Source organism: Ceratotherium simum, chromosome 12 (assembly GCF_057802395.1).
Source record: "Ceratotherium simum simum isolate JZ-2026a chromosome 12, ASM5780239v1, whole genome shotgun sequence".
Taxonomy (NCBI): Eukaryota; Metazoa; Chordata; class Mammalia; order Perissodactyla; family Rhinocerotidae; genus Ceratotherium; species Ceratotherium simum.
In genome coordinates, this window is record NC_141911.1 from 12547206 (window position 1) to 12691384 (window position 144179).

At 35.0% G+C, this 144179-nt stretch overlaps 1 protein-coding gene and 1 pseudogene across 1 annotated transcript; both read right to left on the bottom strand.

The window, feature by feature from the left end:
• Window positions 1-16166: 16166 nt before the first annotated feature.
• On the bottom strand, window positions 16167-88386 carry LOC147915778 (disintegrin and metalloproteinase domain-containing protein 21-like). The gene is given in 3 exon segments (XM_087437254.1): window positions 16167-16924; window positions 16927-17001; window positions 88320-88386. Coding segments are annotated over 3 exon segments (900 nt in total).
• A 361-nt stretch (window positions 88387-88747) lies between these two features.
• LOC106802305 (disintegrin and metalloproteinase domain-containing protein 20-like) lies at window positions 88748-113789 on the bottom strand (annotated as a pseudogene).
• Window positions 113790-144179: the final 30390 nt, after the last annotated feature.

Here is a 144179-nt window from a genome sequence, read left to right on the forward strand (position 1 = left end):
GTACTCAGATTTTCAGATTTGAGGTTTTTGATATATTTTAAGTTTCTGGTAATGAGCTCCTTTGGTGAAAAGATTCCAAAGAACTGCTACAATTGTAAACTTCCATACTAATTAAGAAAGAAAATCCACAGTGGAAGAGCTGTGATCTAAAAGCAGTGAACAGGTAGAGTCAAAAGCTCATAAATTCAGTTCCAGAAATCATCATGAAATTTTTTGCTTTTTAATTTATAAAGAACGAAACCTCTTGCATTTTAAATCATGCCAATTGAAACTCATGTTGACCTAGCTACACTTGCATTTTATGCAAGATCTCTAAATATGGGACAAAATGGTTGGGAAAATCCAAAAATAATGCTTAAGAATTGTGAATAAAGATGTCTTGGGGACACTCAAAATAGCCCTCTACCTGTTAATAAATAATGGGCTACTTGAATCTTCAGTGCAGCCATTTCCTTTTCCCCTTTGATAGAGCAGAAAGCAGACCCAGAGAGGGTCTGATTAGTGCTGCTTTATATTTTACTCCTAGATAGACAGAAATTGGTGCACCAGCTAAATATTTAAGAAGCGGATGTCCCTAAAGCATTAAACTTTACAATCTCTTAATGCCAAATATCTCAAACAAGAAGTAGGAATCACATTGGGCATGAAAATTTGTGGGGTATTTTATCTAACTGGGTGCAATTCACTGGTTGAATAGATAAAAAAATAGGCTAAGGTATCCAGATAAAGGTAACAGGAGGCTGTGAAATAATAGGCTATCCCGTGTATTAAAATATTGCGTAGCATTATGGTCATTGCAGAGTGGATACTCAGTAAATGTTGATTAGCAACCTATCTTTTAAGGATATTCACAACACAAATGAAACAAAATTGTGAAGAATACTTTCTGTTGAGTTTTTTTGCTGAGAAGATTTGGGAAAGGCAGTCCTCCGTATCATAGTAATACAGTTAATTTTCATATATGTGCTAAATCAATTATCATATGTAAAGCCCTTGTATTCATAATGTTTTTCACACTATTATTGGTCTAAAGAGGAAAGGGCTTAAACATTATTTGTGTTTGTTTGTGAAGAATGGAAAAAAATAGCTTGACCCAACATGGAAAGATACATCAGTCTTTCGTATTTGGCTGCACTGATTTGTAAAGCATTATGTTACAGATATGGAAAAATGAATTTTAGAAAGTATACAATTTGTTAATGAATTTTTATATAGAAGTTAACTAAGTAATTAATTCAGTCAAATCTACCTTTGATGGAGAGTCGATAGTGTGATAAGAATGTAATCTGGAGCCAGATTTCTTGGGCTGATTACCTAAGATCTGTATGTGGCAGTTCCAACCCTGTAGCAGGGATCTTGTGAGAAGAAGAGTCATGCTCAGTACAGTGGTTAGCACCAATAAGTGCTTTCTATTTCTATTCACTACTGCTGCTACTACTACCACAGCCACTATATGCAAAGGGCTAAAGCCATGTGTCTGTGTGTGGGTGTGTGTATGGAGACTAAAATTGATCTGAGATCTCTGGATGACTGCAGTTATAAAATAGGACAATATATATTTCATATCAAGTTTTGAGGTCTTATGCAGCTGAAACTTTTAGTATTGGTTCATTTCTCAATTTAGCTTTGTTTGGCTTATGTTTATATATTTCTTCTAACAATTTAAAAAGACTTAAAGACATTTGCATAAGGTAGAACAATTGCTTGTTGATCGATATGTGCAATAAATTGACGATGACTGCAATGCTGATTTCCCCCAGATGTAAACATAAATCTTTCTCCAAAGAGGCATAAAGAAAAATAAAATCATTTTTCCATTTATATAGTAACCATGAAACATAACATCTTATTGTACTAAAACAATAAACAGTGTCCAGTCTTTTTTTTATATTCATACTTTCTTCTTCCTTCATCTTCTAGCAACACAGAATATGAGTTATTCTAGCTCAGGAGTAGGGGTGGTTTTTCCTCTTATTCTGATCAGACAATTCATGGTTTGATGAGCCAGGTATTTGAAACATCTAGCTCAAAGGAACCATCATGTCCTACCACTTCGTACCTCGTTCTCGGATTCACGGTTCACAAAACATAGCAGTGATATGCCTGATAGAAAGATAACTTCTCTCCATTATATTAGACATTTCAGATATCATATTTTGAGAAAGATACTCTCAAATCTGCCATTAACATATATTTTATTAGCTTTATTTTCTTTCATTTTTTTCTTTTTAATCTTTTTTCAATAGCTAATCTATGTTAATAAATTTTAACAATATTTCATGAGAGAAATCTAATATATTTAAATGAAATAGAAAGTACAAAGTATCTACTGTCATATATTGAGTGATTATAAAATGACATAAATTTTCAAATAAAAAGGGAATGACTTAAATATACATCAGGAATATAGTGTTCTTTAATGAACACATGTAAAAAGGAACTGAATAAATACCATCGTAACCAAGCCCACTCTTTCATATATTTAAATCTGTAATCTGTTCAAGGTAGATGATCATCCCAATATTTGACAACAAACTACACACTTCTAAATAACCTCACGAATCAAAGGAGAAATCACAAAGGGTTTCGGAAAAGATTTTGAACTGAGTGCAAAAAAAAAAAAGTACAAGATTTATGGAATGCACCGAAAGCAGTGCTTAGTGGAAAACAGATTTTGTCAATTTTATTTATATACACATATATAAAGAAGATTTATAATTATAAATTATAAATATATATATAAAGAATAGCAAACTCAGCATAAGTAAGCTGAAGAAAGGAAATAATAATGATATAAGCATAAATCAATGACATAGAAGACAAAACAATAGAGAAAATCCACAAAATTAAAAGTTGGTTATTTGAAAAGATTAACAAAAGTGACAAACTTTAGCTAGATGATCAGAGTAACAGAGGGAAGATGATGTAGAAACCAAGACAGACTTGAGGGTAAAGTAATACATCCTTACACAAATGTTCAATTGATTTTCCAAAAATATGCCCAGCTATTTTTAAGGGGGGAAAGAACAGTTGTGTCTATTTGAAAGTTTTTGTTTGGACAACTGGGTATACATAAGCAAAAAGAAAAACAACTGAAATGCTTACCTCATACCATAACGCAAAATTAACTCAAATGGAATTACAGATATAGGAGGGAAAAAAATCTAACTTTTAAGAGAAAACAGGGTAAAAAGTCTTTGTGACCTTTGATTGGGCAAATAGTTTTAGGTATGAAACCGAGAGTATGACTCAAAGAAGAAAAAAAGTAGGATTCATGAAAATTAAAAACTTTGTGCTTTAAAAGAAACAATTAAAAAGAAAAGACCTACAGATGAGGAGAAAATATTTGCCAATCACGTCTCTGCAGAAGACTTGTATTCAGAATATATAGAGAATTCTTATGACTCGTTAATAAGACAAAAATCCAACTAATAGATATAAAAAACATTTTTATAGACAATGTACTAGAGAAGGTATCTGAATGGCTCACAGGCAATTGAAAAGTTCCCCAACATCATTATTCATTAGGGGAATGCAAGTGAAAAACCACAAAGAAATACCACTATATCCACTAGAAAAGCTATAATAAAAAAGACAATATTGAGTTTGGGTGAAGATGTGAAGAACCTGTAACTACCATACACTGTTTGTGGGAATTAATGTGTTACAGACACTTTGGGAAATAGTGCGATAGTTTCTTTAAGAGTTACACATAAACTTACCATGTGACCTAAGAGAAATAAAAACATATGTCCACCCAAAGAAATTATACACACTAGCCAAAACCTGGAAACAACATATTGTTTATGAACTGGTGAATGGATGACCAAAATAAGGAACATCCATACAATGGAATATGATTCATTAGCAAAGAAATGAATAAACTTCGAATACATTTTACAATACGGGCCTCAAAAACATTATTCTAAATGAAATAAATCGGAAACAAATGACTATATTTAACACGATCCATAATATGAACTGACAAGCAAAGGCAAATTTGTGGAGTCAGTGGTTGCCCAGGGTGGGAGGTGAGTGCAGAATAAACTTCACGCAGGTGTGAGAGAAACTTTGAGATGATGGGAATATTCTAAAACTGGATCATGGTCATGATTGCACAACTCCATAAATTACTAAAAATTTTTTAAAAAATTATACTTATAATGAGTGAATTTTACTCAATAAGAAGTTGTTTTGTTTTTTCTTTTTTTGCTGAGGAAGATTCACCTCGAGCTAACATCTGTTGCCAATCTTCCTCTATTAGTATGTGAGCTGCTGCCACAGCATGGCCACTGACAAGTGCTGTAGGTCTGTGCCTGGGCACTGAACACAGGCCGCTGAAGCAGAGCGTACTGAACTTAACCACTAGGCCACCAAGGCTGGCCCCTCAGTAAGAAATTAAATAAAAAACACTTCAATAAAAATGAGTATTCCAACAGTGTCTGGAGTACTGCAATGGGGTGTCTAATGTAGAATTTAGAGTGATAGTTCTCAGTTGTTTTTTATTTTACTTATTAATTTTTTTAAGTTCTGGCTCTCAGTCTTGTTTTGCAAGCACATCCCTCTTGTTCACAGTATTAATGTTAATGGAGGAGGCAAGGGGGAGTTTTCATTTGATGAAGGCAAATACCTTGTTGGTGTTTTTTTGTTAGTCCTTGGTGGACTTCTGTGGTAAGTGGCAGAAATGCATCAATAGTTCCTTGTTAGAAAGTTCTTTTGAGAATTGATGAGAAGGTACAAAATGTTCCAGCATTTATCTGATTGTTTTACTGGCAATTGTTTAAGTATAACTGACTGAGAAGCTCAGTTTTAAAATGTGCATTTATTGAGCCATGATTTATATTGAAGGGTGTCTGAAGTTTGAACACTGCTCTCTGTGTCATTTAAATAGGAAGAAGCAGATGACCCATCAACTTTTGAAACTACTTAAATGCTTTGAGCAAAGGAATTTAATGTGTACTTTTTATAGCATCAATTTTGTTTAATTTCCTGTTGCTAGTTTAAAAGTGAAAACGGAATACTTGAAAATGTTGCAAAATAAGACACACAAAACATGATTTTTCTATTATATTTAACTAATTTTTAGTTTTCCAGATTTTGGATAATCCAACTTAAATTGACCAGATTTTTAGGGATGAAGAAAAACTAATTTAATTACAGTGTTTAGAGTCCATTAACCTACTGGGTCTTGTTTATCTACTGCCTGGAAATGTTTAATTGATGTCCAAGACATAAAAAAGGAAAATGAAGTAAGTAATTAGTAAATATAGAAAAAGAACATGCCATCATTTAATACAGTGGAATTTTGTCTTAAAATATAAATCCTGAAACCTTAAACTATAATCCTGAATAATAAAATGAGCAAATAAAGAAAAAAATCCTTGTATTAACTCACAACTACTATTGACCCAGTTATAAATTTTTTTAAAAAGTGAAATTTAAGAACATAAAACATATTTGGTGGTGCCTTAATAAATGTATTGGAACGTAGATGAAAACTCAGTTATTTCTTAAAAACTGTCTATTCAAATCATGGTACAGTTTATTTATTTATTTTGTTTATTGTGGTAACATTGGTTTATAACATGGTACAGTTTATAATATAAGGCTATATTTAGCAATATCATCCAAGGATTTAGAATGCTTTACTAAAGTAAGTAATGGGATTCAGGTTAATTCTAAATAGGTCAATATCTTGTTAAATGTAAAAGCTCTATTCAGATTGGTAGGATTTATGACCTCATAGTATACAGCAACACTGCCAGCAGCAAATTAGCCTCTTACGAGAATCAAACATATTTAATTTTGTTGTCACTTATCTTTCTCCATGTACTTCCAAATAATAAACATCTTTATAACAACATATAGAAAAGGACTTCTGATTCAGATATGAAAAGGTTTGGTTAGTTACTATAATCATTTTACTTTGCTTTTTATAAATATTTAGAGTTTTATATTTGATTTAATAAGTTTTATTTATAAGTTTTTAAGAGATTGCTTAATTTTAGGTGGGGAAGAACGAGGGAATAAACTTAAGTTTTAGTAAATATTTTTTAGCCTTTGTATATGTACTAAGTTGCTTATCTGAATACTGTGGGCATGAGTTTGACAGGAAATTTAATTGTGCTATCTTTATCTGCGTGAGTTTGCAAGTACCTCTTTATTAAATATCAAAATTTAGGTTCAGCTCTAAGATGGTTTTAAATAGTCAAAGATCTTTCAAATGTTTGAATTTATTTTTAATTAGAAGCAATTCTCTGAAATTTTGAGAAGGACTTTACACTATCAACTTATTTTTCTTACTTATTCTCAAAACATCGTATCTACATTATTTTCAAACTTGTTCAACTGAATTGCTATGAATCACAAGAAGAGTAGAATTGCTGGATTATAGTTTTAAAAAGAAATAGCCAGATTTTTCCTATACTAGTTATACAATTTTCACTCTCCCACTAGTAATAGTTGAAAATTCTGATGCTTCCACATTTTTGCTAATATTTGTAAATTTTAGCTGTTTTGGTCATTTTTTTAGTAATGACTTTGGATAGTGAAAAATTTTTATTTTTGATGAAAGTTTTTATCACTTTTTAATAGTTTCTATTTTCTGTTCTCTATGAAATCTTTGTGTGCCCCCATCATAAAGATATTTTCCTATGTTTTCTGAAAAATTTTTATTGGTTTTGGATTTTATTGGGGTCTACACCTCATCTTAATTGTTTTGTTATATTGTAAGGTAGAATTTAAGGTCCATTTTATTCCATACGGATAAACATGTATTCCAATATCATCTCTTTAAAAGACTTTTGTTTCTCCCATTATTTTGTTATTGAAAAATGAATGACCAAATAAATATTGTCCTATTTCCAGAGTCTTCATGGTTTTTATTGATCTAATTGTTGAACATTATGCCAGAACTACATTGTCTTGATTACTGAAGCACTCTAGCAAGTCTGAAAACAGGTAGTGTAAGTATGCCAACGTTGTACTTCCTTATAAAGATTGCTAAAGATATTCTAGGTATGTTGAATTTCCATGCAAAATTTTAAAATCATTCTGTCATTTACCACATACACACACACACACACACACACTCACACGAACACACATACACAAAGCCTAGTAAAATTTTGATTAGGCTTGCATTGAATCTGTACATCAATTGAGGAAGAATGGTCATTTAAAAAATATTGTCTTTATATCCATGAACATGATAAATATCTTCATTTATTTGGATCATTTTAAAGATAATCAGCAATGCCTTATTGTTCCCAAGAGAGAGGTCTTGCACATGTTTGGTTAAATACATATGGTGTTTTTATATGGTGCATAATATTGTACATGTAATTTATTTTCTAACGACTAGATGCTGGTATAAAAATACAATTCATTTTTTAGATTTACATAGTGCCCTACTCACTAGCTAAATATACTTTTTACTTTAAGTAAGTATATTTTAAGGATTCCTCAAAATTTCCTGTGAAAACAACCATGTCATCTGTTATTTGAGAAAGTTTTATTTTTTGCTTTAAAAATATGACATGAACCTGCAGCTTCTTCTAATTCCAGAAAATAAGGAAGGGCTCCAAACCCAACATGGTGCTATGTCAGAGGGACGCGGGAACTGACTGAAAGTCCTCTCAATGGTCAAAGCTGGAACACCTTGTGCATTTACAACATATTGTAAAATAAGTATCAGCCCATACTGGTATGAGTAAACGACTGAAGAGAGAAGTAAGTGGGGGAGAAGAGACCACTCTCCCATGCAGAATTCCAGATACTTTATGTCCATGCTCTGCCTCAACTCCCCACCCCTTAACTGTGGGCTGTGCTTAGTGACTACTTTCCAAAGAATACAGCATGGAAGTGGGCAAGGAGGAGTAGCGTTACATAGAGAAACCTGACCAAGACTGCCTTCTCGGTGATCAAGGCTAGTATGGGATCCTGGGCCAAAAAAGGAACACAGGATACAAACTAAAGAAATCTGTAAAATGTATGGATGTAGGAGGCCTGCCTGGTGGCCTAGCAGTGAAGTTCGTGGGTTCCTCTCCAGCCTGGGGTTTGCTGGTTCGGATCCTGGGCGGGTACATACTCACCGCTCATGATGCCATGCTGGGGTGGTGCCCCACTTAGAAGAGTTACAACTCTACGACTATGATATACAATTATGTGCTGCGGCTTTGGGGAGAAAAAAGAAAAAGAGGAAGATTGGCAACAGATGTTAGAGCAGAGCCAATCTTCCTCAAAACAACAACAACAAAAAACAAAACAAAAAGTATGGATGTTAGTTAATAATAATGTGTAAATATTGTCTCATTAGTTGTGACAAACGTTTGATAGCAATGTAAAATTTAACAGTAGTGGAAACTGGGTGCAGGATTTGATTTACAGGAACTCTCTGAAGTTTTTGCAACATTTTATACATGTAAAACTATTTTAAGATAAAAAGGTTATCTCAATCCATAAATAAACAAACAAATGAATAAATATATAAAAACAAAACTTACCTGATTAAGCTAGCATAAACACAGGGAGTCGGAACACTATTTCATGTTTTCTAATTTTTGAGTTCATGACTTCCTTGAGGGAAATAACTTTTAGTTATCTCTTAATACTATGTGTGTTCAGAAATTAGTTTGGCCTTTAAGCTTACTTTTTCATGCTATCCTTATATGATTGTTTTATTTTGTTTTGCTAGTTTTGTAAAATAAATTATGTTATATCCCCTATTATATATTATCTTGGAGAATTTGCATACAGTTTTGGTTTTTTTCATCATTGAATATTTGGAGACTTGTCTATTAATTCTCCTGGGCCTGTTGTTTTTGTTGTGGGTACATTTTAAACTAAAAATCCAATTCTTTTTCTTATTATAGTTTGTTCAGGGTTTTACATTTATTTTTGTGTTTGTCACATTATTCAAAAAAGTCCACTTACGTTTTTAAATTTATTCATCTTACGTTTTCATATTATTCTCTCAACATTTTATTAGTCTCTCTTGGATCTGTTTTCTGGTCTTCATTTTTTGCCTTATAGTTCTTTATCTTTGTCTTCCTTTTCCCTTAATCAATACCTCCAAAGATTTATATACTATAAAAGCTATTAATTCTTAATTGTACCTTAATTTGTTTCCTTTGCTATATTTGTGCATCATCAGTAATTTTATTTTCTAATTTCTTGGTTATATACTTAACTTTTTTATATTCACTGCCTTTTCTTTTGTAATATAACCCAGTGTTCTAACTACACCTCTATCACTTCCTAGTTGTCATTTTATTATGTTTACCCATTGATGTAAAATTTTATATGTTTTAAGATTTATGTATTAAAGTAATTCTAAAATAATTTAGAAAAATGGCTTTTACTATAATATGCGTGTGACAATTTATCCTAAGAAATCAGTGTGCATATGCTTCTTGAAAACTAAGTAATAGATTAAGTAAAGAATTCTGGCCTAGAGAGATAATGAGAGTCACAAGATTAACACATGTGAAAATAAATAAAATTCATTAAAAAGATTACTGAATCACAAAACAAAGTTACATTATTAAAGGAAATATATGCACCTCTTTTACAGACATTGAGTCTACATGTCAAAAAGGAAAATGACGATTCACAACTCTTTTTTTATTTTAATTTGATTAGTATAATCAGCCAATAAAAAAAGTTCAGGTCAAAATATCGGTTAGCCAGCTGTGATTTGAGGTAACCATCTTCATAAATCAAATAGTGAGATGATTATCAAATCTCCATTTCAGATTTTTCTTAGAAGTACACACTTGACCATAATTATTCCACATACTATGCCCTCCTTTTTTCTCTCAGTGTTTTCTCACCAAGTTTCCATTATATGACTATGTTACTAAGTTATCTGAAAGTTCATCAGGCTAACTGGTGGTACAAAGAATAACTTCTATTAATATTGTTGAATTTAGAGTAAACTTGATTTTTTAATTGCTGGAATAATAGGCAATGATTGCGTATACTTCAACAAACTTTAGATGATAATTACTTGAGAAAGTACATTTTAAACTAAATTCTTTTCACGAGTCAATCTCATTTTTTATTTCAAAACATTGGTGCTATTAATTAATGAAGAGCTTCTGCTAAATGAGCATGTCTTTAATTTTAAATATTCAATTTCTTCCCTGTGCACTCACTAGTACAATTCCCATTACATATCTATAATTAGATTTACTTTCATTTTGTAAAATGACTTTCCTAATTGATCTTATTTTATTTAGTTTTTCCATTTGGATTCTTAAATCTCTCATTTTATATGTTTAAAAATATACTATGGGATAAAACAGATAAAATCTGCACCTACTCTAATTAAACATATATTTTGGCATGAACCATATATTTGAAGAGAAGTCAGATTGCATTATGATTTTCTAAACCAAAATAAGGCAAAGAGTTAGAGTGGTCAAACTTGGCTGGGCAACATCCAGGAAAAGCTTTCGGAAGGTCTTTTTTTCAAAACTTACATTTTTATGCTATGCAAATTTTTCTGTGCTTTATATTATTTATTTTAAAATTTTGTATTTCTGTATACTATGCATACTTTGTATGCCCTCCAAGAATAAGCCCTATCTTGAGTTTTAGTAGCATGGATTATTTTCACCTGTTTGGTGCTTCCTGTAAATGAAATTATACCATGTGTACTCATACTGTAGCTCTTTTATTTCACTCGATATTTTGTTTGTAAATTCATCCATTTTTGTGACATGTATTTGTAGAGCATTCTTTCCCATTCCTATGTATTACTCTGCCATGTCAATATACCACAAGTTATTTATCCAGGCTACCATTGATGGACGTTTGTTGGTTTCCAGTTTTGGGCCATTCTGATTAGTATATCTATGAACATTGTAGTACATGACATTCAGTGAAAATGTGGAGAAATTTCCATCGGGCCTATAACTCAGACTGTAATTGCTCACAGTATATGATATATTCAGGCATAGGAAATAATTCAAAGCAGTTTTCCAATGTGTTTCTACCAACTTTCACACCCAACACCAATATATTAGAGTTTTAATTATCCATAACCTTGCTTACATTTGATATGTTCAGTCAAACTTTTATTTTAGCCATTCTGGTGTGTACAATGTTATCAAATTAAAGTTTTAATTTGCATTTGCCTGATAACTAAAATGTTGACCACTTTTTCATATGTTTACTGGCTATCGGATATCCTCTTTTGAGAAGTGACTGAGTTCTTTGACCAATTTCTGTTTCTATTCTTTAATATCATAGTGTTGAAAGAGTCCAATATATTCTTTATAAGAATCCTTTTTCATATATGCATTTTACAAATATATTCTCCAAATATCCAAGTGGCTTGCATTTTCATTCTTTAATGATATTTTCTGAACAACACTCTTATTTTTAATGTCCTATTTAGCAAGTAATGTTTTCACTTGGGGATTTGTTTCTTTTCAAGTAAACTGCCTACTCCATGGGCATGTAGTTAACTTTCTCTGTTTTCATTTGATAGTTTATTGATTTACCTTTGACACAGAACTTAAATCCATCTGGAATTGGTCTTAGTGTCCATTGTAAGGTAGAGATAAAGATACTTCATTTCCATATGAACATCAATTAACCAACACAAACTACTAAAAACTGCATTTGGCCTCTTTATTCTATTTCACTGGTCAGTACCTATCTTAATTTCTATAGTTTTATAATAGTCCTGGACATCTGAGAGTTTTTTCTTCTTCTTCAAAATGTCAGTTGAGTGGGAGTTATAGAGTGATTGGTGAAGAGCTAAGTAAAGTCTCTCTTTAGTGCAACAACCATTAACTGTTGAAAATAAGAAAAAAAATTAATGTCTCTGGCAATTGATTTAAGGACATACAACAAATGGAGAAACATTTATCTAAACATATCTTCTAAATCTTAGTAAAAGTATTAGAAACATATCTTTTCTTAGTAAAAGAAACTCTGGCATGTGACCTATAACATAATCTCTTCCCCCAGCTCCGTGTTACTCTCTGTATTCTGGACAGATGTGGCCAAGACAAAGGGAGTTCATTCAACCCTAAGCCTTCAGTCTAGTGCTGTAGTTTTGTCCAAGTAGGGACAGACCTCATACTTAGCTATTCCTCCTCTACTTTCCTGTTTTGGAAATTATGTATTATATAGGCATGAACAAAGTCAATCACCTAGCTCTTACTAAAATGATGAGAGTTATGCCACAGGCAAAACAGGCCTAGAATACTGAGTCCCCAAGTTTACTTGACCCAGCTCGCTTGTAGACCAACTGTTCTATGCCAGGAGGGGCAAGCTAAGAAGACTAAGAAGAGGACCATCTTCCTTTCATATCAACTTGTGGAGTGGCGATGTCACTCTGATAGAGAGATATACTGTCTACACCTAGTGCTACTATGTAGTGGCATAGATGTGCTGCCAGGATAGAACCAGGTCATAGGGAGAGCTCTGATGAGGGGATAGACCTTATTTGGTACACAGAAGGGAAAAAATTTCATGAATAAGGTATTGTTGAGAACAAGGGAGATTTTGGTGCCAAGCATTTAAGAATGGGCTGTCAACTCCATGAATCTAATAGCAACAAGCAAAATGGCAGATTGGCCAAGAAATTAACAAAAAGACCAGGGAAAGAGACAGCCAACAAGATTCCTCCTGGGATCATACTCATCACTGTGTGTTTCCAAGGCTGTTCGCATGTGCTAAGGTGCATCCACTCAGTAGCAGTCAGAGTATGGTATGCGGCAGACTTGAAGCATTCCCAGGCCACAATCAAATTCATCAACAAAGGATAGAGGCCTCAATGGCTTAAGGAGAATATGTGCAACTTCCGACTAAATAGTAGCAGTACAAAAAGCCACTCTAAGAATCAATAGAGACATAAAACCTTAAATAAATAAATAAATAAATAAATAAACAAACAAACAAATAAATAAATAAATAGAACTGAATGGAAAATCTTGAGCTAAAATGAATAATAACCAAAATAAAAAATGTAGTAGAAAAGATCAGCAGAAAATTTTGGCAGGTAGAAGAAAGATCAGCAAACTTGGAGATAGATTCTTAAGTGTCTACAAACAGGAGAAAGAAAGAAACTAGAGAAAGAAAAATTGTCCATGCTTCTAAGAAATAAGTGACCTACTCTGAAGCAATGTGGTGATTACTTTCCTACCTTTTAAAAAAATTGCCAACAAACATCTGTTTAATATTCTATTCATTCTCTCTTTTCACTTTCTCTAGGTTGCCGATATTAGGGATGTTATAACTTTTGATATATTCCATATATGTCTTAAACACTTATTTTTATGCTTTTATTTTTCTGTGTACCCTGAATGTGGGGATTTTTCTGTTGACCTGTCTTCCAGATGAGTAATTCTGTAATCTGATATGTCCAAACTACTATTCAAACCATCCACTGAATTCTTATCATACATGGTAATTTTTAGTTCTAAAATGTCCATTTGATACTCTTCTATAGATTCTAGCTCATTGAGAATAGTCTACATTCTTTCTTATATTTTGTATATCTTTCTGCTATTTTAAAATGTATTAATCATCGTTATTTTTTTTTTCATCTACTCTTTCTCCACTATCTGAATCATCTTGACACTACTTGTAGTCTCTCCTTTTCTTTCCTTCTTCTTTTCTTCTGTTAGTAATAGATCAGAAACTTTGACTCTTAACATATACGGTAATGTTTCATTGTATGCAGGCAACTGTGTGTAAAACAACCACAGAAGCTCCAGGTGGCTCCTCTGGAGAGTTCTCTCTTTCCTCTGTTACATACACTGAGGAGTTGGTTCCCTAAATCCAACCATGGATTGTGCCAGGTCAGAGGTGAGTGAGCATTTGGTAAATCTTGGACTAATTCTCCTTCTCTGATGTTGCTCAGGCATGGGCCTGCTAGAGTTTCAGTTATGAGTTTCTGTGACTCTATTTTCTCAGCTCTGAAAGATTACGGGGGATTAATCCCTATTACCTAGAGGTTCACAACCCAGCTCTCCAACCTCTTGCCACATGCAATATCAGAATCAGGTAAGTGTATTATGGGGAGACAGTACATGTGCTTGAGATAAGCCTCTTTTTATTATGTCTTGTGTCCAAAATATAACATGATTATAGGAAATTATGCCTTTGAGAAATTTCAGATTAGCTGACCAGCGTCCCACACAGCTCTCAATTTAAGCAATTGTGACTTGGGGAAAAATGATTGTGAATTAGCGGCCCCTCAATGTCTAATTTGTCAATCTATCTGAACCTATGTAGTCACTAAGAGCATTGGGGATTTCTCTTTTTGTCAACAGAGGTTCTCTCACTGGGCCCAGCCTAAGGCTCAATTCCCATCCAGTATCAGCAAGTGCTCAGAGGAAACAATGGCGGGCAAGATTCAACATTTTTCAGAATTGCTTTCCTGGCCTGAAAGTTTAGTTCGTCTACTCTATATTGCTTCCTCAGCTCTGTGATGTCTTCAAAACGCGAGTTTCAAAATATAATTGGACTGAGGTGGCCTGGTGGCATAGTGGTTAAGTTCACATGCTCCACTTTGGCGGCCCGGGGTTCACAGGTTTGGATCCTGGGCATGGACCTACACATTGCTCATCAAGCCATGATGTGATGGCATCCTACATACAAAATAGAGGGAGATTGGCACAGATGTTAGCTCAGGGCCAATCTTCTTCACCAAAATATATACATATTATATATATATATATATAAAATTGGGGTTTTTTTCTAGGTTTTTTCCCAGAGGAAACATGATTGCAAAAATTTATATATCCTACATAGAATTGTAAGTATGTTCTTCATCCATGTTATAAGTAAAGTTACAAAGGAGTTGAGTGGCAAGTATTATTTTCCTATCTTTTCGGATTTTGAAGTAATTCTATCTAATTGTAAATCATGTCCCCAAGATGGTAAAGAGCAGTGGTGTGAAAAATTCAAACCTTCCGCTGTCAGACTCCTTCCTGTGTTCTCCATTATACCAAGATAAGTACTGTATCAGTCAGAGTTCAGTCACAAAAAGGAAAACCACACCACTGAGATAAACCATGCGTTACTAACAAGAGATGCAGCTATTGCTCCTGGGACTGGAGATCAAAGGGAAGAGGTGAAGTTATTGGAAATTACTCCTTTAGAGTAGGCCCCATGGATCCTACCTCTGAAAAGAGGGTTAGCCAACCTGGTCTTGGAACCTCAGAAATTTGGTGGAGGACTCAAAGACCTGAGACTCAGAACTCTCGGGGTAAGATGCTTGGTAGTTGTGCCAGTATGTCTGAGGCTGACAGTAATATCACTTCTGGGAGTTACTAAAAATATATATATTATGTAGCATATAATTATGATATATATAATATATAAATTATGATATATATAATATATGCATATGTAGCATATAATTATGATATATATAATATATAAATATATGATTATAATATTATATATATAGCAATAATGTGCAGACTGAAAGTTACTGTCTTTGCAAAGCTGAAAGCTGTTAATGAGGCAACCCTGACATGAACAGCAATCAAAAAATTTCCCAAGTTTCCAGTCTCCCTCTAGTTCTCCCAATCGGCAAAAATTAATAATGAGAGGAGTGGCAAAGAAGAAATGTGATTGGCAGGTTCCCATTCACTGTGTGACAAAGCAGAGTACAAAAGAGACGGATGTTTGAAATTGAGAGACAGCAAATTAAAAACACACACACACCATCCATGAGCTGTGATTTTTCTCAAGAAACATTAAGAGCTAATTCCATGAAAAATTGACCTCTAAAATTACTTAAAATAATGGAAAGTTGAAGTATGTAGAAATTAGCATATTTTGCTAATTGTTTAATGGCTAATGTTTATGATCCCAAATAATAAAAAACCTCAGGGATTTTTTGTCAATGATTATGATGCATGCTGTAACATTTCTACTGCCAGGAGACTAAACCTTTATACATGAAAAATTTCATAGGAATTGGGTTTCCCAAATTTTTTGCTTTTCTTTCTAAAACGCAGTTGGACTATTTTGCTCTTTTTCCTTAGGTGAAATTGGAACATTTTGCTCTTCTCCTTAACTGACTTTTTGAGTCTTATAAAAAGAAAAATTAACAAACATAATAATAAAACAAAAAATGGAATCAACCAAAATAGTAGCAGGTAGCCCTTCGCTTGCACATTTTCATTCTCTCTTCATTGAGGGGGTGGGCCACTGTCAACACTACCTCCGCTGCCTTTCACCAGGCAGTTGGGAGGGTCCCAGGCATAGTTGCAATGGCAGTGATGTCTATTGTTGCAGACTCCATTCCTATTGCAGGTCTCTAGTGAACGATTACTGTCCAAATGTGACATAGGGACACACTACCTTTGGATGCAGATACGTTCTGCACCACACTCTGTACCATCTTTCAATTCACCAATATCAGGTATGGTCATCCCAAAGTGGTAATCTGTACGCCAGCAGGTGATGCCATTGAGGTGAGTCCAATGCATAGTACAATGATCTCTCAGGAGGGAAATTTCTGTCCTGTTCTCACACTGAACCCTCTCATACAGGATATCTGAGATGTTACATTGTACACATGTAGAGCCATTGAAACTACAGTGACCAAAACGGTCACCTTGGGTGTTCACTTCCTTGTAGCAACTCTGATTTGCACTCTTGACCTCTTTGCCAAAAATTTTCTTGCACTGCTCATCATGGTTATTGCATCTCTTTTCATAGCAGTAGCCACTGCCCTTGCATGAGATCCCATCCCACATATACACATCTTCTGGACAATGATAGGACGTCCTGCCACACCACTTTGGAAGATCATTTTTGTTGTCCTCTTTTCTACACACTTTGCCTGATGGCATGAAGTTGCAGTCTTTGCAACAAAGACCAAAATCACAAGCAGTCTCGGGCCTCAGAGTGCAGTTTGACTGACAACATGGATCATTTCTACAAAATGTAAGGAGCTACAGTCACACCCTTCTCCTTCTTCAAACATACTGTCCCCACAGTGTGTCTGCATAAAGATGTTCCCTGTGCTTGGTGAAACATACAAACATTTTGTTTTTGCAACTCAGCATAACTGAAGTTGCTAAATCTAGTTGCCTCCATTTTTGATGCAAACATGCATATTTGATGCCCACATTTACAAGTGTTTTCATCATGCCTCATACCCCAACTATGACTGATCTCATATGACACAATAAATGCAAAATCAAACAAATTGTCATCCAAGAAACTATCAACTCCATAATAATAAAGATCATATGCTGTTCCAACAAAGGCTAAGCCAAGATAGATACGATATGCTTCCTTTACAAAAATATGTGCAACATTATAGGACAAGTGGGTGTTAAAGCTTGTTCTCTTTCGGGAGCAAATCCCCCCCAGAGACCATTTCTGATATCTGTTGGAATGTGGTTTCCTTCAGTCCAGATCTCAATTCTAATTAAAATTACATCAACATCCAGTGAATGAAAAAAGTTATCTATTTCATTGACAATCAATCATGCTTTATTCTGCACATTTGAGGTATTACTTTCGTGGTGAAGATATCAACTGTGGTGTACCACCACTGCCAGTTGAAGAAACCACTTGTGGGTCCACCAGCCTTCCTACCCACTTTACATCAAAGTAGAATTATTGCTCTCTTGAAACCTCAATTGTCATACTATTTCTTCATCTGTTAATCCACATCTCATGCATGGGAATTGTCTTTTCACTGTCCATCTTATGTGCCAGATGTTCAAATGTGGTAGAAAGTGTTTCAGGCTCGTCTTCATAAATGATATAATCTGTCTATAACATTCCTCAAAAGCCCCCAAAACAGGTGCTGAGGGCAACCAGGGATTCCGGGTGCTGCTCCACAAAACTGTGCTAGTACCAGTCATTCTGGGCAAAAGGCTAGTCCTCAAGGAGAGCACACTGATCTGTTTAGGCGAACACTGGGAGGTGTTTAGACAGCAAAGGTTATTGACTTTCACGTGGAGAACATGTCTCTGGCTCCCAAAATGCAGGCTGTAAGATAGCCAGCCTTGAGACTTCATGCCTTTGCCAGTGCCTGTTACCCACAAGGAAATCACCACTTCTGGGGGATCATGGAGTGAGGAGTGCCCAACTTAGGACCATCCAGAGAGGAACAGAAACACTGCTAGCCAGAGAAACAAAAGTGATCCTCACTTGCACCAGGGCCTCACCCACAGCTGTTATGGAGCCGCTATATGGAGCCATTGCTGAGAGCAAAATAGGACAGAGCAGGAAGCATCACTGTTCGGTCCCCTCCCTCTGAGATGGCTATATGCAGTGCTTATCTTAAAGATCTGTCCTCTGGCAGAGTCACACCATCAGAGCAGAAACACTAAAGGAAAAAATGTAAAGAAGGGCAGGGACAGAGGTGGGGGTTATGAGCAGGTCAAGGTAGAGGAAGAATAGAAGGGTACGGGTTCAAATGGGTTAGTGTTTGCCTCAAGACATGACTCAGTATATTGCATTGGATTTATTCATAAATAATGGTGAGGCAGAGTGAGACTGTGGGTCTACAAAAGAATGGTGATTGACCATAGGATGACATTTATTGAACCTAGATGAAGGACACATAGTGATCAATTATACTGTTTTCTAAGTATGTGAATATGTGTGAACATTTCCACAATAAATATATAAAACAAATGGGAAAACAAATGGAAAAGTGAACATATGTTTTGAGAGGGAATCTTTATTTACACATATTTACTTGGTATAAATATCAATATATAGTTTTTCCTTTCACCTTCAAATGGTAAATAATTTAGTCACATTACTCAGGAGATACATATTAAAAATACTCATATATTATTATTTTTTCTCATTGTCCTTAATATTTACATCCATGTAACAAATTATTACGGGTCCTATCTCCTTCCTGTGTTCCTCTTTCATTTAATTCTGTCAAACTGCAAGGGTCAAATTATCAATTGTCCTACACATGTACTAGTATGTACCATAATGTTCAATCAACAATAGACAACTGTGGTTTTGGAGGGGGGAGTATCACGAGTTGAGATGGATGTTACTCAAATATGCTTATATTTCATTACACCCTGAAGAATATTTTTCAAATCCTCTGGCCATATAAAATGGAGGGAAATCAAGTAACTGGGAGAGTAACAGCTGGAGGTGGGAGTACACTGAAGGCAAAATAAAATTTCTTCAGAAATGCTAAGGAAATCAATAAATCCCAAAAGGAGAGAGTCTAGTTTTGGGGAGTGCAACATTGTCTTACAGGGGCAAAGACATCTAAAGCTCTGCATTTTTATGATTGCAAGGTAACCAATTCCCAAGTTAGACCTTCAGATGCATTTATGTCATAAACAAAAATATGTATACATATCTTATTTGAAAAATACAAATACAAAAATATTTATCTCAATAATATAAATGTATTGTCACACATTTGTGAAAATGAGAATTCTGGTACTAGCACAATGCCTGTCTGTCAATACTGATTTGTTGCTTTCTTCCTTGAATAAAATATTAATAAAACTACATGATGTACAGATACTGTGCTACACACCTGGGAAACATAAGTTAAAAATACAGGCCCAGGGCCAGCCTGGTGGCATAGTGGTTAAGTTCATGCACTCCACTTCAGTGGCCTGGGGTTCATGGGTTTGGATCCTGGGTGAGGACCTACATACTGCTCATGCTGTGGTGGCATCCCACATACAAAGTACAGGAAGATTGGCACAGATGTTAGCTCAGGTCCAATCTTCCTCACCAAAGGAAAAAAAAAGAAAAAAAAAATACAGGCCTAAATAAGTTAATGATCTTGAGGACAAATGTGGACAGAGCAGTTAGGGCAAAGATACACATTAGAAATTTGTAAAATTGCATTCAATATTTTACACATAAAATGCCTATTTTTATTTATCTAGTGAATATCCACAGTCATCATCAGATCATTAAAGCACTGAGAGTGCTTAAAGTAATGACATCAAGAACCTTTGGACAAATTTAAAAATCACAGGAAAGTGAAGTCTGCTATGAGGGATGTAAAACACACTGATCAAATCCACTTCCCACAGTAGGAATATAAAAATGAAAGATACCTGATTCAGGACTTTTCTCCTAGACCCCATACATATTTTTGCTTAATTCTTTTTTCATTGATTCTATGTTCCTTGACCTCTTTTGTCTAGAATAATTTTCCTTTCACTTATGGAATCTTCCTTTCATGAAAAGCAACAACAGTTGCTCCTCTCTACTCATACTTCCTCATGGAAAGCTCCTTATTCCTACTTAATTCTACTAAACCTACCAGTCAACAATGTGAAGCCCAGCAGAGATTTCCATTCTGAGAATCCCCATATGCCATACAGACCAGATATCTAATTTCAATTTGCATTGAGTACCAAAGCCACTTCGAAGCCACTAAGCTAATAGCCATCTCATTAAACCACTATTTACCTTTCTTACTCTTATACCAACTCGTAAATTAATCCTGCACAAACCTCAAAGAATTGGACGTCTGATTTACTAATTTATTATCCACCAGTAAGTTTACCCACTTTCTATACTTGATGAGCATATAGTCAACCCATACAACACTCACTTTATTTTACCTTTACAATTCATGTTCAACACTATTTAGACAATGACATTGGGCCATTACCTTTAGTATCATATCACCACCCTCGACTGTCCTAAGTCTTAACATTAAAAATTAACTGCAACTATTATTCTTAATCAGAACTTACTCCTTAAATTTATAAAAGACTCAAATCCCTTTTCTTTGAATTTTTTTCCCACTTTTTAAGTTCCCTTTATTTTACCTTTTATCCCTATAGCCTAGTTCTAGACTCCATCAATTCAACCACTGTTGGCTAAAATCCTCAACCCAAACTAGATTAATCTTTTTTCCCTGCTTTTGCCACTCCTACAACAAACTACCAATGCTGCTGGGGAAATAAATCACAGAGTATGTTTAGGAGAATGAGTAAAAGGCGGAAACCCGGATGAGATAGCCTGATACTTCAGCCTAAAGAATGAAATCATGAACATATTGATTTCAGACACTTTATGCTTTTAATAATTTGAGCTTTGTTGTCCACATTGTTTCTTAACTTTCTGATTTTCTAACTTTCTTCATCGATACATAGAACCCTCAGCTGAAAATCTACATTGTCATTGTTTTTTAAAGTCATTAGTATTAAATTTCAATAATGTTAGTTTAAATTGTAAAATCAAGAATTCTTCATCTTGTCCACGTTTAATACAGGATCTAATATTTTTCTTAGTGTTTGCTTTGTGGTTGCATATGGTTGACAGGGGACTTGTTTTAGGCTCCACATTATCCTTATCATTGAAGTGGCAAGAGTACCTAGATTACATGGGTGCTTTTCCAGTACTAAAGAAAGGCATAGTTCACAAAATGCCAAGAGTCCATAGAATAAAATAAGATTACTAAATGAAATCTTTGAGGATAACCCCTCTAAATTGTGAGTAAAATCCTAATATACTGATTTTCTCTCCATGTATCTCTTGATATATATATTTGGTAATTATTATAGAATATGTATTGTGGTTGTGATAGAAAAGAGTTATTTGTCAATAATATAGCACTGAGTGAACATAACCAATATAAAACCATCTGAAATTATTCCTAAGACCTTAGCTTGCAAGCAGGTAATAGGAAAACAAACTCCCAAGGATAGTTGAGCCAGACTGCCTTTGCCCCCTTGGCATTATTTTATACAATGACTCCAGAGACTACACCTCCTGAGAGAGTAGAATATTTTGATCATGCCATAATATTACAGAGACTTCTAAGAAGACTGTTATACATCATCTTTATAAATTCTTTTTTTCTTCTCTCCACAGCTTCATCAAATTCATTGACCTCTGTTCCCTAGTACCTCTTTCCCGCCCAGTCCCATGTATAACCTAATTCAGTGTTTTCCAAGCTATGAGTAACAACTCATTAAAAACACAATTTGGTGCTCCCAAACAAGTAAAATAGTGTAGAATAGGAAATGACAGAGGGTATAGATCCTCCTCAAAATATGAACCCTTGTCAAAGTATTTGTGTCTGTGTTTGTGTGTCTGTATTCATACATACTAGTGCCTTCTTATTTACAGGTAAATTCTTGAATGACTTACTAGCAGAATAATTAATGGTTCCCATGGTCCTTTCTAGCTGTAGCCATATTCACAGATAGTTTGTGTTGCCCATCTCTTCGAACAAAGATTTTTATTTGAGACCTCACATGACAAAAAGACTTATCAATCCCCTTCCTTTTTGTCTCTCATTTGATTAATTTCTAGATCTAGCTGCTTAGCAACAAAATTCTCTCCATTCTACAGACCTAGGTAATTGGCTAAAGGTCTCCTCACTGTGACTTTACCATCTTCCTCAAACTTTACTTCTAATTACTCTTTAATATGAATAAATCTGACTATATTCTTTATCTCCATTATATGTACTCCCTCTATACAGTATAAACACTTTAACTTCAGTACTTTTGCTCATACTGTTGCCCTGGTCCCAGATTATTTTCCCAACATTGAACCATATTATGGAACACTTCAAGTTCCAGAAAAAAAGTTTGACCTTATTTAAACAATTTTATAAGGAATCTAGACATCAATAATCATCTGTAACTTTCTTCTTTCTTTCTAAAGTTAATGAATAATTCAAATACATTTCATATTGTCACATAAATATGCTTCATCTATTAGAGAGAACAAGTTTTACTCAAGCATAAAAGATGTATTAATTATTACTATAGCCTGAATGTTTTTGTTCCCTCCAAATTCATATATAGAAATCTTAACCACCAAAGTTGATGAAGTTAGTAGATGATGTCTTTAGGAGGTGATTAAGTCTTGAGGGTGGAGCCCTCATTAATGGGATCAGTGTTCTTATAAAAGAGATACCACAGAGCTCCCTAGTCCCTTCCACCATGTGAGGATGCAACAAGAATACTACCACCTGGAGGAGGGCCCTCACTCAACCGTGCAGACCCTGATATCTGATGTTCAACCTCTAGAATTTTGAGCGAAATATTCCTGCTGTTTATAAGCCATTTAGTCTGTGGTAATCTGTCTTGGCAGCATGAAGGGACTAAGACAGTTATTGTATGGATTTTGCATTGGTTCACCAGTAAATAGTTGAGAACTGTTTTATTATTTAGGACTATTTTAGCCAAAGAATTTATATTTGTCCATTGGGCACACTTTAGTGTGCCTCTGCATCAGACCTCCAGTGGGACTAGGTGTCCTGGTTTTATGACTGAAAGCATAATTAGATGAAGAAGCGTGAGTTGTTTAGTTAAATCAGTATTCATGATTAAGAATATCAGGAATGCTAATTTTAGACACGGTTCTAAGTTGACATTTTTTGGTGTCTCTTACAATATATTTATTCAGTCTCATAGTTACATATAATATAGAGCTGTATCCAATGATCTATGTTCCATTTGGGAATGAAACCTCATCCTTTGAGTATGTGGCTATGGACAATGTACTAGTTTTCTGATAGGATCTGACAAGATCAGAAGGTACCAATTGGAATCCATCACAGAAGTTGTCATGCCTAGAATTAGTTCTTTTTGGAAGAATTTCATATGGCAAACTTTACAGAGATTTTGAAGTATTGGATACTTTTTCACTAGCGATAGGAATAGACCTCTAGGCCATGGGTGATTTAGAATGTTTGAACTTTTTTGAATTTGTGGAACTAAGTGGAGTGAAGTAGACCTTGAAGTGTCTATTTAATGAGAATATTTTACATGCTCCCTTGAGTATTTTGATTATAAAATGAGGATTTTTTTAACCTAAAGAGAGTATTAAAGGTATTCTCCAGCGGGGAGAAACACAATGATATTATCTGAGGGGTGGGATAAGATTCAAATCATTAGCTTTTTGACAAGGGAAAGTTTTATTTCCATTAGAATATGTAACAGAAAAATAAAAATTAAAGGCTTTTAAGTCATTGAAGCAACAGATTAACATTTATTAGTATATATTGAAATGGTTCTTGTGGTAGGAATTCAGCACTTATTCTACCCTATTTCAATTGAGTTACAAAAATTGTACACAAGATAATATTTGGTTTCCAAACTTTCTTGGGTAAAATTTTCTCCATATTATGCTTGTAAAGTTTGAGTTAGTTTATTCTATCACTTGAGATTTCCTTTGTTGCATAAGTAGACATCAGAAGATTACTTGGATGAAATCTGAATATATAAGACAGATTGAGATAGCTGATATAATTTTAATTTGTGAAGTCAGTTTGATATCTTTTTAAAAATGAATCATTTTTATTAAGAAATCCTAATGAGCAACTGTCCTTATAACATTAATTGTGCTTGAATTACTAAGAGTTGTTTAGTTTTTATAATAGCAGAAGCATTTTCGTTAGTATAGACTTTAATTTAAATAATTGTTTGGAGTTGCTTTGGATACTTGTATCAAGAGTGAGTAGAATTAGTTGTGATTAACAGAATGTTTTTTAATGAAGTGTCTAGAAAACGCAGCATCTCCATGAAGAGTACACCTTGATTATGCTTGTGATACTAATCATAACCAAATAAAATCTTAATAGAGTTATCTTCAGTGTTGAATATCAGCCAAAGTAGAAGACATGCATCTAGTGTGAGCATTTACTAGACACTCTTGAGACTTGCATTTATTAAAAAGGAGAACTACTTTAGCAGAATTTGGACTTGTGTAACATTTAATGGTGATGTAGAAGTGAGAATTTTTTAGATAGTGAATGGCTAGCTGAAAAGTATTGGGTGCTATTTATATTTCAGTTGTAACTAGTTAAAAACAAGATGTTTAAATTAAACTGTGAGGTCAAAGAAATATTAAGGCAAGCCATGGTCTTGAATAAGCTTCTCTAAAACTTGACATTCTGTTTTAGGCACAGATAATGAAAAAGAAGAACATATTACAAATATCCAAAGTCAAGTGTTGTTGTAATATTGCTTAGGAAATTAAAAAGCTCATTCAGCATCTGGTACTAAGAAAGGAGTTTTGAGTCAATAAAATATTGAGACTACCAAACAGATATAATTATGTTAGTAGCCCAAGTTTACTAAAGTAAACAAAAAAATCTCACCTATCAATAATTACTTTAAATGTAAATGGATGAGGACTTTGGGGAAGATGGCAGCATAGGAGGATCCTGAACTTGCCTCCTCCCATGGACACAACAAACTTACAACTCCCTGTGGAAAAATTTCCTGTGCCTTGTGGAAAAATTTCCTCTGAGAGAGATCTGGAAACTGGATAAAAAGAACCTTCACAACAAGATACAACACAGAGAGGGATGGAAGAGGCAGAGATACAGCCCTGCTGAGGGAAAAAACCACACCCTAGCCATGGCACTTCATAGTCAGGAGCAATTTCAAAGGTACAGACCTTTACCTGGAGGATTGGGGGATTTGAGCTCCACATTAGGCACTCCAGCCTTTAGATCCAGCACAAGAGAGATGAGATCCCATAATACCTGGCTTTGAAAACCAATGGGGAATATGCCAGGGAAAACTGTAGAACTTCAGGGAAACAAAAACCTGCTCTTAAAAAGACCCCACACAGATTCAGTTAACCCAGAAACAAGCACAAAAGCACCAGATAGAAAAGTGCATAGTCCATTGGTAAAAGACACTCACTTACGAAGCTCAGAGTGCATCCTGGAGAGGTGAGAGTTTCCTGGGCCCACCTCCTAGAGACTGAAACACTGGTGGCAGCCATTATTCTAACCCAGTTCAGTTGTGCTATCACAGACACTGGCAGGTGCTATGGGAATCCTTCTTCTAGCCTGTTAGTACAGGAGTCTTTCCCACCCACTAGAGCACCCAAAGCAATTGAGTGCAGCCAGGCAGCCCCCCACCAAGGATTGGCTCCACCCACCAGTGAACCCACAGCAGACTTGCCCCACTGGGCCTTGGAAGCAACCACGCAGGAGATTTGCCTCACCTACCAATGTCTGAAACAATTGCATGGTATCACACCTGGGGCCTACCCCACCCATCAGTGCTTCCTGAGGCGGCTGTGCATTGCAGGGCTGAGTAGCAAGTTCTTGCCAGAGGTTTACCGCACCCAAATGCAAGATGGCAACAGCTGTGTGCAGCACAACTAGCCTCACCTGAAGCCTTCCCCACCCACCAATACATCTGGGGCAGCCGAGTGCCACAGGGCCATGCAGCCAGCCACACCAGGTGTCTGCAGCAGTTGTGTGCCCACAGGCCTAGCGACCAGCCACACTGGGGACCTGGCTCACCAGAAAAACTGCAGTAGTTGTGCACTACCAGACCTTACAGCCAGCCATGGCTTGGGCTTACCCTACTGAATAATGTGCCCATAGCAGCCACATGTGGCCAGACCTTACAACCAGCCAGCCTGGGGGCCTGCCCAGGCTACCCACATGCCCACAGCAATAGCTATCCCACCACAACAGAAGAGTACATGCAGCCCACAGAAGGGACACCCCTGGAGCATTTGGCATGGGTGATGAGAGGATAACACACTGCTGGGCCCCATAAGACATTTCCTACATAAGGCCATATTTCTAAGATTGGGAGAAGTAGCTGATCTACCTAATACATAGAAATAAACACAGAGAAGTAGGCAAAATGAGGAGACAAAGGAATTTTTTCCAAATAAAAGAATAGGACAAATCCTCAGAAGAAGAGCTAAATGAAAGAGAGATAAACAATCTACCTGATAAATACCAACTAATATTAATAACGATGCTTATTGAACTGGGGAGAAGAATAGATGAACACAGGGAGAACTTCAACAAAGAGTTAGAAAGTAAAAAAAAGAACCAATCAGAGCTGAAGAACACAGTAATGGAATAAAAAATTCACTACAGGAAATCAATAACAGAGTAGATAACACAGAATGGTGAATCAGTGATCAGGACAAAAGAGTAGAGGAAATCACCCAAGCTGAGCAGAAAAAAGAATTGAAAAGAATGGAAACAGTCTAAGGGATCCCTGGAACAACATCAAGTCCACTAACATTCACATTTAGGTGTCCTAGAAGGAGAAGAGAGAGACAAAGGGATAGATAACATATTTTAAGAAACAATAGTTGAAACCTTCTCTAACATGGGGAAGGAAACAGACATCCAGGTACAGAAAGCACAAAGAGTACCAAACAAGATGAACCCAAAGAGGCCCATACCGAGACACATTATAATTAAAATGTCAAGAATTAAAGATAGAGAGGCAATCCTAAAAGCTACAAGAAAAAGCAGCAAGTTACATAAAAAGAAAATTCCATGAGGCTATCAGCTGACTTTTCAGCAGAAACCAATCAGGGTGGAAGGGGGTAGAATGATATATTCAAAGTGCTGAAAGGAAAAAACCTACCACCAAGAATACTCTACCTGGAAAGGTTATCACTCAGAATGGAAGGAGAGATAAAGAGATTTCCATACAAGAAAAAACTAAAGGAGATCATAACCACTAAACTAGCCTTATAAGAAATGTTAAAGGGACTTATTTAAGTAGAAAAGAAAAGGCCACAAATAGGAATAAGAAAATTGTCAAAGAAAAAATATCACTGGTAAAGGCAAATATATAGGAAAGATAGTGGATCAATCACTTATAAAGCTACTATGAAGGTCAAAAGACAAAAGTACTAAAATCATCTATATGATAAGAGGTTAAGGGATACCCCAAAATAAAGCAGGTAAAATATATCAAAAACAAAATGGGAGGGGGGGCAGAGTAAAACTGTAGGGCTTTTAGTAAGAGGTCAAACTTAAGAGACCAGCAACTTAATATAGGGTTACTTTTTACCTAGATTATCATATATGAACCTCATAGCAGCCATGAACCAAAAACCTACAATACATAAACAAAAAATAAAGAGAAAGGAACCCAAAAATAACACTAAAGAAAGCCATCAAATCACAAGGGAAGAGAGCAAGAGAAGAAGAAAGGAACAGAGAAGAATTACAAAAACATCCAGAAAAAAGTAACAAAATGGCAATAAGTACATACTTCAATAGTTACTTTAAATGCAAATGGACTAAATGCTCCAATCAAAAGACATAGGGTGGTTGATTGGATAAAAACAAGACCCATATATATGCTGCATACAAGAGACATACTTCAGACCTAAAGACACTCACAAACTGAAAGTGATGGGATGGAAAAAAAGATATTACATGCAAATGGAAATGAAAAGAAAGCTGGGGTACCAACATTCTCAGACAAAATAGATATTAAAACAAAAACTGTAATGAGACAAAATAGGGCACTACATAGTGATAAAAATGACAATACAACAAGAGGATCTAACATTTGTAGATATCTATGCACCCAACATAGAAGCACCCAAATAGGTAAAACAAATATTAACAGAAATAAAATGAGAAATTGCAGTAACACAATAATAGTAGGAGACTTTAGCACTCCATTTACATCAATGAATAGATCATCCAGACAGAAGATCAATAATAAAACTTTGGCCTTAAATAACACAATAGACCAGATGGATTTAATAGATATACACAGAACATTCCATCCCAAAACTGCAGAATACACATTCTTTTTGAATGCACTTGGACATTCTCCAGGATAGATCACATATTAGGCCACAAAACAAAAAATCTCAATATATTTAAGAAGATTGAAATAATATCAAACAACCTGTCTGATAACAAGGGTATAAAACTAGAAATCAACTACAAGAATAAAACTAGAAAAGTCACAGATATGTAGAGATTAAAAAAATGCTACTGAACAACTGTTGGGTCAACAAAAAAATCAAAAGAGAAATAAAAGAATATCTGCAGACAAATGAAAATGAAAACATGACATACCAAAATCTATGGGATACGGCAAAAGCAGTGTTGAGGGAAGTTTATAGTAATACAGGCATACTTGAAGAAAGAACAAAAATCTGAAATAAACAATTTAACATTACACCTAAAGGAACTAGAAAAAGAAGAACAAATGAAGCCCAAAATCAGTAGAAGGAAGGAAATAATAAAAAACAGAGCAGAGATAAATGAAATAGAGACTAAAAAGAGAGAAGAAAAGATCAATGAAACTAAGAGCTAGTTCTTTGAAAAGATAAACAAAATTGACAAACCTTTAGCTAGACTCACCAAGAAAAAAAATGAGAGAAGGCTCAAACAAATAAAATTGGAAACAAAAGAGACAAAATTACAATGGATACCACAGAAATGCAAAGGATTATAAGAGAATACTACAAAAAGCTATACACCAACAAATTAGATAATCTGAAAGAAATGGATAAATTCTTAGAATTATACAACCTTTCAAAACTGAATCAAGAAGAAATAGAGGATATAAATGGACTGATAAATAGTAAGGAGATAGAAACACTAATCAAAAACCTCCCAAAAAAGAAAAGTTCAGGCCCAGATGGCTTCCCTGGTGAATTCTACCAAACATTGAAAGAAGATTTAATACTGATCCTTCTCAAACTCTTCAAAAATTGAACAGGAGGTGATGCTTCCTAACTCACTTTACAAGGCCAACATAACCCTGATACCAAAACTAGACGAGGACAACATAATAAAAGAAAATTACAGGCCAATATCACTGATGAACATAGATGTAAAAATCCTCAACAAAATATTAGCAAATTGAGTACAATAATACATTAAAAGGATCATACACCATGATCAAATGGAACTTATTCCAGGGATGCAAGGATGGTTCAACACCTGCAAATCAATCAGTGGGATACACCACATTAACAAAATGAAGAATAAAAATCACATGATCATCTTAATAGATGCAGAGAAAGCATTTGACAAGATATAGCATCCATTTATGATAAAAACTCTGAAAAAAATGGGTATTGGGGGAAAGTACCTCAATATAATAAAGGCTATATATAACAAACCCACAGCTAACCTCATACTCAACAGTGCAAAACTGAAAGCTATCCCTCTAAGAACAGGAACGAGACAAGGATGCTCACTTTTGACACTCTTATTTAATAGAACTATTAATAGAGAAAAATTAATAGAGTATTGGAAGTCCTAGCCATAGCAGTTAGGCAATAAAAAGAAATAAAAGGAATCTAAAATGGAAAGGAAGAAGTGAAACTGTCACTATTTGTGGATGATGTGATTTTATATACAGAAAACCCTAAAGACTGCCAAAAAACTATTAGAAATAATAAAGGAATACAGTAAAGTTGCAGAGTACAAAATCAACATACAAAAATTCATTGCCTTTCTGTACACTAACAATGAAATAGCAGAAGGAGAAATCAAGAATACAATACCACTAACAGTTGGAACAAAAAGAATAAAATACCTAGGAATAAATTTAACCAAGGAGGTAAAATACCTGTATGCTGAAAACTATAAAACATTTTTGAAAGAAATTGAAGAAGACACAAAGAAATGGAAAGATGTTCCATGCTCATGGATTGAACGAATTAAATAGTTTAATAGTTAAAACATTCATACTTCCTAAAGCAATCTACAGATTCAATGCAATCCTAATCAAAGTTCCAACACATTTTTCTTGGAAATGGAACATAGAATCCTAAAATTTATATGGAACAATAAAAGATCCCAAGTAGCCAAAGCAATCCTGAGGGAAAAAACAAAGCTGGCAGTATCACACTCCCCGATTTCAAAATATACTACAAAGCTATAGTAATCAAAACAGCATGGTACTTGCAGAAAACATACACACAGATCAATGGAACAGAATGGAGAGCCCAGAAATAAACCCACACATCTATGGACAGCTAATTTTTGAAAGAGGAGCCGGAAACGTACAATGGAGAAAGGAAAGTCTCTTCAACAAGTGTTGTTGGGAAAACTGGACAGCCACATGCAAAAGAATAAAAGTAGACCCTTATTTTACACCATACACAAAAAGTAACTCAAAATGGATTAAAGACTTGAATGTAAGACCAGAAACCATGAAACTCCAGAAGAAAACATAGGCAGTATGCTTTTTGACAATGGACATTTGACATCTAAGACATTTGTCTTAGCAATCTCTTTTTGAATATCATGTCTTCTCAGGCAAGGGAAACAAAAGAAAAAATAAACAAATGGGACTACATCAAACTAAAAAGCTTCTGCACAGGAAAGGAAACCATCAGGAAAACAAAAAGACAATCTAACTATTGGGAGAAGACATTTTCAAATCACATATCTGATAAGGGGTTAATATCTAAAATATATAAAGAGCTCTTACAACTCATCAAGGAAAAAACAACCTGATCAAAAAATGGGCAAAGGACCTGAACAGACATGTTTCCAGAGAAGATATACAGATGGCCAACAGGCACATGAAAAGGTGTTCGTCACTAATTATTAGGGTAAGGCAAATCAAAATCACAATGAGACATCACCTCATACCCATCAGAATGGCCATTATTTAAAGACAAGAAATACCAAGTGTTGGAGAGGGTGTGAAGAAAATGGAACCCTTGTAGACTGTTGTTGGGAATGTAAACTGGTGCAGCCACTATGGAAAACAGTATAGAGATTTCTCAAAAAATTAAGAGTAAAACTACCATATGGTCCAGATATTCCACTTCTGTGTATTTATCCAAAGAACACAAAAACATTAATTCAAAAAGATACACGCACCCCTATGTTCACTGCAGCAATATTCACAATAGCCAAGACTTGGAAAAAACCTAAATGCCCATCAACAGATGAATAAATAAAGAGGATGAGGTATGTATATACAATGGAATACCACTCAGCCATAAAAAAGATGAAATCTTGCCATTTGTGACAATATAGATGGACCTTGAGGATAGTATGCTAAGCAAAATAAGTCAGATGAAGAAAGTCAAACACCATAGGATTTCACTCATATATAGAAGATAAAACAAGATCCAACTATATACTGTCTACAAGAGACTAAATTTAGATTTAAGACCAACATAGGCTGAAAATGAAGGGATGGAAAAAGATATTCCATGTAAATGGTAACCAAAAGAGAACAGCAGTGACTATAATTATATCAGACAAAATAGATTTTTAGTCCAACACTGTCACAAGAAACAAATAGTCATTATATAGTGATAAAAGGGTCAATTCATCAGGAACATATAATAATTATAAATATATATGCACCCAACATCAGAGCACCTAAATATCTAAAGCAAATATCGATGGATCTGAAGGAAGAAATAGACAGCAATACACTAATAGTAGGAGACTTGAATACTCCCTCTTTCAATATTGTGAAGTATATCAATAAGGAAATAGCAGACTTCAACAAAACAATAGGCCAAATAAACATAACAGACATATACATAACTATCCATCAAACATCAGCATAATACACATTCTTCTCAAGTGCACATGGAACATTCTCCAAGCTGCATCACATGTTACGTCACAAAACAAGTCTTAACAAATTTAAGAAGATTGAAATAATACCAAGTATCCTTTTCAACCACAATGGAATGTAACTAGAAATCATTAACATAAGAAAACTGGAAATTTCACAAATATGTGGAATATTAACAACACACTCTTGAACAACCAATGGATTAAAGAATAAATCAAAACAGATATCAGAAAATATCTCAAGACAAATGAAAAAAAAATAAAAAATACTAGAGCTTATGAAATGCAGCAAAAGCCATACTAAGAGGGAAGTTTATAACAATAAGCACCTACATTTAACAAGAAAGATCTTAAATGATGACCTAACTTTACATGTGACGGAATCAGAAAACACAAACAAACTAATTCCAAAGTTCCTAGAAGGAAGTAAATAATAAAGATTAGAGCAGAAATAAACATAGTAGAGATTAAAAAAACAATAGAAATATCATTGAAACTGAATAGTTTTCTTGAAATGATAAACAAAATTGTAGAAACCTTTAGCTAACCTAATTCAAAAAAAAGGGAGAAGTATCAAATAAATAAAGTCAGTAAAGAAAGAGGAGACATTACAACTGATGCCACAGAAATAATAAAGGATCATAAAAGTCTCTGTGAACAATCATACACCAACAAATTGGATAACCTAGAAGAAATGAATAGATTCCTAGAAACACACAACCTACCAGAACTGAATTATAAAGAAATATAAAATATGAAAAAGACAATAATAAATAAGGAGATAAGTAAACTTATAATAAAAACCTTCAAACAACAAAATGCTTAGGACAAAATTATTTCACTGGTGAATTCCACCAAACATTTAAAAAATTGATAGCAAGTCTTCTCAAAGTCTTGCAAACAATTAAAGAGGAAACATTTTCAAACTCATTTTACGAGGCCATCATTAAGCTGATGCCAAAGCCAGACAAACACATTACAAGAAAAGAAACTACAGGCCAATATCCCTGATGAATACAGATGCAAAAATCTCAAGAAAATACTAGCAAACCAAATCCAAAAGCACATTGAAAGGATCATATATCACGTGGGATTTATCCCTGGGATGCAAAGATGGTTCAACATGTGCAAATACATTATTGTGATACACCACATTAACAGAATGAAGGATAAAAATCACATTATTATGTCAGTAGATACAGAAAATTATTTGATAAGATTAAGTAGAATTTCATGATACAAACACCTAACAAACTAGGTATAAAGGGAACATAACTCAACATTATAAAGGCATATATGAAAAGCCCACCACTAACATCATACTCAATGGTGAAAAGCTGAAAGCATTTCCTCAAAGATCAGGAACAAGACAAGGATGCCCACTCTTGCCACTTTTATTCAACAAAGTAATGGATGTCCTAGCCAGAGCAATTAGGCAAGAAAAAGAAATAAAAGCATCCAAATGTGAATGAAAGAAGTAAAATTATCTCTACAGACAACATAATCTTATAATCTTATTAAAAACCCTAGGGGCTGGCCCCGTGGCATAGTGGTTAAGTTCGTGTGCTTGGCTTCAGTGGCCTAGGTTCACAGGTTTGGATCCCAGGCGAGGACCTAAGCACCGCTTATCAAGCCATGCTGTGGCGGCATCCCACACAAAATAGAGGAAGATGGGCACAGATGTTAGCTCAGGGCCAATCTTCCTCAGCAAAAAAGAGGAGGATTGGCAACAGATGTTAGCTCAGGGCTAATCTTCCTCATACATACACACAAAAAACCCTAAAAACTCCATAAAATAGGTTAAAACCAATAAATGAAATCAGTGAAGTTGCAGGATACAAAAGCAACATGCAAAAATCAGTTGTGTTTCCACACACAAAGAACTGTCTGACAAGGAAATTAAGAAATGCAGAAAACAATCCCATTTACAATGCATCTTAAGTAATAAAATAGTTAGGGAAAACTTAATCAAGGAGATGAAAGACTTGAACACTTAAAACTACGTAATACTGATGAAAGAAATTAAAGAAGACAAATAAATGGAAAGAAATCCTATGTTCATGGATTGGAAGAATTAATATTGTTAAAATGTCCATACTACCCAAAGCAATCTATAGGTTCAATGCAATCCCTATCAAAATCCCAAAGCATTCTTTACAGAAATAGAAAAAATAATCCTAAAATTTATATGAAACCACAAAAGACAATTAATATTCAAAGCAGTGTTGAGAAAGAAGAACAAAGCTGGAAGCATCACATATCCTGATTTCAAAATACATTACAAAGCTATAGTAATTAAAGCAGTATAATCCTGCTTAAAAACAGACATACAGACCAATGAAACAGAAAAAGAGCTCAGAAACAAAACACACAATGTGGTAAATTGATAGTCAAAAAAAGATGACAAGAATGCACAGTGGGAAAGGATAATCTCTTCAACAAATGGTGTTAGGAACACTGGATAGCCATATGCAGAAGAATGAACTGGGACCCTTATCTTACATACACAAAAATAGATTCAAAATGGATTAAAGATTTAAACATAAGACTTGGAACTGTAAAACTCCTAAAGGAAAATGCGGGGGAAAGGCTTTATGACATTGGTCTTGACAATGGTTTCTTGGATATGGTATCAAAAGCACAAGAAGCAGCAACAACAAACATAGACAAGTGGACTACATCAAAGTAAAATCGTCTGCGCAGCAAAGGAAACAGTCAACACAGTGAAAAGACCACCTTTGGAATGGAAGAAAATATTTACAAACCATATGACTGATAAGGGGTTAATATCCAAAATATATAAGGAATTCATACAGCTCAATAGCAAAAAAACAAAAAACAACAATTAAAAATGGGCAAAAGACTTGAACAGACATTTCTCCAAAGAAGACATGCAAATGACCAACAGGTATGTGAAATATGCTCAACATTAATCATCAGGGAAATGAAAATCAAAACAGCAATGTGATATCACTTCTCACCTGTTAGGATGGCTATTATCAAAAAAGAAAAAAAAGAGCAAGTGATGGTAAGGATGTGGATAAATTGGAACACTTGTACACTGTTGGTGAGAATGTAAAATGATGCAGCCACTATGGAAAACAGTGTGGAGATTCCTCAAAACATTAAAACTCCCATATGATCCAGCAATTCCACTTCTGGATATATATCCAAAGTATTGAAACCAGTCTCTCAAAGTAATAGCTACACTTCCATGTTCATTGCAGCATTATTCACAATAGCTAAGGTAAGGAATCAACCTGAATGTGCATTAACAGGTAAATGGATAGAGAAAGTGTGGCACATTCATGTGATGAAATATTATTCAGCTCTAAAAGAAGGAAATCCTGCAATGCTGACAACATGGATAAACCTGGTGGGTTGTTATGCTACATGAAATAAGTGAATCACAGATGGACAAATACTCATGATTCCACTTATATGAGGTATCTACAATAGTCAAACTCATTGAAACAGAGAGTGGAATGGTGGTTGTCAGGGCCTGGAGGAAGGGAGAAATAGAGAGCTGCTGTTTAATGGGCATCAAGTTTCAGTCATGCCAGATGAGTAATTTCTAGAGATCTGCTGTACAACATTCTGTCTATAGTTAACAATATTTCATTGTGCAATAAAATTTGTTAAGAGGATAGATCTCATGTTAAATGGTGTTGCCATACACAAAAAAATCCTTATGTGAATAAAAAATAAGCAAATTTATTAGATTTTAAAGAGAAACAAAATGAAAAAGTAGATTATCATATTAACTTTATTTCTACATGTTGATAAAGTGAGAGAGTAAACATTATTTTATGACATAATTATTTAACAAATACAATTTTGATAATGATAATCTTGATTAGGATTATTGCATTAAGTTATCTTATATCTATATATAGGATGTCTTATATGATGTCTTATCTTAAATATCTACATATTATAGATATCTACAATTATCTATTAAATATTAAATTTTAATATTGCTTACAAGTATAAATTTCCCATTAATTCTTTACTTCTTATCTTATAATCCAGTAACCAAGGCCATTAATATTATGAGAGTTAAGCCGCATTCTCTCCCTGAATTACGGGAGCAACATATTTAAAATATAAATTGAATATTGTTTTCTAGAAATCTTGAGTGTCCTTTATGTAAATTTATATATACACTGCTTATTAGTTTTTTCAAACCAGTCAAAAGTAGTTAATTTCATGCAAATTAAAGAAAATCTATAGTTAGATATATTAATCCATCAAGAAATAGAAAAGTTATGCAAATTTGTTTGCAAAACCATAGTTCACACTCCCCGAACAGAAATTTTTTTATTGAATCTTGGACATGTTTTCATAAAGCAGCAATGTTTAAAGTTGAAACGGAAATATTGGCTTACTGGACAGATCTGTTCAGGTTACTTAGGCTTTATAGCAAGTTATTCTCATTTAGTGGCTTAAAACAAAATACATTTAGTTAAATCTCACAATTGTGTAGGCCAAAAATTTATGCAGGACTTGCTTGTGCAATTTTTGTTCCATGTGATATCAACCAAAGTTCACCTGGTGGCATTCAGCTGATGGTTTGGATGATCATGAGAGTCTGAGGTCCTTGCACTAAAATGTCTGGTGCCTTGGCAGAAATAGCCAAAATTCTGGGCTTATCAGGGTCTGTTTGCTAGAGAGCTTATATATTGATCTGAAGCTTGGAGCTATCCTTACGCTAGAGTGTTCTAAGTGCAAACCTTCCAGGAGGCCCAGGCAGAAACCTAAAGGCTTCCTAGGACTTAGTATCAGAAGTTCCTTTATGTCACTTTTGCCACATTCCATTAGTCAAGAAAAGTGTAAGGCCAGGTCAGATCCAAGTGGGAATGGAAACATAATAAGGAGGAAGAAGAAATTTCATTTCATAATGAGAAAATAGCATGTGTGAAGAGGGAAGGAATATATTGATGACACTTATAATGGACACAAGCTACTTCAGTCCACACTCTGACTCCAAAAATTTATCTAGGGTAATGAACTATTTTTATTTAACAGACTTTATTTTTTAGTGCAGTTTTAGTTTCACTGTACAAATGAGGTAAAGGTACAGAGATTTGCCATATATCCCCTGCCTCCCCACTTTCAGTCCATTCCCCTTATCAACATTTGTTGTAATCGATGAACCTATATATAGATATCATTATCACTGAGAGTCCAGAGTTTATATTAGGGTTCACTCTTGATATTGTACGTTTTATGGGTTTACACAAATTTATAATGATATATATCCACTCTTATGGTATCATACAGAGGAATTTCAATGCCCTAAAAATTCTTTATGCTCTGCCTGTTTAGCCCTTCCTCCTCCCAAAGTCTCACAAGTTATTTTGTGGATATTGACATACTGATTCTAAAGTTTATATGGAGAGGCAAAAGATCCAGAATCACCAACAAACTAATGAAAGAGAAGAACAAAGTTGGAGGACTGAAACTACCCAATCTCTCCATTTTTTAAACTTACATCTAGAATATCTATCTAGTTTATTAAGAATATCTTTTCATTGATTGATTGACTGATTTCATTTAGCAGAGTTTTGTGGTTTTTCTCATATACATCTTGTACATATTCTATTAGAATTATACCTGAGTATTTCATTTGATAATGTAAATGGTATTGAATTTTTTCAGCTTTATTGAGGTATAATCAACAAATTAAATTGTAAGATATTTAAAGTGTGCATCGCATTGCAATGACTATATATATGTATACATATAGGATTCTCCCGTCTGTTCAATTAACACATGCAGAACCTCACCCGTTTAATTTTTTTTGGTGAGATCATTTAAGTTTTACTCTTTTAGCAGTGTCAATTATACAATACAGTGTTATCAACTATAGTCACTATGTTATACATTAGATGCTAAGACCTTGTTCATCTTTTAGCTGGAAGCATGTACCCTTTTATCAACCTCTACTTATTTTCCCCAACCCCAGCCCCTGGCAACCACGTTTCTACTCTATGATACTGACTTTTTTGTTTTGTTTTTTTTAATTCCACATATAAATGATACCATGTAGTCTTTTTCTGTCTAGCTTAATTCACTTAGCATGGTGACTTCAAGGTCCATCATGTTGTCACTGGCAAGATTTCCTTCTTTTTCATGGCTGAATAGTATTCCATTATATATATGTACCAGATCTTCTTTATCTATTCATCCATCAATGGACACTTAGATTGTTTCTGTATCTTGGATATTGTGAATAATGCTGCAGTGAACATGAGAATCCAATATCTCTTCAACATCCTGTTTTCATTTCCTTTAGATATATACCCAGAAGTGGAATTGCTGGATCATATGGTAGTTCTATTTTTAATGTTTTGAGGAAATTTCATACTGGTTTTCATAGTGGCTGCACCAATTTACATTCCCAACAACAGTCTACAAGGATTCCCTTTTTTCCACATCCTCACCAACACTTGTTATCTCTTGTCTTCTTGATGATGGCCATTCTAACAGATGTGAAGTGATATCTCATTGAGGTTTTGATTTGCATTTCTCTTATGGTTAATAATGTGGACCATCTTTTTCATGTACCTGGTGGCCATTTATATATCTTCTTTGGAAAACGGCTATTCAGTTCTTCTGCTATTTCTAAAACAGATTTTTTTTTTTTTTTTTTTTTTGCTATTGAGTTGTATGAGTTCCCTTTATATTTTGGATATTAACCCCTTTTCAGATATATAATTTGCAAATATTTTCTCCTATTCCGTAGATTGGCTTCTCTTTTTGTTGATGGTTTCCTTTGGTGTGTAGAGCATTTTAGTTTTATGTAGTCTCATTTGTTTATTTTTGCTTTTGTTGCCTTTGCTTTTGATGTCAAATCCAAAAATCATCGACAAGACCAACATCAAGGAGCTTACTGCCCCCCGCTGTGTTTTCTTCTAAAAGTTTTATGGTTTCAGGTCTTATGTTCAGGTATTAATCCATTTTGAGTTAGTTTTTGTGTTAGGTAAAAGGTAGGGGTCCAGTTTTCCCAACACCATTAAGTGAAGAGACTATCATTTCCCCGTTGTATATTCTTGGCTCTCTTGTTGTAAATTAATTGAACATATATGCATGGGTTTATTTGTGCACTCTCCAATCTGTTTCATTGATCTATGTTTCCATTTTTATGCCAATATCATACTGTTTGGATTACTATAGCTTCGTATTATAGTTTGAAATCAGGAATTGTGATGCCTGCAGGTTCATTCTCTTTATCAAGTTTGCTTTGGCTATTCGGGATCTTGTGGTTCCATATAAATTTTAGGATAGTTTGTTCTATTTCTGGTATTTTGATAGGGATTGTATTGAATCTGTAGATTGAGTAATATGGACATTTTAACAATATTAATTCTTCCACGAGCATGGAATTTCTTTCATTTGTACCTTCTTCAATTTCTTTCATCAATGTCTTATAGTTTTCAGTGTACAGATCTTTCACTCTCTTGATTAATTTTATTTCTAGGTATTTTATTCTTTTATATGAAATTGTAAATGGGATTGCTTTCTTAATTTCTATTTCTAATAGTTCATTTTTAGTGTATAGAAACTAAAGTGATCTTTGTATATTGATTTTATATCCTGCAATTTACTGAGTTCGTTTATTAGTTCTAACAGGTTTTTTTTTTTTGTGGAGTCTTCAGGGATTTCTGAATATACGTAGTACTACATCATCTGCAAATGGAGACAATTTCACTTCTTCCTTTCTGATTTGGATGCCTTTTTTTCCTTTTTCTTGCCTAATTGCTCTGGCTAGGACATTCAGTACTATGTTGAATAAAATTGGTAAGAGTGGGCATCCTTGTTTTGTTCCTGATCTTAGAGAAAATGCTTTATGCTTTTCACCATTGATTATGGTGTTAACTGTGGGCTTGCCATATATGGCCTTTATTATGTTGAGGTACAATCCCTCTGTACCTAATTTGTTGAGAGTTTTTATCATGAATGAATTTTGAATTTTGTCAAATTATTTTTCTACATCTATTGAGATGATCATATGATTTTTATCTTTTATTTTGTTAATATGGTGTATCATGTTAATTGATTTGCAGATAGTCGTGTATCACATTAATTGATTTGTGGATAATGAACCATCCTTGCATCCTTTGAATATTTCCTACTTGATTTTGGTGTATGATCCATTTAATGTATTATTGATTGATATTGTATTTTTAATTTCAAATTTCACTTGTTTAAAGCAATTGACTTTTTTATATTAACCTTGTATCCTGCAACCTTGCATATCTCTTATTAGTTTCAGGAGTTTTTGTTGATTCCTTCAGATTTTCTATATAGATGAACATGTCATCTATAAACAGAAATATTTTTATTTCTTCCTTTCCAATCTTAATACCTGTTATTTCCTTTTCTTCTCTTATTGCATTAGCAAAGACCTAGAGTACAATACTGAAAAGCAGTGGTGAGAGGTAACATCATTGCCTTATTCCTAACCTTAGCGAAAAGCTTTGACTTTCTCATCATTACATGTGATTTTAGTTATAGATTTTTCTAGAGATTCTGTTTTGAATTGTGCAAGTTCCCTTCTCTTTCCAATTTACTTAGAGTTTTTATTATGAATATGTGTTAGATTTTGTCAAAAGCTTTTTTTGCATCTATGAATATGATCATGTGATTTTTCTTCTTTAGGCTGTTGAGTGATGGATTACATTAATTTATATTTGAATGTTGAATCAATCTTGCATATTTGGTATAAATTGCATTAGGTTGTGGTGTATAATTTTTTATACATTGTTGGATGCAATTTCCTAATATTTTGTTGAGGATTTTGCATGTATGTTCATGAGAGATACTGGTCTGTACTTTTATTTTCTTGTAATCTCTTTGTCTGCTTTTTGTATAAGGTAATTCTGGCCTCACAGAATGAATTAGGAAGTATTCCCTTTGCTTCTATTTTCTAAAAGAGATTATAGAGTATTGATATGATTTCTTCTTTAAATATTGGTAGAATTCACCAGGGAACAAATCTGTACTGGTTGCTTTCTGTTTTAAAAGTTGTTATTTATTAATTCAATTCCTTTAATAGATATGAGCCTATACAGATTGCCTATTTCTTCTTTTGTGTGTTTTGCCAGCTTGTCTTTCAAGGAATTATTCTATTGCATGTAGGTTATCAAATTTTCAGGCATAGATTTATTGATTCTATTCCTTTATTATCTTTTTAATGTTCACAGGAGCTATAGTGATGTCCCCTCTTTCATTTCTGATATTAGTATTTTGTGCTGTCTCTCTTTCTTCTTGGTTAATCTGGCTAGAGGCTTATTATTTATTGATAATTTTAAAGAATCAGCTTTTGGTTTTGTTGACTGTCTCTATGCATTTTCCTTTTAAATATCATTGATTTCCGCTCTAATTCTCATTATTACTTTTCTTCTGCTTACTTTGGATTTAATTTGGTCTTCTTTTTCTAGTTTCCTAAGGTGGAATCTTAGAGTATTAATTTTAGATATTTCTTCATTTATAATACGCAGTCAATGCTATAAATTTCCCTCTGAGCACTGCTTTCACTGCATCTCACAAATTTTGATGTGTGTTTTCATTTTCAAAATCTTTTCAAATTTCTCTTGAGAATTTTTCTTTGACTCATGTGTTATTCAGAAATGTTTTATTTAATCTCCAAGTGTTCTGGGGTTTTCCAGTTATTTTTCTGCTATTGACTTCTACCTTAATTCCATTGTGGTTTGAGAGAAGACATTGTATGATTTCCATTCTTTTAAATTTGTTCAAGTGTGTTTTAATGCCCAGAATGTGGTCTATCTTGGTGGATGTTCCACACGAATTGAGAACAAAGTATATTCTGCTGTTGTTTGATAAAGTAGTGTGCAGATGTCCATTGTATCCAGTTTATTGATGGTGTTTTTGAGTTCAACTATTCCTAACTGATTTTCTGCCTGCTGGCTCTGTCTATTTCTTTTTTTTTTTTTAGATTTTATTTATTTATTTTTCCCCCCCAAAGCCCCAGTAGATAGTTGTATGTCATAGCTGCACATTCTTCTAGTTGCTGTATGTGGGACGCGGCCTCAGCATGGCCAGAGAAGCGGTGTGTCGGTGCGCGCCCGGGATCCGAACCCGGGCCGCCAGCAGCAGAGCGCACGCACTTAACCGCTAAGCCACGGGGCCGGCCCTCTGTCTATTTCTGATGAAGGGGTGCTGAAGTCTCAACTTCATCAGTGGACTCAATTATTTCTCCTTGCAGTTCTAGATTTTTTCTCACAAATTATTCAACTGCCTGCTGTTAGAAGCATACCCATTAAGGATTGTTGTGTCTTCTTGGAGAATAAAGAATCCTTTACTATTATGTAATAACCTTTTTTATAACTGATAACTTGTTTTGCTTTGAAGTCTGCTCTGTCTGAAATTTGTATAGCTACTCCTGCTTCTTTTGAGTGGTGTTAGTGTGGTAGCTTTTTCTCCATCTATTTACTTTTAATCTATATGTATCCTTATACTGAAAGTAGGTTTTTTGTAGGCAACACATAGGTGAGTTTTGTTTTTTGATCCACTCTGAAAATCTCTTTTTCTTTGCCACATTTCAACGATTCCCTTTCAAAGGGATTATTGATATAGTTGGATTAATATGTACCATATCTGTTATTGTTTTCTATTTGTTGCTCTTGTTCTTTGTTCCTATTTTTGTCTTCCACTCTTTTTCTGCCTTTTTTGGTTTACTTTAACATTTTATATGATTCTCAATTTGCTCTTTTCTTAACGTATTAGTCATACTTCTTATTTTAGTCATTGCTCTAGAGTTTGCAATATATTTTTACAGGTAATTCAAGTCCACTCTCAAATAGCAGTATACCAATTTACAGGTAGTGTTAGTACCTTATAATAACAAATAATCCAAATTCTTCCCTCCAATCTTTATATATAGTTGCTATTATTTTGATCAAAATGTTATCTGTTAGATAAATTAAGAATAAGAAAAATAAAAATGTTGATTTTACCCTCATCTATTTTTTTAATGCTCTTCTTTTTTTTAATGCAAATTTGAGTTTCTGACATATCATTTTCCTTCTCTAAATAACTTCTTTTAACATTTCTTGCAAGGCAGGTCTACTGGTAACAAATTCACTCAATTTTTGTTTGTCTGAGAAAGTATTTATTTCTTCTTCAATTTTGGGGAATAATTTTTCAGATACATAATTCTAGGTTGGTGGCTTTTTTCTCCCAATATGTTAAGCATAGAAAATGATTTTCATAAAATTCAAGTAACCAACAAATTATTTGTAATAATGATGTATGAGAGTTCTTATATTTTCCCCTAAAGCAATTGCAATTTATACTGCAAATTTAATTAAAGACTCATTACAAGGAAGTGACAATAGTGCCATGGTTGGCCAACTGCTCCTAATATATTTCTTTTTACTAATATCTAAGGTCATTTTGGGGAAGTTTATGTGTTTATTTTTTTTTCAAGGCTATATGCATATCCTCCCTTAAGTTTTCTTCTAATATGGATCCATTGCCAGAAGATGAAATTAAAATAAACATGCAACATCATCAGGCAAAAAGCAAGTCTGAAAATGTAATAATGACCAGAGCAGTAGTTTTACCCCTTTTATAACTCTAATTCTCAAGGAATCATTTCACAATCATTAGTAAGAATGAAAAAGCTACCATAAGAACCTAGAATTTTAAAATTAGATAGAGGGAGTGAAATCAATAAAGTGGTGGTGTAGAAATTTCTAGCACCCATCTCCCAGAAAAATCAATTTAAATAACTATACACGTGTGAAAATACCTTCATAAGAGCTTAGGATTCCATGTGAGGGATTACGGCACAGATATAAGAAAAGGTGCATTGAGGAAGGGTAAAGATAGATTCATATTACTCCCGTATGACTTCCCCCAAGCCCAGGCAGCCCAGTGCAGAGAGAGACATCATTCCTGTGAGAGAAAGAGAGTGAAGTGACAGCCCACCTTCACAGTAGACCCCAGCACCATCCCGCCCCAGCACCAGGCTGATTTCTGAGGCCCTAAGTGGCTCTTGCAGCCCCAAGTGATTTCCATAGCACCAAGCTTTTGGCAAACTCCTATGAAACCAAGCTCCTGATTCATCCCATTGCCTGCCATCTCCAGGGGCCCAGGTTGCTACCCTGGCTTCCACAGCAACAGGTTCAGGTGGGTCCCTGCAAACTCAGGCCCTCAGCCCACTCTAGCACCAACTGAATCCAGCAGCACCAGATAGCTCCTGTGACACCAGGCTTCTGGCAGACTCCTAAAAACCTAGGCTCCAGGTCTACCTTGGCACTTGCTGGCTCATGTGGTCCCAGGAAGCTCTTATGACACCCAGGTTCACCATGAGTTACCACTAACCCTGGATCTCAGCCAACACAGACACTGGCTGACTCCTGTGGCACCAGACTCCAGGTGCACACTAGTACCTGTTGGCTCCTGCAGCCCCAAGCAGCTTCCATGGCACCAGGCCCCCAGTGGACTCCCACAAACCCAGGCTTCTGGCACATAACAGTGAAAGCTGGGTCCCAAAGCCCCAGATGACTGCTGTGGTCCCAGGCTCCCTATCAGCCCCCGAAATACAGACTCCAGACAGGCACCTACAAACCAGGCTCCTAGCTAGGCCTTGAGCCAGGCCAACTACTCCAGACCCATCCTTTTGACCCACTGCAGTACCAAGCCAGCTCCTGCGACAACAGCCTCAAGACTGGATCTTATAGACCCAGGCTCCCACCGAGCCCCAGAACCATACTGACCCATGCAGATCCAACTTCCAGTCTGACTCCTGACTCCAGGTTACAGGCAGAATCCCACGGCCCCAGTTTCCAGGCTGACTTTAGTGCCAGCCCAGCCCCTGTGGTTTTATACTCCAGGCCAGCTCCTACAAAATCAGGCTCCTAGCCCATCCCAGAACCAGACTGATCCTACTGACCCAGAATCTAGGCCCAACAGAGTGGGCTCCAGCACCTGGTTGGCTCCTGTGGAGCAAGGATTGAGGTCTTCCCACACAGACCCAAGTCCCAGGTTCATCACTGCAGATTCAAGCACCAGGCCCACCTGGGCTCTAGACCCATACTTGCAGACATAGGCACCAGGCTTGTCCCCATGTAACCAAGCACCAGGCCTGCCCACCTACAGACCCAGGTGCCCACAGACCTGCCCCCCAAGAGTGCCAGCAACAAGCCTACCCATGGTCATCACCAGGTGGTCCACCCAGATCTCTGGAAGAACTCACTGGGAAAGTGGTTTGCCTGCCAAAGCCAGTCTGTAAAGACTGTAAGATCTGCCTACTTCCCCAAATGTGCAGACACCAACACAAGGCCACGACAATCACGAAAAACCAAAGAAACATGACATTTACAAAGAAAACTAATAAAACTCCGATGAGTGACTCTAAAGAAATGGAAGACTATGGATTGATATAGAATTCAGAATAATTCTTTTAAAGAAATTCGGTGAACAACAAGAAAACACAGATAAATGACTAAATAAAATGAAGAAAACAACACATAAACAAAACGAGAAGTTCAACAAAGAAATATAAACCATTAAAACAAACAAAAATCCTAGAGCTGAAGAACATAATGACTGAACTGAAGAATTCAATAGAGAACTTCAACAGCAGACTTGACCAAGCACAAGAAATAATTAGTAAACTCAAAGACAGGTCATTTGAAGTGATCCAGTCAGAAGAGCAAAAAAGAAAAAATAATGAAAAAGAGTGATGAAAGCCTATGTGATTTATGAGCTATCATTAAAAGAAACATTCTATGCATTATTAGAGCCCCAGAAGGAGAAGAAAGGGAGAAGTGGGCAGAAATCATATTTAAAGAAATAATGGCTGAGAAATTCACAAATCTAGGGAAAGATTTGGACATCCCAGCTCATGAAGCTAATAGGTCACCCCAAAACTACAACCCTAAACTATCTTCTCCAAGACATGTTATAATAAGACTGTCTATATCAAAGACAAAGAGAGAATTTTAAAAGCAGCAAGAAAAAAAATTCCTCACATAATGAGCAAACCGCATGAAGCTATCATTGGTTTTCTCAGTAGAAACCTTGTAGGCCAGGTGAAAGTGAGATGGTATATTCAGAGTGCCAAAAGAAAAAAAAAATACCAATCAAGAATACCCATTGAAGTTATCTTTTAGAAATGAAGGAGAGATAAAGACTTCCCCAAACAAACACAAGCTGAGAGACTTTATCACCACTATATCTGGATTATAAGAAATGCTGAAAGGAGTTCTTCAAGTTGAAATAAAAGGACACTAATTAGTAACATGAATATATATAAAAATATAAAACTTAACGATAAAAGTAAATATAGAGTCAAATTCAGAATACTCTAATACTCTAACATGATAGTGTGTTAATCACTTTAGTATAAAAATTAAAGAACAAAAGCATTAAATGTAACTAGCTACAATAATTTATTAATAGGGACACAATTTAAAAAGATAAATTGTGACATCGAACACATAAGACATGGGAATGGAAGTAATAGTTGTTTTTGTATGAGATCAAAACTGTTATCACCTTAAAATAGATTATTATATCTATAAGATATTTTATGTAAACTGCCTGGTAATCACAAAGCAAAAACCTATAGTAGAAACACAAAAGTTAAAGAGAAGGGAATCAAGCATACAACTATGAGAAATTGTCTATTCATAAAGAAAGTCAGCAAAAGAGGAAGAAAGGAACAAGAGAACTACAAAACAATGAATAGCATGGCATTAGTAAGTCCTTACCTATCAATAATTACTTTAAGTGTAAATGAATTAAATTCTCTAATCAAAAGGCATAGAGTAGCTGAATTGATTTAAAAAAAAAAAGACCCAACTATATGCTGCCTATAAAAGTCTACTTTCAGCTTTAAGGACAAATATAGACTGAAATTGAAGGGATAGGAAAAGATATTCCATGCAAATAGAAACCAAAAGAGAGCAGAGGTCACTATATTTATATTGGACAAAATAGATTTTATTCAAAAAGTGTACCAAAAAACTAAGAAGGTCATTATAATGATAAAGCTGTCAATTCATCAAGAGATATAACAAGTGTAAATATATATGCACCCAACATTGGAGCACCTAAACATATGAATCAAATACTAGCAGATTTGAATGGAGAAATAGACAGCAATACAATAATAGTAGAGGAATCAATCCCCACTTTCAACAATGGACAAAGAATTCAGACAGTAAGTCCGTATGGAAACATTGGACTTAATATACCTTAGACCAATGTACCTACAGACATATACAGAATATTCCACCAAACAACAGCAGAATACACATTCTTCACAGGTGAATTCTACCAAATTTTAAAGAACAATTGTGCCAATCTCTTTCAACTCTTCCAAAATATTAAAGAAGAGGTGACATTTCCAAACTCATTTTATATGTCCAGCATTACCTTGATAAGAAAGCCAGATAAGGACACTACAGGAAAACTACAGAACAATATCCCTAAAAAATATGGATGTTAAAAATATCAACACACCAGTTTGCACTCCACCAGCAGTGTATGAGAGTTCCTTCATTAAGTAGTAGATAATAACAACAATAAACAAACACATAGGGACAGAGATTGGATTGGTGGTTACCAGAGGGGAAGGGGGGAGGGAGGAGGGTGAAAGGGATAATTCGGTACATGTGTGTGGTGATGGGTTGTAATTAGTATTTTGGTGGTGAACATGATGTAGTCCATGCAGAAATAGAAGTACAATGATGTACACCTGAAATTTTTACAATGTTATAAACCAATGTTACTGCAATAAACAAAAAATTAAAGTCAAAAAAAAAAAAAAAAATATCAACACAATACTACCAAACCAATTTCAACAACACTTTAAAAGGATACTATACCATGATCTAAGGGGATTTATTCCGGGGTTGCAAGGATGTTTCAACATATTGCAAACAAATGTGAGTAGAATGGTGGTTTCCAGGGCCTGGGGGTTGGGGGAAATGGAGACATGTTGGTCAAGGATATAATCTTCCAGCTACAAGATGAATAAGTTCTGGGAATCTAATATACAGTATGGTGACTATAATTAACAATACCATATTTTATACCTGAAAATTGTTAAGAGAGTAGATCTTAAATGTTATCACCATAAAAAATAAAAGTAATTACATGAGGGGTTGGAGGTGTTAACAAACCTTATTTTGCTAATCATTTTGCATGTATATGTGTATCAAATCATGACGTTGTACACCTTAAACTTACATATGTTATATGTCAATAATATCTCAATAAAGTTGGGAAAAAACTCCAAAAATTCATTTTGAATTTTATGAAATATTTAAAAAGTATTTATCTTTGTTATCATTCTACTTTATATCTTACAAATTTAAGAAAGATATGCCATAGACAAATGTCCTAGGCTGTTTAAGAATAGAAAATAAAACAAAATTAGAAAAACATTTATTATAACTGAGTCTCAAATTTTAGGCTAAAAACCGTTTTACCTTATTATACTTATCATGAAGAATTTATGTTTCTTGTATCATGATACACCCTGATTAATCAAATTACACTCTGCATGTGAATTCTATGACTCCCTAAGACTTTATTGGCTTCTTTAGCTTTACTTACAATGCTTTGTCCTTTTAAAAATTATTGTAGTATTATTCACTTAAGACATAGTGTATTTAATATTGCTTCCTCTCTATAAGTTAATGATTATATTTGAGTTAGTGTCATTATTTTTCATAGAAACATTCATAGGCAATGTGTATGTGTGATGTGGTATTGATGTGAAGATTGACACTAATATATCACTAATAATTGACATGAATATGTAAACATCATTAAGTAAATAATGATTATTAAACTCCATATGCAAAGTTTTCATTTGAATGATGAACTCTTGCTGTCTCAAAGTATGACATTAAGAAATATAAAAACATTGAATTCTTTTCTCAATATTAGTTTGTGTTAATCATGGTTGTCTGATATAGTCAGTAGAGAACAGTTTAGTTTTAAGTTTAGTTTGATTAAGGGAAAGATAATCAGTGGAAAACTCATGACATGAAAACTTATTGGAATACTCTACAAATAGAAAAATGAAGCTATTACCGCATGAATCCATTCATAAACTTTAGTATCCCCAAAAGTGGGACAAGTAACTTTTTTGTGCTTACCAACATAATTTAATATGAAGCACTTACATATTCTTGCTGAAAAACTTGATCTGTATCTTATCACACCTTGAGAGTCAAATTCCATTTAAATGACAAAACAAGTGATTGAAGAACAATTGAAACTACACCTCAAAAACCAAACGGTAATGGTACTTTTTCAGAACAACTAATTTGATTCCCAACATAAATTAAAGGTGTTAACAACAACAAAAACAACAAAAGGTAGAGGGAGAGGAACTATTCTAGACTGCAAGAAGCTAAAGAAACACAACCTAATGCAACAATGTGAACTGTGCATGGATCCTCATTGACATAAATATGAGATAGAATTTTTTATGACATCTGACATATTTGATTATTGATTATTAGCTTATATCAAGTAAACACTTGTTAATTTTGTCAGATATTTGCTGTTTTTACCGTTATGTAAAATAGATGGTGTTTTTTTAGAGTTTCAGAGGTAAAACGACATTTGGTATTTGCTTTAAATGCTTTTGCAAAGACAGACAAAGAAAAAGAAAAGGATACATAAACAACATGTGGCAAAATCTTGATAATTTGGGTAATACAAGGTTTCACTGTACTTTCCTTTATACTTTAAATGTATTTTAAAATATTTTGAAGTATGATGGCTACACAGACAGAAACTGCCTGGAGGGACAGACAACAAATTTTAGTTTAGACAAGGTTTCTCCTTACTTACTCTGCCTCTACAGCTATCTGTTGTGACTCAATTAACATGGCATGTCTTGGAAGATGGATATTATATTTTATTTGTTGCATTTTTGAATAAAATCGTAAATTACCTGGAATTTATTTATTAAATAAAAGTGTAGACAAAAAATATTTTTTCTTTAAATTATTTAGGTGTTTACGAGTTAAAGGCAGTATTCTAAGCACCATAAAGACTACAGAAGTGTGAAAAACAGTAAACCAAAAGCATAGCTAATGATTAGGAAACATGAAGGAAATGGAAACGAATACTTAGGCAGCCATAACTCACCTTTTACAATAAAAACTATTTTAAGATATAACAGTTATATTTGTTGGAATAAACCTTACTTTCTCATGAACAAATTTTGAAGTATATTAGTACAGTATTGAACTTCGTTAGAACTGAGTATATAAAAATGTAGAGGTCTATGTCATTAGAGCATGGTAAGTTAAAATAAAACATAGATGCCACTATACACCTATTATGACGGATAAAATCCAAAACACAAACACACAAAGTGCATGCATGTGTGTGGAGCAACACGAACCTTCATTCATTGCTGGTGGGCATGCGTAATGGGACTGCACTTTAGAAGTCTGGCAGTTTCTTACAAAATAAACATACTCTCAACATACAATCCAACAATTCTCCTTAGTATTTACCCAAAGGAGTTGAAAACTTATGTCCACACAAAAACCTGCACACAGATGTCTATAGCAGTTTTATTCATATTTGCCAAAACTTGGAAACAACCAAGATGTCCTGGTCCTTCAGTAGATGAATGGATAAATAAATGTTGACATATCCAGACAATGGAATATTTTTCAGCACTAAAAGGATATGAACCAACAAGCCATGAAAAGATGGAGGAACCTTAAAAGCATATTGCTAAGTGAATGAAGCCAATCTGAAAAGGATACATACTGGATGGTTCCAAATATATAACTTTCTGGAAATGAAAAACTAGGAAGACAGTAAAAATCAGTGGATGCTAGGGGTTTCCAGGGAAGGAGGGATGGATAGATGGAGCACAAATGATTTTTAGGGCAATGAAACTATTGTTCATGATATTGTAATGGTGGATACATGTCATTGTACATTTGTCAAAACCAATGAACTTATAAAACCAAGAGTGAACCCTACTGTAAAATAAGGATAGATTGATAGAAGAGGGAGAAATGGAAGGAAGGTTGCTCTATGCAGAGATACCATGCTGTAGAAAGTCAGAGAATTGTAAGAGAATCTGCCACATTCGGGTATTCTACCTTCTGTGCTTATTTTATTGCTATGTGTAAGGATTTGGAGGAGAAACAGATAAAACCAGAATGTGCCTTGTATTTATTAAATACTTTACATTTCATTTTAAGGAAAAGAGAAAAAATTGTGGGATTCTAAGGAGGTAAATGACATGTGCAAATTCACACTTTTACAATGTACGACTTTACATGTAGGGTGGATTGGGGATACTGAAGCCTGGAGCAGAAATGTTTGTTAGAGAGTAATGCAGTGGTTCAAGTGGGAAATGAAAGAGAAAGATTAAATTCTTTACCACATAGTGTCCATGAAAACAACACCCTTCAATAAAGGATGATTTCTTGGAAAGTAAGTGAGAAAAACATCTATTCAGTAAGATTTAAATCAGCATAATTAATATTCTTGATGTAAATTATTTGCGTTATTATGATTTGCTGCAAAAAATTTAGTGCTGAAAATAGTTTGCAACTCTTTAAAACAGGGCTCAAGTGAATTTGGGAGAAGCTTATGTTTAGTTAACTAAACCAGAAATTTTTCTATTTATTACCTTTATATTATAGATACATGTCTAAAATTTACTGAGCACTTTATATGTGTCATATGCTGTTCTAAGAACCCTATATGCCTTAAGTTTTTTGTGTGTGTGTGAGGAAGATCAGCCCTGAGCTAACATCCATGCTAATCCTCCTCTTTTTGCTGAGGAAGACTGGCTCTGAGCTAACATCTATTGCCAATCCTCCTCCTTTTTTTTCCACCAAAGCCCCAGTAGATAGTTTTGTGTCATAGTTGCATATCCTTCTAGTTGCTGTATGTGGGACGTGGCCTCAGCATGGCCAGAGAAGCGGTGCGTTGGTGAGCGCCCAGGATCCGAACCGGGGCCGCCAGTAGCGGAGCGCCGCACTTAACCACTAAGACACCGGGCCGGCCCCTATATGCCTTAAATTTATAAATTCTCACAATCTATGAAGTAGAGAGTATTAGTCCAAATTTACTTCAGAGTATATTGGGACTCCAAGAGAATAAATTTCCTGAGGTCACACAGCTAGAACATGGCCTAGTCATGAACCAAATTGAAGCTGTCCGGCTAAGCTTTACAATTAGACCTGAAAGGGCAGTGTAACATCATGCCTTCTGCTCTCCTATTAACTGGGAGAGATATCACCCTGATTACATTATCATGCAATTTATTTTCTAAAGCAACACTATTCTCTTCTATCAATTCAATTAATTATGTAAAACCTAACAGTTCATGTATATATACCTAGATTAAAACTTTTTCCAATTCTTACTGTTGCTACTATATTTTCATCTCTTACCAACAAAGTTCATTGACTAAATTCTGTTTTGTTTTGTTTTATTATAGTTTCTATTTTTTAGGTATTTTTAGGTTCAAAATAAACTTAAGGGAAAAGTACAAAGTGCTCCCATATACGTCTTCCCCCACAGACTCCTCGACCAAAGTGGTACATTTGCTGCAATTGATGAACCTACCTTGACACATCATTATCAACCGAAGTCCATAGTATACATTAGGGTTCTGTCTTGGCTTTGTATGTCGTGAGTTTGGACAAATGTATAATGACACGCATCCACCCTATATTATACACAATATGACTTGGAGATAATCCAAAATCCTGACACATAGTTTCTTAGTTTTAACCTGGAGTATATATTTTCCATTCATACTGTGGCTGAGTGGATACTGGGAACACAGTACAAACATTCTGTGGACAGAAACAAACGTTTCTATCTTACTTCCTCCCTTTTTTCTCTCTGAAAATTTCTGGGACTCTGAATGGAAGTGAAGTTTCCATGTACCACTGAGACTTCCTATGAAAGTTCTGGTTCTAACGCTATGGTTCCATATGTCCTCTTTCAAATATTCTTTTTATTTTTTTGCAGTAACATTGGTTTATAACATTATATAAGTTTCAGGTGTACATCATTATATTTCAATGTCTATATAGATTACATCATCTTCACCACCCAAAGACTAATTACAATCCATCACCATACACATGCGCCTAATCATCTCTTTCGCCTTCCTCCCTCCCCCCTTCCCCTCTGGTAACCACCAATCCAGTCTCTGTATCTAGGTGATTGTTTGTTGTTGTTTTTATCTTCTACTTATGAGTGAGATTGTACGGTATTTGACTTTCTCCCTCTGACTTATTTCACTTAGCTTAATACCCTCAATATCTATCCATGTTGTCACAAATGGCCAAATTTCATCGTTTATTATGGCTGAATAGTATTCCATTGTGTATATATACTGCATCTTCTTTATCCATTCGTCCCTTGATGGGCCCCTAGGTTGCTTCCAAGTCCTGGCTACTGTGAATAATGCTGTAATGAGCATTGGCATGTATCTTTATGCAGTGGTGTTTCATGTTCATTGGATAAATACTCAGCAGTAGAATAGCTGGATCATATGGTAGTTCTATTCTTAATTTTTTGAGTCATCTCCATACTGTTTTCCATAGTGGTTGCACGAGTTTGCACTCCCACCAGCAGTGTATGAGAGTTCCCTTCTCTCCACATCCTCTCCAACACTTGTTTCCTGTCTTGTTAATTATAGCCATTCTGACAGGAATGAGGTGATATCTCATTGTAGTTTTGATTTGCATTTCCTTGATAGTTAATGATGTTAAACATCTTTTAATGTGCTTGCTGGCCATCGGTATATCTTCTTTGGTTAAATGCCTGTTCAGATCTTTTGCCTATTTTTTAATTGGGTTGTTAGTTTTTTGTTGTTGAGATGTATGAGTTCTTTATATATTTTGGAGATTAAGCCCTTATCAGATGTATGGTTTGCAAATATCTTGTCCCAGTTGTTAGGTTGTCTTTTCGTTTTGTTGATGGTTTCCTTTGCTGTGCAGAAGCTTTTTAGTTTGAAGTAGTCCCATTTGTTTATTTTTTCTTTTGTTTCCCTTGCCTGATCAGACATGGTACTTGAAAATATGTTGCTAAGACCAATATTGAAGAGCATACTGCCTATGTTTTCTTCTAGAAGTTTCATGGCTTCAGGTCTTGCATTCCAGTCTTTAATCTATTTTGAGTTAGTTTTTGTGTATGGTGTAAGATAATGGTCTATTTTCATTCTTTTGCATGTGGCTGTCCAGTTTTTCCAACACAATTTGTTGAAGAGACTTTCCTTTCTCCATTATATGTTCTTGGCTCCTTTGTTGAAAATTAACTGTCCATAGATGTATGGGTTTATTTCTGGGCTTTCCATTTGGTTCCATTGATCTGTGTGTCTGTTTTTGTGCCAGTACCATGCTGTTTTGGTTATTATAGCTTCATAGTATATTTTGAAATCACGGAGTGTGATCCCCCCAGCTTTGTTCTTTTTTCTCAGGATTCCTTTGGCTATTCAGTGTCTTTTCTTGTTCCATATAAATTTTAGGATTCTTTGTTCTATTTCTGTGAAAAATGTTGTTGGAACTTTGATAGGGATTGCATTGAATGTATAGATTACTTTAGGAAGCATGGACATCTTAACTATGTTAATTCTTCCAATCCAAGTGCATGGAATATCTTTCCATTTTTTGTGTCTTCTATTTCTTCCAACAAAGTTTTATAGTTTTCAGTGTGCAGATCTTTCACCTCTTTGGTTAAGTTTATTCCTAGGTATTTTGTTCTTTTTGTTGCAATTGTAAATGGGATTGTATTCTTAATTTTTCTTTCTGCTGCTTCGTTGTTAATGTATAGAAACACAGCTGATTTTTGTATGTTGATTTTGTATCCTGCAACTTTACAGTATTCATTTATTATTTCTAAAAGTTTTTTGGTGGTTTCTTAGGGTTATAAAATCATAGAAAATATATATAAAATCATAGAAAACCCTAAAGAATTCAAATATTCTTTAACTTGATGATATCAAGAACTCTTCCAGTCCTCTAACCATAAGGCTGTTTTAAATTTCTTCTCGTGTCTTTGTTTTCTGACAATCCACTGGTGTTAAGGAAAGCTCTCAGTCTACCATCTTGAATTGTTGTATTTAGGTTGTGTGAGTGTGTGTGTCTCCTTCTGTGTGCTTTGACTGCCACACTAACTTTTGAACTTCTTTAGGGCAGAGGAATTACCACACTCTCTAGCACTCAACTCTATAAACTCCTCAACTCCATCAAAATTTACAATCCATTGATTCTATCAACATTTAAGCAATTTTTGCCTGTGTGTGTCAACCATCCCCCATACCCAATTTTATACATTTTTTCTTGCACATTTATTCAACTTGTTTCTTACTCTGTAAGTGGTCCCCATCTGGAACAAGACTAACCATGTTTGAGACCAACTGTCTAATAGGCTAATTACCTGCTCATGAGCAGAACTATGCTGGGGAAAACCTCAAACCTTGAAGAGTAGTTTCTTTATAAATTCATAACAATTAAGCCCAATGGCGTCATTAGTCTGAGCTGCCAGCCTTACTAGATTTTCTTAGTTTATTATCCTTTCAGTAATGTAAATCACTCTTCTATACCTTCTTCTCTCTTCTCAGTCTTTGAAAATCTCTCCCAACCTCACTCTCAGATAATAATCTCCCTTATAATCTATTCGTAAAGTAGAAGCAATCAAGATTTCACAACCACATCTGCTCATTTACGGGCATCCGTGCCCATGCACTCAATTTTTTTCACTTGGTTACCATGTAAAGCCAAATCCTTCACTTTTGTACTAGATTATATCAACACTTTCAGACATGTTTTTATCCCTTTACTCCTTCATAGCTGGTTTGGTCAAGCTCACTAATTTCCTCCATGTCATTAATTCAAAAATTGAGATCTAAATTCCTGTATCAATGAGCCCATGAGCAGCATCTGTGATGGTTGACAAGTAAGTACTTTCTTTATTCGACTTATAAGACATCATGTTAGTCTGCCTTATTTCCTATTTTTCAGCCATTTGTTCTCAGATGTATCTTTACTTTCTTTTCCTATCCATGATTTATTAAAATTTGATGGGCTTGGCTCAGTTTTTGAAATTCTTCACTTTTCTAGGTACCATTGCTCTCTTAATGATATCATTCAGTTTCTTAGCTTTAAATATCTTTGTGTTGATGACTCTCAGATTTATAGCCCTGGCTTTAACTTTTATTTTGAACTCTAAACTTTCTTATACATGAATTACCAATTGGATGCCTCCATTTAGCTGTCTAACAATAATCTTAAATTTATCATATCAAAAACTAAACTCTAATTCTTCCCTTCTGATACTTAATCTCCCTTATCTATCTGCCCCTTTACAATTAAGGGCAGAGTCATCTTATATTGCTCAGGCCAAAACCTTGATATTGTCCATGACTGCCCACTTTTTTCTACAATATTTTTTACTGAGCTAGGAAATCTTGTTCTCTGATTCCAATATATGTCCAGAATCTAACCACTTTTTATCACCTCCCCTTCTTCCACATTGGTCCAAGGTAACATTATCTCTCTTTTTGATTTTTTTTCTTCAGTAGTCTCCTAACCATTTTCTTTGATTCTACTCTTAGTTCCATACAAATTTTTTCTTTAACAAAACAGCCAAAAAGATTTTTTGAAATGTAACCTAGGTCTCATTCCCTTTTGTTCAAAACTTTCCAATGTCTTCCCAGATCACTCAAAGTTACTTACAGTGGTGTAAAACCTCTAATATTTTAGAGCTGCCCCATTACCTTCCTAACTATATATTCTACTCCACTCCCCTCTTATTGCTTTCACTGCATTCCAGCCATCAGGGACTATTTACAACTTCTTGAGTACACTAATGTACTGTCTCTTCAAGGCCTCTGCCTATCTCTTATTCTGCCAATGATACTCTTTTTCCAGGTGTCTGCAAGATCCACACCTGCAGCTCTTTCTGATCTTTGCTCAAAATACATCTTAACAATAAAGTTTTCTTTTATAAAAATAAAATTATTTTGGGGCTGGCACTATGGCCAAGTGGTTAAAGTTCTGTATGCTCTGCTTCAGCAGCCTGGATTCATGGGTCAGCACCCTGGGTGTGGACTTACTCCACTTATCAGCCATGCTGTGGCGGTGTCTCCTGTATAGGATAGAGAAAGATTGGTGCAGTTGTTGGCTCAGGGCTGATCTTCCTCAAGCAAAAAAAAAAGAGGAGAAATGGCAACGGATGTTAGCTCAGGGTGATTCTTCCTCAGAAAATAAATAAATTAAATTAAAAATAAATAAAATTATTTTGTCTCTTTTCAACTTTACTAATATGATTCTTATAGATTTTACAGGCTGCTCTCTAAATTGAAAGTCTTCCATTTTCTCCCAAAGTTCATATTTTCTAAATAATTTGAATTATATAATTTGAATTATATAAAATCTGGGAGATCACAGAAATTTCCTTCATTATTTTCATTACACTGTGCATTCTCCTTGATTAAATTTAAGCTTTCCCTTTAATTTCATTGTTTGGAAACTTCCCAGGTGGTATTATAAAGATGAATTCAGCAAGCAAATTAAAAAGGAAAAAAAAACTATATTGCTGGAAGTGGCTTTTATATGTTGGCTCATTTACCTACTACTCTTGATTCATGAGAACAGCTTTAGCATGGCTCTGCTTTTGATGTTACCTCAAAATACTATTTGCAATGAGTTGGGATTTAGCATATTCGTGTGTACTCATAAAAAACAGTCTATTTGTTCCCAGTGGCATCTTCTGATATATATTTTATCTCAGTTATACGTCATTATTTAAAGATAAGAAGTCTCTATGAGGACAAAGCTTGTTTTAAACTCACATGCTTTAATAAACTTAATTCTAGTCTCTGAGTTCAGCATAGAATCACGGTAACCCTACATGGTAGAAGACAAAAAATCAATGTGCTACAGTGGAAAAAACACAATTCTGGAAGTCATTAATGACCATCAAGATAAAAATATGATTTCCTGGAAACTACCTCATACTTCACATTTCTCAGTGTCGTTATTGTCCCTATCCAAATGAAGAGGTCTCTGAGTATTTCTATACTCAGTACGTAAATTATTACATTAAATGCCCCAGAATTTGGAGATAAGTTTACCCTTTGGAACTAAACCAAGAAAGACTAACATGTGACTGATAAAAGTGACTGAGGAGATTTGTGAAACAAAACAAGAATACTTCAGCCTAATTTAGAGTGTTAGTATATGTGTTGGAATTCTCTGTCAATGGATTAGTTGTAATCTGTACCCACACACTATTTTTAAAAAGGTCAGAAAAATTGCAAGAATTTGAAATTGTCACCCGTCTGGCTTTAGGATAAGGAACTCAATCACCTATGTGAGTGATTCAAAACTAGGGAGGTAAAATCTATTTCTTACTAAGCATCTTGTTGCAAGAAAGTACATAGATGGCAAATGCAAATAATTGTGTACTAACTAGTATTCTGGTCAGTCTTTTAATGTTCTGTACTAAATCATCCTCTAGCATCCTGAAAAAGTTGTATTATTTTTCCCAAAAATCTGAGATGTAGACTCTGGACTGTGTAATCAGCTAACTAACATACAGCTACTCTGTTAAATGTGTTGACAGTGGAGAAACTTCAGTGCAAGACAATTTTCACTTTATTTTTAAATATCAGTTGCTGAGATGGTCTGTGATATGTATATAAATTTGACTCTCCCTGACTGCTTTGTCTAATTCTACTTGGTCAATTTGATCATCTTTCTCCAATTCTACACCACTATATTTCTTAATTCAAGTAATATGTTGCTAAATAATTCCCTGTTTTCAAAACCAGGGGAGAGAAAAAATATGAGGTAATCTTACAGTGAATTGATTCAGATATGTCATGCAATTGCTGGATGGCACTGTGGTGGCCCTCATAATCTTAGTAATGAGTTTGATGAGGCTCAACTACAAATGATTGTGGCTTTCTCTAACCACATTCAGATGTACAGGTTTAGGCACAAGGAGTCTGGGAGTTGTAGTTAACTAGAGTTTGTACTACACATAAATTCAATTTCTTTGACTTCCACAAGTATAATCTGCCTCTAACCTTTCTAATTGGCTCTTTCAATTTAATTTGGATTGGTATCCTCAAATCCATCTTTCATATCTCCAAGGTTTGACGTGTTTTGTCACCATGTTATTGCTTCTATACCTATAATAAATATTTTTCTTTTCAGTGCTATATTAGCTAATTTTTTTGGTCTATTTTCTTGTTTATTTGTGAGTCTTTTATTACTTCATTAAGCTCTTAACATAGAAAAATCCACATTTTCTTAGATATTTACTTCATATCACAGAGAAGTATCTTTTCAAATTTTCTCCTTTTCTCACGGCAAAATTCCTTCTCATTCCAGATGTGAGTAGGATCCATGATTTCTGGATATTATAATTTCTTAAGCTTTTGCACAAGATTCAGTAGGAAATGGACAGAGGAGTAAACTAGGACATGAGACAGCTTCGAGTTTGTCATTTTTCTTTTGTTACCTTCTCATCAACAGTCCTGAGCCTATGTCCCTATTCCTGCTCAGCAGGACATCAGTTTACTAGCAATGAAACCCAATAAGGTTTCTACATATTGTGACTTATTTGTCTTCAGCTCCCTACAACTAGTGGCTGAACACTTGAACCAGCATCTTTTTTCTATTTCTCCACACTAAACCCCTATTTCTGGCAAAGATGATGTATATATGCAGTTTTCTCTTCAACTCTGATGTTTATGATAACTTTGGGTTGTGCCTTAACAACCTTGCACTCCACACACTTATTGTTTCAAATAAGAGAATGATGGTTTGATCCCATAGGATAGTCCTTGTTTTGGGCAATTCTGATTTTTATTTTATGCTCACAAAAGTGTGTCCACTCAGCATTTTCCATTAATTTGGTTGAAATATTACTTGTTTGGTGACTATTTTTATAGATCATTGCTTGTTTTGTGATTTTTTTTTTCCCTTCATTGTTTCAGTTATCTTTTGCTGTCTTTGGGGAAAAGAAACTCTTGGGACTGAGTGGCTTTAAAATATCAACAACATTTATTTTGTTTGTGAATCTGTAATCTAAGTACTGCTTGGTGAAGACAGTTTTTCTCTTTTCCACCAGGTGTCAGCTTCAGAGGGATGGAGTGAATAATCTGAACAGTGCTAACTTACATTTCTGGTATCTAAGCTGGAGAGACTCAAAAAGCTGATGCCTAGAACAGCTCCAGCTCTTGAGGCATCATCATCTCTATGTGATCTTTCATCACAGGATTTTTTTCAGTATGACAATGTCGGGGATTGAACTTCTTACCTAACAGTACTGGGCTCTCATGATCTATATGCTCAGAGTGATTGATCTCCATAAAACCAGGTACAAGCTGTGTCATCTTTTATGACCTAGACCAGGAAGTCCTGCACTGTCAGTTCAGTTGGATTCTCTTCATTAAAAGCTGATTACTGTGAGGCAGTCCATGCTGGAGACAGAGGAAGATCCTGAACTCATCTCCTACCATGGACACACCAGATCTATAGCTACATATGAAACAATTTCCTCAGAAAAAGACCTGAAAACTAGCGGAGCAGCTGCTTCACATCAGCAAAGAGACACAGTCTTTCCATAAACCGCACCCCTGACACGGCAACCCACAATCAGGAGGGAACTCACAAACCTAAATCTTCTCCCTGAGGAGTGAAGAGTTTGTACTCCACATCAAGCACCCCAACTTTCAAGACTTGTACCTGACAGACAAACCCCCAAAACATTTGTCTTTGAAAATCAATGGGGGTCACAATCCATGAGACCCAAATGACTGTAGCAAACTGAGAAACACCTCTTAAAGGGCTCACACAAAGACTTGCTCACGCCTGGGCCCGGCACAGAAGCAGCCATTTGAAAAGCACCCAGACTTCATGTGAAAGACATTCATTTGCTGATCTTAAAACTTCAGCCTGAGGTGCCAGGTCTGTTGGGATACTCTCTGGGGCCAGAGATGCTGGCAGGTGCCATTTTTTGCACCGTCCCTCTACTTTACTAAAACTGGTGGGTACCTTTTTTTGTTCTCAGCAGGTGCCATCTTTACCCTCCAACCAGTGAAAGCCATCTTTGTGCTCTCCCTCTGACTTACTAAAAGTGGCAGGTTCCATTTTTAAAACATTTATTTTTTAATTAAAAAATTTTTTATTACTCTAGACTTTTTTTTTTCGGTTTTTACTTAGAGGGTGCCCTCTGTGCGCTCTCCCTTTGCTATGCTCCACAACACCAGTGTCTCCTACAGGGTAGCTTTTACACACATTTTTCTGGCTTCAGCCCAGAGGATGCCCCTTGATTGCCTGGCTCTGGAAGCCAGCAGGGCTTGCATTCCTGAGTCTCATGGGACTGTAGCAATTAGAGAGACAGTTCTTGGCAGACTACCACTCCAGGGTGCTGCATGGATAGCAAACTAAAACACACTCCCCAGTCCTTCTGAGGAAGAGGCCTTGCTGCTTGCCCAAGATCTTTGGCCAGAGGGGCAGGCTTCTGGTATGGCACACTTCTAGGGACCTACAGAGGGGCTCTCAGGGAAGCCCCTCTTTGCAGTCTTTGCATTCTTCCTCAGCCTCACTCCAGCTTGCTGGTATCTCCTAGATAGTAGCTTATACTCTTGTCTGGCCCTTAATTTTTATAACTGCTACCAGTGGACACCTCTATATCGCCTAGCCCTGGTGGTCAGCAGGGCTTGTGCTCATAGGTCCCATAGGATTGTAACCAATGAAGAAAGAATTCTTAAAGAGCTACCACCCTCAGGGCACAGCAAAAAGCAAGAGACCCAGGAGCTCAGTACCACAATGGTGTGAAACTGGAAATCAATTGTAAGAAGAAAACTGGAAAATTCACAAACATGGAGAGAACACAACATGCAACTAAACAACCAATGGCTCAACAAGAGAACAAAGGCAAAATCAAAAAATATCTTGAGACAAATGAATATGGAAATACAACATACCAAAATTTGTGGGATGGAGCAAAAGCAGTTCTAAGAGGGAAGTTCATAGTGATAAACACCTACCTCCAGAAACAAGAAAACTCTTATATAAACAACCTAACTTTACACCTCAAGGAACTAGAAGAAGAAGAACAAATGAAACCCAAAGTTAATAAAATAAAGAAAATAACAAAGATCAGAGAAGACAGACTAAAAAGACAGTAGAAAAGATCAATAAAACTAAGAGCTGGTTCTTTGAAAATTTGACAAAAATTTAGCTAAATTCACCAAAAGAAAAAAAAAAGAGAGAGGGCTCAAATAAATAAAATCAGAAATGAAAGAGGAAATGTTACAACTAATACCACAGAAATACAAAAGATCATAAGAGATTACTGTGAACAATTATATGCCAACAAATTGGACAACCTAAAACAAATGGAAAAATTTCTGGAAACATACGTTCTTCCAGGACTGAATCATGAAGAAATAGAAAATCTGAGTAGACCAATCACTAATAATGAGATTGAATCAGTAATCAAAAACATCCCAACAAACAAACAGAATTCACTGGTGAATTCTATCAAACATTTAAAGAAAAATTAATACCAATCCTTCTCAAACTCTTCCAAAAAATAGAAGAGGAGGAAACTCTTCCAAACTCATTTTAAGAGGTTAGCATTAACCTGATACCAAAACCAGACAAGGATGCCACAAGAAAAGAAAATTACAGGCCAATATCCCTAATGAACATAAATGCAAAAATCCTCAAAAAATATTAACAAACTGAATGCAACAACACATTAAAAGGATCATACACCATGATCAAGTGGGGTTGATTCCAGGAATGCAAGGATGGTTCATCATCTGCAACTCAATTAATGTGATGCACCACATTAACAAAATGAAGGATAAAAATCATATGGTCATCTCAATAGATGCAGAAAAAGCATTTTATCAAATATAACTTCCATTTATGACAAAAATTCAACAAGGTGGGTATAGAGGCAATGTACTTCAACTTAATAAAGGCTGTGTATGACAAGCACACAGCTAACATTATACTCAACAGTGAAAGGCTGAAAGATTTTACTCTAAGATCAGGAATGAGACAAGGTTGCCCACTGTCGCCGCTTTTATTTGACATAGTATTGGAAGTGCTGGCCAGAGCAATTAGGAAAGAAAAAGAAATAAAAGGCATCCAAATATGAAGGAAGAAGTAAAACCATCAGTATTTGCAGATCACATGACATTATATAGAAAAAATGCTAAAAACTCCACCAAAAATAAATGAATTCAGTAAAGTTGCAGAATACAAAAATTAACATATAAAAATCTATTGCATTTTGATACACTAATAACAAACTATCAGAAAGAGAAATTAAGAAAATAATCCCATTTACAATTGCATCAAAAAGAGTAAAATACCTAGGGATAAATTTAACCAAAGAGGTGAAAGACCTGTACACTGAAAACTATAAGACATTGATGAAAGAAATTGAAGATGAAAAAAATAAATGGAAATGTATTCCATGCTCATGGATTAGAAGAATTAATATTGTTAAAGTGTCCATAATACTCAAAGCAATATAAAGACTCAATGTAATCTCTATCAAAATTCCAGATGGCATTTTTCACAGAAATAGAATAAACAATCCTAAAATTTGTATGGAAGCAAAACAGACCCCGAATGGCCAAAGCAATCTAGAGAAAGAAGAACAAAACCAGAGGCATCATGCTTCCTAATTTCAAACTGTATTACAAAGATATAGAAATCAAAACAGTATGGTATTGGCATAAAAACAGACATGGAGTTTGAAGGAACAGAATAGAAAGCCCAGAAATAAACCCACACATATATGGTCAATTAATTTACAGCAAAGGATCCAAGAATATACAATGGGGAAAGGACAGTCTATTCAAATAATGATGTTGGGGAAACTGGACAGTCACGTGCAAAAGAATGAAGCTGGGCAACTAACTAATGCCATACACAAAAATTAACTCAAAATGGATGAAAGACTGGAACACAAGACCTGAAACCATAAAACTCTTAGAAAAAAACATAGGGGATGAGCTCCTTGGCATTGATCTTGGTGATGAATTTTTGGATCTGACATCAAAAGCAAAGGTAACACAAGTCAAAATAAATAGGGGCCAGCTGCATGGCCTAGTCATTAAGTTCAGCCCACTCTGCTGCAGTAGCCCGGGTTCGGTTCCCTGGGGGACCTACACCACTTATTGGTGGCCATGTTGTGGTGGCGACCCACATACAAAATAAAGGAAGATTGGCACAGATGTTAACTCAGGGCAAAGCTTTCTCAGGAAAAAAAAAGAAAAAAAAGTAAAAATAAATAGATGGGACTGCATTAAACTAAAAGACTTCTGCACAGCAAAGGAAATCATAAACAAAATGAAAATGCATCCTACCAAATGAAAGAAAATATTTGCAAATCATATATCTGATAAGGGATGAATATCCAAAGTATGTAAAGAACTCATACAACTCAATAGCAAAAAAAAAAAAACAATCTGATTAAAAAATGAATGGAGGATCTGAATGGACATTTTTCCAAAGAAGACATACTTATGGCCAACAGATACAGGAAAAGATGCTCAACATCACTAATCATTAGGGAAATGCAAATCAAAACCACAATACGATATCACCTCACACTGGTTAGAATGGCTATTATCAAAAAGAAAAGAACTAACAACTGTTGTCTAGGATGTGGAGAAAATGGAACCCTTGTGCACTGTTGGTGGAAATGTAAATTGGTGGAGCCACTATGGAAAACAGTATGGAGGGTCTTGAAAATAGAACTATCATATGATCTAGCAATTCCACTTCTGGGTGTTTATCCAAAGGAAACAAAAACACTAACTTGAAAAGAAATATACACCCTCATGCTCCAATCACTGTTCCCCAATGGATGTTATTCTCTGCTTGACCAGCCTGACTCATGTTGTCATCACTCTTTGAGGGGAGGCAGGGACCTTTGATTTACAGCCCTACAAGAATCACACAGAGTGAGAAACTGAGAGTCACTTATCAGAGAAAAAAGTTACCAGTGTACCATTCCTTTCATGTTCTTCCACTAGCAAAGCCCCATTTCTTTCATCAGCATGATCTTCAGAAGTCCTCCTTGGAAAGGCATGTTCATTGCAACATTGTTTACAATAGCCAATACTTGGAAGCAACCTAAGTTTCCATCGATGGATGAATGGATAAAAAAAATGGTATATATATACAATGGAATATTATTTAATCAAAAAATAGAAGAAAATCTTACCATTTGTGACAACATCGTTGAGGGTGTTATGCTAACTGGAATAAGTCGAGAGAGAGAGAAAGACAAATACTATTTTATTGGTAATTGTATACTGTGAGACTAGATTATGATCTGCCTTAAGTCTTGGTCTAAAGCGTGCATACTTTGTCTTGAGCACAATAGGGAAGAATCTACTGTTTCTAAATAAAGGATATCATAATGTGTGCATTTTATGGAAGCTCAGTTAGGCAGAAGTATCTAATTTCAATTACAGAGTTTTGAAAATTGAGGGAAAGGAATCAACAAGAAAGATAGTATAAGAATTGATTACTGAGGTGAAAGCATGGTCTTTTTGGTATTTTCTGAAGAAATTGTACATAAAACGGTAGAAAAGTAAGAGTTACTAAAGGCTTATGGTAAATGAAATTTAGCCTTTAGGTTTTGAAATTGACACGATGTGCACATTTGATCTTTGCTCTTTTCATTAAAGTGCATGGAGAATAAAATTGATACGGAATTTTTTAATGACTGTATTATAAAAAAGAACAATTTATATTTCATATCAACTTTTGAGGTCTTATACAGCTGAAGATCTTGGTATTTATTTTTCTAGCTTTAAATTGGCTTGTGTTTATTGCTCCTAATAATTTAAAAATGCTTAAAGATCTGGATAAAACAGAACAATTGCTTATTGACAGTTGCAAGAAGCTGATGAGAGCTGCAATGTTGATCCCCCCTTAAGGCAGGTTTTAGTTTTCCCTAAAGAATAAGGGAAGGCAAAATTATCTTTCCATTTATTTAGTAACTGTGTACCATAGCATCTTCTTGTATTCAAATGGAAAACAGATTCCACTCTTTTTTTAATCCACGCCTTCTTTTTCCCTTATCTCCCTAACAACACAGAATATGAGTTATTCTAGATTAGGTGTGGGATTTTTTTTCTTCTTTTCTGATTATGGTTTGATGAGCCAGATATTTGACATATTCAGCTCAAAGAAAACATCACGTCATACCATCTCATACTTTGTTTTTGTATACACGTTTACAAAATTTAGTAGGTATGTGCATGATAAGCAAGGCAATTTGACTTTGTTATTTACGGCATTTCAGATATAATATTTTGAGAAAGATGCCTTTACTACTGTCATTAACATATATTTCATTAATTTTATTTTCTCTCTTTCAGTTTTTCTTCATTAATCTATTTTTCTATAATGATGTTTTATGGTAGATATCTAAATTATATATATAACTGAAACAGAAAATGCATAACATCTACTGTCATATGTAAAGTAATTAGAAAAATGACATACTTTCCATTTAAATTTTCAAATAAAATGAGAAAAAAATTTAATATACTATTAATATAGTGTTCTTTAATAAACAGATTTATAAAGAAGCTAAATAATAACATTCTATCCAAGTCCACTCATTGATAAATATGTGTGATAAATGAATCATCCCAATTTTCATAGCTATTCAGAATTCATTCTTAATTACTTACCCTAATGACTGCCTCAGGCCTCAGTATATTTTATAAATTTGTAGATTCTGAGTTTGAGGTCAATTAGGATATTTATTTATTTATTATTCTTAGGAATAACTGCTGTTATATTATAGTACTTTCTTCTATCTACTATGGACAGTGGTTCTTTAGTTCTTAATTTTTAACCATTAATCTGTTTCAATCACCTTTCTCTTAAGAAACTTTTTTTTTTTAAATTTTGGGTCTACTAATAGCATCTTTTTTCTCCTAGCGATTTAATGTTGTGTGTGTAACTTTAATGTCTGTGTGCATATTAAATATGTGAGTGTGATATGCATAGTGACATCCAATAACATGGGTATTTGTTTTAACATTCTGTACTGTTTTCTGTTTTCTAAAAACGTTCCAAGTAAATGTCTTCAATGACAAACTCTACAACTTGCCTTGAGAACATAGTTTATTACTCTTGGAATTAAGAACTACTCCCTAACAGCCTAGTGAAACAAAATAATCATAAGAATGTACAAAAATAATGGCACTTTGCCAAAGAAAAAACAAACATAAGCATCAGAAGTTAAACAATAAAAAAGCATAAGAGTCTGAGCTTCTAGAACACAAAATACAAAACTGTGTCAGGATATTCACTGGAGAACTTATATTTGACATTTTGATTGCATTATCAGGAATAAACATCCATTTCTAAAAGATGTTCTGACATGCAAAACTGTACTAATTCAACTGTGCACATTTGAGAAATTTGCATATGGTTATATATTTAATTTTTACAGAATGTCTTAAATTTCACCATTCCTCTCTTCAAATGAGTTCTGCTTTCGTGTTGGCTTACATTCAATGAGCTATAATGTACATGCTTTTCAATTTATAATTTTAAAATACTCATTAAAGGGACCAGCCTGGTGGCATAGTGGTTAAATTCGCACTCTGCTTCCACGGCCTGGGGTTTGGATCCTGGGTGCAGACCTATGCACAGCTCATCAAACCATGCTGTGGTGGCATCCCATATACAAACTAGAGGAAGATGGGCACAGATGTTAGCTCAGAGCTAGTCTTCCTCAGCAAAAAGAGGACAATTGGCAACAGGTGTTTGCTCAGGGCCAAACTTCCTTACCAAAAAAAAAGAAAAAAATACTCATTAAAGCTTGATTCCTCTTTAATTAAATCAACATTTTGGAAAATTGTTTGACAGTGTCTATTATAGCTGAACAAAGCATGAACCATTAATTACATTCCTAGTTAGATATCCAATAGGAATAAATGTATGTGTTCCTCAGTGTATTGGGACATTCATAGCTGCACTATTCTTAATTTCTCCAAACAGGAAACTTACCTAAATGCCCATCAAAAGTAAAATTAATAATAATAATAATTATAAATTGTGGTATGTTCACATAATGTAGTAATATAAACAACAAAAATTAATAATTTGTCACTATGTAGAACAGTATATTGAGAGAAGCATCGAGAAAAAGCAGACACAAAATAGCACACGCTGTAGGATTCTATTTTTGTAAAGTATAAAACTAGGCAAAATTATCTATGCTGTTAAACACCAGGATAGTAGATATTATCATTTAGGTAGTAACTAGAATGAGGGACAAAGGGTCATCTAGGATTCCAGAAATGAGTACTGGTTACTATCGTATATTCAGTTTGTGAAAATTCATGGAGTTGTACACATGTGATGTATGAAATATGATATATGAACATATATGTACATACGTTATACTTCAGTAAGAAGTCAAAAAAATTTAGTTGTAAATGTGGAACATGATTATCTTGATACTGAGCATTGTTTTCTCAAAATAATTTTTATCTTTGACCAAACTAATTTTAAAAAGCTGTATTAGTCAACTCAAACTGCCATAACAAAATACCAGAGACTGTGTGGCTTACACAACAGAAATTTATTTCTCATAGTTCTGGAGGCTGGGAAGTCCAAGATCAGGTACTAGCATGGTCAGGTTCTGGTAAGAGCCCTCTTCCTGGCTTGGAGACTGCTGCTTTCTCCCTGTGTCCTCCATGGAGGAGAGAGAGAAAGAGCAAGTTCTCTGGTATCTCTTCTTAAAAGGATCCTAATCTCATCATGAGGTCCCCACTCTCATAACCTCATCTAAACCGAATTACCTCCCAAAGGCCCCATCTCCAAACACCATCACATTGCAGGGTAGGGTTTCAACCTATGAATTTTGGGAGAACTTAATTTGGTCCAAATCAACAGGCCTAATAAAATGGTTATGATTCAACATCTCACTGAGGTTCTGCATACTTTGGGTCTCCCTCTAAAGAAAGGGAAATCCCAACAACCTACGATAACACAAGATTTAAAATTAATTGAAAAATGAGTAAAAATACAAACATATCACATCTTACCTCAATGACTTTGGTGTATATGAAACATCTCTTAAAAATTTGGACTTTGTTTAAAAGCCTGTAATCCTGTAAGTTTTCACGTTTCAAAGCAATTGAGTCAATGTTATTTGTAAATACAGAATAGATAGATGATAGATATATGGATAGATACATAGATAAAATAGAAAGGATACATCATTTTTATAAAGAAAAATAAGCCTAAAAAGAGTATTTTTTCATGTTTAATATATTAAGCTGCCTTTTTTATTTTAAAATAATCAATGATTAACAAAAATACTTAGCTTTTTAAAACTTTATAATAGAATAGACACAACTTTTTCTTTTCAAATTTTATTTTTTCAAATATTTTTCAAATCTTTTCAAATATTTTCTAGTAAATATTGCCAAAAGTGAATTTGAATGATATCCCTGGTTAATGTTAGAATTAGTGCTACCTAGATAGTATCTTAGCATACATGAGTGGAATGCATAACAGCTACTACATTTAGGAAATAATGAATGCTTCTCCCTAAAGGTGTTCTCAAGACAATATCAACCATTTCCATGATATAAACTCTGTTTCCTAGACTCAGAAATCTGTATTTCCAGCAAAATCTTCTGTTGCCATTTAGAAGCCTGTATTGTCAATTACAAAAAAGAAAACTAGGGGCCAGCCCGGTGGCGTGGTGGTTAAGGGCATACGCTCCGCTGCGGCAGCCCGGGTTGGGATCCTGGGCGCACACCGATGCACTGCTTGGCAAGACATGCTGAGGCAGCATCCCATATAAAGTAGAGGAAGATGGGCATGGATGTTAGCCCAAGGCCAGTCTTCCTCAGCAAAAAGAGGAGGATTGGCATCAGATGTTAGCTCAGGGCTAAACTTCCTCACAAAAAAAAAAAAAAGAAAAACAAAAACAAAAACATGCTTCCCCAGCTCCTTTCAAAACTCATCATTATTCCTCCTATAGAATTAACACTATATGAATAGTGTCAGTATTTACTCATCACTCAGTTGACTAATTAGTTATCTAGACTGTTATACTAAAGAAATGGAGCAACCACAACTTGCTATAGTCAGCCTGACATTCTCAACATCTTATAAAATGTCTGGCAAAGACTGATGTTAATTATATCTAGATTGAATTGAATTCTCCACAATTTTCTTTAATTGATTATGAAGTATTACTGGTTAGAGAAATGAAACATTCCAAATACAAAGAGTAAGCTCAAAGAGAAATAGCAGCTGCTCAAACTCCTGGATGTAGTAACTAAAAAGTTACACCAGTGAAACGACTAGGGAGGGAAAGCTAAACTAGAATAGTGGAAATCTCTCAGAAAAAAAGCATTACAGTGACCACGGGTGGTGTAGCGCTCAAGTGAGCGTGCTCCGCTTCCTCGGCCGGAGGGTTCACAGGTTCAGATCCCCGCGCATTGATGCACCACTTGTCAAGCCATGCTGTGGTGGCGTCCCATATAAAGTAGAGGAAGATGGGCATGGATGTTAGCCCAAGGCCAGTCTTCCTCAGCAAAAAGAGGAGGATTGGCATCAGATGTTAGCTCAGGGCTGATCTTCCTCACAAAAAAAAAAAAAAAGCATTACGAAAGCAAATACTATAAAAATTTTCACGCTTCCTTTTGTTTTTAGAATAGTTCGAAATGAAGCCATATACTACCCACTCTAGAAGCCTAGTGTCACTGTATCTTTCATATGGTAGACTAATTATTTTATTTGGATAATCTTTATGGATAAGGATTTGAACTTTTTAAAATAAGGAATTATGAATACATATAAGATGAGGACAAACAGCTACTTTGGTCACTGGAAAGAAAAATTGGGTTGACTTAAAAACAGTCATATCAGTTTCTAAAACCAAAATTAAGTCTGTTTTCTAATCATCACCAATAATCGAGAACAAGGCAATATTTTATCTATAATGCACTATTGTATTTTCTCATTTTCAAATTACTTGTTTTTACCTGGACACTTTGGCTTCTCTTATTCCAGAACCTGCTCTGGGATTCTAACTTTCCAAAACGCCAATCACAGAAGGTTGTATTGCAGATTTAACCTTGAGGTAAACACAACAGAATTCTATTCCCTTTTCTTTTCAATAGAGATCTGAAACTATGCTAAACTTTTCTTTATGGCACTCAATACTTAATCCAAAGAAATAGGATTGATCCAACTGATTTAGCTAGTCTGAATGCACTCTTTTAATTACCTGCCTCTGTATTTGATGCTCTGATTTGGGAATTTCTCAGAGGTGTCTATGGACTACTGATCTCATCTCTATATAGCTCTGTTGCTATATGTTTTAATCTATGTTTTTTTTTCTACTCCCTTTTTTTCTTCATCAATTTAGATATGAGCTACTTTGGTTAATTACTCTAGTCATTTTACTTTGACATTTATAAAAATTGAGAGTTTTATATTTGATTTAATAAATTGTATACATTTTTGAAGCAATTACCTAGTTTTAGGCAGAAAAGAATGAGAGGATAAAGTCGAGTTTTAGTAAATGCTAATTTAGTGTGTGTGTTTTACTGTAAATATTGCCCATCTGAACGCTTCGAACACATACTTTTATAGGAAATTTAATTGGATTAATAGTAATTAGTAATGATAGTAGTAACAGTAGTGGTTGTCTGAATCAGCTTTGGTATTTGGAGGTTCTAGGAAACATATTATCTGATTACTACGTTTATACACTCTCTACCCTTTTTTATTATTTTTACAAATTTGTTTAGTTTCTCCAAAAAGTGGCTTCAATATATGGCTTTGTTTAATTCACATCTATTCAAAATTTGTAATTTTTCAAAAAGCACTAATTCGCTCCAAAAGTTTTCCATCCCCTTAGTGGCTTTGATAATGAAAATAGGAGCATCAATTATAGCAAGTTATGATACAAAAGGAAAAGCACTGAAATTTCATGAGTTTGTTTACACTAGAGTAATTTATTTCCAATACCTATTTATTAGAACAATTTGGCTTATCTAGGGCAGTTCTGTACAATTTAAGTCCTATCATGAGACTCCTTTGACTCTTTTAATGCTTATTGAGCTTTACACACAAACGCCTAATTGTTTGGTGGTTGAGATGAAACAATCACATAAACTGATGTACTTTCTCCAGTACAGACATTCCTACCAAGTATCAGTGTCCTTCATTTCAAAACCTTTCCTTATTTGAATTTATACTCACAGATTAATTTTTTCCAGAACGATATTTTTGCTATCAAATACCTGAAGTCTCTAAAGAAATTAAATTATCTAGTTGATTTTACTTGACTTATCACTTATCTATCAATTCCTCTATAAAGTCATGAATCTATTTTGTTCTCTGTGTGTATTTCAAAGTAAATTGCAAACATCAGTCCACTTGCCCTTAAATTCTTCACCATGCATACCATTAGCTAGACATGAATTTTTAGTTTTTTCCTTTTGTAAATTTACATACAATGACTTGCACTAGTCCTACATCTACATTCACTAACTTTTGACAATTGCATACACCTACCTGTATAATCCAAAGACCTAGAAGGTAGCAATCCTCATTCCCCTTTTCAGTTATTTTTTGCTCCCATTCATCTACAGACAGCTACTGTTTTGATTTTATTTCACAATAGATTAATCTAGCCTGTTCTACAATGTCATATAAATTCAATCATAAAGTATGTAATATTTTACCTAGGTCTTCTTTCACTCAGTATAATGTCTTTTGAGATTCATTTGTGTTACCATTTGTATTAGAAGTTTGTCCCCCTCAAGGTACATTTTTGTGGTCAAAGAATATTCCATTATAGGAAGATGATTTGTGTTTCAATTTTTCTGTTAATGTATACCTAAACTCTTTCCAATATTTCATTACTATATTACTACTCTGCTGTGAATATCTTGTAAAAATATTTTCTGTAGTCCTAGATTTTCTTTCCTCTTGGCTGCATACCTATGCATGGAATCACTGGGTCATAGTTGTTAAAAGAAATAGACAGAACTTTTTCTATAGTAAATGTACAGTTTTTATGCTGCCACTAACAATGTTTTATAGAGTTCTGGTGGTTCAATATCCTTGCTAATATTTGATACTGTCAGTCTTTTTCAATTTTACCCATTCTGTTTAATTTATAATGGTGATCTTTGATGATCACAAATGCTTAATTTTGATAAAGTTTCATTTTATCATTTTTCTTTTATGGTTTTTGTTCTGTTATCAATAAAGCCTTTGTGTACCATCAGGTTTTAAGTTACCATCATACATTTACCTCTAAAATTTTTATGGCTTTTGAAATTCTTTTTAGGTCCATGATCCACTTCAAATCAGTTTGGATGGTGTGAGATTGGAGTTAAGGTTCTTTTCATTCTATGTGGATATCCAGTTATCCAATATCATTTGTTTAAATGATTTGTCTTTCCTCATTTGATTGCTTTTTGCCTTTATTGAAAAAAAAATGACAATCTAAATATTGTTCTTTTTTCAGGTTCTGCATGGTGTTCACTGAAGTATTTATTGAACAGGCTTGATATACACTCCTTTGGTCTCCTTAAGTGGGTCTGTCCATGGCCCTTAGGCACCCCCCAGCAATCTGTATTTCAGACCCCATTGTGCTCAAAGTAAGGTGTGTGTAGTCACACTGCCTATGTCGGCTACAGATTGGGTCTGCTGACCATCAGGGACCTGTACGTTGTACGGTGCCGAGTCTGGTACACACTCTCTCTCCTCTTGCTGTAAGTAAACTCTCTATCGGGAGAGAAGTCAAGATGATGGCATAGGTGGACTCTGAACTCACCTCCTCCTGTGGACACAGGCAATTTACAACTACTCGTAGAAAAATTACCCCGAGAGAGAACTGAAAACTGGGTAAGAGGAACCCCTGCAACAAATGACAATCCTAATTGAGGTGGAAGAAGCATAAATTCCCTTTGGGAGAGAAAAAATGCCACCTTCACAAGCCACAATGCTTTGTGGCCACGCTGGAGCAACCCAAAGGTACACAGCCCTCCCTGGAGGAGTGGGACCTGAGCTGGGGAGTGCTCCTGCTGTAGGCATTTTTTGGACCAGAACAACCAAGATGAGTGGCCTAATATCTGACTTTGCCTGCTACTAACAACATTGGGGAATACACCCAGAAAAGCTGATTCTCAAAGAAATTAAAGCTGGCTCTTAAAGGACCCAAGCACAAATTCACCCATCTCAGAAAGCAACATAAAATCACCAGAAAGAAAGGTGCACAGTCCTTTGGTGAAAAGAGACCCACCTGATAGGCTCTGAGTGCATCTCAGTGAGAGGTGAAACCTGTCCAGGGACTGGGATATTGGCGGTGGCCATTGTTGTGTCCTGGTGTGGGTGTGCTGACACAGACACTGGCAGATGCCATTGGAATTCTCCCTGTGGCCTACTAGCCCAGGGTCTGCACCACCCACTAGAGCATGGATTTAATCCAGCTCAGCCTGGGACTGGCCCCACCCAAGAGCAAGCCCTCAGGCAACTTGTGGGCCTACATAGATTGGTGAATGGATTCTCCACAGCCTGGCAAGTGGGTCCACCTCTGTGGGGCAGGGCCTGCACAGGGAGAAGGTGGAGAGTGTGGGACATTGGTGGAGTATGTGGGGCTCCTGCCTTGGAGAGACTGGGTCCACTTCAGGGAGTCAGGGCATGCACGTGGGGCAGGACTGTGTTCTCTGTGTGTGTGGCCCTGTGGGCAGCAGGGCTTGTCAGCTACAGAAGACTTGTGCTTCTCAAACACCCACATAGCAGATTGGCCCTATCTTCCAAAGCCTGAAACAATTGGGTGCTCCCATGCCTGAGGCCAGCCCCACCCAGCTGCAATCCTCAGAGAGCTAACAAGAGCCTTAAAGGCTGGAGGCTTATAGCAATTGTAAACCCCTGAGCCTAACAACTTGCCATGCTGGGTCCTACTCACTTAATAGAAATACTGCAACAGGAGTGTGCTATTAGACCTTGCAGCCAACTGTGCTGGGGCTACCCACACCTGGTAAAGAGACTGAAGGGCCCACAACAACTACAAGCATCTGAGCATTACAACAGCGTGCCAGGGGGACAGCTCAGCCTCCCTGGGCACCTACAGGAAGAGCAACCCTGCCACAACAGAAGGACACATATTGCCCACAGAGGGGTCACTCCTGGAACATTTGGAACTGGTGACGAGAGGGAAGAACACTGCAAGGCCTCGTAAGGTATCACTTATAAAAGGTCACCTCTCCAAAATCACGAGATGTAGCTGACCTACCTAATACTTAGACACAAGCACAGGGAAAGAGGCAAAATGAGGAGGCAAAAGAATATGTTCCAAGTAAGGGAAGAGGACAAAACCACAGAAAAGGAACTAAATGAAACAGAAATGAGCATCCTACCCAAGAGAGTTCAAACAAAGAGTGTTAAGCATGCTCACTGATCTTGGGAGAAGAATGGATGAACTCAGTGAGAATGTCAACAAAGAAATGGAAGCTATAAAAAAGAACCAATCAGAAATGAAGAATACAATACTGGAAATGAAAAATTCACTAGAGAGACTCAAAAGCAGAGTAGAGGATACAGAAGAACAGATCTGCGAGCTGGACGAAAGACTAGAAGAAATTACCCAAGCTGAACAGATAAAAGAAAAAAGAATTAAAAAGAATGAAGACAGTCTAAGGGACCTCTGGGACAACATCAAGCACACTAACATCTGTGTTATAGGTGTTCCAGAAGGAGAAGAGCGAGACAAAGGGACAGAGAATCTAGTTGAAGAAATAATAGCTGAAAACTTCCCTAACCTAAGGAAGGAAACAGACATGCAGGTACAGGAAGCACAGAGAGCACCAAAGCAGATAAACCCAAAGAGGACCACACCAAGACACATCATCATTAAAATGTCCAGAATGAAAGATAAAGAGAGAATCCTAAAAGCCACAAGAGAAAAACAACAAGTTACATACAAAGGAAACCCCATGAGGCTATCAGCTGTCTTCTCAGCAGAAAACTTACAGGCTAGAAGAGAGTGGCACAATATACATAAAGTGCTAAAAGGAATAGACCTACAGCCAAGAATATTATACCTAGCAAGGTTATCATTCAAAATGGAAGGAGAGAGAAAAAGTTTCTCAGACAAGCAAAAATTAAAGGAATTTGTTACCAAGAAACCAGTTCTACAAGAAATGCTAAAGCGACGTATCTAAGGCGGAAAGAGAAGACCACAAATAGGAAAAATTTTCTGTTTCCATGATAAGAGGGTAACGGATTCACAAGCACAAAAAAAAGGTTACATATGCTATCAAAAACATAAAATATGAGAGGAGGGGCGTTAAAGAGTAGAGCTGTCAGATAGAGGTCGAACTAAAGAGACCATCAACTTAATATAGATTGCTATATACGTAGGTTACTGTATATGAATGCCATGGTAATCACAAACCAGAAACCTATAATAAATACACAAAAAACTAAGAGAAAGGAACCCACACATAATACTAAAGAAACCCATCAAACCACAAGGGAAGAGAGCAAGCAAAGAAGAAACAAACAGAGGAACTACTAAAACACTGAGAAAAAAAGTTAAAAAATGGCAGTAAGTACATACTTATCAATAGCTACTTTAAACATCAATGGACTAAATGCTCCAATTAAAAGGCATAGGGTGGCTGATTGGATAAAAAACAAGACCCATATATATGCTGCATACAAGATTCACACTTCAGACCTAAAGACACTCATAAACTGAAAGTGAAGGGATAGAAAAAGATACTCCATGTAAATGGCAACGAAAATAAAGCTGGGGTAGCAATACTTATATCAGACAAATAGACTTTAAAACAAAAACAGTAACAAGAGACAAAGAAGGGCACTACATAATCAAGGGATCCATCCCAAGTGATCAAGTGAACAATCCAAAAAGAGGATATAACACTTGTAAATATCTATACATCCAATGTAGGAGCAACTAAATATATAAAGCAATTCTTAACAGACATAAAAGGAGAAATAGACAGTAACACAGTAATAGTAGGGCACTCTAACACTCCACTTACATCAATGGATAGATCATCCAAACAGAAGATCAATAAGGAAACATTGGCCTTAAATGACACACTAGAACACATGGACGTAGTAGATATATACAGAAGGTTCTATCCAAAAACCAAAGAATACACATTCTTTTCAAATGCACATGGAACATTGTCCAGGATTGATCACATATTAGGCCAGAAAACAAGTCTCCACAAATTTGGGAAGATGGAAATAAAACCAAGCATCTTTTCTGACAACAGCAGTATGAAACTAGAAATCAACTATAGGAAGAAAAACAGAAAAGCCACAAATATGTGGAGATTAAACAAAAGGCTACTGAACAATGATTGGGTAAATGAAGAAATCAAAGGAGAAATAAAAAATACCTGGAGACAAATGAAAATGAAAATACAATGTGCCAGAATTTATGGGATACAGCAAAAGCAGTTCTAAGAGGGAAGTTTATAGCAATGCAGGCCTTTCTCAGCAAACAGGAAATATCTCAATTGAACAATAGAACAGCACACCTAAAGGAACTGGAAAAAGAAGAACAAACAAAGCCCCAAATCAGTAGAAGAAGGGAAATAATAAAAATCAGAGCAAAAATAAGTGAAATAGAGACTACAATAACAATAGAAAAAATTAGTAAAACCAAGAGTTGGTTCTTTGAAAAGGTGAATAAAATAGACAAACCTTTAGCTATACTCACCAAGAAAAAAAGAGAGAAGGCTCAAATAAGTAAAATCAGAAATGAAATAGGAGAAATTACAACGGACACCTCAGAAACACAAAAGATTATAAGAGAATGCTATGAAAAGCTATATGCAAACAAATTGGGTAATCTAGAAGAAATGGACAAATTCTTGGAATCATACAACCTTCTGAAACTGAATCAAGAAGAAGTAGAGAATTTGAATGGATTAATCACCAGTGAGGAGATCAAAACTGTAATCAAAAACCTCCCCAAAAATAAAAGTTCAGGAACAGACGGCTTCCCTGGTGAATTCTACCAAACATACAAAGAAGACTTAATACCTATCCTTCTCAAAGTCTTCCAAAAATTGAAGAGAAGGGGAAACTTCTTAACTCATTCTACGAAGTCAACATTACCCTGATACCAAAACCAGACAAGGACAACACAAAAAGAGAAAATTATAGGCCAATATCACTGATGAACATCGATGCAAAAATCCTCAACAAAATACTAGCAAATCACATACAACAATACATTAAAAGATTATTCACCATGATGAGGTGGGATTTATTCCAGGGTTGCCGGGTTGGTTCAACATTCACAAATCAATCAATGTGATACACCACATTAATTAAATGAAGAATAAAAATCCCATGATCATCTCAGTAGATGCAGAGAAAGCATTTGACAAGATACAGCATCCATTTATGATAAAAACTCTGAATCAAATGGGTATAGAAGGAAAGTACCTCAACAGAATAAAGGCCATATATGACAAACCCACAGCTAATATCATCCTCAATGGTGAAAAACTGAAAGCTATCCCTCTAAGAACAGGAACCAGACAAGGATGCCCACTCTCACCACTCCTATTTAACATATTATTGGAAGTCCAAGCCAGAGCAATCAGGGAAGAAAAAGAAATAATAAAAGGGATCCAAATTGGAAAGGAAAAAGTGAAACTGTCACTATTTGCAGATGACATGATTTTATATATAGAAAACCCTAAAGAATCCTCCAAAAAACTTTTAGAAACAATAAATGAATATGGTCAAGTTGCAGGATACAAAATCAACATACAAAAATCAATGGCATTTCTATACACAAATAATGAAGCAGCAGAAAGAGAAATTAAGAATACAATCCCATTTATAATTGCAACAAAAGGAATAAAATACCTAGGAATAAACTTAACCAAAGAGGTGAAAGATCTGTACACTGAAAACTATAAAACATTGCTGAAAGAAATTGAAGAAGACACAAAGAAGTGGAAAGATATTCTGTGCTCTTGGATTGGAAGAATTAACATAGTTAAGATGTCCATGCTTCCTAAAGCAATCTACAGATTCAACGCATCCCTATCAAAGTTCCAACAACATTTTTCACAGAAATAGAACAAAGAATCCTAAAATTTATATGGAACAACAAAAGACCCTGAATAGCCAAAGGAATCCTGAGAAAAAAGAACAAAGCTGGAGGTATCACACTCCCTGACTTCAAAATATATTACAAAGCTATAGTAACCAAAACAGCATGGTACTGGCACAAAAGCAGACACACAGATCAATGGAACAGAATAGAGAGCCCAGAAATAAACCCACACATCTGTGGACAGCTAATTTTTGACAAAGGTGCCAAGAACATACAATGGAGAAAGGAAAGTCTCTTCAACAAATGGTGTTGGGAAAACTGGGCAGTCATATGCAAAAGGATGAAAGTAGACCATTATCTCACACCATACATAAAAATTAACTCAAAATGGATTAAAGACTGGAATGTAAGACCTGAACCCATGAAACATCTAGAAGAAAACATAGGCAGTATGCTCTTCAACATCAGTGTTAGCAACATATTTTCAATCACCATGTCTGACTGGGCAATAGAAACAATAGAAAAAATAAACAAATGGGACTACATCAAACTAAAAAGCTCTGCACAGCAAAGGAAACCATCAACAAAATGAAAAGACAACCTAACAACTGGGAGAAGATGTTTGCAAACCATACATCTGATAAGGGGTTAATCTCCAAAATATATAGAGAACTCATGCATCTCAACAACAAAAATACTAACAACCCAATTAAAAAATGAGCAAAAGACTTGAACAGACATTCCTCCAAAGAAGATATACAGATGGCCAACAGGCACATGAAAAGATGTTCAACATCATTAACTATCAGGGAAATGCAAATCAAAACTACAATGAGATATCACCTCACGCCCGTCAGAATGGCTATAATTAACAAGACAGGAAACAACAAGTGTTGGAGAGGATGTGGAGAGAAGGGAACTCGCGTACACTTCTGGTGGGAGTGCAAACTGGTGCAGCCACTATGGAAAACAGTATGGAGATTCCTCAAAAAATTAAGGATAGAACTACCATACAATCCAGCTATTCCACTGCTGGGTATTTATCCAAAGAACTTGAAAACACCAATTTGTAAAGGTACATGCACCCCTGTGTTCATTGCAGCGTTATTCACAATAGCCAGGATTTGGAAGCAACCTAGGTGCCCATCAAGGGACGAATGGATGAAGAAGTTGTGGTATATATACGCAATGGAATACTACTCAGCGGTAAGAAATGATGAAATCCAGCACGCAATGGAATACTACTCAGCCGTAAGAAATTATGAAATCCAGCCATTTGTGACTACATGGATGGACATTGAGGGTATTATGCTAAGCGAAATAAGTCAGAGGGAGAAGATCAACTACCGTATGATCTCACTCATAAGTAGAAGATAAAAACAACAAACAAATGCACAGAGACAGAGATTGGATTGGTGGTTACCAGAGGGTAGGAGGGGAGGGAGGAGGGCAAAAGGGATGATTAGGCACATGTGTGTGTTGATGGATTGTAATTAGTATTTGAGTGGTGAAGATGGTGTCATCTATGCAGACACCTGAAATTTATACAATGTTATAAACCAATGTTACCACAATAAAACAATAAATTAATTTAAAAAAAACGAAACTCTGTATCAGCATAATGTGGATGTTGTCTCTTCTCAGAGACCTTGAATCATGCGCTAGGTTCTTCCCTGGGTGGCGGTTCCCTGTCTTTTATCCTTGGCCCAACTGTTGTTGTATTCTTTCCTATAGCACAGCCTGAGCACCCAGTGAACAGTGAAACAGATGGTGTAAGTATGCCAACTTTGCACTTCTTTATGAAGATTGGTGTAAATATTCCAAGTACTTTGAATATTCATATAAATTTTAAAATCAGCCTGTCACTTTCCACAAACACACACACAAAATCTTACCATAATTTTGATTGAGTTTGCATTGAATCTACAAGTCAATAGGGAAGAATCAACATCTTAAAAATATTATGGGGCCGGCCCGGTGGCTTAGCGGTTAAGTGCGCGCGCTCCGCTGCTGGCGGCCCGGGTTTGGATCCCGGGCGCGCACCGACACACTGCTTCTCTGGCCATGCTGAGGCCGCGTCCCACATACAGCAACTAGAAGGATGTGCAGCTATGACATACAACTATCTACTGGGGCTTTGGGGAAAAAATAAATAAAAAAAAAAAAAAAAAAAATTATGTCTTTTTATCTATGAACGTATATGTATATAAGCATTTATTTAAATCATTAAAAAATATCTCAGCAATGTTTTAGTGTTTTCAAGAGAAAGGTCTTCTATAAATTTCATTACATAACTATGGTTTGTTTATATTGTGTATGAAATTGTGCATTTAAGTTATTTTCTGTTTGACTAGTATAAAAATACAATTCATTTTCATAAATGAACATGGTGCCATGCCATGTAAGTAAAAAATACTTTTTACCTCAGGTAAGTGTATTTGATGGAGCTCTCAGGATTTTCTATGAAAATAATTATGTCATCTGTAAATCAAGACAGTTTTTCTTTATTATACTTTTTCCTTAAAAACCTTTATACTTTTAATTTATGTGTTGTGTGTGTGTGTATGTGTGTAATGCAAATAATAAGCAAAAGAGGGTAGAAATAACTATATTAATATAAAAAACAGACTTCAAAGCATAGAATATTCTTACATAAAGAGAGAGATTTTCTAATAATAAAATGAGCCATTTATCAAAAAGAATTAACAATCATAAATGTTTATACACTTAATAACAGAGCCTCAAAATGCAGGAAACATATAGACAAATTCAAAGAGAGAAATAGACAATTACAAAAGTAGAATTGGAGATGGTAGCACTTCTCACTCAATTTTTCGTGGAAGAACTAGAGAAAAAAAGTATTAAAAATATAGATATTATAAACTCCTTTATCATCCACTATGACAATTGATAATTACAGAACAATAGAACCTAACAAATGCAGAAAAAGTCAATGCACATGGTAAATACTCAAACAGAGACCACATGAAAGGTCCAAGAGCAAGTGTAAATAATTTTTAAAATATTAAAATCATACATAGTATAATTATTGATAATGATTAAATTAAATTTTAAGTAAGTAATAATAAGATATTATGAGACCCAAAATGCATAGATTAAAGATCTTCTAAGTAATCCAAAGGAAGAATCACAAAGAAAATTAGTAATATTTCAAACTAAAAGATGGTGGAAAATATTAACAGACAAAATTTATTCTTTCAAAAAGCAGGAAAATTGGTAAATCCTTAGATCAATCAAGAAAAAACTGAGTGAACACAAAATTGTCAATATCAAGAGTAGATGAAGGATTATCACAATAGATCCTATGGACATTTAAAGGTTAATAAGAAAATATTATTAAAAACTTTATGACAGCCCATGAAAACTTAGGTGAAATAAAGAAATTTCTTGAAAAATACACATTGCCAGACTTTCAAAAGATGAAACACAAAATACAAGTAGTCATATTGGATTGATTGTCAAAAAGCTTTCTACAAATAAACCTCAGCTTCAGACGGTTTCACTGGTGAATTCTGTAAAAACTTTTCAAGAAAAAATATGGAATCTAACAGCAACTAATTTAGGAAATAGAGATGGAAACTATAAGAAAGGTTAAAAACGCAGAAAAAAAAAATAGCAACACAAATGAATGCTTTAAATGAGCTCATCATTAGACTCACCACAATGAGAAAAGAATAAATGAACTTGAAGATAGGGCAATAGAAACTTCCCTAACTGAAGCAAAAAAAAAAAAAAAAAAGGAAAAAAGAAAGATGAAAAAACATAACAGAATATGTAGGAACTATGAGACAATATTAAAAAATGAATGAAAAAAAGATGAAAAGGTAACAGAACATGCAGCAACTGTAAGACAATATAAAAAAGTGCATAATTGAAATATTAGGGAAAAGAAAAAGAGAAGTAATAATGTACAAGAACTCCTCAAAATTAATAACAGACACTAATCACAGACCTGGAAACTCAGAAAACACCAAGCAGGATAAATACACACACACACACATGCACATACACACACACACCCCCCACATACACACACATACAAACCAGTTAGGAATATTATATTCAAATTGCAGGAAAGCAAAGACAAATAGAAAATATCAAAGAAAGTTGGTGAACAAGGGCACCTTACAGAGAAAGTAGGTTAAGTACAGCCAACTTCTCTCCTAAAATAATACAAACAAGAATATAGTGAAGTCAAATTTTTAATAAATTAAAAGAAAAAAATACATAGAATTTTTTTGTATTTAAAAATACATAGAATTTTACATTCAGCAGAATTATCCTTCAAAGATGAAGGAGAAGTAGCCTTCATCTAGACATACAGATGGCAAATAAGCACATAAAGAGATGTTCCATATTTTATTATGAAAATGAAAATTAAAACAATAGTGAGATACTACTACACACCTATTAGAATGACCCAAATCCAAAACACTAACAATGTCAAACGCTAGTGAGCATGTGGAGCAACAGGAACTCGCATGCAGTGCCAATGGGAATGTAAAATGATACAGCCACTTTGGAAGACAGTTCTTACCAAACTAAACATACTTTCACCAAACAATCCAGCAATCATGCTCCTTGATATTTACCCAAAATAGCTGAAAACTTATGTCCACACAAAATCTGCATGTGGATGTTTATAGCAGCTTTATTCATAATTGCCAAAACTTGGAAGCAACCAAGATGTCCTTCAGTAGGTGAATGGATAAATAAACTGTGATACATCCAGAAAATGGAATGCTATTCTGTGCTAAAATGAAATGAGCTATCAAGCCATGAAAAGACATGGATAAATCTTGAATGTATATTAATAAGTGAAAGAAGCCAATCGAAAAGGCTACACACTGTATTATTCCAACTACATGACATTCTGGAAAATACGAAACTATAGAGACAGTAAAAATATTAGTGGTTGCCAGGGATTGGAGGCAGGGAGAGATGAATTGGCAGAGCGCAGAGGATTTTTAGCACAGGGAAACTATTGTGTATGTTACCATAATAGTAGATACATGTCATTATACATCTTTCAAAACCCATAGAATGTACAACACTGCGAGTGGAACCTAATCTCAATTATGGACTTTGCATAATAATACTGTGTCAATGTAGGTTCATCAATTGTAACAAATGTACCACTCTGTTGGAGGATGTTAATAATGAGGGAGGCTATGTATGTGTAGAGATAGGGGTATAGAGGATATCTCTGTACCTTCCTCTTAATTTTTCTGTGAACCTAAAATTTCTCGTTTAAAAAAAGTCTATTAATTTTTTTAAAATACCATTTACAAAACACCAATAAAAAAAAGAAATACTAAGGCATAAATCTAACAAAATATGTATAGGAATTATATGCAGAAAACTACTAAAAGTTGATGACAGAAATCAAAAAAGATGTAAATACATGGAGATATATTCCATATTCATGAATAAAAAGACTCAATATTGTTAAGATATCAGTTCTTCCTAATGTGATCTACAGATTCAGTGCCGTTCCCGTTAAAATCACAGCAAAGTTTTAGAGATATCAACAAACTGAGTATAATATACAGAAAACAAAGGACATAAAATAGCCAACATAATTCTGAAAAAGAAGAATAAAAATGCGAGACTCATATCATCTGATTTTAAGAATTACTATTAAGCAACCCTAATCAAGACAGTGATCCTGGCAAAAGAATAGACTCATTGAATGATGGAACATAATACAGAGTCTAGAAGTAGACCCACACAAGTATTGTTAACTAAGTTTGGCAAAGCTGCAAAGACAATTTGACAAAGAAAAATGATGCTGGATCAATTGGACACCTGTATACAAAAAAAGACAATAATAATCTAGACAAAGACTTCACAGCTTACACCAAATTTGTTTCAAAATGAGACTTAGGCCTATATGTAAGATGCAAAACTGAACAACTTCTAGGAGAAAATCTGTCTGATTTTCATGGGTTTGGTGATAAATCTTTGGATATAACACAAAAACACAATCCTTGAATGAAAAATATTTAAATTAATAACTTTTACTCTAAGGAAAACAATGTTAACAGAATGAAAACACAAGTGTAAGACTGGGAAAAAACACTTTTGTTATCATATACCTGATAAAAGACATGTTGAATATATACAAAGAACTCTTATAACTTGACAACAGGAAAACAAACAACTGAATTAAAAATGGGCTTAAGATCTGAGCAGACACCTCACCAAAGAAGATCTACAGATTGCAAATAAAAGTATAAAATGATGCACACATCAGTTTATTGGGGATATGCAAATTAAATATACTTTATTAAATATAGTTTTACCACATGATCCAGCAGTCATGCTTCTAGATATTTAGGAAACTGATTTGAAAACATATGTCCACGCAAACTGCATGTGAATGTTTATAGCAGCTTTACTCATAATCATCAAAACCTGGAAGTAACAAAGGTGTCTTTCAATAGATGCATAGTTAAAAAATTGTAGTACATATATACATTGTAATACTTTTCAGTAACAAAAAGAATAAACTATCAATCCATGCAACAACATGATGCAACTTAAATTCATAACACTGAGAGAAGGCAGTCTGAAAAGGCAACACACTGTATGATATTTATCTAGTCTAGTTTATACGATATTCTGGAAAAGTCAAAACTATAGAAATGGAAAACAGAGTAGTGGTTTAAAAACCACTGGGGTTTGGATTGGGTGAGAGGGATAAAAACATGTTTCCATGAGCAAAGCGCAGAAGCATTACTGGCTCAAGAAGCCTAAGTATAATCTCTAACATAGCACTGGATGATCAATAAGCTAATCTTATCCAGGGGGAATTCTTAGAAAACCAGACTTAAAATAAAATCACACTCATCCATAGTGAGTATGGCAATGGCTTCACCATCTGAGGAGCAACTAGAGGAGGAACTTTAGTGCTATGAGTCCCTGGATGAATGCAGGATGAAATTACAAATTCCCTGAACTGTGAAAGCAATCTCCAAACCACACACACACACACACCCCAATAGTGAGAGTGAAAGTCTAACTGAATCAGGGATCTTGGAACAAATTATTTTAAATAAGTGGCTTATGCTGACCAAGAGTAGATCATTAGGTAGTCAAGCTAAAAGATACAAAAGAGACATGTCAGCAAAGACATAGAGGCTGCAGAATGTGAGGCAAATAAACTACATATAATTATTACAGCCAAGACTCTAACTTAATAAAAGCATGACTAAACAAATAACAAATCTGGGAGTAGGGATCAGTTATGGATTTGCTATAATATATTATCTAAAATATCCAGTTTTCAACAAAAAATTAAACACACACGAAGAAATAATAACATGAAACCCATACAGGGGGTGAAAAAGCAGGCAATCAAAACTATCTTTGAAAGGGCTTAGATGCTAAAATTAGCAGAGGAAGAATTCAAAACAGCTATAATAAATCGGGTCTAAGAACAAAATGAAACTATTTTTATGAATAGAGGAAAATGTAATAACAATAACTTACCAAATAGAGAATATCAATAAAAGATAGATATTATCAAAAAGAACCAAATGTTAATTCTGGAGTTAAAAAATGACAATAAGCCAAATGAAAACTCCCTAAAAGAGCTCAACAGTGGATTTGAGTTGGCATAAAAAAAATTCAGTGAGCTTGAAGATAGATCAATAGAGAGTATGCCATCTGAACAAAAGAATTAAAAATAAAAAAAAATCAATAATGCCACTAAAAAATGTGGGACACCATTAAATCCACTAACATACCCACAATGAGAATTTCAGAAGCAGAAAAGTGAAAGCAAGGGACGAAAAAGATATTCAAAGAAATAATGACTGAAAACTCTCCAAATTTGATGAAAAACAACCCACACATACAAGAAATTCAGGGAACTCCAAGTGAGGTAAACACAAAGAGACCCATATGCAGACACATCATAGTAAAAATTATGAAAGCCAAAGATATAGAGAAAAACATGAAAGCAGCAAGAGAAAAATGATGTATCACATACAAGGAAACCACAATAAGTTTGGCAGCTGACTTCTCATCAGAAACAATGAAGTCCAGAAGGCAGTGAGATGGCATATTCAAAGTGCAAATCAAACAGGAATCCTATATCCAGCAAAGATAACTTTCAAAAACAAAGGATAAATAATTATGTGCTAGATTAAAAAAAAAAAAAAAGAAAACCCAAAAAACTGAGAGAACTTGTTGCCAGGAGACCTGACTTACAAGAAATACCAAAGAAAATTCTTCAAATTGAAAGGAAATGACACCAGACAACAATTCATGTCCACATAAAAAACAAAGAACATCAATAAAGGTGAATATTTAGATAATGATAAAAAGACAGTATAACTACATATTTATTCTCCTTTCTTCTCTGATTTAAAAAGTGTTTGCATAAAACATTAGCAATTAAGTTTTATTGTTGGGCCTATAACATACAGAAATTTGATGTATTTGACAATAACAACACAAAGAAGGAGATTGGAGATGAAGCTGTATTAGAGTAAGGATTGACATCAGATCAAATACATGGAAAGAAATGGAGAAAGCCAGAAATGGGAGTAATGTTTACCAATGGCCTCTGACATGTAACATTTCTGTGGCCAGCAAACTAAAACTTAAGATATGAGAAGATTTATTAAGGATTGTGTTTAGTTTCTGGACTCATAAATTTTTTCTCTTCTGTGTTAGGGTAAATCTGAACTTGTTTGCTTTTCTTCCTCAGGATGTTTCATTCACTTTTAGGAAAGGAAAATGAACAAACATAACAATAAAACAAAGAAAGGAATCAACTAAAACAGTAGCTGTTAACTCTGTCTTTCACTTTTGTCTATAGGGTGTGGGCAGTGGTCAACACTACCTCCATTGCCTTTTCCTGGTGGTTGGGGCGGGGGGTGGGGCGGTGGTCCTTGACATTGTAACGGCATTGATGTTTATTCTTGTAGATCCCTCTCACATTATAGGTCTGAGGCAAACAATCACTTTTCAAAAAAGACATATAGACATACTTCCTATGGATGCAGAAATGTTCTGGACCACACTCTGTGCCATCTTTCACTTCACCAATATCATGATTGGACCACACTCTGTGCCATCTTTCACATTCACCAAATTATGGTTGAGTTCATGAGTCACAATGAATGCAAAATCTCTCAAATTGATCTCTCTGAAACTTTCAAATGCACGATCAACCTGATACTTACATATTCCTGCACATAAGTGATACCAAGAGTAATGTTAAAATATTTATTTATAAAAAGATGGGCAACATCATGATGTAGGCAGAAATTAAAGCTGATTATCTTCCAGGAGCAAACCTTCCTTCAGTAGCTGATCTTTGTCATCTGTTTGCATGGGATTTTCTTGATTCCAGTTTGCAAACCCAAATAAAACCACATCAGTTGCCAGTGAATCAAAATAAGAATCTACTAGATTGGCAACAATGCAGATTTACTCCTGTACCTTTGAGATATTACTTTCTGAATGAAAGAATTGATTGTGGCCTGCTACCACTGTCATTTCAACAAAATACACGTGGGTCCATCATTCCTCATAAGAGCTATGTTTCAGAATGAAATTATCATTCTCTTGAAACTTCAACTGTTGTGTTATTTCTTCTTTTAAGCCACATTTTGTGGGTAGGAATTTTGTCTCTTTACTGTCCATCTATATACCGGATGTTTAAATGCGGTAGAAAGCCTTTTGGGCTCAATTTCATAAACAATGTCATTTGTCTGTAATACTCCACAAAAGCCCCCAAAATAGGTACTGAGGGCAACCAGGGATTCACGGTCTCCCTCCACATAATGTAGTAGCAGTCGTTCTGGACAAACAGCTGATCCTCAAAGAAAACACCCTGGTCTGTGCAGGTGAACACTGGGACATGTCTGGACAACAAAAGTTTCCTGACCTTCTCGTGGAGAACGACTTACTGGCCCCCAAAATGCAGGCTGTAAGAGAGCCAGCCTAAAGGCTTCATGCCTCTGTCAGTACCTGTTACCCTTAAGGGAATCACCACTTCTGAGGGACCACGGCTTTGAGAGAGCCCAACCTGGGACCATCCAGAGAGGAACAGAAACACCCTCAGCCAGAACAGCAGGACGGTGATCCTCACATGCACCAGGGCCTCACCCACAGCCATTATGGAGCCACCATATGAAGCCACTGAAGAGAGCCAGAGAGGACAGAGCAGGAAGCATCACTGTTCTGTCTCCTCTCTCTGAGCTGGCTATATGCAGCACTGACCTTTAAGGATATATCTTTTGGCAGATTGAACCATCAGAGAAGCAGCACTGTAACAATTAAAAGAAATGTGGGAATGAGGGTGGTTACAAGCAGACAGGAATGGGAAAGAGTGAGAAGGGTGTGAGATAAAAGTGATTAGAGTTTGGCTCAAGACATGACTCAATATACTGCCTTGGATTTGCTCTTAATACTAGTAAAGCTGAATGAGATTGGGAGAGTACGAAAGAATGGTGATTGACCATACGTTGATAATTATTGAACCTGCCTCATGTGCACATATGGATTCATTATATTGCTCTCTAAATAAATGAACATGTATGACCATTTCCACAATAAATATTTAAAACAAAAGGGTCTAGGGGGAAAGATGAACATATATCTTGGTTTGCTGGGGGACTTTCAATTTGTATACGTTGACATAAACATTAATAGTTCTTCCTTTTAATTTCAAATGATAAATTATTTGCTCATACTATTCAAGAGACATATATAAGAAACACTCATATGTCATATTACAAAATCTTTCATGGTAGTCCACATATACTTCCCTATAGCACAATTATTTATTTACTTGTCTTTTTCCAGTGTTATTCCCTTCTTCTAGTCCTGTCAAATTGCAAAGTGTCAATTGCATTGTGTCAAATACTAGTAGCCACTGTATGCCTAGTTCAGTTCAATAAACAATGGTAGAATTTGAGGGGGAAATATTTTCAGATGATAGATGTATGTTACTCAAAATGTGTTTATAATTGATATTATTCTTAATAAAAATAACATTTTTCAAAATCTGTGGTCATATGACATGTAAAGGAAATTGAATTGTTAGGAAATAATAGTTGGAGGTTGAGGGATACAGAGGACAGAAGGAAGTGGCTTCAGAAGTAAAGAAGAAATTAATGAGTACAAAAGAGAGGAAAGAAAACTTTGGGGAAGGTAGGGTTGTTTTTTGGAGGCAAAGGCCTTATAATCTCTGGCATTTTTACAATTGCAAAGTAACCAACTTCAGAAATAGGCCTTCAAACGTATTTATCTCATATTTGTGAAAATGAGAACTCTGGTACTAGCACAGCATCAGCTGGAATACTCGTTACTTTCTTCATTAAAGAATTAATAAAACCACATAATGATGCAGATACTTCTACACACTTGGGAAACATAAATGAATGATACAAGCCTAAATAAGTTAATGGCCCATCACACAAATTTGAGTAGAGTAGTTGGAGTATGAAAAGACTTGAAGGGCTTGTAAAATTGCATCCAATATTTTACATATAATGTGCCTGTTTTATTTTTCTAGTGAGAGGATCCACAGTCTTTATCAAGTTATAAAGATAATGAGATTATTTAAGGTAATGACATTAAGAACCTCTGGCCTAGTTGAAAAAAGAAACAGAGGAGAGTGAAGTCTGCTATGAGAGATCTAAAACAAACTGATCAAATATCACTTCCCATAGTAGGTAATATAAAAATGAAAGATGCCTGATTCAGCACCTATCATCCCCGAGATGCTTTATCCATCTCTGCTTACTTCTTCTTCCACCTTTATTCAGTGTTCCTTGATCTCCTCTCTCTCTTCAATCATTTTCCTGTCATTTTCTTTCATGAAAAGCAACAATTGTCTCTGTATTCACACTTGTTCATGGAGAGCTCCTTATTCCTGTTGAATTCTACTGAAACTTATCTCAACAAGGTGAAGCCCTGCAGAGGGGAAGATTTCCATTGTCAGAATCTCCATGTGCCAGGCAGAGCAGATATTTGGTCACAATTTTCTTTGTTTACCAAAGCCACTTCCAACCACTAAACTGGTAACCATCTCATTAAATCACCATTTATGTTTCTTTCTTATTCTTATACCAACTCCCAAATCAATCCTGCACAAACCTCAAAGAATTTGATGTCTGATTTATAAATTTCTTCTCCCCCAATATATCCACATCCTAACTGTGTTTAGCCACTATGTAGGCAAACTATACAACATTCAGTTTATTTTACCATTACAACTCACCTTCAGTGATCTTTAGCCATCAACCTGTGGCCATGACCTGTATTGTATTATCACTCTCAACCATCCTAGCTCTTACATCTCAAATAGTTTACCACAATTTTTATTCTTAATCTAAACTTACTCCTCAAATTCATAGAGAACTCAACTGTTCTTTCTATTTTATTTTTCAGTAACACATTATTTTCCCTTCCATCCTTAGGTAGCCTTGCTCTAGAGTTCATTAATTTGAACACAATTTGCCCAACTCCTCAACCCAGACTGAATTGATCCTTTCACTGCTACAACAAACTGCTAACACTACTGGGAAAAATAGCAGACTATATTTAGAAGGATGCTTAAAAGGAAGAAACACAATCAGAATTGGAATGAGATACTCTGACACCCTAGCCTAAATGTTGAAGTTATGAACAGATGTTTATTTCAAACACTCTTAAACTTTAATACTTTGTCCTTTGTTGTTCACAAGTTTCTAAGCTTTCTGAATTTCTAGATTTCTTCATCAATGCACAGAGCAATGGGCACAGAACAAATTCTACATTGTTTTTGTTTTCACAAGTTGTTATTGTTGACTTTCAATCATGGTAGTTTAAACGGTTAAACCAAGAATTCCTCATTACCCTTATTTAATACAGGATTTGATATTTGTGTTAAACTTTGCTATCAGGTTGCAGATAGGAGGAATAGACTTGTTTCAAGCTAAACATTATCCCCATCATTAAGGTGACAAGAGCACCTGGTTTACGTGGGTACTTTCCAAGTACTAATGGATAAGCACCACATTTCATGAAATGCCAAGAACACACAAAAATAACTCAAGATCACTAGATGAGACCTCTGAGGACAAGCATCTCTAAATTGTGAGTAAAATTTCAATATCCTAATTAGGTCTTTATGTCTCTATTGATATATATTTGCTCCATACTTGCTGTAGAGGGTGGAATATTGTGATGGACAGTGATCATTAATGAATAATATTGCACTGTTGAGAATGAACTAAACCTACATAAATCTTTATTAGAATTTATTCCTTAGACCTCATTTTGGGATCAGGTAATAAGAGGAGAAGAGATGCCAAAGAAATTTTGAGCCAGAATATCTTTGTCCTCATTACATTATAGTATTTGATGACTCCAGAGACCAAACCTCCTCAAAGAAAATAACATTTTCATTAATAAGTGTAATGATGCCACTAATAGTATAGTGACTTCAAATTACATTGTCAAACTTTCTATGCATCTTGTATAAATACTTTCTTCTCCTTCCCATGGTTTTTTCAAATTTATCAATATCTGTAGCTTAATTACTACCTCTTCCTCTCATTCATAGCCTAAATCAGTGTTTTCTTTTTTTTAAATGAATTGTGATTTTATATTATTTTACTGAGGTAACATTCGTTTATAACATTATATAAATTTCGAGTGTACATTATTATATTTCCATTTATGTGTAGACAACATCATGTTCACCACCCAAAGACTATTTACTATCCATCTCCATACACATGTGCCCTATTACCCCTTTTGCTCTCCTCCCTCCCTTCTTTCCCTCTGGTAACCACCAATCTAATCTCTGTATCTATGTGTTTGTTTGTTGTTGTTGTTTTTATCTTCCACTTATGAGTGAAATCATACAGTATTTGACTTTCTCCATCTGATTTATTTCACTTAGCCTAATACCCTCAAGGTCCATTCATGTTGTCACAAATGACAAGATTTCATCTTTTTTACACCTGAGTAGTAGTCCATTGTGTATTTATACCACATTTTCTTTATCCATTCATCCATTGATGGGCACTTAGGTTGTTTCCAAGTCTTAGCTATTTTGAATAATGCTTCAGTGAACATAGGGGTGCAAATATCTTTTTGACTTAGTGTTGTCTCGTTCTTTGGATAAATATCCAGAAGTGGAATGGCTGGATCATATGGTAGTTGCATTCTTAATTTTTTGAGGAATCTTCATACTGTTTTCTATAGTGACTGCACCAGTTTACATTCCCACCAGCAGTGTATGAGGGTTCCCTTTTCTCCACATCCTCTCTAATACTTGTTATTTCTTGTCTTGTTAATTATAGCCATTCTGATGGGTGTGAGGTGATATCCTATAATAGTTTTCATTTGCAATTCCTTAATAATTACCAATGATGACCATCTTTTCATTTATCTGTTAGCTATCTGTATATCTTCTTTGAAAAAATGTCTGTTCAGATCTTTTGCTCATTTTTTGATCCATTGTTTGTTTTTTCATTGTTGAGCTGTGTGAATTCTTTATATATTTTGGGTATTAACTCTTTATCAGATATATGGTTTTCAAATATCTTCTCCCAGTTGTTAGGTTGTCTTTTCATTTCGTTGATGGTTTCCTTTGCTGTGCAGAAGCTTTTTAGTTTGATGTAGTGCCAGTTGTCTATTTTGTTTGTTTGTTTCCCTTGCATGGTGAGACATGGTATTCAACAGCCAAAGAGCATACTACCTCTGTTTTCTTCTAGGAGTTTTATGGTTTCAGCTCTTACATTCAAACCTATAATCCATTTCGAATTAATTTTTGTGTATGGTGTAAGATAATGATCTACCTTCCTTCTTTTGCATGGCTGTCCAGTTTTCCCAATACCATTTATTGAAAAGACTTTTCTTTCTCCATTGTATATTTTTGGCTACTCTTTCAAAAATTAGCATCCACAGATGCGTGAGTTTATTTCTGGGCTCTCCATTCTGTTCCATTGATCTGTGTTTCTGTTTTTGTGCTAATACCATACTGTTTTGATTACTATAGATTTGTAGTATATTTTTAAATCAAGGAGTGTGACACCTCCAGCTTTGTTATTTTCCCTCAGGATTCCCTTGGCTATTTGGGGTCTTTTGTTATTCCATGTAAATTTTAGGATTCTTTGTTCTATATCCATAAAAAATGTTGTTGCGACTTTGATAGGGATTGCATTGAATCTATAGATTGTTTTAGGAAATATGGATATTTTAACTATGTTAATTCTTCCAATCTATGAGCATAGAATATCTTTCCATTTCTTTGCATCTTCTTCGATTTCTTTCAACAATGTTTTATAGTTTTCAGTTACAGGTCTTTCACCTCTTCAGTTAAATTAATTCCTAGGTATTCTATTTTATTTTCTTATGATTGTAAATGGGATTGTATTCTTAATTTCTCTTTCTGCTATTTCATTGTTAATGTACAGAAATGCAACCGATTTTTGTATGTTGATTTTGTACCCTGCAAGTGTACTGTATTCATTTATTATTCCTAATAATTTTTTGGTGGATTTTTTAGGGTTTTCCATATAAACTCTATTTCTCATTCATAATCCAAATTAGTGTTTTCTAAACTGTAACAACCTATTAAAAACATATTTTTTGTATATCTCAACAAAACAAAATTTAACAGAAATGATATATTAAAGGGCATGGATCCTCAATAATATGTGAATACGCAGCAAGAAAGAACCCTGTGTCTGTGCATTTGTTTGTGCGTGTATTCATGCACGCAAAAATACTGGGTGCTTCTCTGCTTTGCAGCTAAACTTCTTCAATGACTTACTAGCAAAAAAATTAGTAGTTTTCGTGATCCTTTCTAACTATGGCCCCACTAATAGTTTGTACCACCCATCTTTGTGAACAAAGATTTATTTTTGAGACCTCAGGGAAAGGCAAAGGGAAATATAAATCCCTTCCCCTTTGTCTCTCTTTTGATTAACTTCTAGATATAGCTGCTTAGCAGCAAGGCTTTCTAAATTCTATACACAATGAGAACTGGCTAAAGTTCCTCCCGGTGTGGCTTCACCACCTCCATCCAAGCTTTATTTCTAATTTCTCTTCAATATGAAGAAATCCACCTGGCTTCCTTACCCTCATCCTGTGTGCTTCCTACACACAGTTTAAACACTTCAGTTGCAGTACTTCTGCTCACACTATTCTTCTGTTCCCAGATTATTTCCTTAATATTGAATCATATTATAGAACACTTGAATTTCCAGGAAAACTTTTCCCCCACTATAAAACCTTCTATAAAGAAACCAGACATCAAAATCATCTATAAATCTCGTTTTAGTATCAAAGGATATCTCAAAGATATTAAATATCTGCATGCAAATCTGCTTCATCTCTGAGGGAGAACAGTATTGAATTGTCAGCAAAAAAGAACAAAAGTAAAATTTAGTAGAAGAGAGAGGTGGAAAAACATATAGCAAGAGAATAAATGTAATAAGTAAATTGACTAGCTAGCAGTTAAAAAATGCTAATCTGGGATGTCTACATTTAGCAAGTTGGGTGGGATGAACCATGGAAACAAGTTTAGTTATTTATTACCTTTGAGAGTTTAGCTGTGGGACCAAAAGGAGGTTTTCTCTGGTGTTGTCTGCAAGTTTAATTGGCCAGTGTCTTTTTGTTACCCGTCCATCTTAGTAAGTACAGGCCGGTACCTTTTCCCTCATTGGACTTTCCCATTTTCCACAGCTTTGGTCACCACTAGTTCCTAAAGGACAAAATTTGACCATGATTTTTTTTTTATCTCTTTGGCTTAATTTAATGGCTCTGTAGTAACACTCAACTACCTAGCTATTAGATGGGTAGGAGGGGTAAATTTATGAGACTGTCAACATGCGTAATGAGAAAAATTTGGCCCTACTCGATTTTCTATGTGCTCTAGTCTTAATTAGAAGAATAAGACTAAGGATTAACTTGCCTAACTTTATTTGGCTGTGTGATTTTCTTTTCATAATTGATTGTTTATTTCACCTTGTTTACAAGTCTTTACCCAGGTATAAAAGATGTATTGAAACCGAGAACAAATGTGTTAAAATTTTCCCTGGGTGAGAGAAAAAAAAAGAGAGAAAACATTTGAGATAAGTTCTGCTACCTGCAGCTGTGCATGCACATACTCAGCTACTAAAACTAACCATATCTTTTTGTTATGAGTGAATCATTTTTCCCAGAAAGTCAAGGTCCAGACAGTCAGGGAGAAAAGGGATTCAATCTTACAAGGCCAAACACAGGCTGAAGATGACCCCAGAGACTCAAGATAAACCTGGTGGGAAGGTGCCAGCCAGCAAGGCCACATGCTCCCCTACCTAAAACCCTAGCACATGCTGCCCCTTCCCTACCTGAAACTCCAGAAAAACCCCTACCTTTTTCACTTCAAGGAGATGGATTTGAGTTTTTTACTCCCATCTCCTCGTCTGGCTGCCTTTCGAAAATAAAGCTCTTTTCTTCCTACAAGCCGGAGGTTTTGGTCATTAGCTTTGCTGCCTATCAGGTAAATGAACCTGTGTTTGTGTTTGGTAACAGTATTAGGTAACATATGGATTTTGTCTTGGTGACCAATAAATAGTTGAGAACTATTCATATATTTAAGACTGTTTTAGCCATTGGTTTTATATTTGTTTGTTGAGTCTCTAAAGTTTAAGTTGTTTCGTTTATTTGAGAGCATCACAGAAATTGTGTATCCCATATTTTAGTTTAGGAACTTTGCACCAGAGTAAAACTCTGAAACATAGAGGTAAAATCTAGTGTCTTGGATCACTCCTGATAATTAATTATATTTGGCTCTTAAAATGTGAGCAACTGAGGGGATTACTTAAGTACTTTAAAAAACCACCTGTCCATATACAAAGCACATTTTCATATGATAAACACAGGAAGTCCATTTGATTAGTTAAGGAGTATATTGGAGGAGGTTTACATGGAACAAATAAAAATGTTTGCTTATGGTTACAGTAAGAATCAATTATCTATATTTAAATGGTCTGATTATAGAGAAAAAAATTAATCTGGGGGAAGTTAAACAAGTCATGAAATGGTTTTGTATGTTTCCTGAGAAAATAGTTGGGCTCTGATTTCTATAATTTCTATAATTAGTCTCTTATCACTTTATTTTCTGATATCTTTTGGGTTTTTTTAAGGATTTGAGAAATATTAGTCATGAGATAATTTTTAGAGGCTTAGTGTCTACCCAAAGCATGTGGAAGTTTCCAGATTAATAATATTTTAGAAGGTTTGGGGGCCAGATAAATCCAACAGATGGAATAAAATGGCAAACATTCTATATCAGAGAAAGGCAAATTAGAAAATTAAAAGAGTTAACAAAATTGAAAGTAGTCCAAAAAGGATGAGAATGAAATAAAAGATAAGCTAGGGAAAAGAAGATATAAATCCATTTCCTATGGAAATCCATTGTCCAGATCATACATCTTTGTCCAAAGATCTTGAAAACAAAAAATCTACATCAGGTATCACCTTTTTTTGATCCATAGAATTTTTGAAGGAAGCTATTTACTCTCAACGTCATTGAGTTCTGGGCACATTTCAGTGTGTCTCTGCCTCAGATCTCCAATGGGACTGGGTGTCCCTGTTTTATGATTGGAAACACAATCTCATAAAGAAATGTGAATTGATTGGTGTATGTCCTGGAGTTTAAAACAGTATTTATCACTAAGAATAAGTGTAATAGTAATTTTAGGCACAATTCTAACTGAGCCTGACATTTTTTGATGTCTCTTTCAATGTATTTATTTAATCTCATAGTTACGTATAATATGGAGTTGCATCCAGTGATATAATTCCCTTTGGAAATGAAACCTTATCCCTTGAGTGTATAGCTATGGACAATGTTCTGGTTTTCTGACAGTATATGACAAGATCTGTCACAAGGTGGGATCTGTCACAGGAAAAATCAAACCAAAAATTTGAGTCTTTTTCCAACAATTTCATATTAGCAAGCATTTATGGAGATTTTTCAAGTGTTGATTGCTTTTTTCATTACAGATAGTAATAGAACTTTAGATCAAGGATGACTTAGCTCTTTTGAAACTTGGATAGTTTTGAATTTAAAATACCACTGAATTTAATTTAATACCACTGAATACCAGAGAATTTAAAATACTCTTTTATTTATCTTCCCAGAAGTATGGGGGAAAATGTAGACCTTGAAGTTTCTATTTGATGAGATTATTTTCCACGTTCTCATAAGTATTTTGCCCATAAAGTGAGGTTCTTTTTTCTCTCCTGAGAATATGAAAGATATTCCCCAGGTTGGAAAACACAATGATAATTTTTGGTGGGGAGAGGGCAAGAGTTAAAACATTAGCATTTTGTCAAGGGAAAGTTTTAATCCAATTAAAATTGTAAAACAAAATAAAAATTAAAGTCTTTAAAATCTGAAGCAACAGATTAAAATTTATTTGTAAATGTTAGTGGTCCTTGTGGTAAGGATCAGAGCTTTGCTCTATTGAATTTCATCTGAGTTACAAAAATTACACACATGGCTAAATTAGGTATCCAAACTCTGTTGGGGAAAAATTTCCTTACATTATATTTGTAATGTTTGAGGTAATTAATTCTGTCACTTAGGTTTTTCTTTGTTGCAGAAATACTAAAGGTTTGAAGATGTACTGGGGCAACATCTAGTATTATAAGAAAGTTTGAGATAGTTGGTGTCATTCAAATTTGTGATGTCAGTTTGATGTCTTTTTTATATAAATAAATGTTTTATTTAAAAATCATAGTGAACCACTGTCCCCATGGCATTAATTGTAGTTAAACTAGTCAGACCTTTCTATTTTGTATTATACACAGGACATTTTCTTTAGTATAAACTTACTTAGAATACTACTTTATCTCCAGTGAGTAGATATTGATTGAAGTGTAAAGCAAGGCTGACATATTTCACTGATAAAGAAACAATGAACTTTTGTTTGATTCACACAGTTTATTATTTATATAGACAACAAAAGCAAAGGTGGCAAATGTGCCAGCTGTCAATCCTTTTCCACAGAATGACATGGAAACAAAAAAAGGCTGAGGAATTGATTTCACAGTGAAGCTAAGTACTTTTATAGGCTACAGATGTATCTTAAACAGGAAGGTGATACAGAAGGCCATACCTCCTCAGAACCTGGAAGGTGAGGAAAAACTCTCGTGACAGCCTCTTGGGAAGACACGGAGGCAGGTAGAAAGTGGCTTTCTGGTAGGTCCTCACAGCCTCTCATGCTCTCATGTTGTGAGAGGATAACAGTTGTTCTAAGGTTTAGAACCAGCTATGTTTATGTGGACTATGAGAATATGTAACTGCGAGGCTGCCATGATGGTAACATGGAGCCATTCCTTTACATGGAATACCCGAATAAATTGTTAAAAAAAAAAACTTTGATTTTTATAGTATGTAGAAATCATGAATAAATACAACAGCTTATCTGCTATTAGTAGACATGTTAACTTATAAAACTTTTGCAAGGTCACGGGCTTGTATCAGGGCTGAAAAAATGAGCTTTGATTAACAAAATATTTTATAATAAAGTATCTAGAAATGAAAGTATATTTAAAGTAAACTTGATTATATTTGCGATACTAGCCATAACTAAAAATATCTTAGAGTTAAGATATGAAGAGTTGGAGATGGAACAGCTATCAGACAGTCACAAAATTTACACTTATAAAATATAGCGAATAACAAATTTATTTATATATTTATTTATTTTTATAATTTTATTTATTTATTTTTCCCCCAAAGCCCCAGTAGATAGTTGTGTGTCATAGCTGCACATCCTTCTAGTTGCTGTATGTGGGACGCGGCCTCAGCATGGCCGGAGAAGCGGCGCGTCTGTGCGCGCCCGGGATCCAAACTGGAGCCGCCAGCAGCGGAGCACGCTCACTTAACTGCTAAGCCACAGGGCCGGCCCGCGAATAACAAATTTATATAGTTATTTTAGTATCTCATCTTTCCTAAGATGAAGGGAAAAAATCTTTAGGATAACTTTGTGGGAATAGGATTGAGATAATTGAGCATTCATTATCTGCAGCATTATAAATATTTATAGTTTTTACCAAGATATTTCTAGTTATAATTTAATGTAGTTGAACATACAATTTTACAATTTTAGAATACCAAATAAAGTGGTATTATCTTATCTAACCAGGAAAATCATTTGAATAAAATTAGAATATTTAAATTATTTAGAGTTTTAAAGAGAAAAATAAAACAAAGGATTGCATAAACTAGGCTATTATGTTAAGTTTATATTTGCACACTGATAAAATGAGAGAGAGAACATTTAATGGACTTTAAACCAAATTAATAAATAAGTCTAATTTTACCAAAGACAATCTTTATTAGGCATATTGCATTAGCTTTTTAAATACAAATATGTATAAAATATTTAATTTTTACTGTGCTTACAAATCCTAAATTTCCTATTAATTCCTTTGTTTCTATTTATAATCCAGGAACCAAGGTGATTAATGTAACTCAGAACTAAATCACTCTTTGCCTATTAAGTTCCAGCTGCTATAAGAATTTTTTTTAAAAAAGAAGCACGTTTAAAGCACAAACATTTTTCCAGAAATTCCTGAGTTTCCTTCTTGTAAATAGATAGGTACAGAGCTTATTAGTTTCTATAAAACAGTCAAAACACTTTATCCATGAATTTCAAGAAAATTTCTAGAATATATTTATTCCCTATAGAAATACAAATATTATGGAGATTAAATTTATTTTTTGAAAAATTATTTAAATTCCCAAACAGAAAAGTTTTATTAAATCTTTGGCAAGTTAAATTCGCCAAATGTTATAGAGCACCAAATTTAAAGTGGAAACAGAATGTTGATTGAAGAACAAAAAGATATTATTAAGCACCAATTGATATTTCAGAGAAAATCACTGGTAAAAATCTGATAATTTTATCTCTTCTATATACTGCAGGACAATCATTCCAATGTCTATTTCACAATAATAAAGTTGATTTTGTGTGTGTGTGTGTGTGTGAGGAGATCAGCCCTGAGCTAACATCTGCCAATCCTCCTCTTTTTTTTTGCTGAGGAAGACTGGCCCTGGGCTAACATCCGTGCCCATCTTCCTCCACTTTATATGGGACACAGCCACAGCGTGGCTTGCCAAGCAGTGCATCAGTGAACGCCCGGGATCCGAACCGGCGAACCCCAGGCCACTGCAGCGGAGCGCGTGCACTTAACAGCTTACGCCACCGGGCTGGCCCTAAAGATGATATTTTTATCAGTTCTTTTTTTTTTTTGTGAGGAAGATTAGCTCTGAGCTAACATCCAATGCCAATCCTCCTCTTTTTTTCTGAGGAAGATTGGCCCTGAGCTAACATCCGTGCCCATCTTCCTCTGCTTTATATGGCACGCTGCCACAGCATGGCTTGACAAACAGTGCGTCAGTGGGCGCCCGGGATCCGAACCTTCGAATTCCAGGTCGCCACAGTGGAGCACGAGCGCTTAATGGCTATGCCACTGGGGCGGCCCTATCAGTTCTAAAATTGTCTGAACTTAACATTTGAGAAATTATTAACATGCTTCCATATAGCTGTTGAACGCCACCACTTTTTACTTAGATGTGTAATTTGTGTTGCACACACACTGTGGTGACCCCTACTGAGTCACACTTTTATATAATCCTCTTTCTCTGAGCGTGAGTGGAGCTTGTGACTTGCTTCTACTCAACAGAATATGGCAAAAGCAGTGGGATGTCACTCCCTGCACTGGATTACATTATATGCCAAGGTGATGAACTCTCAATCCATGATTTAATATCTTTTTATAAGACTGTTTTAGCAGGTTGGGATGAGAGATTCTAATGCTGGATTTAAAGAAGCAAAGAGCCAGGTCATGAACTACTTATGTAAAAGGCCACACGGCAGGAAACTGTGAGTGGCTTCCAGCTAACAGAAGACAGGACCCTCAGTCATACAGTCACAAGCAAATGAATTCTGCCAACAATATGAACAAACTTGGAGGCATATTTTTACCTAAGTGAGCCTCTAGATGGGAATGCAGCCCAGCCAATACCTTCATTATAGTCTGTGAGACCCTGGGCAAAGAATCCATCTAAACTGTCCCCAAATGCTTAATCTACTACTGTGAGACAATAAATGTGTACGTGTGTTAATTAATAGATTTTATTTTTAGATCAGTTTTAGGTTTACAAAAAAGTGAGCACAAAGTACAGAGTTTCCATATCGCCTCTCACTGCCCCTCCTTCAGTTTCTCCTATCATTTATATCTTGCAAGAGTGTGGTACATTTGATACAATTGCTGAGCCAATATTGATATATTATTATTAACCAAAATCCATAGGTTACACTAGGCTTCACTCTTTGTGCTGTATATTGGGTGGGTTTTGACAAATGTATAATAATTTGTGTCCACCATTACAGTATAATACAGAATAGTTTTACTACAAATGTTGTTTTAAGCCACTAGATTTGTGGTAATTTGTTATGCAGCAATAGATAACTAACACACTTCTTATGAAATACATTTCCTTGCTCTGCTTTCTTTAAGCTTATTTCAAGAGTCTTGAAGTGATAGTATTGCTATTATTTGTTTTGCAAATTTGGCACACTAATCGAAAGACGGTGACCATTCTCTGCTAAGAATTTTTTTTTATTCTAAATCTCTTTTAAGCATATCACTAAACTACATTCAAAAGTTACCATAAGGGGCCATTTTATTTAAGTATCAACTTCAGTAGAAGAATTCTGTTTTTGTAGATATTGACAACTATCTGACCCATAATGCGTACAGATGAAAAATACTGAGATGTGGGGAGGTAGAAGAAGATAGCAACATGGATGGCTCTAACCAAGAGACTAACGGCTTCTCAAAACTTGGGACTGAAATATCAGGGAATACCAAACCCTAAAGAAAGATAAAAACAGATAAACAAATAAGAATAAAAATCCAAATTATCAGTCATCTGCCACTTGAAAGAGAACATATTTTCTTCCACCCAACAGAAATCACTAAAGAAATGAGCCATAAAATTAAAAATCAGAGTAAGGCAATAAAGGCAAATAATTGTCCATATGCCCGTCAAAATCAGAACCAAAAATGATCTTGGACGAGAAACAGATTTAGCAGGCAAGAAAATGAAAGACCCTGACCACCACACTAATTACAGGAGGAATTAAGGATAGTGCCCCAAGGATTTAAGCAATCTGAGAGTGCCGAGGTTCATGGATGGGCGGCACATTTTTGTTGTGTAGTATCTTAGTGAAAACTCCAGATATATGTCAAAGAATACTGAAAGATATTTTGTTGATATCCTCATGCAAATTTACTCTCCTATATGATGGAAAATAACCATTAAGCTATTACAATGAGAAAATGCAAAACAAGTTTTATAAGAGTGGAAAAAGAGAAAAGATGCAATCTAAAAACAGTTTTGCCTTTAAATTTGTTGGGAGAATGGACCGATGGGCAATCAGCCCTTGAGCACAAAGGCTGAAGTCATAAAAGAAAATGAGTTTGATTAGTTGGATATTCTCTGAAAAATGTTGAGAGATTAAGACATGGATCATAAATGATAACCTGTCTCTGAGTAACGGCTGCCTGTTAATTCTTTAGCATCTCCAACTTCGGCCGGTTCCATAGTATATCTCTCATCAAAATTCTCAATAAGTATCCTATTCTCTATAGTATTGTACATTTTAAATTCTGTTTATGGTTGCTTTTTGTAGATTGGTACTGTATCTCCCACTGAACTATAATTTCTTTGGAAAAAATATGCTCCAAAATTTTATATGATGTGGGAGAATATTTATGATATAATATTCGGTAAAAAAGAAAAAGATATCTATCAAATGTTTGTAGCTATGTGAAAACTGAATAAAAATAAACAATAGACTAAATACTGGTGGAAGAATCCAATAAAATATTTAAAGCAGGTTTTGGTAGAGCAAGTCTTAGGGAAATTCTTGGCCAACAGACAAGGAAGCATTCTTCCTCCTTGCTGGACCCCCAATTAACTGAGTGTCCAAGAAGTTTTTTATGTCTTTTTGGGCAGTAAAGGAAAGGTTCAAAACTCCAAGAGACAGCTATCAATCATAAGCATTATTCAACAAAGCTCTTTTCACTTCCTTCTTTTTTTCACCTGAAAATCAGTTTTATTAGTTAATTTATCAAATAGCATGGCGAACATTTCCTCCAAAAGATATGGCACAGGAGAAAACATTTGCCTACTTTCCAGCTGAAATTAAGGTCTGAGCCATTTCGAGGGCATCATCATTCAAACCCTGACTCTTTGCAGACTTGTGGAATAATATTTATAATGACCCAGAGCTGATATTAGAAACAATAAATGAAAGCCAAGAGAAACTTTCTCTTACAGACCAGAAAGCAGCTGATTATTATGACAAAGGTCTTTGCAGCCAGCAAAGGTCAACTTGTCACCCTGGCTCTAGCTGCAAATTCTTTTCAACAAGTTGCTTTTGAAAAGTAACTTAGGCCAATAGACCAAATATGGGCTTCCTGACTATCTGAAAAGAAAAAACAGTAGGGTCTAGACATTTTATACATAAAAGTTGATCAATTTAAGGTGATCAGAATGCTTCAAAATGTTGCAAAGTTAAGGAAACACTCAAATCCACACTTGACTCTGAGCCCCATTGAAAACTAGGATTCAATTGTCCACTCTGTTATCTGTTTTACTACTCCTGCAAATAATACCTAGATAGCCTGACTTGAGGGTCATCATTTCCTTTCTGAAAGTATATCGTTACTGCTAATGAGCAGAGAAATGGTTCAAAGTGGGTGAGAAGCAAAGAGCTTTAGAGAAACCACAAACTGGAAAGTCTGATAATTAATTGACAGTTTAGGAGCCCACGCAAGCACTATACAGAAGCCTGCTTTGACAAGTACGGAGAGTACAGCATTACTTTCTTGGGGGGAAAAGCAACCTTTAGATTATGCACTAGAAGCTTTCACAGTTAAAATTGGGCTGCCTATTAGAGAGAATGACTTATTTAAAAGAGCTCATTTGAAATCTTTGTTGCCAGGGTTCGTTTCCCCAACGCCTCTAATAAGAATAATCTGGTTCCTAGTTTCAGATCATTTTAAAACCATAGGTTTCCCCCTCCTTTTCTCTAATTTAATAAAAGATATTAACACTTGTGAGATATTTCATCTGATTAAAGCTTAGATCTGGTTAGCTTTTTTTTAATTGAGATATAATTGACATATAACATTGTATTTGTATTAGATGTACACGATCATGATTTGAAACAAGTATATATTGCATAAAATGATAACTACAATAAATTTAGTTAACATCCATCATCACACATAGTTCTTTTTTTTCTTTTGATGAGAATTTTTAAGATCTACTCTCAGCAATTTTCAAATATATAATACAGTGTTGTTAACTGTAATCACTATGCTATATATTATATCCCTAGAACTTAAATCTTATAACTGGAAGTTTATATTTTTGACTGGCTACACCCTGTTCACTGCCCCGCCCCCCCACCTCTGGCAACCACCAATCTGTTCTCTGTACCTATGAGGTGTTTTTTTTTTTTTTTTATTCCACATATAAATGAGATCATTCAGTATTTGTCTTTCTCTATCTGACATTTCCTTTAGTGTAATCTCTCTCAAGATCCGTCTATGTTGTGGCAAATAGCAGGATTTCACTCTTTTATATGGCTGAATAATATCCTATTGTATATATACCACCTTTTCTTTATCCACCCGTCTGTTGATGGACACTTAGGTTGTTTACATGTCTTTACATGTCTTGCTGTAATGGACATGGCGGTGCAGATTTCTCTTCAACATAGAGTTTTTGCTTCCTTCCGATAAATACCCAGAAATCAAAGTGCTAGATGATATGGTAGTTTTATTTTAATTCTTTGAGGAACATTCATAGTGTTTTCCATAGTGGCTGCACCAGTTTACATTCCCACCAACAGTCACAAGAGTTTCCTTTTCTCTACATCCAACCCTTGTTATTTCTTGTCATTTTGATGATAGCCATTCTAACAGATGTGAGGTGAAACTCATTGTGGTCTTGATTTGCATTTCCCTGATGATTGTTTGGGTTTTTTTGTTATTGAGTTGTATTTATTTATATATTTTGGATACTTACCACTTATCAGATACATGATTTGCAAGTACTTTTTCCCATTTGGTAGGTTGCCTTTTCATTCTGTTAATGGTTTCCTCTGCTATACAGAAGCTTTTTAGTTTGATGTAATCCCATGTGTTTATTCTGCTTTTGTTGCCTTTGCTTTTGGTGTCAAATCAAAAAATTATTGCCAAGACCAATGCCAAGGAGCTTACCCCATGTTTTCTTCTAAAAGTTTTATGGTTTCAGGTCTTACATTCCAGTCTTTTTTTTTTTTTTTTTTTTAAAGATTTTATTTATTTATTTTTTTCCCCCCAAAGCCCCAGTAGATAGTTGTATGTCATAGCTGCACATCCTTCTAGTTGCTGTATGTGGGACTCGGCCTCAGGATGGACGGAGAAGTGGTGCCTCGGTGCGTGCCCGGGATCCGAACCCAGGCCACCAGCATCGGAGCGCGAGCACTTAACCACCAAGCCACGGGGCCGGCCCTACATTCCAGTCTTTAATCCATTTTGAATTGATTTTTGTGTATGTCATAAGATAGTTGTTCCATTTCATTCTTTTGTATGTGGCTGTCCAGTTTTCCCATTCTCATTATTTTGAAGAGACTGTCCTTTCCCCATTGTATATTCTTGGATCTTTTGCTGAAAATTAATTGACGATATACACATGGGTTTATTTCTGGGCTTTCCATTCAGTTACAATGATATATGTTTCTGTTTTTATGCCAATATGTACTGTTTTGATTACTATAGCTTTGTAATATGGTTTGAAATCAGTGAGCACGATGCCTCCAGCTTTGTTGTTCTTTCTCAAGATTGCTTTAGCTATTCAGGGTCTCTTGTGGTTTAGGATTGTTTGTTCTATTTCTGTGAAAAATGCCATTGGAATTTTGATCAGGATTACATTGAATCTATAGATTGCTTTGGGCATTATGGACATTTTAACAATATTAATTCTTCCAGTTCATGAGCACAGAATATCTTTTCATTAATTTGTCTTCTTCAATTTCTTTCGTCTTATAGTTTTCAGTGTACAGATCTTTCACTTTCTCAGTTAAATTTACCTAAGTAAAGCTATTTTAAATGGGCTTGTTTTCTTAATTTCTTTTTCTGATAGTTCACTGTTAGTGTATAGAAGAGCAACTATTTTTGCATGTTGATTTTGTATCCTGCAACTTTACTGAATTCATTTACTAGTTCTAACAGTTTTTCAGTGAAGTCTTTAACATTTTCCATAGATAATATCATGTCCTCTGGAAATAGACAAAATTTTACTTTTTCCTTTCCACTTTGGATGTATTTTATTTCTTAATCTTGTTTAATTGTTCTTGCTAGGATTTCCAGTATTATGTTGAATAGATGTGGTGAGAGTGGGCACCCTTGTCTTGTTCCTGATGACAGAGAAAAAGCTTTCAGCTTTTTGCCATTGAGTATGATATGAGCTGTGGGCTTGTCATATATGGCCTTTATTATGTTGAGGTGCATTCCTCATATACCTAATTTTTTGACAGTTTTTATCATGAAAGATGTTGAATTTTGTCAAATGATTTTTCTGCATCTATTGAGATAAACATGTGATTTTTATCCTTCATTTGTTAATATGGTATATCATGTTTATTGATTTCTGTACATTGAACCATCCTTGCTATCCAGGGATAAATCTCACTTGATCATGGTGTATAAATTTTTTAATGTACTGTTAAATATGGTTTACTAGTATCTTTTTGAGGATTTTGCAGCTATGTTCATCAGGGATATTGGTCTGTAATTTTCTTTTCTTGTGGTGTCCTTATTTGGCTTTGGTTTCAGGATAATGCTGGCCTTATAAAATGAATTTGGAAATGTTCCCTCATCTTCAATTTTTTGGAAGAGTCTGAGAAGGATTGATTAATTCTTCTTTAAATGTTTGGTAGAATTCATGAAGTCACTTGGCCCTGAGTTTTCCTTTGAGAACAATTTTTTGATTACTGAATCAGTCTCCTTACTCGATACTGTTCTGTTCAGAACTCTATTTCTTCAGGATTCAGTCTTAGTAAGTTGTATGTTTCTAGGAATTTATCCATTTTTTCAGGGTTATCCAATATGTCCGAGTATAATTATTCATAGTACTCTCTTATGATCCTTTGTATTTCTATGGTATCAGTTATAATGTCTCCTTTTTCATTTATAATTTTATTATTTGAGTTCTCTCTCTTTCCTTCTTGGTTAGTCCAGCTAAAGGTTTGTCTGTTTTGTTTATCTTTTCAAAAACACCAACTCTTACTTTTGGTAAATTTTCTATTTTCTTTCTTTCTTTTTTGTTTTTTGAAGTGTTTAGAGATACTTTTTTTTTTTTAAGGTAACATTAGTTTATAACATTATGTAACTTCAGGTGTACATCATTTTATTTTATAGACTTCTATATAGAGTGCATCAAGTTCACCACCAAAAGTCTAGTTGCCATCCATCATCATGCACATGTGCCCCTTTACTCCTTTTGCTCTCCCCCACCCTCTTCCTCTCTGATAACCCCCAGTCTCTTCTCCTTATCTATGTGTGTGTTTGTTTATCTTCCACATATGAGTGAAATCATATGGTACTGTATTTCTCTGTCTGACTTATTTCACTTAGCCTAATACCCTCAAGGTCCATCCATGTTGCTGCAAATGGCAAGATTTCATCTTTTTTTGTGGCTGAGTAGTATTGCATTATATGTGTATATGTATACATTGCACATCTTCTTCATCCATTCATCCATTGTTGGGCACTTAGGTTGCTTCCAAGTCCTGGCTATTGTGAATAATGCTGCACTGAACATAAGGGTACATATATCTTTTCAATTAGTGTTTTCGTATTCTTTGGATAAATATCCAGAAGTGGAATACCTGTATCGTATGATATTTCTATTCTTAATTGTTTGAGAAATCTCCATACCGTTTTCCATAGTGGCTTTATCAGTTCACATCCCCACCAGCAGTGCATGGGTGTTCCCTTTTCTCCACATGCTCTCCAACACTTGATATTTCTTGTCTTGTTAATTATAGCCATTCTGACAGATGTGAGGTGATATGTCATTATAGTTTTGGTTTGCATTTCTCTAATAATTGGTGATGTTGAACATTTTTTAATGTACCTGTTGGGCATCTGTATATCTTCCTTGGAAAAATGTCTGTTCGGATCCTTTGCCCATTTTTTAATTGGGTTGTTTGTTTGTTTGTTGTTGAGTTCTTTATGTATTTTGGATAATAACCCCTTATCAAATATACAGTTTGCAAATATCTTCTCCCAAATTGTTAGGTTGTCTTTTCATTTTGTTCATGGTCCCCTTTGTCATGCAGAACCTTTTTATTTTGATGTAGTCCCATTGTTTACTTTCTCTGTTTGTTTCCCTTGCCTGAGGAGACATTTTCAAAAAGATACTGCAAAGACCAATATCAGACAGAGTACTGCCTATATTTTCTTCTAGGAGTTTTATGGTTTCAAGTCTTACATTCAAGGGCTTTAATCCATTTTGAGTTAATTTTTGTGTATGGTATAAAATAACAGTTTACATTCCTTCTTTTGCATGTGGCTGTCCAGTTTTTCCAACACCATTTGTTAAAGAGACATTCTGTTCTCCATTGAATATTCTTGGCTCCTTTGTCAAAAATTAGCTGTCCATAGATGTGTAGTTTTATTTCTGGGTTCTCCATTCTATTCCAATGATCTGAGTCTGTTTTTCTGCCAGTACCATGCTGCTTTGATTACTATAGCTTTGTAGTATATTTTGAAATCAGGGGAATGTGTTACCTCCAGCTTCATTCTTTTTTTAGGATTGCTTTGGCTATTTTGAGTCTTTTGTTGTTCCATATAAATTTTAGGATTCTTTATTCTAATTTTGTGAAAAACGTTGTTGCAACTCCGATTGGGATTGCATTGAATCTGTAGATTGCTTTAGGCAATATGGACATTTTAACTATGGTAATTCTTCCAATCTGTGAGCATGAAATATCTATTTCTTTATGTCTTCTTCAGTTTCCTTCAGGAATGTCTTATGATTTTCACTGTACAGGTCTTTCACCTCCTTGGTTATATTTACTCCTAGGTATTTTATTCTTTTTGTTGCAATTGTAAATGAGATTGTATTCTTGATTTCTCTCTATGCTAATTCGCTGTTAGTGTATAGAAACACAACCGATTTTTGTGTGTTGATTTTGTTCTCTGAAAATTTACTGTATTTGTTAATTATTAATTGTTAATAGTTAGTAATTAATAATTTGTTAATTATTAATAGTTTTTTGGTGGATTCTTTAGCATTTTCTATCTATAAAATCAGGTCATCTGCAAATAGTGACAGTTTTACTTTTTCCTTTCCAATTTGCTTATCTTTTATTTCTTTTCCTTGACTGCTTGCTCTGGCTAGGACTTCCATTGATATGTTGAATACAAGTGGTAAGAGTGGTCATCTTGTCTTATTCCTGTTCTTAGAGGGATAGCTTTCAGTTTTTCACTATTAGCTATAGAGTTTGTCATATATGGCCTGTATTATGTTGAGGTACTTTCCTTCTATGCCCATTTTATTCAGAGTTTTTATCATAAGTGAGTGTTGAATTTTGAGAAATGCTTTCTCTGCATCTATTGAGATGATCATGTGATTTTTTTTCTTCTATTTGTTAATGTGGTGTATCACATTGATTGAACTGTGGATGTTAAATCGCTCCTGCATCCCTGGAATAAACACCACTTGATCATGGTATATGATCCTTTTAATGTATTGTTGTATTGAATTTTCTAATATTTTGTTGAGGATTTTTGCATCTATGTTTATCAGCAATATTGGCCTGTAATTTTCCTTTTTTGTATAGTTCTTATCTGGTTTTGGTATCAGGGTAATGTTGTCTTCATAAAATGAGTTAGGAAGCATCCTGTCCTCTTCTTTTTTTGGAAGAATTTGAGAAGGACAGGTATTAAATATTCTTTGAATGTTTGGTAGAATTCACCAGAGAAGCTGTCTGGCCCTGGACTTTTATTTGGGGGGAGATTTTTGATTATTGTTTCAATCTCTTGTGACTGGTCTACTCATATTCTCTATTTCTTCTTGATTCAGTTTTGGGAGGTTGTATGATTCTAAGAATTTATCCATTTCTTATAGGTTCTTTAATTTGTTGTAGTAGATCTTCTCATAGTATTCTCTTATAATCTTTTGTAATTCTGTGATATCTGTTGTAAGTTCTCCTCTTTCACTTCTGATATTATTTATTTGAGCCTTCACTCTCTTTTTCTTAGCGAGTCTAGCTAAGGGTTTGTCAATTTTATTTATCTTTTGAAGGAACCAGCTCTTAGTTTCATTGATCTTTTCTATTGTCTTTTTAGTCTTTATTTCACTTATTTCCACTCTAATTTTTATTATTTCCTTCCTATACTGACTTTGGGCTTCCTTTGTATTTCTTTTTCTAGTTATTTTAGGTGTAGTGTTAGATTGTTTATTTGAGATTTTTCTTGTTTCTTAGGTAGGCCTGTGTTCTATATACTTCCCTCTTAGTGCTGCTTTTGCTGCATCCCATAGATTTTGGTATGTTGTGTTTTCATTTTCATTTTTCTCCAGGTATTTTTTGATTTCTCTTTTGATTTCTTCATTGATCCAATAGTTTTTCAGTAGCATGCTGTTTAGTCTCCACATATTTGTGGTTTTTCCAGTTTTTATTCTTGTAGTTGATTTCTAGTCTCATACCATTGTCATTGGAAAGATGCTTGATAGGATGTTAATCTTCTTAAATTTATTGAGGCTTGATTTGTTTCCCAATGCATGGTCTATCTTTGAGAATGTTCTATGTGCACTTGAGAAGAATGTGTATTTTGCTGATTTTGGATGAATGTTTTATATGTATCTATTAAGTCTGTCTGGTCTAGTGTTTCATTTAAAACCAATATTTCCTTGTTGACTTTCTGACTGGATGACCCATCCATTGATGTAAGTGGGATGTTAAATTCCCCTACTATTATTGTGTTGCTGTCAATTTCTCCCTTTAGGTCTGTTAATAGTTGTTTTATACAGTTTGGTGCTCCCATGTTAGGTGCATGTATATTAATAAGTTATATTTTCTTGGGGTAATGTCCCTTTCATCATTATATAGTGTCCATCTTTGTCTCTTGTTATCTCTTTAGGCTTGAAATCTATTTTGTCTGATATAAGTATAGTGACACCTGTTTTCTTTTGGTTGCCATTTGCTTGGAGTATTGTCTTCCATCCCTTCACTCTGTGTCTATGTTTGTCTGTAGAGCTGAGATGGGTATCCTGGAGACAGCATATTGTTAGGTCTTGTTTTTTAATCCATCTAGCCACTCTGTGTCTTTTAATTGATGAATTCAATTCATTTCCATTTAGGGAGATTATTGATACATGAGAGGTTAATACTACCATTTAATCTTTTGTTTTCTGTTTTTTCTGTATTTCCATTGTTTCTTTTTCCTTGTATTTCTGTCTGCCATTTCAATTTAGTGGTTTTCTGTGATGCTTTTCACAGTTTCCACTTTTTTATGTTTTGTGACTCTGCTCTGAATTTTTTTGTGTGGTTACCATGAGGTTTGTATAAAAGAGCTCATAGACAAGATAGTCCTTTTTCTGCTGATAGCATCTTATCTCCATTTGCTTATACAAGTTCCATCCTTTTCCTCTTCCACTTCTATATTTTTGTTGTCACAAATTATCCCCTTGTGTATTGTGAATTTGTTACCAAATTGAAGTGGTTATAGTTATTTTTAATGCTTTTTTTCCATTGGTGTTTATGTTATAATTGTTTACTAACTTATTCTGATATAGAGTTGCAATTTTCTGATTCTGTCTGTCTATTTATCACCTTGCTTAAAGCTTTGTATACCTTTGCCTTTTTGTTTCAAGTAGGAGGGCTATTTTCAAGATTTCTTGTAAGGCAGGTGTAGCAGCGATGAACTCCCTCAGCTTTTGTTTGTCTGGGAAAGCCTATATTTTTCCTTCATATTTGAAAGATAACTTTGCTGGATAGGATATTCTTGGCTGACAGTTTTTATCTTTCAATATTCTGCTTCTGGGCTCACCTGGGTTATGGGTTTCCCCACTGAGGTAGAAGGATTGGGAGAATGGGGTGAGAACCAATGTCATGGGCACCTCTGTGATGTCCAGGTTTGTTGGGTCTGCAGGCACTGCTGCTATGGGTGGGGAGGCTGAAGTTGCCAGCATCTCTGCAGCTGGAGGTACCAGGGTCATGGTCTCTGCTGTCATTGTTACCTGGCCCTCCACAGTGTCTCCACAGGCTCAGACAATCCTGCCATGTACACTGCTTGTGCTGCTGCTCTCAGGTTTTTGAAGGATGCTGGCACCGTTGCTGCTGGGGGTGCTGGCTTCACAGGTGTCATTGCCACTGCTGGGTGTGTGGGTTTGTGGACAACACCACCACCACCACAGGGGAAGTGGTGCCTGGGTCATGAACACCACTGGGGTTCCTGGATCCTCTCAAGTGCCAGTGCAGTTTCTGAAACCTCAGGTCATGGGCACTGCCATTGCTGCTGGGGACCCAGGGTCTTATATGCATCTACTGCTGCTGGAAGGGTCAGAGTCAGAGGCACTGCCACAGGGGGAAGAGAGGGGGCTGAGTCATGGATACTTCTTTTGTTCCTGGAGCCTCAGGTCATGGACATCACCCACCAGTGTTGGGGGAAGGGGAGAGGTTGAATTACTAATGCTGCTGGGGTTCCTTTAGCCTGTGGTCTCAGGCTCTGGCATGGTTCCTGGGACTTCAGGTCATGGGCACCACCACCACTGCTGGGAGCCTTGGGTTTTGTATGAAGCCCCCACTGCTGGAAGGGCTGGTGTTGGAGACACCACTACCAGGGGAAGGGGAGGGGGTGGGTCAGGGGCACCACTGCAATTCCTGGAGCCTCAGGTCTTGGGTCCCATGGTGGGGCAGGGGGAGAGGTTTGGGTCACACATATTATTGTGTTTCCTAGAGCCTCTAATAGCAGGCCACAGTGGTTCCTGGCACCTCCAGGAATGTGGACTGCCTGGGTTCCTGGGTCTTCTGTTTGCAAGCATCACTTCAGTTCCTGGGGCCTCTGGTCACAGATGTGGCCACAATTCCTGGAGCCTTTGGTCTTGAGAGATGCTGTGGCTGCTCTCCTGGTTCCACTGCCTCCAGGAGGTCCAATCCACCCACCTTCAGATGTGTAGATATATGGATCTCTCAGGCGTTCTGGTGTGCTGTGCAGAGAATCCTTCGTTGGTCTATAGATGTCCCAATGGTTGTAAATTAGAGAGGAGAAACAAAGGAAACAACTCACTCCACCATACTGCTGTCATCTATTTTCTTTCTCTTCTCTACTTCACTTATTTCTGCTCTAACTTTTATTATTTCCTCCCTGTGCTAACTTTTGGGTTAATTTGTTTTTCTTTTTCTAGTTTCTTGAGGTGTAAAGTTAGTTTATTTAAAATATTTTATTTTTCTTAATGTAGGCATTTATCACTATGAACTTTCCTCTTTAACTACGTTTGTTGTATCCCATAAGTTTGGGTGTGTTTTGTTTCTATTTTTGTTTGTCTCAGATGCTTTTTGATTTCTCTTTTGATTTATTCTTTGACCCATTGGTTTTTCATAGTGTGGTGTTTAATTGCCACTTATTTGTGAATTTTCCAATTTTCCTCCTATTATTAACTAGTAGTTTCATACCAATGTGGTCAGAAGAGAGACTCAGTATGATTTCAATCTTCTTAAATTTGTTAAGACTTTTTTTTTGGCCCAACATATGATCTATCTAGGAGAATACTCTGTGTGCACTTGAGAAGAATGTGTATTCTGCTACTGTTTGATAGAATCTTCTGTATGTGTCTCTCAGGTCCATTTGGTCTATGGTGTTATTCAAGTCCTCTATTTCCATATCAATTTTCTGTCTGGATGATCTATCTATTGTTGAAAGTCAGGTAATTAAGTCTATTGTATTGCATGATTGTATTGCTGTCAATTTCTCCCTTCAGTTCTGTTAATATTTGCTTTAAATATTTATATGTTCCAATATTGGGCACATATACATGTGCAACTCTTGCTTCCTTTTGATGAATTGACCCCTTTATCACTCTATAATGACTTTCTTTGTCTTTTGTGACCAATCCTGAATGAAAGTCTCTTTTAGCTGATGTAAGTATAGACAATCCTGCTGTCTTTTGATCCACTTGCATGGAATATCTTTTCCATCCCTTTACTTTCCACCCATTTGTCCTTAAAGCTAACATGAATCTCTTGTAGTAACACTGTTGGTTCTTGTTTTTTTATTATTTGTATAGCTACTCTGTGTCTTTTATTGGAGAATTTAATCTATTTACATTTAATGTAATTATGATAGGTAAAGTCTTACTATTGTCATTTTGTTAATTGTTTTCTGACTGTTCTGTACTTCCTTTGTTCCTTTCTTCCTCTCTTGCTGTCTTCCTTTGTGATTTATTTTCTTCTATGGTCTGCTTTAATTTCTTCTCTTTATCTTTTATAAATATACTACAAGTTTTTGTTTTTTGGTTAACATAAGGCTTACATAAAACATCTTATAATTATGAACATCTATTTTAAGCTGATAACTTACCATCAATCACATACAAAAAGTCTAAACTTTTACTTTTCCTGCTTCATATTTTATGCCATTTTTTTTGGTCTGTGAGGAAGATCAGCCCTGAGCTAACATCCATGCCAATCCTCCTCTTTTTGCTGAGGAAGACTGGCCCTGGGCTAACATCTGTGCCCATCTTCCTCCACTTTATATGGGACACCGCCACAGCATGGCCTGACAAGTGGCACGTCAGTGCATGCCTGGGAACCAAACCCAGGCCACCAGCAGCAGAGCGTGCACACTTATGTGCTATGCCACAGGGCTGGCCCCCATATTTTATGCTATTGATGTCACACTTTATATCTCCTTATATTTTGCACTCATTGTCAAATTATTGTAGCTTTAGTTATTTTTGTACTATATTCTTTTAATGTTTATAATAGAGATAAAAGTGATTTACACACAACCATTACAGTATTAGAATATTCTAAACTTGACTATTTATTTATCTTTACCAGTGGGTTTTTACTTTCCTATGTTTTCATGTCATTTTTTGACATTCTTTTCTTCATGTGGAAGAGCTCCTTTCAGCATATCTTATAAGTCAGGCTAGTGTTGATAAACTCCCTCAGGTTTTGTTTGTCTGGGAATGTCTTTATCTCTCTTTCATTTCTGAAGGACGGTTTTGCTGGGTAGAGTATTCTTCATTAGCATTTTTTTCAGTGCTTTGAATATATCATCCCACTCTCTCTGGCCTGCAAGGAATCTGCCAAGAAATCTGCTGATAGCCTTTCAAGGCTTTCCTTGTATGGGATGAGTCATTTTTCTCCCACTAGATTCAAATTCTCTCTTTGTGTTTCACTTTTAACAATTTGATTATAATGTGTCTTGAAATATTCTTCTCTGGTTAATCTTGCAGGGGGTCCTTTGAGCTTCATGTATCTGGGTGTCCATAATTCTCCTAAGATTTGGGAGTTTTCCAGCAAACATTTCTTTAAATAAGCTTTCTGCCCCTTTCTTTTTCTCTTGTTCCTCTGGGACCTTCATGATGTGTATATTCATTTTTTTGTTATATTTCAGGTAGGCTTTCTTTACTCTTTTAAAATTTTTTTGTCTTTTTATTCCTCTAACTGGTGAATTTAAAATGATTTGTCTTTGAGTTCACTGATTCTTTATTTTGCATGATTGAGTCTGCTTTTGAAGCTCTCTATTGAATTTTTTATTTCTGTCATTGTTTTCTTCATCTCAAGGATTTCTGTTGAGTTCTTCTTTAGAGTTTCTATTTCTTTATGAAACTTCTCTATTTGTTCATTCATTGTTTTCCTGATTTCATTTAGTTGTCTATCTGTGGTCTCTTGCATTTTGTTGAGTATCTTTAAGAAGATTATTTTGAATTCTTGTCAGGAAATTCTTAGATCACCATTTCTTTGGGGTAGATTACTTAACCTTTATTAGTTTCCTTTGATGGTGTCACGTTAGTCTGATTCTTCATGATCTGTGTTGCCTTACATTGGTGTCTGTGCATTTGAAGGAGTAAACATCTCTTCAGTGTTTACAGGCCAATTTCACAAGGTAAAAACCTTCTCCTGTTGGTTCCTTGGGCTGATGGGATTACGTCCAAAATCTCAGTTGAGCTGGGTTGGAGCTGGGTCACATAACTGTTGCTTGGCTTACAGCAGGTTTTGCCATTGGTGGGCCTGTTACCAAGAACTTAGGGGGTCATTCCACCAGGATCTTGTTCAGTAGGGCTGGTACTGGGTGAAGAGTCTACTTCAAGGTCCATAGTTGGATATGGAGACTACAAGTGTATTATTAGGTGTGCAGAAGTGTGTGGTTTCCACCAGGTCTCTGGAAGGGCTCCTGCCCATTCACTGGATGATTCCCTGAGTGGGCAGGACAGGCCCCAGACCATGTCTGAGAAAGGCTAGAACCGAGTCCCAGGGCTTCGTCAGGGTACACAGACAGGACCAATGTCTGTAGGCCTGGCTTTGAAGGCACGAATGGGCAAGAATTTCTGCCAAATTCTTGGGCAGGCAAGACTACACTCTGACCACTATTAGGCAGGACTGGAGCAAAGTTATAGGTCTGTATAGGGATGGAAAAAGATATTCCATGCTAAGGGTAACCAAAAAAAGCAGCAGTGGCTATACTTATATCAAATAAAATAGACTGTTAGTCAAAATCAGTCACAAAAGACAAAAAATGTCACTATATAGAGATAAAGGGGCCAATTCATCAAGATGATATAACAATTGCAGCCACGTGGTGCACCTAAATATTTAGAGCAAATATTAACAGAACTGGAGAAAAAAATAGCAATATAATAATAGTAAGGGACTTCAACAACCCACTTTCAACGTTGGATAGATCACTCACACAGAAAATTTATAAGGAAACAGTAGTCTTGAATAACACTATAGACCAAAAGGACCTAGGAGACATATAGAACATTTCATCCAACAGCGCTGGAATACAGATTCTTCTCAAGCACATACAGAACATTCTCCAGGATAGATTATATGTTGGGATACAACCATTAACAAAAACTTTAACAAATTTAAGAAGATAGATATCATATCTAGTACCTTTTCTGATTGCACTGGAATGAAACTAGAAGTCAGTAATACAAGGAAAACTAAAAAAAATCACAAATATGTGGAGATTAAACAACACACTCCTGAACAACCAATGGGTCAAAGAGGAAACCAAAGGGAAATCAGAAAGTATCTTGAGAGAAATAAAATGAAAACATAACATACCAAAACTTATGGGATACAGAAAAAGTAGTTCTGAGAGGAAAGTTCACAGCAATAAATGCCTACAATAAGTAAAACTAAGATCTCAAACAAACAACCTAAATTTACACCTCAAGGAATTAGAAAGAGTTGAACAAACTAAACCCAAAATTAGTAGAAGGAAGGAAATGACAAGGATCAGAGTGGACATAAATTAAATAGAGAATTAAAAAGAGAATAAAAATTTATAAATATAATTGTTGGTTTTTTGAAAAATGAAACAAAATTGGCAAACCTTTAACTAGACTAAGAAAAAAAGAGAGAGGACTCAAAAATAAAATTATAAATGAAACAGAAGAGATTACAACAAAAACTACAGAAATACAAAGGGTTATAAAATACTACTATGAACAATTATATGTCAATATTGGATAACTTAGGAGAAATGGATAAATTCCTAGGAATGTACAACATACCAACACTTAATCATGAAGAAATAGAAAATCTGAACAGATCAATTATTAGAAAGAGATTGAATCAATAATCAAACACTGCTCAACAAAGAAAAGTCCAGGACCAAATGGTTTCACTGGTGAATTCTACCAAATATTTAAAGAACAGTTAATGTTATCCTTCTCAAGCTCTTCCAAAAAATTGAAGAGGAGGGAACACTTGCAAACTTATTTTATGAGGCCAGCATTACCCTGATACCAAAGCCAGATGAAGACATCACAAGAAAAAATACTACAAGCCAATATCCCTGAAGGTTATAGATGCAAAAATTCTCCAAAAAAAAAAAAAAAATTCTAGCGCACTTAATTCAACTGCATATTAAAGGGATCATACACCATGATCAAGTGGGATTTATCCCTTAGATGAAAGAGTTGTTCAACATTTGCAAATCAATAAATGTGAAATACCACATTGATAGAATGAAGGAAAAAGTCATATGATTACCTTAATAGATGCGGGAAAAACATTGGACAAAATTCAACATCTTTTCAGGATAAAAGCTTTCAAAAAACTGGGTATGGAAGAAACATACCTCAAAATAATAAATGCCATTTATGACAAACCCATAGCTGACATCATACTCAATGTGAAGAGGTGAAAGCTTTCCCTCTAAAATCAGGAACAAGACAAGGATGCCCACTCTCACCACTTTTATTCAACATAGTGCTAGAAGTCCTAGCTAAAGCAATAGGCAAGAAAAAGAAATAAAAGATATCCAAATCAGAAAAGAAGAAGTAAAATTGTCTCTGTTTGCAGAAGACATGATATTATATATAGAAAACCCTAAAGACTCTACTAAAAAACAGTTAGAACTGATAAATGAATTCAGTAAAGTTGCAAGATACAAAATAAACATACAAAAATTGGTTGCATTTCTATATGCTTACAAGGAAATACCTGAAAGAAAAATAAAATAATCCTATTTACAATAATTTGTACATTAGTACAATAATTTGTACATTAGTAATTTTTAAATGTCTGTACTACCCAAAGCCATCTACTGATTCAACACAACTCCTATAAAAATTCCAATGGCACTTTTCACAGAAATAGAAAAATACAATCACTAAATTTGTATGGAATTACAAAAGATCCTGAATAGCCAAAGCAATATAGAGAAAGTAAAACAAAGCTGGAGACTTCATACATCCTGATTTAAAACTGTACTACAAAGCTATAGTAATCGAAACTGTATGATACTGGCATAAAAGCAGACACATAGACTAATGGAACAGAATAGCAAGCCCAGAAATAATCCCATGCATATACAGTCAACTAATATTTGACAAAGGAGACAAGAATATTTAGTGGGGAAAAGATAGTCTTTTCAATAAATAGTGCTGGGGAAATTGGATATCCACATTCAAAAGAGTGAAATTGGGCTGCTATTTCACACCACTCACAAAAAATTAACTGAAAATGGATTAAAGACTAAATGTAAGACCTGGAATTTTAAAATTCCTAGAAGAAGACAAGGAAAAAGCTCCTTGACACCGCCTTGTCAACAATAGTATGGATATGACACCAAAAGCACAAGCAACAAATGCAATAATAAACATGTCACTACATCAAACTAAAAAGCTTCTGCACTGCAAAAGAAACTGTCAACAAAATGAAAAGGCAATCTACAGAAAGGGAGAAAATATTTGCAAACCATATATCAGATTAGAGGTTACCATCCAAAATATATAAGGAACCCATCATATATATATACATATCAAGTGATTTGAAACTATATGATTTAATAATTTAAAACTATACTACTAAGCTATAATAACCAAAACTATATGGTACTGGCGTAAAAATAGACACATAGACATAAAAATAGTTACATAGAACAATAGTGACAAAAAACCAGACATATATTTATATTTTATATACATATAATGGAATTATATATATATATATTCAGCCATAAAAAAGGAGATTCTGCTATTTGCAACAACATGGATAGACCTTGAGGGTGTTATGCAGAGTAAAATAAGTTAGATAAAGAAAGACAAATATTGTATGATATCACTTACATGTAGAATCTAAAAAACTGAACTCATAGAGACAGAAAGGAGAATGGTGGTTACCAGGGGCTAGGGGTTAGGGGAAATGGGGAGATGTTGGTCAAAAGGTACAAACTTCCAGTGATAAGTTGAATAAATACTGAGGATCTAATGTACAGCATAATGACTATAGTTAACAAAGCTGTATTGTATACTTGAAAATTTCTAAGGGAGTAAATCTTAAATGTTCTCACCACAAAAAAAAGATATTCTAATTATTTGAGTTGATGGATGTGTTAACTAACCTTTTTGTGGTAATCATCTTGCAATATATATGTATCATCATGTTATGCACCTTAAACTTACACAATGTTACATGTAAGTTATATTTCAATATAAGCTGGGAAAAAAGGACAAATTGTATAAAAGGAGAATATATTTTCAAAGCACATATCTGATAAATACCTGTGTCTGTAGTATATAAAGCCTCTCAAAAGACAACATGAATAAAACAAGTAATCTAATTAGAATATGGTCTAAATACTTGAACAGACATTTCACTGAAGAGAGTAAACACATGGCTATTAGAGCATGAAAATATCATCAACATAACTAGGTCAGTAGAGAAATGTAAGTTCAAACCAACAGGAACTCTCATTATATATCTATTAGAGTGGCTAACAAAAGACATTTATGAAAAATTTCTTCTGTTGTATTTGGAATCCTCCTTTCACAAAAAGCAGCAACAGTTGTGTTTCTACTCATGTTTTCATGGAAAACTCCCCAAACCTGCTTGTTTTATTAAAACCTGGCTCTCAACAGTGTGGAGCTTTGTGGCATGGAAACTTCCCATTCTTGGTATCCCCACATACAACATAATCCAGAGGCTGGGGCCCCAATGCTTCAATTCTCAAAGATACTTCCAAACCACTACACCAGGGACCATCTGACATCACTGCTTTTCAGATTTCTTCTTACTCTTCCAACAGCCTCCCAGATCAATCTTGCACAAACCTCAAAGAAAGTACTTTCTTTATCTGAACTTACTTCTTAAATTCACAGAGACCTCAAATGATTCTTTTTTATTTTATACTCTTTTTCTCAGCAATGCACTGGATTTTCTTTCCATCCCTAGGCAACAAATCTCCAGACTCCATCAATTCAACCAGTTTGCCAAATCCTCAACCCAAACTGGATTTCTGCAGAATCTTGCTTTCTTCTCTTACAATGAAATGGCCAACACTACTAGGGAAAAAAAAACCCACAAAACAATATGGATAAGGGATGCCTAAAATGGGAAAACACATTCAGAATTTAGATGTTATATCCTGAGTCCCCAGGCTAAAGGATGTATTCATGAACAGATCATTATTTCAAACCATCCTATTCTTTTAATGCAATTTCTTTACTCTTTGTCACAGTGCCTTCATAACTCTCTGGCTTTCTGCATTGTTTCAGGGTGCCTGTGGCTGAAGATCTACGTTCTCTTTATTATTGTTCACTTTTAATCAAGTTAGTTTATATTGCTAAACCAAGGATTAATTATTTTACTCTTGTTTAATGAATAATTTGTTATTTGTCTTAAACTTTGCTACGTAGATTCATATTGTTGGGGAGAAATACATTGAGAGTGAATATTATCTTGGTCATTAAGATGACATCGGAGCTTGAATCACTTGGGAACATTCCCACTGCTAAAGGGAAGATACATTATTTCACAAAATGTTAGGAACTCGTAAAAAAACAACATCACTAGATGAAACATCTGAGGCAAACATGTCTAACTTGTAAGTAAAATCCTAATATTTTGATTTGCTTCCTATGTCTCTCTGTGATATGTTCTTTTTTTTTTTTTTGCTGCTAACTATGAAATGTCACTTTCTGTGAATGAAAAAGATTATTATTGATCAGAAGTTATTCCTTACTTCAGCTTGTGAAAAGGTGGGAGAACAGACTCCAAAAATATTTGAGCTAGACTTCCTTTGTACTCATTACATTATTTTAGGAATTACAGATACTACAATGTCTGAAGAAACATTGTATTTTCATGAATAATGTGGACTATCATTATTGAAAATCCTTATTTTCTGAAAATACAGACTTAAAAATATACTGGCATATTTCCTCTTTGGTTTTTTGTCAACTCTTCCTTCTACTACCCAAAGTTTCTTCAAATAAAAAATTGATGCCCTAATTGCCAACTCTCTCTCACTCCAATTTACAGCTTAATTCAATATTTCATAAACTGTGAGTTAAAACCTTCTAAAAAGTAAACTTAGTGAATATCAAAGAATAAAATACAATAGTTGCGAGAATGTTAAAGAACTTGTATTCTCAACAAGGATCTGAACACTTGGCAACAAAAATTTCTGATGTGTGTATATGTGTATGTATGGATGTGTCTGTGTGTGTGTGTATGTGTACATGCATGACTAAATACTTAGGGCTTCTCTCCATTACAGCCAAACATCTTGAATGACCTACCAGTAGAAGAATTAATGAAGTTTCCATTATCCTTTCTAGCTGTGACCTTAGGCATAGATGGTTTGTACTGCGCATTTGGATAAACAAAGATTTTTATTTGAGACCTCTCATAGCAAAAGAAAACATAATTCTCCCCTTTGCCTCTCCCCTTATTAAGGTATAAATTTAGTTGTTTAGCAACAAGAATCTCAGTACTACAAACCATAACAACTGACTTTCAAATTTCTCCTCAGTCTGCCTCTACCTTCTCTATACAACGTTATTTATGGTTTATCTTCAACATTAATAAATCAGACTAGCTTCCTCAGGCCCATCTTATGGTCTCCATATACACTTTATGATCACTTCACTTCACTATCTTTGCTCATGCTATTACCTTGGTTTCATATTATTTCCTCAAAGTTCAATCATATTACAGAATACTTCAAGTACTTTGAGGTCCAGAAAAAAGTTTATCCCTACAGTAAAACTTTTTCTAAAGAATCCAACCATCTTGGAGAGGATGTGGAGAGAAGGGAACTCTCATACACTGCTGGTGGGAGTGCAAACTGGTGCAGCCACTATGGAAAACAGTATGGAGAATCCTCAAAAAATCAAGGATAGAACTACCATATGATCCAGCTATTCCACTGCTGAGTATTTATCCAAAGAACTTGAAAACACCAATGCATAAAGATACATGCACCCCTGTGTTCATTGCAGCATTATTCACAATACCCAAGACTTGGAAGCAACCTAAGTGCCCATCAATGGATGAATGGATAAAGAAGATGTGGTATATATACACAATGTAATACTACTCAGCCATAAGAAACGATGAAATCCAGCCATTTGTGACAACATGGATGGGCATTGAGGGTATTATGCAAAGTGAAATAAGTCAGAGGGAGAAGGTCAAATACCATATGATTTCCTTCATTAAGTAGTAGTTAATAACAACAATAAACAAACACATAGAGACAGAGATTGGATTGGTGGCTACCAGAGGGGAAGGGGGGAGGGAGGAGGGCAAAAGGGATAATTCGGCACATGTGTGTGGTGATGGGTTGAAATTAGTATTTGGGTGGTGAACATGATGTAATCTATGCAGAAATAGAAGTATAATGATGTACACCTGAAATTTATACCATGTTATAAACCAATGTTACTACAATAAACAAAAAATTAAAAAAAAAAAAAAGGAATCCAACCATCAATGATTATCTGAAACTTCATAATGTCCGAGAATAATTTAAGTCCTTTAGTATCTGCACACAAATTTGCTTCCTATATGAGGGAGAACTGTTGTCAGTAAAAATGAAATAAAAATAACATTTAGAAGAAGAAAGAAAGTAATAAAAAAAAACTATGTGGGAGGAAATTTAATGGCTATGTTGACTACCTGCTAGTTATCCAAATTCCTGAACATTCTGACATTAACAAGTTTACTGAGGTTATCCACAGACACAAGGTTAATTATTTATGACTCCTCTAAATTTGACAAGTTAGCTGTGAAACAGAGAGTTGTTTTGTCTGGGAGGGTTTTTTTTTTTTTTTTCCGGTGGGGAAGATTGGCCCTGAGCTAATATCTGTTGCCAATCTTCCTCTTTTTGCTTGAGGAAGGCTGTCCCTGAGCTAACATCTGTGTCAATCTTCCTCTATTTTGTATGTAGAATGCCACCACAGCATGGTTTGATGAACAGTGTGCAGGTCTGCACCCGGAATCCGAACCTGCGAACCTCAGGCCGCTGAAGCAGAGCACACGAACTTAACTACTACACCACCAGGCCGGCCCCTCTCTGAGAGCTTTTTATGTGTTAGTATCCTTCCATTAGACCTTCCATCTTACTAAGTCCAGCAACATTTCCCTCACTGAACTGTTTTTTTCTCCCTGACTTCCATCATGTTAGTCCTAATGGAGTAAATTTGCTCATGATCATTTCGTGGCCTAATTTAACGGCTCTGCGATAACATTTCTTTATCTGGATATCAGAAAGAGGATCAGTGTAAAAGGTTGGAGAACTTTCATAAGTATTATTAGCAAAAACATGGATTTACTAATTTTCTTTTCTAGGCCTAGTTTGAAAAGTGATTTTAAGGGATCTGGTAAGTCAATATTTCTTAACTAAGTAGCATTGTTTTTTCCTAAGTGATTAGTTTTTATTGAGATATAATTGACATATAACATTATATTAATTTCAGGCGTACAACATAATGATTTGATATTTATATTGTGAAAATTAATAAAGAAAACTTCAAATGAATTGGAATCAGGAAGGCCTGTAGAGGGAGCTCTCATGCCCTACCACTCCTCCTCAATTACCCCAAACAGGAAGATATCAATTATAGACCCCACCAGGAAGACGTCACTTACTAACCTCAACAGGAAAAGATGTACCTTGCACTCCCAAATAGGAAGTGCAACTACTTTACTACTCCAGCAGGAGGCAGGAAGACTGCCTTCTTGCCCAGCAACAAGCCCAGCCAAAGGAAAATGCCACAGTTCAGCCAAGGAAAAGCCATCGTTATCTGAATGTTTACTTTCCTCCAATTAACTTTCATGTTTTCTTTGCTGATGACTTTCTTTCCTTGTCCCACCCTCCTCACTGTAAAAGCCTTCCACGTTGTATAACCCCTCCTAGTATCTTTCTGCTTGCCAGATGAGATACTGTCCAATTCACGAATTGTTTAGTGAAGCCAATTAGATCTTTAATTTTACTCAGCTGTATTTTGTTTTTGTCACCACATATAGTTACAAATTATTTTTCTTGTGATGAGAACTTTTATCTACTCTCTCAGCAACTTCCAAATATACAATACAGTATTATTAATTATAGTCACTATGCTGTACATTACATCCTCAGGACTTATTTATTTTATAACTGGAAGTTTGTACTTTTTAACCTCCTTCACCCATTTTGCTCATCCCCGACCCTCCCACCTCTGGTAACCACCAATCTGTTCTCTGTATCTATGAGTTATGGATTTTTGCTTGTGTGTGTGTGCGTGTGTGAGGAAATTTTTAATGTTATCTTTTCCATGTCTTTACCCAGGTGTAACAAAATGTATTAGTTACTGCACAGATTTTGTCTTTGTTGACTAGCAAATAGTTGAGAACAGTTCTATTATTTAGTATTGTTTTAGCTCTTGAGTTCATTCTTACCTGTTGTGCCTCTAAATTTTAAATATTTTGCTTATTGGAACAAAATTTATTTTATCACATATTTTAGCTCAGAATTCTGGGCCAGAGTAGAAAACACTTGTTCACACCAGTAAAGTCTTGTATTTTGAACCATTATGAATAGTTAAAATGTGACTCAATGAAATGTTAGCAACTTGGGTAGCTACTTTAAGTACTTAGAAAGAGCATTGGCACATGCACAAACTTATTTCCACCCTTGTATGGTTTTATGAGAAAATAATTGAACCGTATTTCCTTCATTGGTCCCATATCCCTTTCTTTTCTTATATCTCTTGGATTTCTTTGAGAATCCCAGAAATATTAATCATAAGCCAATTGTTAGTGACCTAGTGTCTACTTAAAGTGTGTAAATGTTTCAATGTTAATATTTTAGAGGTATTGTGGTCAGATACAAATCAAATATTTAGAATAAAATGGTGAACTTAGCAATTATTGGAGTAAGGAACTTGGGAAATTACAGGAGTTTATAGAAAAGAAAGCAGTTAACAAAAGGACAAGACAAAATAAAAGGGTAGAATAGGTGGAAAAGAACATAAACACTAAATCTGATTTCAAATGTAAACCTATTGCCCAGATCGTAGATCTTGATCCAACAGTCTTGAGAGTAAGGTGTCATCCTTTTGAATCATACAGTCTTAGGAGGTAGCTGTCCAGTTTACTGTGTCATCTAGTGCTGAATACATCTTAACGTGCCTCAGAATCAGATCTCCAGTAGAACTGGATGTTCCCCTTACATGAGTGAAATCAAAATTTCAATGGGAAGGCCAGATCCGTGAGTACTACTTGGAGTTTAAGAAAGTATTTATGATTATGAATAACTGAAGTGTTCATTTTGCAGCCCAGATCTAAACTTGAACTTTGTTGACGTTTCTATCAAAATGCTTATTCAATCACTAGTCTTATATATTATGGAACTGTATCCAGAGATGTCTCCTTTTGAAATTGAAGTTTTGAGTAGATGACTATGGACAATGCCTTAGCTTTCTAGCAATATCTAACCAGATAAAAATGTACTAAGATATTATTTGCAAAAGAAAGAGTCAAGTCAAATTTTGGGTGTTTTTACAACAGTTTCATAAAATGAAGGATTATGGAGATATTGAAGTGTTCATCATTTTATCATTGGGCTTGATCAAGGATGATTGAATTGTTCTGAAAACTTGAATAGTTTTGATTTTACATATGATTAGATCTTTTTATTCTCCCCTAAGTAGGAAGAAAGATATGGATTTCAAGTTTCTATTTAATGCAGTTATCATACATGTCCTTTAAGCATTTTTCATATAAAATGAGGTTTATTTTAAACTCTAGAGAATGTTGAGGATTATTTCCAGGTAGGAAAACACAATGCATAAGATATTACATTATTTTATTTTATTTTTTTGTTTTCTGCTTTAAAAACATTTGCCTTATGGCAAAAGAAAGTTTTAGCCAATTATAAAATGTAAAAACAAAACAAAAAGTTTTATTCATTTTAATGCTTTGAAGCAACTACATGAGCTACATTTTAAAATATTTAAATGGTCCTCCAGGTGTGAGTTTAGAGCTTTGCCCTACGCAGTTTTATCTGGGTTATTAAAATTAGAAATAAAACATAATGAGGTAACCCCAGGATGTTAGCAACATTTTTCCCACAATATATTTGTGAATTTGAATCAATTAATGCTAATATTTGGATTATTCTCTGTGCATAAATATTACAGAAGGCTATTGGGGCAGTATCGAACATTCTGAGGTAGTTTGAGGTAGCTAAAATGTTTTAGTTTTGTAAGGACAGTTTGCTGTTTTTGATAAATCCTCTTCATTCAGAAATCAAAGTGAATAACTATAATATTGTGTTACAACCACTGAAGACCACTTTGTATACTAGTCAACTAGAGCATTTTCTGTAGTATATACTTTAAGTAAATTGCTGAGTTTCTTTGACTATGACTTGATCTCCTATAAAGAGATATACAATAATTTTTTAAAAATTCATTGGGTGTCTAAGGAAATTAAAAAAGAAAAAATCTTATTGTTACATTTTGTTGAAATCACGAATAGCCTCAAACATTATCTATCTACTTTTACCACAAATGTTAAGTCATAAAACTCTTTCATGGTGACGAACTTGTATCAGAGTGAGTTAGAGTCATCTGAGGTGAACACGATACAGTAGAACAACAAAAAGCTGGTTTTAACCAAGAAAAGAAAATGAAAATTGTAAACCACATATTCACTGTTTTTCCTGAGTAAGCTGGAGAAAATCACATTGTTTCACCCCTCAAAATTTTTCCATATATCTTTTCTCATATATTTTTAACTATGTCAAAGAAATTTATATGTGAACTGTTGTCTTTTGGTTAGTTACAAAATAACTACTTGAGTCTCTATAAGGTGTATATTGGGAGTCAATAGTGGTCTCTAAAAGTTATCAGCCAACATTAAGCTTCTCCAGTAGTAAAATGCCAATTCAATGGGAAAAATCACAGAGAGATAGTGTGTGAACCAAAAAGTGGCAGGTGAGTTCCCATAGGTTAAATACAAAACACTGCATTTAGAGAAACTAATTTAAAAAATGCTCTGTGGTAATGGAGTCAGTCTGAACTATACAATTTGACCTGCAAAGGATTTAAAAATGATGTACATTATCTTTTATTATAGATTCTTCCCTGGGTGGGTTGCTCAACCAAAAAAAGCATTAAACTTGCTCTGTGACAGAATTTAGTTCCTTTGTTCAAAAAACTAAGCCATGACCTGGAGTGGTATGTGGATGTCTGACAGCAGATCATAAGCAGATAAAGGAACACTGAAACAAAATCAAATCAAGGGAACTTGGGAGTGTGTTGTAAGAAAGGATCAATGCCTGTTTTATTTATATTTGACGTGTTAAAAAAATGGATTCTGAGAAGGGATATAATTGGAAGTTGAAAAATCATGAAAGGTATGAAAAGAGAAAAAGATGTTCTACTTCAACTTCTTACCCTCACAATCACTTCTCAAATGTATGTAATTGGTTTCCACTCATGTCATTCTATTACAAGGGAAACAGCCCTGTGTTTTTATTACTAAATTTTTCAGCAGGATTTCAGACAGTCCACAACTCTGTCCTCTTAAAACCCTCTTTACTCTAGCAATACAAGACTCAGTTGATTTCCCTTCCTACTGTACACAGCTGTTTCTTGATCCTTTGCTGAATGCTTCTCCTCTGTTTGACTTCTTCCTGTTGGAGTTCCCCAAAGTTCCTAATGAGACACCCTTTTCTGCTGAACACACTCTGTATCTATTTGATGTCATCAAGACGTATGCCAGGACTTTCATGTTTATGTTATCACGCTTGATCTCTTACCTAATCTCTGGGATCAATTTGGCTGATTACTTCACATCTCCTCTTTATCTGATGTGAAAAAAAACCCTAATTAGGTGGAAAAAATGCAAATGTCCATCAAAGAGTGTATAAATAAACAAAATGTGGAATATACATACAATGAAAAATTATTTTGTCTTTAAATGGAGTGAAATTCTGATACATGCTACAACATAGAGAAAACTCGAAGATATTATACTAAGTGAATTAAGAAAGACACAAAAAGACAAATATTGTATTATTTCACTGATATTCCACCTCCTCTGAGGTACCCAGAGTAGTCAAATTCAAAGAGACAGAAAGTAGAAATGTGATTTCCAGGAACAACAGCAAGGCAGAAGGGGGACCTATTGTATAATGGGAATAGAGTTTCAGGTGATAATGATGAACAGGTTCTGAAGATGAATTGTGGTGATGGTTGCAAAATAATGTACACGTACTAAATGCCATTTAAGTATACACTTAAAAATAAAGTGATGAATGGGCCAGCCTGGTGGCACAGTGGTTAAATTCACACACTCCGCTTCAGCGGCCCAGGGTTTGCAGGTTCGAATCCTGGGCGCAGACCAATGTACCACTCATCAAGCCACACTGTGACAGCATCCCAAATACAAAATGGAGGATGATGGGCAGAGATGTTAGATCAGGGCCAGTCTTCCTCAGCAAAAAAAAAAAAAAAAAAAAGGTGATGGGGACCAGCCCATAGCCTGGTGGTGAAGTTCAGCGTGCTCCGCTTTGGCGGAGCCTGGGTGTGGACCTACACTGCTCGTCTGTCAGTGACCATGCCGTGGCAGCATCCCACATACAAAACAGAGGAAGAGTGGCAACAGATGTTAGCTCAGGGCTAATCTTCCTCACCAAAAAAATAACAAATAAATAAATAATAAAGTGATGAGTTTTATGTTATGTATACTTTTACCACAATTTAAAAAGAAAGAAAAAAAACCTAGCAAGGTCAGAGGCAGAATTCCAGATTCGCACCCTTATCCTTGACCAACTGTAACTCCTGATCCTTCCCTTCACAGATAAAGACACTATCCTCTACCCAGTTGCTCATGTCTACAACTTAGGAGTCATTCCTGACTCATTTTCCCTTGATTCCAAGATAAAAACCATCACCAAATTCAGTTGGTTTCACCTTCAGTATATATTCCAAAACTGGTCACTTCTCACTGTGTCTACCAAAACACTTTGCCCTATCATTCTCTCTCACCTGTAATATTGCAATGGTCCTTGACTGATCTTTTCAACTCCACATAACAGGGTTATCTAGTTTTTCCAGAGAGGTCAGAGAGAACTCTTAAAAATGTAAATCAAATAATTTCACACTCCTTCCTAAAAGCAACTACTTTTAGGAAGTACATCTGTACATCTCCAACATTACCTATAAGAAAATTAATTTCTCTTATCTTGGCCAATCAGTCCCTACCTATTTTACTCTCTGAATATTTTCAAACCTTCTATCCCGCTTCTTGATCACTAAATTGTAGTCAAAACGGCCTTTGTTCTGAACAGCCATTTAGTTCAGGGCTTATTTTGCCCTACAACTAAAACAATATACTTCTGAGCATGCTCACAATACCCCTTGTATTATAAGACCTTTCCACTCTGCTGTGAAAACATGAACTATTTCCCATTCTTTTACCATCCTAGGTACACAGAGAAGCATGTGGAAAGGTACCTAAGTACTGGCCGTCTTACAAAAACAAGACATTAATGCTTGCCTGGTGCATAGGCCTGATCCATTTATCTCTATCCACACTATCACATCTCTCAGCAATGTCTTTGTATCATCCAATTGTTATTTACTGTATGGCTTTTCTCAGTCACTTGTTGTTGTAAAGGCTTGACTCTGCCTGCTGCATATCAAGGTGCTGACACAATTAAGGAATGAGGAATAAAATGATGACTCATAAAAGAATCCTCAAGGGATCAGGAAACTGGCCCTGAAAATTCCTATGCAATTCACTAGAGTCTAGCTTCTGATTAAAATTCAATTTTTAAACTATTGAGTACCTTTATGTTTAGCATTCCATTAGGGACTATAGAATACATCATTGGGACTTTGACTTGGTCCCTGACCTCTGGAAAATATGTGAACAGCTGATTATAAAATTTTACTATGAAAGTTATTGTACCAACATTACATGACAGACACAAACAATGTGCTATTGAAAGATGCTACTGAAACATGAAAGAAAGACACCTGTGGGAATTTGAATGAAATAGCTGAGAGAATAATTTTTGTAACAATATTTGAAGGATGAGAAGAGTTTCAAAGGATTAGGAGAGGCATTCTAAGTGAATAAAGTACTGAGGAAACCCCTTCTAGTTTTTCACACTGGCTGTACCAATTTAAATCCTCATCAACAGTGTATAAGACTTTCCTTTTCTCTATACCCTCTCCAAGACTTGTTATCTCTTGTTTTTTTTTTGATAATAGCCGTTCTAACAGAAGTGAGCTGATATCTCGTTGTGATTTTAACTTAACGTCTCCTGGATGTTAGTGATGTGAAGCACTTTTTCATATAAATGTTAGCTATTTGTATGTCCTCTTTAAAAACATGTCTATTCAGGCCATTTGCCATTTTTTAAATTGGGTTATTTGGGATTTTTGCTATTGAGTTCTATGAGTTGTCTATATATTTTTGGATATTAACTCCTAATCAGATATACGGTTTGCAAACATTTTTCCCATTCTGTTGGCTGCTTTTTCACTCTGTTGTTTCCTTTGCTGTGCAGAAGCTTTTTAGTTTGATATAGTCCTAGTTGTTTATTTTTTGCTTTTCTTGCCAGTGCTTTTGGTGACATATCCAAAAATCATTGCCAAGACCAACGTCAAGGAGATTTTACCCTATGTTTTCTTCTAGGGATTTTATAGTTTCAGGTCTTACATTTAATTCTTTAATTCATTTCGAGTTAGTTTTTGTGCATGGTGTAAGATAAATCCAATTTCATTATTTTGCGTCTCGATATCCAGTTTTTCCAACACCGTTTACTGAAGGGACTATTATTCGCCATTGTGGATTCTTGGTGCCCCATCGAAGATTAACTGACCATTTGTGTGTGGGTTTGTTTCTGGGCTTTTTGTTCTCTTCCATTGGTCTATGTGTCTGTTTTTATGGCAGCACCATACTGTTTTGATTGCTACAGCTTTGTAGTATAGTTTGAAATCAGGTAGAGTGATGCCTTCAACTTTGTTCCTCTTTCTTGAGATTTCTTGGCTATTTGGGGTTTTTGTGATTCCCTACTCACTTTAGGACTATGTTTTTTATTCCTGTGAAAAATGCCATTGGAATTTAGATAGAGATTACCTTTAATCACTAGATTGCTTTGGGTAGTTTGGACATTTTAACAAATTAATTCTTCCAGTCCATGAGCACAGTATATCTTTCTATTTCTTTGTGTCTTCTTCAATTTCTTTCATCAATGTCTTATGGTTTTCAGTGTACAGGACTTTCACGTCTTTGGTTAAATTTATTCCTAGGTATTTTATTCTTTTTGATACTATTGTAAATGAGATTTCTTTTTTTTTTTTTTTTTTTGGTGAGGAAGATTAGCAACTAACATCCATTGCCACTCCTCCTCTTTTTGCTGAGGAAGAATGGCCCTGGGCTAACATCCGTGCCCATGTTCCTCTTCTTTGTACGTGGGACCCCACCACAGCATGGCTTGATATGTGGTGTGAAGTCTGCGCCCGGGATCTGAACCTGCAACCCTTGGGCCACCAAAACAGAGTGTATGAGCTTAATCACTATGCCACCAGGCCAGCCCTGAGATTTCTTTTTTGGATAATTTGTTGTTAGTGTATATAAACACAATTGATTTTTATACATTGATTTTGTATCCTGCAACTTTACTAAATTCATTTATTAGTTACAACAGCTTTTTTTGTGGCATCTTTAGGGTTTTCTATCATGTCATCTGCAAATAGAGACAGTTTTACTTCTTCTTTTCCAATTTGGATACCTTTTATTTCTTTTTCTTGCCTAATTGTTCTTGCTAGGACTTCCAATACTAAGTTGAAGAAATGTGACAAGAATGGGCATCCTTGTGTTTTTCCTGATCTTAAAGGAAAAGCTTTCAGCTTTTCACTATTGAGTATGATGTTAGCTATGGGCTTGTCATATGTGGCCTTTATTATGTTGAGGTAAGTTCCCTTGATACGCACTTTGTTGAGTTATCATCACAATTGGATGTTGAAATTTTATCAAATGTTTTTTCTTTATTTATTGATATGCTCATATGATTTTATCCTTCATTTTGTTAACGTGGTGTATCATGTTTAATGATTTTCTTGTGTTGAACCATCCCTACATTTCATGATAAATCCAGCTTGATCTTGGTACATGATCCATTTACTGTGCTGTTGGATTCAGTTTGCTGGTTGAGGATTTTTGTTGAGGATCTTGTTGAGGAGGATTTTTGAATCTATGATTATCAGAGATATTGACCTGTAATTTTCTTTTCCTGTAGTGTCTTATATTACTTTGGTATCAGGATAATTGTGGCCTCATGGACAGTTTGAAAGTGTCCTGGGCTGCTTTTCTTTGTTGAGAGATTTTTGATTAGTGCTTCAGTCTTGTTAGTCATTATTGGTGTGTTCAAATTTTCTTTTTCTTCGTGATTCAATTTTGGCAGGTTGTATATTTCTAGGAATTTCTCCATTTCTTCTAGAGTCTCCAATTTTTTGGCATGTAATTGTTCATAGTAATCTTTTATGATTCTTTGTATTGTTATGGTGTCAGTTGTCATGTCACCTCATTCATTTATAATTTCATTTATTTAAATTGTTTTTTTTCCTTGGTTAGTCTAGCTAAAGGTTTTTATATTTTATCTTTTAAAAAATTAAATCTATGTTACATTGATATTTTTATCACATTTCTAATCTCTATTTCATTTTATCATGCTTCTAATCTCTATTTCACTTATTTCTACTCTAATTTTTATTATTTCTCTTCTTCGGCCATCATTTGACTTAGCTTGTTCTTTTTCTAGTTCCATGAAGTTTAACGTAGGTTGCTGATTGGAGATATTTCTTTTTCCTTAATGTAGGCTTTTATTGCTATAAACTTTCCTCTTAGAACTGCTTTTCCTGCATCCCATAAGTTTGATATGTTGTGCTTCCATTTTCATTTGTCTCAAGTTATTTTTTATTTTTCTTTTGATTTCTTCATTGACCCATTGGTTGTACAGGAGTATGTGTTTTAATTTCCATATATTTGTGAATTTTCCAATTTTCCTCTTGTTACTGACTTCATACCCTTGTGGAAGGAGAAGACACTTGATATGATTTCAATCTTCTTAAATTTGTTAAGACTTGTTTTTCGGCCTAATATATTATCTATCCTGGATAATGTTCCAGAATATGTATTGTGCTACTACTGGATGAATTATTCTGTATATATTTCTTAGGTCCATTTGGTCTATAGTGTTATTCAGGTCCACTCTTTCCTTGTTGATTTTCTGTCTGGATAATCTATCCATTTTTGAAAGTGGGGTCCTCTACTATTATTTTCTTGCTGTCTATTTCTCCCTTCAGTTCTGTTAATATTTGCTTTATCTATTTAGATGCTCCAATATTGGGTGTGTATATTATTATATACTTTTATTAAATTGACCTCTTTGTTATTATATAGTGACATTCTTTGTCTCTTGTGATAGATTTTGCCTGATGGTCTCTTTTATCTGATACAGATATAGTCACCCCTGCTCTCTTTTGGTTACCATTTGCATGGAATATCTTTTTCCATCCCTTGACTTTCAGCTTATGTGTGTTTTTAATTCTAAAATGAGTATATTTAGGCAATATATCTTTGGATCTTGTTTTTTAATCTATTCATACACTCTGTGTATTTTGATTGGAGAATTTAATCCATTTACATTTAAAGCAATTATTAATAGGTAAGACTTAATATTACTATTTTGTTAATTTTCTTCCTATGCTTTTGAGGTCCCTGTTTTGCTTTTTTCCTCTCTTGCTGTCTTCCTTTGTGATTTGTTGATTTTTATTTTGTAGGTATACTTTTATTCCTTTCTCTTTATTTTTTGTATATCTACTAGTGGTTTTTGTTTTGTGGTTACCATGAGGCTTACATAAAACATCTTAGAGTTATAATAATCTACTTTAAGCTATTAACAACTTCAATTGCATACAAAAACCCTACACTTATGCTATTGATGTCAAAATTTACATCATTTTATATTATGTATATATTAACAAATTATCATAGCTATCATTATTTTTTATGCTCTTGTTTTTTAACTTTTATGATAGTTAAAAGTGACTTACAGTCCACCATTACAGTATTGAAGTATTCTAAATTTGACTACATATTTACCTTTACCAGTGAGTTTTATACTTTTATGTGTTTTCATGTTGTTACTTAGATTACTTAGCATTTTTTTGTTTCAACTTGAAGAACTCCCTTTAGCATTATTTGTAAGGCCATTCTAGTAGTGATGAACTCCCTCAGCTTTTGTTTTTCTAGGAATGCTTTTATCTCTCTTTCATTTATGAAGTACAATTTTGCCAGGTATGGCATTCTTAGTTGGCAGTTTTTCTTTTCAGCACTTTTAATATATCATCCCACTACCTCCAGGCCTGCAAGATTTCTACTAAGAAATCTGCAGATCACCTGTGAGAGTTCTCTTGTATGTGATGAGTCACTTATTTTTTGCATCTTTCAAAATTCTGTTTTTATCTTTGACTTTTGAAAATTTGATTATAATGTGTCTCAGGGTAATCTTCTCTAGGTTGATCTTGCTTAGGGTCCTTTGACACTTCAAGAAACTGAATTTTCATATCCCTCCCAAGATATGGGAAGTTTTCAGCCATTATTTCTTTAAATAAATTTTCTACTCCTTTCTCTTTCTCTTCTCCTTCTGGGTCTCCCATAATGTGTATATTTTACCCTATAGGTCCTATATGCTTTTTTCACTCCTTTGTCTTTTTGTTCCTCTAATTGGCTAATTTTAAATGACTTGTCTTCAAGTTCACTAATTCTTTCTTTTTCATGATCAAGTCTGCTGATGAAGCTCTCTATTGAATTTTTTAGTTCTGTAGTTGTATTCTTGTATCCTGGAGTTGTAATGCTCCAGGATTTCTGTTTGACTCATTTTTTATGATTTCTACTTCTCTATTAAATTTCTCTCTTTGTTCATGCTTTGTATTCTTGATCTCATTTAATTTTCTGTCTTTTGCATCTCATTGAGCTTCTTTAATATGATTATTTTGAATTCTTTGTCAGGCAATTCTTAGATCTCCATTTCTTTGGGGTCAGTTACTAGAGCTTTATTATTTTTCTTTAGTGGTGTCATGTTTGCCTGATTCTTCATGATCTATGTAGCTTCACATTGGCATCTGTGCATTTGAAGGACTAAACACACCTCTTCTGGTCTTTACAGACTGGTTTTGGCAGCTAATGACCCTCTCCTGTCAAGTCCCTGGGCTGGTGGTATTGACCCCAGAATCGCAGTCATGTGGGATTTGAGCTAAGTCATGTGGCTGCTGCTGAGTTTGCAGTGGGTTCCATGACTGGTGGGCCTATTCCCAGTGTGTGAAGGGTGTGTGGATAATGTCTGGTCCCTGTTTGAACAGGACTGCCTCCAGTGTCTTGGTCAGTAGAGCTGGCACTAAGACAAAAGTCCATTTCATGGTCTACAGTTGGGTTTGCAAATGGTGGGCCCGTTTGCAAATGGGTATAGCATCTACCTGTTCCTTGGAGGCCTCCACCAGGTCACTAGGTGGGTCCTTGGGTGGGCAGAACTGCCCTCATACTGAGAGGCCTTACAAGACCTGCAGCCAGGTTACAAGGCACTTTAAGATCCATAGTCAGATGAAGATTAGCAAGAATGCCACTAGGGGCATTGCTGTGCATGTCCCCCAGTAGGTCCCTGGGTGAGCAGGACTATTCTCAGGCCACAGGTGAGAGGAACTACAGCTGGGTTACAGGGCCTCTTTAAGATCCTCAGTTGGATCAAGTTTGGTGGGCCTGCCTCTGGGAGCATGGATGGGCATATCTCTGGGTGGGTTCCTTAGTAGTCTGGAATGCTTCTGGACCATGGGTAGGAGGGGCTGGATCTGGGTAATGGGGCCAATGAAGATCCACAGTGTAGCTGAGGTTTGCAGGTCTGCCTCCAGGGGCACAAACAGGCATGTCTCCCAGTGGTTCCCTGGGTGAGCAAGACTGCTCCTGGACTACAGGTGGGAAGGGCAAGAACCAGACTACAGAATTGTTTCAGGATACACAGTTGAGCTGAGGTCTGCAGGCCAGCCTCCAGGGGCATGGACAGCATAACTCCTACAGGTCTCTGGGAAGGCAGGACTGCTACTAGATAGCAACTAAGATGGATTAGAGATGGGTTACAGGGCTGCTCCAAGATCCACAGTCAGAATGAAGTCTTCAGGCCAGCTTCCAGGGGCATGGACAGGTGTGACTCATCTCTGCTCCCTTAGCAATGATGTTGGTGGCAAGACCAAGGCCAAGTTGGACTGTAGCTGAGTCCACAAGGAGACAGGGTTGTTTCTGGATTTGTAACTGGGATCACTGTCCATGAGCCTGCCACCTGGGCACAGACTTGCTTTCTTAAAACATCCCTCTTTGGTTTTGGGATCCACTGGATTTTTGCAAGTTCCTGTCTGGATTCCAAAACTCCTGTAAAGGAACTTTTATCCATCAATGGCTGCCAAATTATTCTTGTTGTTGGGGGATATGAGCAGGGAACCTCTTATTCTACCATCTTATAGACCTATACTAACTTTTGAGGGATGGGAAAGATTTCAAAAGATAAGGAAGGGCATTCTTAGTGAACAAAATATTTAAAAAAAAAAATAAATGCGCCAATTTTAGGAAACATAGCACCCATGTAGAAATAGTTTCAAGGGCTGTTCAAATATATCATAGTATTTCCAAATAGGAGAGTTGAGTTGTACAAATGAAAGCAGGCAGAGGATTATTGAGAATATTATTAAGTGTCATGTTAACAGTTAAGATTTTACTCTTTTGGCCATGGGCCAGATAGCCATAAGTTAAGTAATGTTCACAAAGTAGAGAGTAGGCTGAAGATTTCTCCCCTTGAAGGCAAGACACGTAAGTCACAGATTTCTTCCTGAAAGGAAAATAGAGCAGGATTTAGTGAAGTTTGCATATCCCCCATTACTAATACTTTTGAACATACTTTCATAAGTTTACTGGCCATTAGAGAGCCTCTTTTCAGAAATGATTGTTCAAGTTCTTTGCCAATCTTCAAACATTAGTTTGAAGGAGATCTATCTGTCCTAGATATGAGTTCTTTTTCATATAGGAGTATGTAAACATTTTCTAAACCTCTGTTACTTGCATTTTCACTTTTTGATGTCTTTTTTTTTTTTGATGAGTAGATACTCTTAAATTAAATGTAGTCTAATCCATCAAGTTTTTCTTTCAAAGTTATCACTTTTGTTTTTTATTTAAGAAATCATTATCTACTCCAAGGTCATAACACTGTACTCCTATTTTTTCCTCCAATAGCTTTATTGATTAACCTTGAACACTTAAATCTGAAATCAACCAGTGTGATGTAGAGATAAAGATGTATCTTTTACAAACGGCTATCCTATTTACCTATTTTCTTTCATTGGTCAGTATCACATTATTTTAATTTCTATAGTTTCATAATAGATCTGGCTATCTGGTAGTGCAACTTCCTTGCTATGTTGTTTTTCTTCAAGATAACACGATTCTTTTTCACACTCAGAGTTTTTGTATTAACTTTAGGTTTAGCTTCTCAAGTTTAAAAAAATAAGATAACCTCTACAGTTAGGATTTTACTCAATTTATACATTAATCTAGATATAATTGACACACTTTTACAAAATTAGTTCTTCATCCAATGAAGATGGTACATATCTTATTTAGTTGTGCCTTGTGTAATTTCTCTTAGCAATATTTTGTATGGATCGGTGTAGAAATCTTGCATATATTTTATTCCTAGGTATTTGATAAATTTTTTTTTCCAACCAGAGGCATCATGGGAGCCACTGAAGAGCTTTAAGTAGGAGAATGGCATGATGAGAATTGCATTTGAGGACAATCATTCTACTTGGAACAAGATAATGAGAGTGGCATGTAGGTAGGTAGGTAAACTTAGAAAAGTTACACAGTTATAACAGTCACCATTTACTCCACTCTCCTTTATATCTACACATTCAAGTCCTATGTCTTTTAGCTTTTAAATAGTTCTTCCATCCATTTGTAACTTTCCATCCTTACTGCCACATCTCAAGTTCTGTCCAACATTATCTTATGACTGGGTTACTGCAATTGCCTCTTCTCGCCTCTGTCTTGTGTCCCTCCCATCTATTCTACATATTGTAGCCATAGTGGCTTTTTACAAAGACAAATCTGATTATATTATCCAGGATGTAATTTTGTTTCCCATTTCCCTCAGCTTAATGTGCTCACAAGTCTCTCTCTATGGCTCTTGCTCATTTCTCCAACCTCACCTCTCACTAGTCTAACTCTACATTTAACTCCAAAGAATTTCTTTCAATTCCTAGAACCACTTGCTGTGGACCTTTAAACATGTTGTCCATTCTGCCTGGAAAGATCTCCCTTGCTCCTGGACCACTCCTGCCTGTCTAACTCCTACTCATTCTTCACATCCCATCTCCTTTATCCTTGGTTTTCAACAGTTTGAATATAATGTACTTGGATATGACTTTCTCTATACTTATCCTGCTTGAAGTTTGCTGAGCTTCTCAGGTCTGTGGTTTGATGTTTTAAATCAAATTTTGGGGGCTGGCCTGGTAGCATAGTGGTTAAGTTTGGCATGCCCCACTTCAGTGGCCCAGGTTTGCAGATTTGGATCCCGGGCATGGACCTACACCATTCATCAAGCCATGCTGTGGCAGCAATCCAGATACAAAATAGAAGGGGATTGGCACAAATGTTAGCTCAGGGCCAATTTTCCTCACCAAAAAAAATATATTGGGAAAGATTTTTGGCCATTAATTCTTAAAGAAAAAATTTTTTTCTGTCACATCTTCTCTCTTCTCTTTTTCTGGGACTTCAAAAACACAGGTATGTTCAATTGTTTGATATTGTCCACAGGTCATTGATGCTCTGCTCATTTATTTTACCAATCATTTTTTTTTCTGCTTGTGTTTCAATATGGATAATTCTTATCAACCTATCCTCAAATTCACTATTTTATTTAGTGTCCAATTTATTATAAAACTCATGCAATGAATTTTGATTTCAGATATTGTATTTTCCAGTTCTAAAATATTCAAATTTTAGAGTTTCTATTTTTCTCATGAAATTCCGTTACCTATCTTTACTTATATATTTTTAAAAACAAATTTATAATATTTATTTTAAAGTCCTTATCTAATAATTCTAATATCTAGTTCACTGATGTGTCAGCTTCTATTGACTTTATTTTCTTGGTTATGGGTTATATTTCCTACATTTTGGCATGTTTCATAATTTTTAATTTTATTCTGGACATCATGAAGAAAAGAACAACGGAGAGTTAAGTGAGGAATTGGGCATTTAGATTCCTTTATGAATTGAATTGAGCTGGTGCTGGGCTACAGCTTTAATTAGATTGAGTCTACCTGCAGTTAGCCCCACTCCTGACCTCCCATACAGGACCAAACTCTTCAATCTTGTCAATATTTGAGTTAAGGTGGGTGGGCTATAGTGTCAGAACATTTTGGTTCCCCTTTGAATACAACTTCAGCAGGGCCCAGGAATCCAAACACCATGAGAATGTGCAAGACTTAATGAATTCTCTCTACCAACCAAAGGTATTTCCTCTGCTGCTGATTTCTTAGCAATCTTGAGGGTGGGATATAGGCCTAAGTCATTTATTTTTGTGATTGGGGTCCTTGTAGACCCAAGTCTGTCCCACCAGCTTATATTGTTGGCAAAGTCTCAGCTGGTTTCTTCTTTTTATTTTCTTTTTTATTTAACTTTTTTTTTTTTTTTTTTTGTGAGGAAGATCACCCCTGAGCTAACATCCATGCCAATCCTCCTCTTTTTGCTGAGGAAGACCGGCCCTGAGCTAACATCCTTGCCAATCTGCCTCCTTTTTCTTTCCCTTTTTCTCCCCAAAGCCCCAGTAGATAGTTGTATGTCATAGTTGTACATCTTTCTAGTTGCTATATATGGGACACCACCTCAGCATGGCTGGACAAGCGGTCTGTCGGTGCGCACCCGGCATCCGAACCCCAGGCTGCCAGTAGCAGAGCACTTTATTTTTTAATTGAGATACAATTGATATATAACATTATATTAGTTTCAGGTGTACAACATAATGATTCTATATAAGTATATATTGTAAAATGTTATGTGTGATACTAATATAAATTAAATTAATTTTTAATTTCATTTCCATCTGCTTGTTGATGGTAGTTAGAAATTGAGCATGGAATACTCACCTTATAATCAGCAACCTTACTCCATTAACTTAATAATTCTAGTAATTTGTGTTTTCTGGGTATAATATGATGCCATGTCTGAATAAAAACAGTTTTATTTCTTCCATTCTCATCCTTATGCCATTTTATTTCTCATATTATTCTGTCTAGCACATCTAGGAACATATTCAGAAGAAGAGGTAAGTGGGTGCTGTCCTGTCTCTTCATCAATGTCCTTAGAAAGTGTCATATAGTTCACCATTACATAAGATGTTTCCTATAGGCATTTTTTGGTCATTTTTTTCTAGATAGACTCAATTATGTTAAGAAAATCCCCCTCCATTTCTTGTAGGCTAAAAGACTTTATGAATGGGTGTTAACTTTGATGAAACAATTTTTTGCATCTATTGAGATACAATTTTCTCAGGTACTCTGTTAATTTGAATTATAGAGATTGGTCTTCTGATAATTAGAAATACCTAAAACATAAACCATTAGATCATAATGATGTATTATTGTTTTTAAAAAAAATGCTGAAATTTATTTGCTTTATAAACATTTTAAGAATATTATATCTATTCTTATGAAAGAAATTGGTTTGCAAATATTTTGATGTATAGTGTCCTTATCAGGTTTGAGAATTAAGGTATGCCAAGATTCATAAAGAGAATTTTGAGCTATTCCTTCTTTTTTTTTTTCTCAAACTTCTCTCAAATTTAATGGTATATATTATAGTTTTGGATGATAATACTGAAAAAATTATCTGGGACTGGCCAGTTCTTTGCAATACTGATTCAATCTCTTTTAATATTTATTTCTAATGTTGGCTTAGTAATTTGAATTGTTCAATAAAGTTGTTTACTTATCCAAATTGCCAAATATAGTGGTGAAGAACTTCATATTTTTTCATTATACATACTCTTGTATTGTTCCCTTTCCACTTCTGTTCAAAACCTGTTTTATTTTCTTCATGAGTCATACTAGGGTTTTATAATATTTTAAAAATTCATTCAATGAATCAAATTTTCTCTTTCCTGATTATCCTCATTGTGCATTTATTCTAATTTTATTGACTTCTCCTCCTAGTTTTATGACAGCTCTCTCTAATTGCCTTAGATCTAGTGTGTTATTTTCCTAATTTCTTAACATAGAAAGTTAAATCAACGCATCTTTAGTCTTTTTCTTTTTTCTGACATAAGTATATAAGACTATACATTTTCCTTAAAACACTGCTTTAGTTGAATACTATATAATTTACATATATTGTAATTATTTCTATTTCAGTTAAAATAATTTCCTAATTTTGGTTTTGATTCCTCCTTGACATATAGATTGTTTAGAAATATATTCTTGTATTTCCAAGTGTGATATTGTGATTTATAATAAGAAATATATATTTGGTCTTCATCTGCATTTCTTGCA